We start from the raw sequence: 118,756 nt of genomic DNA on the forward strand, positions 1-118,756 counted from the left end.
ATACCAAGAAAATAATTCATTAGGCCCAAATCAATCTTCTTAAATTCTTTCATTTAAAATCTTTAATTATGGAGAGATTATTACTTGTAAAAATCAAATCTATATACATGCATACAAATATGATATCTCCATTAGAATTAAATTTTATATAGAGAACATATTTGGATATTTAGAAAAAATATTTTAACTAAAATAAACATCTACATGAGAATTCTATGATCTTGAGGCTTATTTAAGCCCATAAAAAGTTTTTTTAAATTAATATACCTTGTTTTTTTTTTCATGGATAATAAAACCAAGGGATTATTAACATCTTTTGTTCAAGAAATCTATTAAGAAATACTGATTTGATAATCATTTATAATTTTTTTAATTTTATTTAAGCTACTAGATAAATAAGTAATCTTATTGTCTCTAATTAAGTTATTAGGGTAAATATTTCTTTATAATCAATCTTATACTATTATTTGTATCCTTTTATAACCAATCAGGTCATGAATTTCTCCATCTCCTCTTGTGAATTTTTTATATTTTGAAGATTCATTTAATATCGATCATTTGGTGGTCTTCTTAAAATATAATGAGATTTTATATATCATTTTTTCTTACTTTAAATGTTAATAGATCATATCCTTCAATAAAATAAAATAAAATAAGCTCATCATTATTAGTATTAATCTTTTGAGTCACATAATATAACTCATGAATCGTTCTTGTCCTTTTTAGAACGACTTCTTAAATCATATGACATAATCGATCTATGTGATGATTCAGGCAAATACTCTTTTATGCTTATTTGTATTATATCATTCTCTTATGAAATTATAGCTTTTGATCATCACCTTTTTCAGTTCCAAATCTGTTATTCATCGAATTTAATATCTTTTGATATTATAACTTTGTTTGTGATAGGATCGTAGAGTTTGTAACTACTATTCTTAACATAACATGATTCATTTCTAACCGTTATTCTTAAGCTTTGTGATATTTTCTTTTGGTATCTTGACAAATGTAATACTTAAAAAAATTTAAATAATCGACTCTTGATTTCGCAAGCTTCGTACTTTTTCTAATATAACATTATCAATTCACCTTATTGGAAATCTATTACATAAGGTTGGAAATCTATTACATAAGGAAGAATAAGTATATGGTAAAATATTTTTTTGTTTCAATAAAGAAAACTCACTGCAACTTCAAAACTCTATACATTTCATCCTTTCATAATCTAATAGATGAGGTTTATATAATCCCTATATATACATTCTATTCATTATATTTAATATAAATATATTTTCTTCTTTCAAAAATCAATAATCAATTTGATCTATTCTTTTATAGAACTTTTAATATATTTTACCTCTTGATATAATATTATTCATAATATCAGAATTAACAAGTTTAATTCTATTTTTTTTCTTATTCATTGTTATTTGTTTTTTTAATTTGAGGTAAAAAGTTACTGATTGTTCTCAATAAAAGCTTTTAATCATTCATTGATGTGACTCGAACTGTCCTTTCACAATGAAGATCTTCTAAGTGTGTTTCATTTTTTTGTTATCACAAGCAAATCATGACAAAACAAAGCAAAACTAGAGAGAGAAAAGTTTCATCAGCAGTGAACAAACACTGCAGAACCTATTGACAAGGCAATCATTTATGCCTCTTGCCCATAAGATTAAGCTAAAATCACTGACCATAACAATGCCGACTCCTTGTTGTTACTACTTGTACTCGTTGATGAATGAGCTAATGGCTTCTGCAACTCCAAAGGTCATCTCTGGGTCGAAGCAATGACACCAACTTGTTCTGCTAATGACTTCTCATCCTCACCATTCCAGACTCCATGACCAGTGGATATCCAAGAACCTCCACCAGCAGCACTGCTGGTTGCTTGATGATGGGGTCCTAAGATATCAAGTTGTTGCCTCCCACCAAAGATGCCGGAGTAGCCGGCAGAGCTTGTGAAGCTGCGCATGGTTGATAGCTGTGGAGAAGGGTTTGCCAGGTAAGGGTTCAGGTACGATAATGGCGAGGAAGATAAGGAATTAGCTGATGCTGCTGTTGTGGAAGCCATGGCAGTCGCGCCGACCGGTAGGGGATGGTTGTGTGTCCCTTCGTAGGTCGTCACAAGTATCGACATGTCCTCCAGGCATCGCTGCACCTGCTCGATACAAAGTAAAGTGAGCTACCACTGTGAGGTTGTGGAAATCCTCATCATCTTCTCTGAGGTAATCAGCATTAAGACTGGATTTAGTTCTGCTACCTGCTTCCTCACCGGGCATCCCGGCGCGACGGTGCATCGATAGTAAGCTCTGGGGCATGGATTCCCCTTCGCCACCTTCTGCCCATACTTCCTCCATTGGCATCCATCATTCATCTATAGGAATTACCACGAGTGCATGAGCATAAATGAGTGCATGTCATGCAAAAGCCTTGGCTGTCAAATGGGACTTACGGTAGGCCCTTGGCATCTTGCTCTGACTGAAACCCTAGTTTTTCTGGTGGCTGGATTGATGCTTTGACTTGTGATGGTGGTCAATTCGCCGGCGGCCCAGCTTTTCAGACCCTTCCCTTTCTCCTCTCTTGCGTCGTCTCTTTGATGTGGATCAACATGGGTATGGAGACTCAAAGACAAGCACAGCTCCTCGTCATCTGCCAAGCCACTGCCTCGATCAGCTACCTTAGCCTGCTTGATCTCACCAGAGCTCTGTCTTCCAAGCGAAAGGAAAACCTGATGCTCCTGAGTGTATCAGATCACAGAAGGGTTGAATCATCCATTTTTAGATGAACGGAAGAAGACTTTGGTGACAGAAAGATTACTTTTGGTTGGTCCTCTTGCTGGATGTCTGCAAATTTTATCTGTAGATCATAATAATCCTTCATGGTGCGATCGATGGCCTCTTCAAGCATCCTGTTCTCTTCTTTCATGCGTTCCATCTCGGCTTGTAACACGCACAACTGCAACATCTTCGCAAGTCAAAATCCTAACACTCGCAACAAAAAGGATGAACACAAACAAAAAGTAGGAGTTACAACCTCATCTTTGATCACATCTTCTGCCGTGGTCTTCTCATAACTTTGTTCCTTTTCCTCCGTTTGGATCTCCTCTTGATGTTTATTTGCTTCCTTGTCTTCATTGGAAATGGCTACTTCACCTTCTTCTTTTTCTTCCTCCTCTTCTTCTCGATCACCACCATCTTCAGCTTCTTCTAGTGCTCTAACCTCATCATCTGCAGTCTCCAAGGCGAGATCGATGTGCGTTATCCTCTCCCTCTTCGACGACATTATCCTCTTGTAGTTGATGCCGCACGGCACCCTCTCTTTCTCTAACTGATGCTACCGAGGCAACCGAGTCAATGTTCACAGCGTATCGCAGGGTTAGAAGAAGGAAGCTAGAAAGTCTCTCTCACACGCTGCCTAACTTTCTATGCAGCTAAACAATGGTGGATCCAACTGACAAGGATCGATGCACAGCCTGAGTCAAGCGGAAATATCTTTTAAGCCTCTCCGGCTTTGGTGCGAGCTACGGTCAACGCCAAGGAATTTTGAGGACTGAAGCCCTTGTCATCACCTCAAGCGAAGACAAACCATGGCTTCAGCAGCCCACCATGAGAATCTCTCACCATGATCTCATGACATGCACTCTGTGCCACTTCGATTTGGTGCATGGCAGAGCATAATGCAGATCCGAAGCAATTATGACTCTTTATATTGACTATAAAACCAGGCATTAATTATCCCCTCACTTGGCGACATAAATTTAGACCATGTATTGTAATGGACAAAATGCTCCACTCTTTTATATCTTAAATATAAATAAAATATACGTCAGAAATATAAATTATATTGCTCCACTCTTTTCTAGAACTTGCATATTACAAGAGCCCTAAAATAAAGTAGGTTGACTAAATAGATAGATCTTGACATCTTTAATTTCTCTCATAACAATAAGAAAAAGAGAAATGTACATTATCTAAAACCATGAAATATAAATATAACTTCAATGATATTATTTTTAGTGGATAAAATACGTTACAGACCAGAGGTTCACCAACTCCCAACTGTGGTCAACTCTTGCAAGATTCAAGAACAGTAGCTCAGCTGTCTCTAGGAGGCACTGAAATGAGATTTTTAGTAGAATAATTTGGTATCTCCTCGGCGATACTGTGGTGTAATCCCAAGACAGATTGCTTCTGAGATCAGCCTGGAGATGGTGACCAAGAAGACCACCTCCATTCTCTTCCCATTGCCTCTCACCACCATTAAACTCAACCAGAAGAGTACTATATGAATCTCCAGGGCGACCTACGACATGTAGAGTACATAAAGTATTCTTGGGAGTTGCTCCTTGGAGCCATAAAATTATACTATATGGAGTTTCTTCTTGAAGTCATAACATTATAAAAGAAGCCAACAGTGTACTCTATACTATATTTTTTCTGAGTAGTAGATTGGATTGTCCAACAGCTGCCAGTTGATAGGCTACAACACGAAACCTTCGCATTCCAAATGAAGTCTTGTTGTCTTTTGTTTAATGGTTTCTTCTTGAAGGTACACTTGCTTAGGGAATGCTAAGGAAGTAAATTATCTTTCAGATCTTATTACAGGCCCATTTCTACTTTATTACTTGTGGTTGGATTAAGATCATTTGAGCAGTATTATGATTCATCTTCATCTTCATTTAATATATTTTAAAAGATATCAATTAATTTAATTAGTAAAGACTTTTCATCACTTACTCTTAAAAAAATTTCATACAATATTTTTTAAAAATTATTTATGTGAGATAAAAAAAAAACTAAGATGATAATACCATATTGATTTGATATATGATAATCTTTACCAAATTGACTTAAATTTATTGTTAATGGATTTCTAAGATGGTATCAGATGGACAAAATTTTATCTGAATGAATAAAAAAAAAAGATTAAGTCAATCAAGCTATAATATGAAGGATATATACAAATAAGTGAATTGTACCTTAGCGTCGAAAAAGATATTGAGTATGACAAAGTTTAATACCCTTAAGAGTGAGATAAAAAGTGATATTAACCATCGGTTAAAAGATTATAAGACTAATTTGGAACAATTAGTTTAGTAGGGTATATATATATATATATATATATATATTAGAGGAGTAAATGGAACAATCAATGTATAAGGATATGTACCTAATTTAGTACCAACATAATTTAATGTTCAACCTATGAGTTTATTCCACCCAAAAATATTGGAACTTACGGTATTGTTAATGAAAGCATAACATAATTTATATGGACATCGAGATTTAAATAGTGATAATTTGTTACTTCAATTTTCTACTTTGATTTATGTAAGATATTTGATGCATCTTCATTTGCATAGCAAACACTCAGTTTCCTCCAATTGTCATAAAAACATTAACCAAAACATTCTTAGACAATCTAATTTTCTTTTTGCACTGAGTTCAAATCTCAATATAAATTGTCACTTCATTTCACTTTTCCTGCATATCACACTGCTCTCGATTTTATTCTGTTTGATAGCTCTCAAACTTATCCTCTGATTTGGATCAATTCGCTTTAGTTATTCCCACAGATCAAAAGGAAAGTTGTTCTTTACACTGCTTAAGCATCTCTGTCTCAGTTAAATGTGCCTTTCGTGGCAATGGTAAGGAAAGTGAGATGTGGGAAAAAGGTGTTGCCACCCCCATGCTTTGTGCAAGCAAAGATTGCCACCATTTCATGTCGATCTCATACTTCAAGTTGACATTCTACATTTATCAGATGTGATTGCTTGGGCTATGCTTTCAGATGGTGACAAATTATATTATCCATGAAAGAAACAATTTGCTTTTCATAAATCAATGAAATGTATTATTTGTTTTTTCTTTTCGTTCGCGAATAATTTTTTGTACAAAGGGTAAGTAGTGAAGACGGATCTTATTTCATAATAATATATAGTGATTTCAATAAAATCTTTACTGATTAAACTACTTATCATTTTTTTTGTGAATAATTAGGTGTAAATTACATACATAATAAAATAAGGAGGAATCGTTTAATGCGAGATAGAAGGAAGAATAATTATTATTAGTGGTATAATGAGAGGTAGAAAATATATAAAAAAACCATAAATAATTGAGACATTACAAACTTATTATTTCTATTATATGTTATTTACTACTTTTGTTTTAGCAAAAATGCAATGCTGTTTTGAATTATGCATGAGGAAAAATTAGAATTTGAATGTGTTTAACTTATAATGTCATCAATTAATAATAACAAATATTGATTTCATAGAATTATTATATAGATCAAAATTGGAATAATCAAACACCAATATAATATTATGAATTCATTAACTGTGAAAGTAAAAAAAAAAATCAATCTTACTCCTAATAAAAAATCAACCAAAAAAAAAAAGAATTTTAACTATGTTTGCTATGTGTGGTTTACAAACAAAGACCATGAGAGAGTGAGAGACAGCCAATCAGTCTGTCTCTCATTCTGCCGGTAAGAGCTGAAACGGAGGGCTGCCTCTCTCTCTCGATGAGCCACCGGAGATGGAGGAAGTCGTCGACGGAGCACGGCAGCGCGAGGGGTCCCGAGGAGGGGAAGCCATACGTGTCGCGAGCCGAGTCGAGAAGCCCGGTGAAGAGGGGATGGTAGAGGTAAGAGATGGGGATGACAAACCGCCGGAATCCACCCGCTTCGACTTCCGTCCCTACTGTCACAGTCAGCCATCCCTTCTTCACCTTCCTTCTCTTCTTCTCCTCCTTCTCTTGCATCCCTTCTCGTGGTTTGCTAGGTCTTGACAAAGGAGGAGGAGAGCTCTCAAGAGTTGAAATGTTAAGAAGGCTTAACCATGGAGGGCAAAGCTTTATAGCTTTATAGGAGGAGAGGGCCGAGGAAGGAGAGGTGAAAGTGTTGGACGTTCCAATATGTGAGGCCACGTCTTTTCCCACTGAGCTCCTCTCCTCTCGTCTGCGTTCCCTCACCTTTTACAACAGTATATAATATAAAATTTGTCATTATTTTCACCAAATTATCATATTTACCAATTTCCTAAGAGTTTAATTTTTTGGTAGAAGGTGCAATGGATCGGATCGATATGATAATTATTTTTGGATGATATGTAAAGAAAATATTTTTTCATTAAAGCACTATATATTTTCATTTTAAGCTGATTGAAATGTTAGAATTTCTTCGAATCTCTTTTGTTTCAAAAAATAAAAATAAAATTGACTTTGATCATCATCTAATATGAGTATTTTCTATTCTCGAGACAAGTTTTTTCTCATATCGTATAAACTTCTTTTCGTCTTCAAAACACAATCATAAAACAAGTTGTATTGTATCATCTTCCTCACATTAGAGGTGGTGGGGGTGGTGATCGAAATTGACCATATCACTAACCTAATCCTCCTCCTACAACTCCGATTCTTCTATATATATATATATTGGATTAATCGTATCAACTAGATCAATTTACAAAAAGGATAATGCACATGGATAAACCATTGTTTACAAAGGTCCTCGTAATGGGGACTGGTTATGATAAGGCTGCTCACTTTTGGTCAATTAAACCCATAAGATCAACTCAGATATGGAAGTTGGATGATTTCAATGGAAGTGCTTTTGAAAATGATAAGCATGCATCTATTCGAAGAAAGGTACAAAATCAATTTGGCACTACAAACAGGTGTTGCAATTGCATGCTTTATTTGAAATATTAACTCGATCGTGCATGGTGCAATTCTGACTCAGCTTCATCACTATGTGCTAAACTTAGTTTAATATGACATCAAATGGACATGAGGAGATTACATGCTATGCTATGCTATGTGTTAAAGTGTGTGCAATCGACAAGTAATATGCTTGCATTGAGATACTGCTATCCATTATAACTTTTTTATGCCTATGTACTTAGACTCTCATATTTTTATAGGGCATCATATCATCAAGTATTCATATCGAAAGTGAGAGAACAAATAGGGTGATTGTTAGTGTTACTATGAGTAGGTTTGACATCTCTTTAAACAATTCCCTCAAGATAGGTTACATACTCGGTACGATTATTGTGACATTTGAATCACTGAGATAGGTGAAAAAGATTTCAAACTTCAGATCCTATTTGAAATAATAATAAAAAAAATATCGAAGAAATATTGCACTTTACGTGTCGAGTGACAATTGACCAAAGATAATGATGATATCAATGAAAGACCAAACGCGTATCTTAAACAATATGATTCGTGACAATTTTGATCTTTACTTAGATCTGTATCTCATCAGGTGCAGCTTAACATTGAAGTGGTGCTTCCCCACCTAAACTCTTCGATTGACTTGGATGCTTCGGTCAGAGGTTTGTAGTGCTTATAGGAAGGTTGATTAGTCTTGCAAAGATAATTACTGGTCTAACTTCCAAGCTTGCATATCATCGTCCCATTTCCATCTTATCTTCTTCTTCTTCTTCTCCTTCTTCTTCTGCTTCTGCAACATAAAACTAGTGATCGTGTCTGCTGTGAAAAGTTTCTTTACATTGTATCTTTGAACTCTTTGTTTACAGGAAATAATGTGTTTGTTTGTTTGTATTGTATTGTCTGTCACTGATTATTCACAATGTCATTAAAATATGATAGGTCAAATGTATCTGTAAAGTTCACTTGAATAGATAAGATCCCTATATCTTTGCTATGTGTTCATCATGTCTGGTCATCTTTTGCCATGTCTCATGTCACCGGATGGCCAATCCAATGTGACTTGTTTGGAGAAGATGGGGTGGGTCATATATATCACTCGAGAGTTACGTGATGCCAAAGAATACCTCATGGTTGATTCATTCAGCATTAGATAGAGATGGACTTAATCTACAAAGTTAGTGAGGTGGGGGCTCCACCAAATTCTTGAGATATGAAGTCTCTCAAATTTCTTTAGCAAATGGTTTGATTCTTGGACAGTGATTAGCAGTGCGGTAATTAATCTCGTCGTCTATAAATATTTTGATGGGTCTGAAACATAACATACTACATATGATATGATGTATCCATCGAAGATATAAATATCAAAATATTTTATGTGTTCTAATTGTATAAGATTACTCCTATGCATGCATGATGCATCCATTCAAAACATAAATATCAAAATGTTTAATATGTCTTATTCGGACAAAATATCTTCCTCCTACATGAGAAATATGTCCATCGAAGACAAACAATAAGCAAGATCTATGCACCTAAATATTCACTGTATATTTGATGCATCCTAATAGAAAAGATATCACCACATATGATGTATCTGCCAAGGACATAAGAATTAAAACATATGATATTTCTTCTTAGCTAAGCGAGAAATGATGCCATATATGTATGTGTCCAATGCATTAGTATTTCAAATGTTCAATATATCTTAACCAGAGAAAATGTCTTAACCAAATTAGGCATCCCCTATGTTTGATACACCCATCAGATATGAATGTATCTTTGATCATTTTTACTGCATACAACAATCTTCAAGTGCCTAAGATGAGATTATATATTGTTGTTTATGACTCAACATGTGTAACCCAACCAGTTCAAAAATAATGATGTGCCAATTATGTGTGTTATATCACCATAATTTCTAAAGAGAATATTTTTTCATACATTATTTAACTTCTTTAATTCATGATGGTTATATCACCATGAATGCTATGAAAATGATTTTTTTGAGTACATTATAATTTTAAACTCTCGAAACTTATTCAAATGTCTCAAATATTTTTTGTTTGATTTATTAACTTAAGTATCGAAGGTCTTCTTGAACATATTCATAAATTTTTTTTGAGTTTGGATCATTATTAGACGAGTTTCATCCCTTGTTAGGTTTTGCTTTTCGATCACACTTCACTTCAAACGAATTTCTTGAGTTAATTCAATCGTGTTGAATCGATGATCATAATTCACGTCAGCGTGTTGTTTTTATTTGTTAGAAATCTAAAAAAAATTTATACAGAGAGAATATGCATGTGCATTATTATGTAAAAGAATATTAATGTTGGTCGTGAAAAATTAATTTCATAATAGTCAACTAATCAAAATTACCATCTTATTAAGAATATAAATGGAATTGTCATATAATTAGTAATCATGTGCATGCATCATACAATCAGCATACATACACTATATATATATATATATATATATATATATATATATATATAGAGAGAGAGAGAGAGAGAGAGAGAGAGAGACCTATTAACAATTAACAGTCTGTTTATAGCCCATTTTTTGGGTTCGAAGGCAGTAGAAAGACAAGGGTGCGACTTGTGAAGACTTGGAGAGGTCCCGAAGTGGGGAATCGTCGAGATGAGTGGGGGCGGGGTGGTGATCCTGCGGCTCGCCGTGGTGCCGCTTCTCCTGTGGCCTCTGCTGTTGGCGCCGGGGGCAGCCGCTGTGTGGCTGAACCTGCCCGCCTCGGGCACCAAGTGCGTGTCGGAGGAGATACAACCCAACGTGGTGGTGCTCGCTAACTACGCCGTCGCCTCCGACGGCGACGACATCGCCCGCCAAACCATCGCCGCAAAGGTGCGCCTACGCTCGCCCCCAGACCCTTCAATTTTAGATCTTTTCTTAATCTCTGTGACCGGCCCTTACTTTTGGTTCTTGATCGGAAACATGATCGACCGATGAAGTTTAATCCTTCGATCTCATGTTCGCGTCAAGATTTTATGCCCTCTTTTATTATTTTGTTGATCTGTTAAAGCTGCAAGCCATTGGTAATTATGGAATGGATGGGTGGAATTGCATATCTGCTTATGATTGAGGGGGGTAAAGTTTGGCAAGTTTCCAGTAGAAGGAAATGTTGTTCTTATGCTATGTATTGATGCTTGGGTATAAGGAGAAAGATTATTGTAGCAGCAATCCTTTCCGAGCAGTTGCAGATGGTAAAAGTGCTGAATGATGGTTTGAATTAGATCAAAAGAGCAAGAAAAGCATTCAACCCATGTTTGCCAGTGCATTCCTCCTTTCATACAGATGGCAGAGGTGTCCCTGTTTAGGGCTTAATTATCAATGAGCACGCCTAAACTTGAATATACATGAAAAGCGCCAATATCTGTGTAGAAAGAATCATTCAGTGATGGGGAGGCAAGATCAAAATCACCACAATCCTACCGCCATGGCACAATTTCTGAGGAAATCAACAAGCAAGAGCATTGATCATCTTGTGCCACCAAAGAATGTATCCAGAGATGACATCGAGCCATTAATGGATCATGATAATGTTCCTTTCTTCATTTGATCATCAACTGATGACCTTATTATCTCCTTTATTGACTTTTCTATCTTCCCCTGCTTTTCTTATAAGTCTAGGAAACCCGATGAACCCCATACAATCCCATGAAAGAATCTACAACAAACTGAAAATTTTAGCCTTCTGGAATCTTGTTGTGTGACCTCAGGCTATCAGTTAATTTTCTCATTTTCTGAGCATTCCAATGGCTTGTCAAGTATCAAATGTATCTTCATCTTATCAGCGACCAGTGAGACACCTGCACCTCAGAGTTTAATGTGGTTAAAGCTTGATTTGACCAGAAGAAGGTGACATGAGTTGGGGCTCAGTTTAGCTGTGACTCCCACTTATATCGTGATATAGCAAAGAAGGTGACATAAAAGAAATGAATAAATGATTAAGCTCCTATCTTCGGTCACAAGAAGTTAAGTGGTATTCAAACTCATGAAAAATGATGTCTTAATATTCTTTTTACTAGGACCAATAACATCACTAGATCCCACCTCTTTTGCAGGTCTGAACTCATCAACCCCCATTGATGTACCTAAATTACATAAACAGGATGTTTGAGATTAAGGGAGGCATATATGGAATTTCTAGGATTGATTATTGCTATATTGATTGTATGTTATGTATTTGTTCCTTATGTTTCTTAGGTTGAACTGCTCTTTTGCAGGTTACATCTCCATATGGGAACACACTTCACAACCAAGAGCATGTTTCAGCAGGTCAATTTGCGTTCACAACTACTGAGGCTGGCAGCTACGTGGCATGTTTCTGGATAGATAGCAGCAACAGTGATGTAGGTTTAAGTGTTAGCCTTGACTGGAAGATAGGAATTGCAGCAAAGGACTGGGATTCGGTTGCCAAAAAGGATAAGATTGAGGTGAGCATTGACAACTTAAAACAGTCTCATCCTTCCTAACGTTGGATGTCCAGTTCCAATTTGAGATGCATTCCTCTTGTGACAATTATGATATGAGTTCTCTAACTTTAGGGCGTAGAGCTGGAGCTGACAAAACTAGAAGCAGAAGTGCAAGCAATTCATGTGAACCTGCTTTATCTCAAGTCCAGGTAGTTCAAAAGGAGGTGGTTTGTTGTTAAAACATTCCATGCAGCCGTGTGATAACCTTCAATCTGATCCCAGGTTAATTTTCAATTATGTTCTTCTGCTTTCAGGGAAGCACTGATGAGGGAAGTGAGCGAGAGGACCAATGCAAGGGTTGCATTGTTTAGTATTCTGTCCCTTGGTGTCTCCATAATAGTCTCCATCTTGCAGTCGTGGCACCTGAAGAGTTATTTTCGGAAGAAGAAACTCATCTAGGTTATCTTTGATGATGTACTCTGTTGTGCAATTCTTTTTAAGAAATTGAAAAGACTTCAATGGATGTTCTCTATTTTGGTTCATGGACTTTTTTTTTTTGCAGAATATTGACATCATTGATTTGTTAATTCTAACAATATGAAATTATGGTGCCTAAATGGTAAAAATGGCATCCATGAGCTCAATTGAACTTGAGATTTCTACAATTGGTTTAATCTTTCTTTTTCTCACAGCAACTTGAGGTGTTATGCAATCTTAAGACATTGTACCTATATATTGCTTCATAGTATGATGAAGCAGATTTTGGTTCATCAAAACTAGTTTTGCAAATTCATGTGCCGAAAGTATAATGGTTTCGTCGGTATACAATGGTTTCGTCGGTATACATCTTGTATCGTCGAATACTAGGGACACACCATTGGGTTTAACATCCATATACCTGGATCGATAAATTATTATTCATATCAAATTGTAGAGAGTGATATTGCAAACCTTTCTTCAACCTATGAAAATAATAGATCATTCACATGGAAGAAAATTCTTATAGCAGTACCAATTTCTTGTTAATGCTTCTCCATTAGATCACATCAAGTTCCTTAGTTTTGGCAAATGAGTGATCTATTTATGGTGGGTGATATTCCATCCTTTTAATTGCAGTAACTCAGATCTTGCAAACGAATTATGCTGCCAAATGATGTTTGCTGGAATTTTGGGGTTGAATAATTTAATTTGCCTGTTATATTTTCTTTTCTTTTGTGTCTTATATGCATTTCTTGACCGATAGACTCGTACCACTGATTCAGTCAACAGTTGTTTACCTCCTCACAACCATTCAACTCGATTCTGCTACTCTAATGATATACTGTATGCTTAATGTGTCGTCGAGCTTCCCCGCTGCAGTCGCCATGAATTGGAAGAAAGGAGAGTTTGGAGCCAATCGTATTAACCATTTCTCTCTAATCCCTATCTTATGTAGAACATACGCACGCGTGCACGGGCGAGCACACACACACATACACCCGCACGCACACATGCACGAGCGTGCGTGTTTTGGGGCCATTGTCATAGCATACAAAGATGGAGAGTTTTGGAGCCATCCCGACCGATGGCAACCCTATCACCCATACCCACAAATCTGCACGCACACGAACACATGCACGCACGCCCACCACACGTGCGCATACACACACATGCAGCGCACGTGTGCGTACACACACATGCAGATGCCATTACTCAGACTTGTGATGCTAGTTTAAGGATTATCATGCCACAAATTATCGACTTACTAAATGGGCAATATTTCAACCAGAATAAAAGAAAAAAATTAAAATATTTGCCGGTGAAGACAATTAGATACACGAATCACTACAGTAAAGAACTTTGAAATACATCAGGCATACTACGATTGCCATGCAGAGGAAAAGCTTCCTTTACTTTATTCATTATATTTGCGCTTTCGGAAATGCCTCAGGATGAAGGTATCTGCGTACAGCGGATAATTCTTCATTATAAAACCTTTTATGCACTTCCAATATGAGAAATCTTCCGACTCCCCATCCTTCCGTACGATGAACAAACAGCGAGAGTTTTCAAAATCTGGATGAAACCCTATCTATCAAAAGAAATAAAGAGCTTAATCAACAAACACTGATCTCAGAACACAAGATCCAGGTGTATAGTTAGTGATTACTACTACTTAAGATAAAAAAAGTCAGTTTATAAAGTGTACAGCGATTCTCAACTGCGTTCAGCTCACAACATGAGTAAATACTTAAGATCTAAATGACACAGAAAATAATGTACCCCATCACAAATAGAAAACAAGAATATGCAGTTTACAAGCCATTGACATCTCCAAACATTTTTAGATCATCAAGTTCAGATGAATGTCTTATATTTTAAAGGAGCATAAGTGTCCCATTCAATTGGTTCTGTAGGTAATTTGAACACTTCTAAAATTACTGGACACCAAAGCTTGCCAAGTTTCTTATTCTAGATCTACTCTCATGCAATCTGAAATATATTTGTATTTTTCTCCTATGATGCAAAAGCTTAACAATCTAAAATGTGAAACCTCCCACCTGCCACCAACTCCTCTCTATATTTTCCCAGCCTAGAATTTGCTGCTTGCTTACAAGGAAAGCTAACTGTAAAACATTGTTGAATATTTCATGGTGTTTCCCAACTTTGAAATTGCAAGGCAGCTAATCAGAAATTTTTGTTAAATGTCTCAGTGTTTTCAACTTTAAGCTACACTATGGTGCCAAGATAAGAATGTGTGGACGATAATTATGATTATTAGGTTCATGGATTTATATCTAGGTCCAATACTGATATCAGTGACCTGCTGGACCAGTACAATTAACAGTGTATTGGGCAATATACTGACTTAAACTTTTCAATATCATTAAATAAAATAATAAAAATGGAAATGCATGGTATTATACCAAAATCTAGCTATATGTTTCCAAACTGGTACTAGGTGAACCGCTTCTGCACCGATCAGTACGGTTCAGATTTGAGACCTTACTTATATTATCTTAGAAATAGTAAAAGGACCAAAATTTAGATATTTTGGTGCACTTGAAGCTCTATATGCATTATTGACGGTTATGTGAGAGCTAGTCATTCTATGCTTTTCGAACATTATATTGATGATGTACAATTTAGATTGATCTCATGAACTCTATGCAGAACCTATCTGTATTTTTCAGTTTATATAGGATTAAGATGTAATGCTTGAACACACTTAGTAAAAGCATCACTTGTGGGTCTCCATATATTCATAAAATATATTGAGATTCATGACTTGACGTGTGTGAAAAAATGATTCTCTATGAACATATCTTAACAAGTTTCGAAACTTACATCCTGATGTTTCACCACAATGTCACTGCATGGTAACAAGATGCAGTTTAGAAGTAACAATTAGTATATCACAGGCAATTTTACATGACAATAAATAAAGGACATTTAAGATAAAGTTTTCTTATTTCTTCCTTTACCACAACTTCATGCTCATTATCCATTACATCCGAGTAATTTCACCTAAATTCATGCTCAACTTCGATTCCCCTAATTGTTCATAAATGTAAACGTGCTAATTTTGACTTTACAGGAACCTCACAGATCCATCTCATCATCCTCATCTTAACGACACTAATTTTTTTTAAATATGTAGCATCTTAACTATCCAAATTTTCAATCCAAACAACATGGCTGAACTTTCAACAATTTTATATATTCTCATTTCACTCTATAATGGCATTTAAGAAGTAGAGCAGCAATGAGAGAAAGTATATCATCGTTAGCACAAGTTGAAGCTTTCAGTGCATCATGAACTACATATCAACGTCTGGATCTCAATTATAACTATCTCTGTGTGAAATTTTGCAAAAAGATAGAATGAAATTATCTTGCTAAATCATTCAAATTCAAATGGTGGCGGCGGTTGTGCTGTCGGTGGCCACAGTGAAGGTATTTCCAGGGCTCCGATGAGATGATTTAGGGTTTTGTTTTTGTATCTTTGGATTTTTGCATGAAAGATGGTAGGTGTTCAGTTGTGAAGTTTAGTTTCTAACTCTCTTATGTGGGAAAAGGGAGGAGAATTGCCTTTTAATTCTATTATATATATATCAGGTATGTGGATTTATTCTCTTTGTAGTTGCTACTTTTTGGGCTAATTTTTAGATCTATAAATATGGGATTTAAATATATCTTCATATACATGTTCTTTTTCTAAACAAATCATCAAAGGTTTCCTTTCCCACATTATCCAATAATTAGATACAAAGAAGACAAGCTCAATGGCAGGAAAAAGTTCCATGTAGATGATCACAAATAGTTGGAACATTACAGCTTGTATCATAGATACAAAAAAAAAGAGTTAGTTGGTAACAGGAAAACCAATTACAAATTCTACATTCCAGCAACTCTTTTCTCCATATATTATTTCAAACATCTCAGGGCAAACCCAGTTATTGAAACAGTAAAGAGAGGCTTTAAGTGTTTAATGGGGAATGAGTTGAAATTGGACAATTTCCCAATTTCAGCATAGACTCCACATTATTTTATATGTCAAATTAAAAAATAGAGGATAATTTCTAAAGTTCTGCCTAAACTTGGAGTCGTTATATGCATGGCGTGCTCTATCCTATAAGTTTGTCATTTCTTTGGTTCTTTGAATTTTCACAAGAATTTCTCTAAAAAGTCTTGAGAAGGATTATACAAGTAATGTTGAAGCATAACATGAAATTTTTTATCTTTAAACATTTCAAACAATTATCGCAAATTGATTGTTTCAGTAGCAACTCTCAAGCATGCATAAAGGAATCTCCAAAAACACTAAATACTTCAAATTGCTCACCAGTTAAATTTTATTGATTTCTTTCTTATTTATCCCTTTTCTATAGCATGACTTTTGGTATAAATTTTGGCAAAGCAGTTTGAACTGGTATTGCTAAGGCTTGAACAAAGATAAAATTAGAAATTAATTGTTTCAGCTTTGGTCAAACCATGTCTGTAATAACATAGGAACTTTAAACAAATGCTGACTGGTTCTCACCAACCTAGGTTCAAGAGAATGTGTTTTTCATTTATCAAATGGATACACTCTGTGCTATGGCACATCATTGTAAAAATAATAATTAAGATCCATGCAAGATAAAACTGAAGATAGCCCATCAATGAAATACATAAAGTATTTAATTTCCTAGAACATTGTGGGATAAACAGAATTGCACACATAATGCATCAGCAGTTAAGGGTTCCATTTTAAGTTCAAAAAGTACAAGTGCCATTCGAGTCCTGTTTTACTACATTTTATATATACCACCTAGTATGTACTAGTCATGGATTAAAGACTGGTTTACCTTACAGGAGAAAGCAAGTTTCCGGTTCATCGTGTACCAATCAAGATTGACAAAGGAACGCTGGTTGGGCCCTATTGTTCCAATGCTAGATTTAAGCTTTGGCTCAAGTGAAGGCAGATGAACAGAAACCCAACTGGTTATTGAGTGCTTCCATTACCGGTGACCAAGGCTCCACTGCCAATGACAAGGAATACCATCGGATGTAAACAGATGGGTATATTGTATGTGTTGATGAACATGTGTTTCTTCTCTTTCTTTCCTATGGTTTTCCTTCCCTCCTCTCTTTTTCTTTTTCTCCCCTCCTCCTATCATGGTTGTGTCAGAACAAGGACGTTCCAGAGCATAACGACAGGCAGCAGTACCAGTTTGTCCTGTCAGCTCAGCAGCAGTATGTGGTAAGGAAATCCTTGAAGTAGATAACATAAAGCATCAAATATCTTGATGAAATATAGGTCCTCATATCATTAACGGAGAAACAATTATGAAGACAATATAGCAAATGCATCAACCTTTATACAAATTATGTACTAACCAAAATTAATATCACAATACATGAATGAGACTTAACTGAAAGATGACAACCATTGGTACGTACCGTGATATAATCAATTCCGCATCCTATCTTCTTTTCAAACTCTGGATGGTACGGAAGCAACCTTTCTAGAATCGCCTTCTCATGTTCTGGACTGAGTCTGTCACCACTCTCATATCTGCAAAGAAAATTTGTAAATCAAGAACTTCAAACTAAACAAGTTTTGTCTGCAACTGTAATACCATCTCTTGATTGCACTATAATAGTTCATATTATAATATGGACATTTAAGATCACAAAATTTCATGTGACATTAAATATTTTTTGTACTAAATGTTCAATTAATACTACAATTTTGTAGTTCATCAAATTATTATCTCTGAGAATACAGTATTCCTCTGCTAGTTAGGTAAAGAAATGCTTTCTGAGGTCCAAGTTCATTAATTTTGCAGCTTCTAGATATAAATATACAGTAATTTAACGGATGCACAGAGATGATCTTAATGATCCATCATTTGTGGAGACTGATCAGTTAACTAGTGTCAAAACTCGGGATGACATCTTTGGGAGCACTACAATATCAAATGCTTCTGTTATAATCCCTCTTTTAAGCATGGGATAACACCACTTAATGTCTATTTACACTATAATATATTTTAGTTCCATTGCCAGAAACCGATTTTTCATTCACACTCATGAATAAAAGATGAATTCCCATAGTCTCTAATCCTAATTTCTAGTGGCAGAACTGTTCATCCATGCATGAGGCCTTGATTCAATTATCAGAAGGTACTTTTAAGAAGAAAATATACATAGATTTTTAGCATAAAAGCCAATGAAAAAACTCACAAGATTCAGGAGACACAATTAAGATAAGCAAGCAAAACCCGAAGAGATAAGAGAGGGAGAAATATGGGATGACAAACTATTGATATTTATTTCTAAGCAAAACAACCCTAGCAAAAATTGGAATTCAATGTGCATCAATGGTGCAATTAATTGAGATTATTTTTGGTTGGATATTTTCTCTTTTCAGTAGCATGAGAGAGAGTGAGAAGCAGGTTGGCTTGGAAATGCACCTTTACATTTTAATTTTTGTAACTACGAGGCCAGGGTTCAAAAATAAGGCCATCTTTATAGTAATAAAGGGTCAAAACCGCTACAGATAAAATTGTTTTCCACAATAAAAAAGAGAACACAATTTGGATCCAATCTTACCGGGTAGATGATCAAGTATCTATGGCTATGACTTGAATTCTTTGATGAAATTCTAGTGGCACAGAAATGGTTGAATTTGGTAGGTAAAGACAAATTTTAACTACAAAATTAGGTACTAATTTGTGTTGAAACATATTCCTTAATAAATTTGCTTGACTAAAACTTTTCAACTATCCAAAAAAGACCCATTTGTTAAAACATGTCAACTCAAAGTTGTCCCTATAATATGACCAGCTCATGTCAAAATTGCAACCTCAATACACAACTTGCAGGCTTTGTGTGGGTTAGGTAGAACTGAAATTACCAGATCCACAGAATCAGCATAGTATCCATATAATAGGCACCAATTTTGGTCAAAATTAATGTTTATAGCTTCGACATACAATCTCATGGTTAATTGTGAACTAATTTCTCCAAGTAAATTATTAACAATTCTAAACTGTCATGGAGGTTATCGAACTCAGGTTGCAGCCAGTTCCTGGTATGTAGGTCTAAAATAAGTTTGTTATGAAATTCATAATGTATAGCCAATTCCGATAAGTAGGTTTTTAATCAAAACTAATGAATTCATCTTTTTTCATAGTGCCATAATCTGTTTCCACTTTGATGCCTACCTCACTAGATTTAGCATCCACATCTCCTTTCTTAATTTTCAGGTGTTGACAAATTGATCCTTTTTCTTCTCAAATTTCAATATGCATCTTGCAAAAGAGAATTTGATCCGCGACTTGACGACAGGGCCTAATCATCCTAAAACCATTCTTTGCTTGGTCATACTATAAACAAGTAAAATAAAACACAAATTTGGTGTGATGCCACAATCCTAGATTAGAACATTTTCGGGTCTACCAACTGAGAAGTTGAGAACAGAGCGGTGTCAGAATAGATAAATCGAACATATCCCAGTGGATATATACATCTCATTAGTTCCATTCCTCGACACACAAAAGCCTAATTTTCTGCTGCATCTGTTTGAGAACCATTTTAGCAGAAGAATGAAGCGTGAAATGCATCCATTCTGCTGATTCACTAAATCCTAATCCTAATGCGAAGACGGAATTGGTTAAGTAAAATGAAGGTCAACATTAATTCAACCAGGTGATAGGCTTCTGAAATCCAGTCTAAATAATCTAAGTCGGAATATCCATTCACCTACTTTCCAGAGTGGAGGATCATCCTGACAAATCCGACCAGGGGCACGGTGTCCTGCAAGATCAAATCCTCCCAGTCCACCCACTCCTCGTCCTTTCGCCGCCCGTTTCTTCCCCGGGCCTCCGCGGGCGAGTCAAAGGTGGAGTCCCGGCCATTTTCCGGCGAGGGGGAGGAGGTCAAGGGTCGTCTGAGTAGGGTCGGATCTTTGTCGGCGGCATGGCTCTTGACCTTCCCTCCCTCGGAGCTGGCGACGCAAGCGAGGGGGAGTGGGGCGGGGAGGGGCGGGAAGGGGATAAGCCGGAACGAGGAGGAGGGGCGGGCACAGGCACTGCTACGGCGGAGGAGATGAGGGGGAGGCGGAGAGGAAGCCGAGATAGAGGTCATGGCGATGGGGGGAGTCGCTTATCCTCTTCCTCTTGTAAGTTATTGCCGCATAAATCGATGCGGCGATATCACTCTTTCTTCTCTTTCCGTCCTTTGTTACGGCCTTACCTTCTCAAGCAGAGAGACGGAGGGAGAGGCCGGGGAGGGATGGATATGCTGGGGATCTTCTACAGGGAAGGGAGGACGAGTGCCGGGATTCGGAGACACGCCGCGGCTATTGATTGGCAGTGAAAGCTTGAACTGGTGGGGCAATCTACAAATCCGAAGAGACAGAAGTTTTAGTCAACCCCCAAGTCCAATATCAAACCCAAGACATAACTTTTGGTGGGCCCATCTACAATGGTTCTAACAAGGCCGATAGCCTGATACCATGATAAATAAACCATAATGACAATATATATATATATATATATATATATATATATATATATATATATATATATGAAACTGAAATTTAGATGAATAAGTAATTTTGTATAATTCTTTGTCCCAAAATAAAGGAGACGGATTCATGTCTCGGGCAGCTCATCCTACCCGCCTCATTATCGGAAGCGGTGTCAAGAAACCCCTCATCGGGCCAGGTCGGGTCCAGGATTTCCTGCACACAAGTGAAACACAAATCACAGTTTCTCAATACGGTACAGTGGGACCCGCCAGGAAGGACCTCCTATGGATGGGATGGAGGTAGATCGTGTCCGACTCCAAGCAGCTGATTTATATTTCCCGGAGCACATTTCGGCCACCACGCTCACCGCTGCGTAGGAACTCTATTTTCCGTCGGTCGCACGTCCAAAGCCGGGCCTCCGTTCGACGGTCTAAAAGCAAAGCGCGAACTGCTCGCGAGCTTCTTCCGACGACGACAATAAGGCCCACTGCGGTCCCGTCACCGCCGCCATCCTTACTCCGCACCTCCCATTGTTCCCAGATCCCTCTCCATTGGCGGGAATAGGATCTGATCGACCAACGCTCGGAACCTGCCGAGGAGGGCAGCGAAGATACGATGTCATGAGGGCGGTGAAGGCGAAGGTGGAGGGATGGCGAGGGTGGGGGAGGGGCCGCGGCAAGTCTGGCTGCTGGTCTTTTAAGCGGATCACCGTCGTGGCTTGCTGCGTCAACCTCATCGCGGCGCTCCTCGTGCTCCGATCTTTCGACACCTCGTTCTTCCTCTTTCCCTCGTATGGGTTCAACGGGAATCTTTTTTCCGGTACAAAGATGGCTCCTTTCTCGCTTAAACCGTTTGGCAGTTCGAGAGGCCGATTTGTTTTGGGGCTTCTTTGCATTTGGCTAATCGATACTTCTGCTGCTTTATGGAAATTTTCTAGTGGATCAGGTTGAGAGGATAGAAGAATCGATTAGGGTGCGAAGAGAAGCGGAGTCTGTGGAGCTCGTTAGAGCGGTAAGCGCGTTGGTGCAATTTATTGCCTTTGTCTCAGTTTTTGGGTTTGGGTCTTTGATTGGCCTGTTTTCTGGGTGAGAATAGGTGAGGAAACTGAGTAAGGAGTTGTCCAGAGAACAGAAGAGGGGATTGAAGTTGCCGCAAAATGTGAAGCAGAAGCTGGCGAATGAGATTCTGCAGAGGTTGCAAGGTGACAATGTTGACACCAATGTGACAAAACAACGAGGTGGGTGATTCTTTCATTTGATTGGGTCAAATCTTTTTCTCGTGAACATCTTGATTTGGTTATTTGTTCATCAAAATAGAGAATTTAATGGTCAAGTGAACCAAAAAACCATAATCTTGAGCGATTGATTGTTTGCATTTTGAAGCATCGTATTCCACTTCAGTCTTAGATTTTGACTGGGATCTAACTTTATATGGTTAGGTCCTTCATTGTAAATTCTAATTGTGAAAGTCCTTTGGATTTTACCAAATCAAATAAGTCCTTTCATCTGTTCTATATCTGCACTGTGTGTAGGATCAAAGATTTGTCTTTGGTAGATGTTGACGACTCCAAAAACTATCTCATCTACTTTAGTTAATATTAATCATCTTATTAAGCTACAACAAGATGTTGATCTGAATCCCCTTAGCAGCATATATGAATACTTCTTTGCATGAACACACATAAAGCTTTGTGCAGTCTGCTTTTCGCATAGTTTTCCAAGCATTACTTTGTCCATGTAAAGGTTTTAATCAGCATCCAAATAGGCTATAACTTCAGTTTTGCTTTTTGGCATATTTACTGGGACTGTCCTGCGGCGCTTGTAACTGTGGTCTTAGTTCTCCATATCTATTCATGTTATGTCAATTCTTGGTACACTACCCAAGAAACCATGGGAATGCAATCACATAACTTTTATTCATTTTCATAGAACACAACCTAAATATAGAGTCCATATTGGATTCCAGAAGATTTATTCCATAAAATCTCAAACAATGAGAACACTGTACAATAACAGAATTTTTGCTCTTTCATGTTCTTTACCGCTTTGGTCTCAAAATAATTAAATGCATAGCTGATGAGTTAGGATGATCAAAATATCCTAACCCTATGTACCAAACAAATTAACTGATTCATTTGCACCAACCCAAGTATAATATTTAGTTAAGAGCATATCAACAACCCAAGGATCCTTGCCCTGGGTAATGCATCTGCCTAGCCTACTAAGAATCTTTCTGATGACCTTGCAAGTGAACATATTTCTGCAGTAAAGAAGGTACCATTAACTAAACAAGTTTTACAGTCTCTTCAACACAACCTGTGTCGCTAACGGCTGACAGTCTCTCATAGTTTATTACACCAATGCACACCATGCAGATGCCATTTCAGCATAAAGTATGTCAACTGTTTTTATTTAGAAAAAGAGAATGATAAAGAGAGATAAAAAGGAGAAGGATAGAATAATACAAGTACAAAAAAATTTTGTTTGTAATTTAAACTATTTTCACTTTTTGCTATTCAATCATCTATACTTTTTTTTAAAGTCTGGAAAGAACTAATTTATTTGGTAAATGAATATGAAATTATTGATAAATGACACAGTTGCTTGTGCAACCATAATTGATAGGTTATGATTACAATTATCATAATTGTGGATAAAAATGTTGACCATATGGCAAAATTTAACTTGTCTCCATCCAATTAAATGGAGGTCCTTCATGTTCACCATTTATTTCCCAAAGATAGATCCTATATATTTTATAATTTGATCAAGTGTGACATTTGAAATCTGAGTGTGATTGCTAAACAGCTAGGAATACACAAAGGAATGAATGATCACAGGAGCCCTCTAGACCTAGAACAAGGTTTTCCTTTTCCACCAATCCAACTGGGCTATATGATTACTGAATTCCACACAAAGCAACCAGTCCTTCCTGAGATAAACAATATGTCTAAGAATCTCTTTAGTTATATGATCAATCCAATTAGGTCTCCATGCACTTGATTTCTTAAGAGTAACCTTCTAGCAGCTTAAGCATCCAAGTCTAAACAACATTAATGTAATGTAGCAACTCCAGAATATGCTCAAGACAATCTGTGACCATATATTAGTTTGTCATCACAATCACCATACTAATTTTAAGCCTATTTGATATGCCCAAAATCTTGAAGTTTATTGCTTGTAGGTAGTCCATCTATAGTCCTCCCTTTGGGATCAAAATTAAATGGAAGATAGAGCATGTAAGCCTTATATTACTTGTTGGGTTATAATATCAGTCCACTAGACCGTATGGGGAGGCCTTATTGAATATAAATGTACCAAGCTGTACTGCATATAAATGTAGCTATCTCCTTGCTTATTCCAAGTGATATGCCAGATAAGTGAAGCTTGAGACTCTGTACTCTCCCTTGGAAGTATTGGCCAATCTGGTTCCTCCATCACATTCTTCCTATGATTATTACATAACTCGATATAGCCTCGATAATCCTGCTTGACTTCTTACTTGTACTGCATTCACAAAAACCAAGGTTTGGATACAGTTATCACAATGATGGATGATAGTGGTCTTGTGAAAATGACTAGGTATCTGAATCACCTCTAGCTATCAATTTTATTCTAACTTCTACCACTGCTTAACAGATATTTGCTAGATTAGAGTGTTATGCTTTTGCCGAGTATAACAAGCACGTTATTACTGTCAACCTAATATAAATACATAACATCAAGCTTCTCAAGGAACTTAAAACTTAATCCACATAATGTTTTTCCTTGGTATCCACATTACTTAAACCATATCCTTTCTATCAATAGAATATTTCAAATTAACCAGTTGTATGTTTGAGTATTTTGACCTTTAATTATATCATGGAGTCAATTGTATGTGTTAGCCGGCTGGCTGATTTTGCGTGCAAAGATATTGCATATGGATTACATTTCTTCTAGAGTTGTATTAGAATAGGAATACGAGACAAGAATGGATAACTGTTGACATTGCTGTAGCCTGAACAACATAGGAATATGAAATTTTGATGTGCTACATCTGCTTGTCTACTTGTTGCAACTGTGATGCATTTGTAATTTAATATGTCACCTATTCTGAGCAGAAACAGTGGACTTATGGCGAATTGAGAAACTAGAAGAAGTTAGAAGGGTGACAACTTCAAAATCAAATATAGATTCAAGCATCTCTTACCAGGAAGCAAGTATGTTGCCTCTGTTGGATAATTATGAATTTTAATATACTGTTCTATATTTTTTTCAAAATGTGACCATGGTTTTGCAGAGATGTTGAAAAGAGTGTTGGAGTCTAATTGGCTTATGCTCTTGGAAGGAATTGGGCTCTGGATTCCAGCTGATGTTATTCACACTGAACACAATGATAAACCTAAAGATGAGCAGGAACTTGGTAACTATATTGGCCAGCTGGAGTCTATAGTCTTATTATCTTTCCATATTATCTTCAATGATTCAACTCTGTCAGGCATCTACTTTTGCTCTGTAAATAAATATTACAAATTTGATGAGCTCATATTTGTTTTCTGCTGCTTTCAATTTACCGCTGCTTTGTTTTATTTTTAAAAGCCTCTTAATGCACCCTTCTGCAGAGGAGATAATTCCTGGTCGACCACTGCCTCCTGAATGCCATGCTGAGCTTCATACTGATTATGATGGAGCTGCTGTTAGATGGGGGCTTACCCACCATAAAGACAGCGCTGCTGATTGTTGTCAGGCTTGCTTAGATCAGGCCAAACATCCAAAGCCAGGGGAAAAGAAGTGCAATATTTGGGTTTACTGCCCATCAGAGTTTGGGTGCTATTCACCAGATATATATGAACACAAACATCAGGAGTGCTGGCTGAAGCAGGTTCTGTTTTATTTATTTTAGCATGATTACCTTCTATATTAGCCATATTAATTTGCTGCTGAATTTAAGATTCTTCCTCTAGTGAAATGCAGATTCATGTCACCTTTTCGCATTTCTTGTTAGGACAAGGAATCAGAATCACAAAATAGGAAATATGAGAGAAAACCAACGCAAGAATCCTGTCAAAATTTGACACAATAAACTGGTGACTGAAAATTTTATGGCTTACTTTATAAAATGGCATATGTCAATTGCTTAATGAGGATGAGCAAAGCAGAATTTACATTGTAATCTTAGTTCCTACTATCCTAATAACTTTTGTAAAATGGTCCTTATCCATATGATTCAAAACTTTTATATCCAATTTATTGGTTAATCAGTCAGTTGGGTCTGTTGTACCAAACCATTCAAAACTTGTTCCAATGTGACTAGTAGGATGTCAATTTCCTCCACTCCAAAGTTTTACATCCTGATCAAAACTGACTAATTTTTCTTGTGATCTCGAGGAATTTCCCATCTTGCTACATACAATGTGAACCCTTTGTTGACGCATTTCCCATTTATGCTCAAAACTATATGGTGTCTCCAAAATTATTTCCCTTTGCTGGTGGTTAATGGTTTATACACCATCCACATGGCATCCCATATCTCATGCACAAGTAACTGGCTTTTAACACATTCCTCTCCTTCAAACCCACAGTAGTTGTGTTGCCCGATAGTTCCCTTTCAATTTGTGAGGTCAGGCAGTAATTCCATTGTGGTCGACACCATATAGATGGTTAATACCTTTAATATCATATTTATTGAGATTAAAGCCTGAACCAAGTAAATTTTGTTTTCAAGTGCTACTCATAAGTTGTTCTTTGGGAATGGATACATCTATGTTGTCCAATTGCTGCTCACATCCTATGTTGGACTAGTTGAGGATATTACAGTTTTTTTCTATTCATAAATGGAATAGACCTAATATTTAAGAATGTTTGATCAGTATATTCAAAATGACTATTCTCACTCGTTATGTTGTAAAAACCCTTGTTATGCAGAGCCTGTAGATATTACTGCCATTTTTGTTTTCTATTATTTTGTTTTCAAGTGCTACTCATAAGTTGTTCTTTGGGAATGGATACATCTATGTTGTCCAATTGCTGCTCACATCCTATGTTGGACTAGTTGAGGATATTACAGTTTTTTTCTATTCATAAATGGAATAGACCTAATATTTAAGAATGTTTGATCAGTATATTCAAAATGACTATTCTCACTCGTTATGTTGTAAAATCCCTTGTTATGCAGAGCCTGTAGATATTACTGCCATTTTTGTTTTCTATTATTTTCCATGGTTTTTGGTGGCCGGATAACCATGCTAGCTAAATTTGATTGAAATTTTGGCTCTGACTTTTCCTTGTCTTTGCCAAATAATTTGTACTTGTATCAAATGTCTCTTGTTTAATTTCGGAAAACCTACTATTTTTTTCTTTCACTAATGGACTCTCTGCTGCCATTTCAATGGAAACAACTGTAATCTTGTAGTTAGGTGTTGTTGCTTATTTGTTACAGGTGCAGCTAGGAAGAAACTATATATTAAGGTTCTAAACGCTTAATCAATTTGACATGTTACTGGTTCCTTTTCCGCTAAGATTTATGTCTTTACCGACATGCAAATCTTCCTGTTTCCTAATCTCAAGCTGCTTATTTTGTCTCTTTGAATGCAGGCCGAAAAACCTCGGTTGAACTTCAAAGATAAGTATTCCAAATCTTACAGGAAGAAACACCCCGATGCACCCATAGTCGTGCCATGGATGTCAGGTGTTGTGGGTGCATAACTAGCACCATCTCCTTCCTTAATGCTGCACTAATACCCAGAAAAGGAAATGTTTCAGATCTATATGGCAAGATAGCAACATTGGCTGCCTGCATTCACCATGTCATCTAAACCGTCTGACAATTTCATCCTGCTGCCACCATTTTTCTATGACATAATATATCTACCCATCTATCTATCTATCTATCTATCTATAGTATTCTTTATGTCAGCTTCTACATTTGAGAGAGGCATCTAATTGGTTTGAGAGAACTTGATTTTTAGCTCAATTAAATTCTTCTCGAGTTGCAAACTAGTGAGTTATCAATGAAGAACATCGATGATAGCTAATTTAAATGTTCCAGAAGGTACTTGTGATTGAATATTTATGTCATAGCTTTATCGAGGTACAATATTGGCCAACAATTAAGAGAGCTGTAAACCTCTCTGAGTATTCCATCTTCCTGCTTGATACAGATTTGTTTGGTTTCACGGTAACACATTTTGATCTGGGAGTAAGCTGTGGATTTGATCGTTATGGAGGCAATTCTAGACCTGCAATCATCTAAAAGCTGGTGCAGGGTTCCAAGTTGGGTCCATTATGTCCTCTTCCTTGATTCAGTAGGATCCTCAGCAGGTCATGCTATTCTATCCATTTATCTCATATTTTAATATATCAACCTTCACATCTATCCACTCATCAGCCTACTTGGTGTGAATCTATGAGAAATTAATTTTACTGAGCAATAGGGTTATATTCTTTGAGTCCAAATGTATTTTAATGATTTTAAAGGGTAGTGTCGGGAAAAGGGTAGTGTTGAGAAACGAATGTGCCGTGGCTGATGAGCCAGCACGGCTTGGTCCACAGGTCAATGTCGGGAGCCTTCTGTCGGTTGAGCTGGTTGTCAAGCCAACTAGATCCTCGAGTCGAGGGGTGGGTTGGTCGATGACTCATCATGGGGGCGTTGGTCTGCGACTCCTGAGGTTGTTGCCTTCCTGCAAAAATGGCTTTCGTCGGGTGATCCCCGATTTTGGCCCATTCGACGAGCAAATCAGTAGTTTTTTTTTTTTTTCTCTTTTTGGAGGTCGGGATAAAGGTCTTTATACTGTTGTGAGAGGATCGATCCACTCAGTGTCTAAAAGCTGGTGCAGGGTTCCAAGTTGGGTCCATTATGTCCTCTTCCTTGATTCAGTAGGATCCTCAACAGGTCATGCTATTCTATCCATTTATCTCATATTTTAATATATCAACCTTCACATCTATCCACTCATCAGCCTACTTTGTGTGAATCTATGAGAAATTAATTTTACTGAGCAATAGGGTTATATTCTTTGAGTCCAAATGTATTTTAATGATTTTAAAGGGTAGTGTCGGGAAAAGGGTAGTGTTGAGAAACGAATGTGCCGTGGCTGATGAGCCAGCACGGCTTGGTCCACAGGTCAATGTCGGGAGCCTTCTGTCGGTTGAGCTGGTTGTCAAGCCAACTAGATCCTCGAGTCGAGGGGTGGGTTGGTCGATGACTCATCATGGGGGCGTTGGTCTGCGACTCCCGAGGTTGTTGCCTTCCTGCAAAAATGGCTTTCGTCGGGTGATCCCCGATTTTGGCCCATTCGACGAGCAAATCAGTAGTTTTTTTTTTTTTTTTCTCTTTTTGGAGGTCGGGATAAAGGTCTTTATACTGTTGTGAGAGGATCGATCCACTCAGTGTCTAAAAGCTGGTGCAGGGTTCCAAGTTGGGTCCATTATGTCCTCTTCCTTGATTCAGTAGGATCCTCAACAGGTCATGCTATTCTATCCATTTATCTCATATTTTAATATATCAACCTTCACATCTATCCACTCATCAGCCTACTTTGTGTGAATCTATGAGAAATTAATTTTACTGAGCAATAGGGTTATATTCTTTGAGTCCAAATGTATTTTAATGATTTTAAAGGGTAGTGTCGGGAAAAGGGTAGTGTTGAGAAACGAATGTGCCGTGGCTGATGAGCCAGCACGGCTTGGTCCACAGGTCAATGTCGGGAGCCTTCTGTCGGTTGAGCTGGTTGTCAAGCCAACTAGATCCTCGAGTCGAGGGGTGGGTTGGTCGATGACTCATCATGGGGGCGTTGGTCTGCGACTCCCGAGGTTGTTGCCTTCCTGCAAAAATGGCCTTCGTCGGGTGATCCCCGATTTTGGCCCATTCGACGAGCAAATCAGTAGTTTTTTTTTTTTTTTCTCCTTTTGGAGGTCGGGATAAAGGTCTTTATACTGTTATGAGAGGATCGATCGTACGTGGATTAGCGTGGTGGACACAGCACGATATTAGTACGGATTCTGGCTCGACGTGTGGGGCGTTGTCGTCCCGGGATTGCTAGGACCAGGCGTGTCGAACAGTGTCTTGGGGGTATGAGTTTTGATGTGGCTTATGGCATATGACATGTCCCGGAGGCAAAACATGCCTTATCAGATAGTATTGTTGATTAAAGTTTTTTAATCTCTATGCTCTAATATCTAATAATCTACGGGAAAGGAGAGATGCATGTTTCTGGTTTCCTAAGTGTAATATTTATTCGTATTTTATTTTAATTTGAAGGGGCAAATATGAAGAACACAGAATATTAAGGACGTATATGTGATTTGTGGCGAGCCAACTGTTGAGGTTTTATTAAATGATGGGTTAACGGGTCTGGACCCGTTAACCCATGTAACAAACGGTTAGTGGACGCCCCCAACGCACCCGTTGTTGCCGTTGTTGCCCTAGTGTTCTCCGTTCCCGGTAATCAACCAACCGTCGCCCGGGCGGCTTTCGTGCTGTGGCGGCGGCGGCGGCGGAGGCGGAACGGGTTGGTGAGTTGTTGGCATGAGCGAGCAATAACCCGCCGCGGGTGTCTTGCATTCTACGGTTTACATCTTATCTTTTTCGGCTTTCTTTGATCTATTGGATGCCGGAATTTGGAGCGGCCGAGTTGAAGCCCTTTCACGGTTCTAAATATTCGACACGTCCATGCACCGAGCCGCAGTTCTGTGCCCTAATTTCCCCAAAAATTGGCCTTTCTAAACTTTTTCTTGATCTTTTCTTAGTGAGTGGCTGATCATGAATCACGTTTCTGAACCCTTGAGCTGTAAAGCTGGGGATCCCCAAACAACTGACATAGTAATTGTATGAATGCAGTCCAGGCGATAGCCCAGGCGCTTAGGCGGTAATCTTGGTCACTCTTGAAAGAAATGCTTGTGTATTGATACTGATACTTAGAAACATACATGCTTGAATATTTGAACATATGGTGGTTCGGATGAGAATAGCCAATTTTTCTTGAGGCGTGTTTGAACGTAGAAATGGAGCTGTTTTATTGTGACCTTGTTTATTACATTCTGATTTTGTGGAATATCTTTGTTGTTGCAACAGTCCTACATAAGCTACTTTAGCCTATGAACTGCTCCAGTGTAAGCAAATGATGCAGAGGTGAAGCGGCCATTTAGATCTTTGTCTTAGTTAAGTCTTTAACTTGGTAGTTTCATGGCCAGTTAGATCAAATTAAGGACCTATAGATGAGTAAACGATTCTTGGAATGTGGGGCTGGCCAAACATGGTCATTCTTCACCACTTGGTTCTCGTATGTTGTGCTGCATTATGAAGTCTGCTTTAGACTAGTTTACTAGCTAGGAATTTTTTGAACTTGAGCTTGATGATTGGTTTTAAACTCGTCTTTAGGCTTGTTGATCTCTTTGAGATGTCCAATGTTTTGACTGAAAACTAATCACACTTGTTTGCCTCAATTCAGACGCATGAAACTTTGATGTAAATAAGCAAGATTGTCATTGCTCAAACTTGGGGTTAGTTTCTGTTGGAAGACATGAAACATGTATATATTGTATGCAAGATTGACATGGCTGGAACTTAGGTTATATTATGCATTTTTAAGATTTTCAAGATGATTATGAGCTACTTATGAGCAGTTGGAGTTGACAAACTGACTCATAATATTTGTTTATGGATTGTTGAAATCTACTTCCATTTGGATTGTAAGCATACCACATTCCATTTTGGTGATGTCATTTTTTTCTTTCTCCATATTTGTTTGTTTCCTTCCCTTCTACCATCTGTTTTCTTTTATTTTGGATGAGACCTCTGTTTAATCCTGAAAACCAAGAATTTTCAAAAGATTCTATAGTGAACATGATGAAGAACAATGCTAACCCCCATGAAACCAACTTATAACTTTTTTACTAGATGTTTACTATGGGAGTTTGTTAAATAATTTATTTTACTATCACATTGATTATGCTGATTTATATTCACATTTATTATCCTGATTTATATCATTTATTTAGGTTTTCATGTCATTCATTGTGATAAATCCTTTTTCTGTATGCGCTGTTAGGTTTGTAGAATAAGCTTTAGCCATGTCTCTTACCGGCAAAATCTTCTTCCAAAAGACATATTATGAGGTCTTGTCAGTCAAAGAAGATGCGAGTTATGATGAGATCAAAGTAAGTTACAAATCCGCCCTTCTAAATTCTCATCCTGATAAGCTGCACAAGAAATATGATGCATCTAGGGATCATCATGAGCTAGATTTCCTAGAGGTGCAAAAGGCATGGGAAGTCCTTTCGGATTCCAAGTCTAGGGCAAACTATAACAAGGAGTTGCAAGCTTCGAGGCTGGAACTGGAGATTCCGGCCAATGAAGTTGAATTGGGGGATATGTCTGTTAAGACCGTCGGTGATCTGCAGGAGCTCTTCTACGAATGTAGATGCGGTGACTATTTCTCAATCACCTCATTGGAGCTCAGAGAGATGGGCATTTTATTGGATATGGAGAGTGTGCATTTATCTGTTGATTCAAAGCCAGCTTCAGTTCTCATTCCTTGTGGCTCTTGTTCACTGAAGATTCGTCTAAGTATAGATCACAGTCCTTGAATGCTGTTAGCTTCTATTGCCTTGCAAAGAAAGAACATCTCTTCCTCTGCTCTTCCTCTTTTCCTATGTGTTTCTCTCTCATTTTTCTTTCCCACAATTTACATGTTTCATAATCTTGAGAGATAAGATGAGCTTTTGTATCCAAAACTGAGATTTTTAGTCTTTTATATTAAATGATATTTAATCAATCAGTTGTGTGTAGATGTCATTAAAGATTAAGCTGTATCCCATCCACTTGATTCAATATTTTTCTTTCTGATCATTCTACACTGAAGTGTCAAATCTAGATTCTGGTGGCAATTCTGATTAGGGTTCTCATCATTTTTTTGCATGCATGCAAACAAAGTCTGGTCCCATGCAAGAGAGAAGAGATGCTTGCACAGCAGACCGCGTATGCCTGCGGAAGCTGAACCACTTGTTCTCAAACCAAAATGCATGGGGCTGAACAATGAGCACACTCTCATGCAGCTCTCCCTAAATCAACTATAGCAAAAGTTCATCGCGGTTGTGGGATCGGGATAAGGTTGAGTGACTCGATTCGACCGAAATCTCGTCGATTAGATCGCATCTGGGCTGCGTCACATCCTTTATTCCTGATTGCTCTTCCTTTCCGACCAACCAACACTCAGGTAAAGTCGACACCGACTCGATGGGCCACCACGACACCAAGAGCGGCACACGTGAGTCATACGTGTCTCTTCTCCGAACAATGCATATAAACAGATTAGGTTTCAATATCTTCGTATTGATTAATATTGGTTAATTTGAGTTAAAAATAAACACTGTTATTTATATTGTTCTTATAATATAATGTTTTGAAAGGTATTAATTCATTTAAAGTTCCAATCGATAATCAAATGGTTAATCAATCATAATTATGTGTATATATAGATAGATGCAATTTGCCTATATATTCATGTCTCCACAGACAGCTGATCCGTCACCTCTCCCCATCTCTCCTGCGCAAGCATAAGCGTGAAGCTTCCTCCTCATGTCAGCCAACTAATATGCGGCCGATGTCAAGCTCAGCTTCCCCAAGAGGCATCGCCGCCATCGTCGGCGTCGGCCCCAGGCTCGGCCGCTCCGTCGCCAGGAAGTTTGCTCATGAGGGCTACTCCGTCGCCATTCTCGCCCGGGATCTCGGCAAGCGAGCTTTCCTCCTCTCTTCCGCATGACCTTGTGCTTCTCCCTCATCTTCATCTCTCTCTGCAGGTAAACTATCTTGGTTGGCCGACGAGATCGCCCGGGAAGCCAAGGCCCAGGTGTTCGCCATCCGCATCGACTGCGCGGACCCCAAGTCGGTGCGCGAGGCCTTCGAGGGCGTGCTCTCGCTCGGCTCCGTCGAGGTGCTCGCCTACACGGCATGCGAGGCGCTCCACGCGACGTGCCAGCCCACGAGATTCACCGACGTCGCCGTCGAGTCCTTCGTACGCTCCCTCGCGGAGTCCGCCGTCGGGGCTTTCCACTGCGCCCAGCAGGTGAGCGTGCACCAACAGCTCATCCATGCTTCTACCTCCATCATGCACGGCAAAGTTTGATCTGTGTTGCAGGTGATTCCCGGGATGCTGGAGAGGGGTCGAGGCACCATAATCTTCACTGGTTCTTCGGCGTCCATTCGTGGCTTTGCAGGCTACTGTGAACTAAGTAAAGACTGTTTGTCCACTACATCTCTATCCTTTGTATGTACTCCTCTGTGATGCCGATAATGATGCTACAGGTTGTGGGAAGTTTGCTCTGAGGGGATTGTCGCAGTGCCTCGCAAGAGAGTTCCAATCATCTGGCATCCACATCGCGCATGTAATCATCGATGGGGTGGTCGGTGCACCAAGGTCAGTGGTTCCTGCACAGGAGAAGCTACTTAAGCCATGACTCATCTGTGCTAACTCCTTGCAGAATCCATGGATCATCAAAAGGAGGGCAAGAGACAACATCCCTGGATCCAGATGCAGTGGCACAGACCTACTGGCACATTCACGTCCAAGAGAAGGGCGCATGGACGCAGGAGATGGACCTGAGAGCTTGACTTCGATTCACTAACTTGTATACGTAGCAGCCACTGCCGGAAGGATTCTAGGAATCTCTGCATCAATCATTGCTGGGCTGTGGCCATTGAATAGGTGTGTGAAGGGGAGAAGAGGGTCGAGCATATGGTTGTCAGTGACGAGTCGTGTCTTTTTCGAGTGCACATGTTTTGTGTTGTGGCTCATTTGTTGAATGTGACTCTGATCTTCTTCGTCTTGTGGTAATGATTGTATTCAGCATAATATTACAGAGTGAGTGTTGAGATGAAATTAGGAGAATTATGGTTTGCTAGTTCCAAGACTTGGCAATCTGGATCGCAGCATCGATCTATCTATCAAGGTTGCAATTCGGAGAAGGACGCTGTCCCCGAGCAAACATTGCGTTGAGCCATCTTATTCGGTGGCATGGTTGGCCAGTTGTTGATGCTTTCAGGCCATTAAAGACCATTGTTTGCTTATTCTACCTAAAAAGAAATGTCAGCAACATGTTGGGCTGGTGACAAGAACAGGGATTGAGATCCTCAGAATTGCCTTGTAGAGCATGTACCATGATGCACTCACGGGGACCATGGCAAATGATTGCAATGATGGAGTTCATTTCAAGGAGGACAAATACATGGGAAACATGCAGCACACAATTCTCTGTCATGGAAGGGAGTATTCCAGCATCATAGAGATGATAAATCTCACATTTTCCAGTGTAGAAGGGAAACCATGACAACCATATCTCTTTCATGGAATGAATGTCATTCTAAAGACACGAAAGAATATGAAGTTGCATAGATTTTTCAGGCTCTGCACTGATGACCTCATGTTCTGCACTACTACTCTTTCTGCTTTTCTCAGCTTTCCATGTTTCATACCCTTTCATTTGCATGTAGGAGATGCACATTCTGAATTAGATTGATGAAAGTAAAAAAGTCAAAATTATAGTGGAGAATAACATTTCAAAGGCATCAGTCGCAAGCGTTGGAGATACCTGTGAAATAATGATCACACACGATGGGTAGTCAGGTCCCCTCTTCAAAGTGGGTGGTCCTGCGAGTGCCTTCAATACTGTGGCAAAGGATGATCAATTGGACTGCAACGAGGCCAGTTGGATACACGAAGCATCTCCGAGTGGCTGAGCCTGCACACCACCTCTAGGCTTCCAAGGTCAATGTCAGATGCATCCATGAACCTTCACTGGATCAACAAGTCTTAGTAAGTCATCATGCTTGCATACTCATGGATGATATTTCCATCGAAGAATTCAGAGAACAATACATGGTTCTTTTTGATAAGTAGATGAGATTTTCGCAGCGTGTTACTGTAGTCGCTTGGCTAACACACGACGATACCGCTGTCGTCAAGGAGAAACTGCTCTGATACCATGTTAGAAAATAAATAGATAAACAAGTTATAGAAGTAGTTGATTGTTATTAATGTATCCCATTCCTTTTATATAGGTTAGAAGGGAGAATTTTTCCTCAAAATCTCATCTACTTATCACTTTTGTCATTCCGTTTAGTTCTCTTATTATCGGTCTAAGTGGAATCAACTCATAATGATTCCATAGAGCAATTTGTCTCCCACCTCCATGAGAGAAAGACATGAATTCTGGTTTCATCTACTTGTTTCTGAGACTTTCAGCAAAGATGAATTCCAACAGATATCATAAAACTTTTCCCCACAGTTTAGATATTAATACAAGCATCTAGACACCATTCCAGATAAAGTTTTCATTTCTCGGATCAAGAACAACTCAAGAATCTCTGTAGCTGTGATTTGGACGCCTTCGAAGTACACAATACATCCATCTGTTCAAAAGATCTCGCTACACACTTACTTTCTCACTAATGACTTATTTAACCAAGATATCGAGACATGTTTCAACTTAAAAACTTAGCTAAATTGCATTACTTGGATCAAGAAGAACTCAAGAATCTCTTTTAACTCTGCATCAATCATTGCTGCTCGCACACAAAGAAATCAAAACATCGATTTCATCTTATTTGGTCATCAATTTCATTTATCTTTAGCTAGAATGGAGGTAAATAAATCAGGTAGCTAATCGCAAGAATTTTCCTCACCCGCCGAGGCCGGAAGGTGGAGAGGAGGCCGTCGGGGGCGACTGGGAGGGTGACGTACCGGTGGTGGAGGCGGCGAGTGACGGCGGAGAAGAGGGAGTGCGGAGGCGGCGTCGGCGACGGAGGTTCTTGAAGATGGTATCGAAGATGGTGAGGGAGACGCCGCAGAGGGATCGGAAGCTCCGTGACGAGGATTCCGATCGGAGGAGAAGAGGGTGAAGAGAGTTCCGGGGGTGGAGATGGAAGCAGAGGAACGGCGGCAGTGGAGAAGAGTGGGGGACATTTTTGTCATATCATTTTTTGACGCAACAAATCCTATAATATTGTACCACTATAAACCCTTAGACATTTTTTGCCTACGCCTCCTCGACGATCGGTGCTTTCCTCCAAGAAATGAGCGACCATGGGCGACCAACACCAAGACGCCGGCAACGGCCGGAGGAAAAGGAGGAGGAGGACAAGATCTCTTCTTCTTCGGGTAAATCTGTTGCTGCCAAGGGTACGCCGTGGTGGTCGGAGAAGAGGATCTGGGCGGCTGCGCTTGCCTTCCGAGCCGTCAATGCGCTGCTGATCCAGACCTACTTCAACCCGGACGAGCACTGGCAGTCGCTCGAGGTTGCCCACCGCGTCGTCTTTGGGTCAGAAACCCTGGATCTCTTTCTTGATAGGGATTTCAATCTTCTTTCCACTGCCCTTAATTCGCCTAGATTGGTTCGGTGATGGTGATTAGGTATGGTCATCTCACCTGGGAGTGGAAGAAAGGAATTCGCAGCTACCTCCATCCTTTGGTCTTCGCTCTCCTCTATAAAGTCTTGGGTTTCCTTCGCTTGGACACCCCCTGGTTCATGGTAATCAACTACTCGTACACTTTTAACTGAATTCTTCTGGTCGTCTCCCTCTTCCCCGAGATCATTCTATCTATGGTTGCTCCCTTCAAAGCATGTTTGATTGTGTTGGTGGTTGGAAGAATTGTTTGGGGTTGCAGTATTTTCTATGATAATGCATATGTCTACTTGAATGATGAAAGGGCAAATGCAGATTTTCTATGATAATTCATTTACGTCTGCTTAACTTTGCTTGGGATTGCAGTATTTTTGTTCTCTTTTAGAGCTATAAGCAATCTATAATCCCTGTTTCATTTTTTATAATCTGTTGACAGGCGAAGGCTCCACGGCTGCTGCAGTCCTTGTTTGCATCCATTGGAGATGTGTACATGTACAAGCTCTCAAAACTGATCTTTGATGAGCATGTAGCAAAATGGGCAGTATCCTTCTCATTTTTTATGACTTGAAACTCATCTTCATGGGAATCATAATGATACTACAAAATAACCTGCTGCTACTTGTGATAATGATTTCCTTGACTCCGCTGAATAGCTCTTTTGTCAATTGATGAATTGGTTTATGTTCTTCTGTATTACACGGACATTGTCAAATAGCTTGGAGACAGTGTTAACTGTAGTGGGATTATTCTATTGGCTCGCTTCAAGTGGTTCCTCAAAGCAACTTTCTGTAGCGTCAAGAAAGCTGGGTTTGTTCATAGCAGCACTGGCATGTGCAGTTCGGCCTACTAGTGCTATCACATGGTTGTACGTCGGTGTGCTGTATCTGATTAGGACACAGTCCAGATTGCACTTCCTCTTTTTTGAGGTAGTTCCCATAGGGTAGGTAATAATTTTCTGTTAATAAAAGCAATTTCTGAATCATGGACAAGTTCTTTATAGTGTTGTGCAAAGATAAGTCTGAAAGGTAAAGAATCAACAATGTAACCTTTATAGCAACTAACTAGAATTGTCATCAGAATCTTAAAAACCTGCTTTTTATTATGATTGCTTATATGGTGTTTTTACCAAGAGAACCTGAAAGGCAGACTGACAAGTGCTGAAAGGGAAAATTCTTTGATAAGCATGCTTTAACTCTGCTTATTATTCACCTTGAAGGTTTTTGCATTTTTTTCCTTATACCTCTTTAGCTGCTTTTCTATTTTTCAATTTAAAATAAAAAACATAATAGGATACTGTACTCAATCTTTTATGGCCAATACAATAAGCGTAAAGTTATACTTTTTGATGAGGTAGAGAGCTCTGTTTTGGGCAAATACTTCAATATGTGCATGAATTCTACCAAAAAAGAATGTAACAAACCAATAAACTTTCTTGTGTAACTGTCAAGTTGAAAAATCTTGTTTGTGGTTAGACCATATTGTTGGAAAGGTTGTAACTTGTGGATATTAGATGATGTATGATCATAGTATTGTATCTTCCTTACCTGAGGTATGACGAGCTAATCATAACTCTTACTTTTTTTCCTTGGGGAAATTTACATACATAGCTCTTATAAAGTAGGATCCTTCATATGTAAATCTTGCTTTTCTTTTCAATTCCCCTTGAAACCTGAAATGTTTAAAAGATGCCCTAGAGAGCTATAGTTGGTGTAACATTCTCTTAAAAGACTTATCAGTGACATCCTAAATTTAGTCTCATATCAGAGGACAATTGAGTTGGTTTATATGACTAGATAGGTCTACTAGAGCTTAAGCATTTTGGGATAGTGCTTCAAGTTTATCAAGTTAGTAAGTCAGTTATTCTATGAAGCTATATCATAACAATTGATATTAGTGCAAATCCAATGCTGAGCACGATGAGAAAACCAAGTAAGAAAGGACTACCCATGAATGAGACTAGTTAACATATCATAGCATAGAACCACGATTATACTGCAACTCATGTGCAATATAATGGTGGACTATGTTTGAGTTTTGATGAGAATCTCAATCCACTTATGGTTTAGTTCCACAATAAAATGATAAAAGAATCAAGTTGGTTCATAGGGATAAATGGACCTATTATTGTTACTTTGGCTTTAAGTATCTTGGGCCAGTGACTCACCAAATTAATGAGTCAGTTATCACATCTTTTAGTCTACACTTATGCCCTGGAACATTGGTTTACTATGATTGGGGTTCTACCAATTGATGGAGAATTTTGTTACCTTTTGAGAAATAATCTTCAAAATAAATTAAATCAAGGATATTTTTATTATTTTATTGTGATTTTCCCTCATTTTGCTTAACTGAGCTTGTCAGTATGGCTCTATTTCATGATTGTAGGCAAACAATAGGGACACATTTGTTAAATTTCACATCTCAGAGGGATACACACACACACACACATGAACATATACATATATATATGTATATATATATATATATGTGTGTGTGTGTATATATATGTATGTGTATGTATGTATATGTATGTATATATATATATATATAGTCATGATTTTGAGGGATATGTCCACTATGTCCTAAAGGTCATTGTGTAGTTCTTTCTTTTCTGTAATGTGGCTTGTCAAATATGCACATCCCAATATTATGGATACCTCTTTATAAATTAATGTCACCTTCCTCCGATATTAATATCACAATGTTTTACAGGATTCTAGTGCTTGCCATGTCATGCTTGTTGGATTGGTGGATGTATGGATCCTTCACCATTGTACCTCTTAATTTTCTTAGGTTCAATTTTTTTTCTTCTGGAGGGGACTACTATGGCACCCATCCATGGCATTGGTATTTCACCCAAGGATTTCCGGCCATGCTTTTAACCTTTCTACCATATGCTGTAATAGGCATACTTAAATCAAAAGAGTGGAGTATTTCAGGTCTAATTGCTTGGGTCTTAGGGATTTATAGTGTGCTCGGCCACAAAGAGTTCAGGTACTTTTATTATTCTTATAATTTGTTATGTAGCAATTAGATGTATTTTTATCCAGAAGTTGCTTTTCTGATCTGTCTGTTAGATAATTTTTGGTGTCACAGGTTTGTGCTTCCAGTGCTGCCAATAGCTTTGATATTCTCTGGCTATTCATTATCAGTGATGTCAAAACCGGATCTTCTGGATATGAAAAGAAGAAAATCCCGACCTGGCAATAAGTGTCCATCGAGAGTGCAACTGGCTGTGTTGTTCCTTGTTGCAACTAATGTTCCAATGGCATTATATATGAGTTCAATTCATCAGGTATTCAAGCTTTTTAAATTCTTTTAAAATAACTCCTGTTGTTATCTATGTTCTATCTTGCAATAAGGGCTAATGAAAAAGAAATATTTTGATTTCTTAAGGATGCTTTTAGGAATATGTGGTTTCTGAATCAGTTAGGATTGGGTTTTAAACTCTATATTACATTATTCTTATAAATTCGTCTTGCCCAGCCAGAGAGGAAGTGAAGATGTGATGATTTATCTATCAAAAGAAGCCCATAAAGGAAAAGTGAGGAGTATTTTATTTCTAATGCCCTGCCACTCCACACCTTATTACTCCACTCTACACCATGACCTGCCAATGCGGTTTTTGGACTGCACGCCAAGGTGACTTTTCAAGATTTTGTCTAGTATTTTTTTTCCTTGGCATATTTTCCTTCCATGTCACTTTTTCATACTCTGACAATATATTTGAATTTTGATTATCCAGTGACACTAAAGGGATATTGGATGAGTCAGATCGTTTTATGATAGATCCACTTGGCTTTGTCATGTCCATGTTCACGAATTCATCATTACCCAGTCACATAGTATTATTCAGTTCTGAAGAAAAACAACTCCGTGAACTTCTTATCTCGTATTCCTTTGATGAGGTAAAGCTACAAAATTTCAGAAAAATAATAACTGAATAATTGCTTACTTTTTGGATCCTGTTCAATTATAATAAATAAATAAACTATTGCTGCCAATGTTTGTCTATCAATCAGAAGAGATTATGTGCTGGAACAGAATAAACAATTAAAATACCTAATATTTGCTGAAATTAGTGGATATTCTTTTTTTTGGGTTCTCAGACTTTGATCCTGTTAGCACCGGAACCTGCGTGTTCAGGAACTGATGTCAAACAATTATCACATGTTATTGCTAATTCTTATGAATCACCTATTTCCTAGATCAAATTGTATCCAGTTAATATGACACTCTTTGAGATTAAATTTTAAGGTGTTAGTAGAAATGCATGGCCTACTGTGCTTTAAGTTCTCACATCATTGCGTCTATGGTTCTCAGAGTTTTCTTCATGAAGTCAACTTGCATGTATCCTCGACATTTGTACACTAATGTGCGGCTTAAACTTTAATTGAGAGCAAAATACTAGTTTAAGATTTTCACTGCAATTTTTTTCAAAATTTGAGTTATTTGATGGAAACACCATCTTCCATGCATAGCCAAATGAATTTTTTTGACTGTACTTTATGGTGAATTTCAAATATTCAAGCTATCTTCTCTCAAAAAATTTAATATCATCCTTTTTTTCTCTCAGAAAGTGTATATTACTTCTGTCAGTTTGGAATTACACCATTGATGATCCATTAAAATGTGACGTATTTAAATCCCTTCTTTTCATAATGATGCATTTTATTATCATCATATCATGCTACTTTTGATGTTTTGACCTTGATTTGATGCATTAGATCATTTCATGATGAAATTGTTTTATTGTGGTTCAAATATGAAAAAAGAGATCTTTTTGTTTCGTGAAACATGTTTTTTTTGTTACAAATGCCATTTTTTTTTTGTAAATGCTTTCTTACTCGTACCAAGTGCATGATTGACTTGATTTTTTTCCTATGTCTTTCTTTACTTAACCAGCTTATATATTATATGGCACATGTATAAACAAATGTTCACAGTAAGTTCTGCTTATGTCAACCAATCATTCTGATCACTAAAGTCACCATTAGATTCAATTCATCAACATTAGGAGTTAAAAGTGTCATCTGAACTGGTAGTATCATGGCATACTAGCTTTCTGCAAATAATTCATTGAACATATAAGCTATGAGATGGATATTGTATAGTAGCATACAAAATATTATGGACTTGTAGAAACTAAAGAAAAAGGAACTTCATAATTGTACCTTATGTGTCTTGCTCACAGTGACTGTAGATATACACATAATTCTAATGCAGGATTAGCTTGTTTTTCCATTTGGCACACCTTTCCTAACTTGTGTGATGCTTGCAGATTAAAAGATTCTTCCATGCCCATTTTAAAGTGGACCGGGATCTACAAGCATCAGTGGTTGTTTATGCTCTAACTTAACTTTGATGCCAAATTCTTCACACAGGCTTGTTTTCTCCAATCCGATTTTCCTTTTCTTAATTTGTACCTGATTCTGCTTAATTCATTCAAGATAGTTCGATGAGACACTATGTAGTCTTGCAGTATCCAACTTGAGTTTAATATGGTGAAGTTGTGGTTTAAGATTAAATAGCTCATTGAATGTATGTTGGTTTGTTGGTTGCAAACGAAGTCCTGACCCCACCGGATGAGATAAAGTTTTATTTAATGGTACATAATTTGGCATCTTTTTCGTCTTTTTGTCAATACCATGTGAATCACGCAACACAATACTCAACAAAATAATTCTGATCTTTTGCTACCAAAATTGTCTTTTATACTCTTCATTCTTATTGAGGGAAGAACGTTGAGAAAAATTGTGTATAAACCATATTGATGACATTGCATTTTTAGTGTAGAGCTGACTAGGTAAGATTGTCTATGATAAACTTATGGTGTCTCGCTTGAGTTTATAAATCATAATCTTCCAACATATATCTTTTTGTATGTTAAAAAATGAACTGTGGAGACTTTTGTCTTATGTTTTAGGCTGAATTAGAAACTCATTCACAGTCCTAGAGTTGCAGTCTTGCAGCAGCTTTGAGGTAATCATCTGTTTGTTGAAATCTCCGCTGTTGAATTTGCTAATCTGTTTTAGCGTTTCATCTTTTCTGCCGTCTTGAATTGATAACTCAATTCTTAAGTCTGAAGCTATGTTTGTTTCTGATTTCAAATATCAATAGATTAATATGGAAATTGACATAGTAAGCCTAGCAATGTAAGCATGCATTGTTATTTTTGTTATGTAGAACTTACAGGCTTGCAGCAAACATCCTTGTGAACAGGATTTGTATCACTACAAACTTCGTGACATCAGGCAGATTCCTTTTGTTCCAAATTGGGGCCAATGATCACATTGTCCACGTGTGACCTCAATCTCTTAGGTGTTCATTTTATTATATTGTAGTTCTTTTCTAAAGGAATCTGCATCATGTTTTGTCCAAGGATTAGTGTCAGGACCACCCAACTTTAGCCGCCCATGTGGAAGCTACAAAACAAAAGGGTGAATGATAGATTTCAACTCTGACAAGTCACATTCACATTGGTTTGAGTTACTATTTTAAGATTCTCTTCACAAGAAAAAGAGCTCCGGAATGTTGTGTCTTAATCCATTCCCAACACCGACGAAAAATGAACATAGTTTGGTAAATGGAGTGTAGTTATGCAAATTAAAGCCTTGAATTATTGAGTCATTGGTCTGATAGAACTCAGTTAAATTTACCTTTCAATGGATTTAAAATCTTATCCGATAAATATTTTATTAGACTCACTTAGGTTGAGAACATATAAGATGCATTTGTGATAATATGTCAAGGGTTAATAATCACGTTCTATAAAGTTTTTAATAAGTAGGATCTTGAATAAAATCTTATATTTTTCATTTCCCTTTTGTGTAAAAAAAATCTAAACTGTGATGAGGAGGCAAAGGAGAAGGAGAGGGAGCTAGCAATTGAAGGAGTAGAAGGAAAAAGAGGAGGGAGGAGGGAAGCAGACGAGGGAGAGAGAGAGGAGTGGGAGTAGGAGGTGGCCATGGAGGTAGAGTGGGAGGATGAGGAGGCGGAGGTGGAATGGGAGGAGGATGAGAAGGAGAAAGAATAAGCTAACGAGAAAGGAAGAGGAGATGACAAAGTGGGAGGAGGAGGAGATTGATATTAGAGATAGAGTGGGAAGAGGATGAGATTGGGGAGGGGGGAGGCGGTAACGAAGATCAAGTAGGGGGAGGAGGGGAAGAAGGAGCTATGAAGGTAGAGTGGGAGGAGGTGGTGGTGGTGGGGAAGGATGAGAGGGAGTGGAGGTGAAGGGGATATGGTAATTTAAAAAAATCAATAGATAATCTTAGGTTCAATTAAATTAAATAAAATAGTTAGGACTTAGTTGAACCAATCTAATTCGGTTCATCTAAAAAAAAAATTGATTTAATTAAAAAAATCATCAATTTTTATAATTTTATTAAAGATATTTGGCTTAAAACTTTAAAAAAAAAAACTCATTACTAGGGTTTTTTTTCAATAAATTACCATAAAAAATAACGATCACAAAAATATTTGTCTAATTAAAGGAACAATTAAGGACGAATAAATCCTCTTATTAGAAGTACACATCAACCCACACATAGAGGACTACTCACTTTCTACCAACTAACCATTAGAAGCTCGGACGACTAACTACATTCTTCCTTAGCACAAACAATTCAAGGCTTCTAAAACACGGGAAGGAACAGACACCGTGGAGACTTGGATCTCATTTGGCAGCCACGGTGGCTTTCCTGAGTTGGCGTTCTCGAGAGAGTCTTTTGGCAAGCTGGGTGAGCGCGTCTGCGTTCGTCCCCTCTCCATCGATCTCCTGGAAGATGCCCGTCTCCAGGTTTACCCTGGATACCTTCTTGTTCAGCAGATTCTTCCCAATCTGTACCAGCTCAAGCAGGTTCTCCTCCGTCGAAACATCCACCGATGATCTCTCACCCATCAGTGTGTCATCCTGCAAGCACGAAGCATGTATAGTTCGTGATGCCCGTGGGAGCGAGGTTAGAGAAGCCAAAAAGTTACCTGTATCCTGAGATAGTTCTTCTCGCAGTTCAGTGACTGGAACAGAGAAGACATGTGGATGTCCACCACATCGGCGCTTCCTTGGAAGAAGCTGTCGATCAAAGGGTTGGAACCGCCGTGATATAACCATTGCAGAACTCCCCATTTGGATGCCAAGTGTGCGCTAAACTTCTGCTCCACCTTAGCTGAGCCGGTCCCGATCGAGATGATTATGAACTTGTGGTAGTCAATCGACTTGAAATTAGCGAAGTTCTTGTTCATCAATGCGATCTCCTTCTTGATCTGGCTCATGGCCACCAATGTCTGAACCACACAGAAATATGCCGATATAGCGTTCGACATGACAACAGCCACGACGCAAGTAGATGATGACGATGACGATGACGATGGCTTGCTTGTTTACCGGATTGTTCGCGGCGATGCCGCCGTCGATGAGGTTGTAGCTGTGAGATTTTCCGTCGGAGTCCGTCGTCTCAAAGTAGTGCGCCGGCAGGTACGTTGGTGCCGCCGACGTACTTATGCAGATGTCGGCGAGATGAGCGTTCTTCAGAGGTGAGTGTCTTGCCTAAAAGACAACAGGGCATGAAGATTAGTATGAGAAGAGAACCAAGTTATGCTTGGAGTTCCTTCTTTGATTCCACAGAGAGAGAGAGAGAGAGAGAGAGAGAGAGAGAAGCACCTCAAAGGATGAGAAGATGACGGGCTGAAGAAGCTTGATGTCGAATGTTGGGATTATTACGTTGGTTAAGGTCTCGCTTAGCTTTGTTTCGGTGAGCAACTGCTTGACTTTGGAGTGGAGAAACTTGCCATCATACTTCGGCCCCCGGATCGCGCTTACCAGCTTCGTCAACGAGCTGAACATTCCACTCCTGCAAGCGGATTCCAGATTCAAGTACTCGACTACATGGATCGATGGAGAGAGCGCACTCACCCTTGAGGAAAGATCTTTGGGCTGTTCTCAAGATAGAAGTCGATGACTTGGTTTGCTGAGAAGAGGGGGCGTTTGTTCTCATCTGGAGAAGTGATCATGGCGCTGAGCAATCCTCCTGTGCTCGTCCCTGTGATCACGTCGAAGTAGTCTGCGATCCTCGCGTCTGGTCCATCGAGTTCCTGCACTCCCACAGATCAGCTCATCATCCAAGAAAAGAATCGGATTTGGTTTTGGTTACCGTGCACTCGAGATTACCTGCAGCTTTGACTCAAGAAAGGCGAGGACGGTTCCTGGAATGAGGCCTCTAACACCTCCTCCATCTATGCTGAGGACTGTGATCAGCTTCCCCTCGCAGGGCTGCAGGTGGTGGTGATGATGGTGGTGATGGTGATGGTAGTGCTGGCTGCCATTTGGTTGGGTCTGAGCCATTAACCTCAAGCAAGAAGAAGAAGAGGCGTGGCGAAGGGAGTTACAGACAAAGTACTCAAAGTGAAGTAAGGATGTGATTGACTTTGCTGGATCTCTGAGTTCACTCTCATGCTGGTGCCTTTATATAGAAGGAGGCTTGGAGGTGTGGCAGAAGACATTATTTAGATCAAGCACATGCTTCACACCATCTTGGGAGGCTTCGACCTCATCTGAAACCAGCAAAATAGAGTTATCAGCACACAGAAAACGAGGAGATCTCAATCTTTCACGTGATCATAGAAATTAAACTCACCTCGTTTCCCATGTGAAGGAAAACAAATCATGATAAGGTCTTCGTTACCGACGTCTGCTCCTTGTCGTCATCATCTTCTTCTTCTTCTTTCTGCCATGAGGGACACACAACGTGTTGACCAATCAACACATGTAGAATTCATATGACAAATCGATATACTGTAGCAATTAAAGTCAATTCGTTAACATCGTCCTAAAACGAGGCCATATCTTTATCATTTCCGCATCATTAATTTTCTTTTGCTTCGACTCCAAACAATTTAGAGGAATACGGAAATGGTTGCTCCAACAAAATAACTTAATTAGCTCCATGATCGACCATAATTTCAGTGCATATACCATGGACTATTTTAGCTGAGAATAAAATTGGCATTAAAAGCTTTTACATCTTGCATATTATTATGAATATTAAATGTATTTTATTCTTTTAATATGAGTGTTTCTAATGGAGGTTAAAAATAGGGATATATTGTATGATCAACAATAATTGCAATGCATATATATATATATATATATATATATATATATATATATATATATATATATATATATATATATATATATATATATGTCGTAATACTAACTTTTAATCATGCGTACAAAATAAAATTACCTGTAATTGACAATTCTAATATGACACTATCTCTCATGTCAAATTTAATCGACATAAGTGGACCCATGATGTATCCATCTCAACTACCCACCTTTTGATCGGATGTAACACTCCTCTAATAATTGCACCCATCAATGTCATCAATTTGATCATAATTTTGGTTGGATGTGTTTCAATTGGAAGGCAGTGTAGTATCTATGATCATTAGATTATATATATATATATATATATATATATATATATATATATATAATATTTTATAAAAATAGAGATAAAGATGACCAATAAGAGAGGATGCCACCCTATAGCTGCGGTGATCCAATTATAAAAATAAAAATCATGATATATTATTATTTTATAAAAAAATTAATATCAAAATCTAAAATCAAATAATAATATATTTAAATATTATAATACATACCTTTTAAATATTATCCAGAAAATATTTATCTAATATGTAAGTACACCATCGTGAAATCTATAGTGATGCTAATCTACAAAGAGAACTCGACTTAGTTTCTCCTCTCTTCTTATCAATTTAGGATTATTATGAATGATAAATTTAAAGATAAAAAGATATTAAAAAAATATATAAATTCACATCTTAATATATTATGTATATAATCCCTAAGAAATTCACATTAATAATTATGAGAGTTCAATCATATCATATGAAGAATTCTATCATAATTATAATACAATTAGATAATCTTTCACTCATTCCTGCGATCTTTGCTCCCTCTTTTAATTGTAATATCATTCTTTTCTCCTAGGTCGATCGTTGTGTCCCTTGTTTCCACTCAACTTGTTTTGGAGGCAACTAGGGCAGTCACATGAGGATCTGCCTTCTATCTGTTTCCACTATGGTCAAGTGGGTCACAAGCTGCCTGAATGCCTCGCAAAATAGGTAGAGGGATGAAGCATTGATGATGGTAGGTCAGAGGTCCTGAGTACTACAGAAACCCCTACCCAGGGTAATTACAAATTATCTTAAGTTAATTATGATTAATATCCCAATCCCTATACTTTAAAAGGTAGCATTGGGATCCTTACACTTATGAAACTGATACATTTAACCTCGATTCTCCTTATGTTGTTAATTTTGTCCACGAAAAAAATTAAATATGTTATCATTTACAAAAAGGACACGAATAAAATAGATTAAAAATATAATTTTATTATCTTTTAAATTATTAATTTTATATAAACTTCTTGTTTTAATCGATTTTCTCGTCCCCTCCTTTTTCCAACCTACTCACCTGTCGCTCACCACACCCACTGTCCATTGCCACTTGTAACTCCTCCTTTCCGAAGTCTACCACCCACTGCTCTACTACATCCAAGTGCAGACTATTGCTTTACGATGAGAATGCGTGGGCTAGGATCCCCAAAACCCCATTGAAGGGCTCGTCGTTGCCGTGATTACTATTATAAAACCCCATCTTGACGTCTGCCACTTCATATTCTACCGACTCCATGAACTGCACCTCCTTCCCTCATTTACTTGCTCGCCACACCTACTCATCCATCGATAAGTCCATCGCCACATGTAACTCCTCCTTCCCGAAGTTGAGTACCCACCACCCATAACTCCGTCGTGTCTAGGTGTAGACTACCACTCTCCGATGAGAATGCGTGGGCCAAGATCCTCAACACCCCGTGGAAGGGCTTGCCATCACCGTGGTCACTACTATAAAACCCCACCTTGAAGTCCGCCACTTTGTACTCCATCAACTCCATGAATTACACCTCTGCTCCTCTACTCGCTCGTTGCTCGTCGCGTTTGCATGCCCCCTCGCCCGTTGCACCCGCTCGCTACAGGCGAGCTGGTTGGAAAGAGGAGGAGAGGAGGAAATCGATCAAGACGAAAAGTTTATATAAAATTAATAATTTAAAAGATAATAAAATTATATTTTTATATTTTTCATTGTCTTTTTACACGTGACAACATGTGCGCTTTTTTTTCATCGACGAAGCTAATGACGTAAGGAGAATTGAGATTAAATATTTTATTTTCACAAGTATAAGGACCCGAATACTATTTTTTAAAATATATTTTTTTAAAGTATAAGAACTAAGTGTATGGATGCATGCCGTGCCCACTCATCTATTGATAGGTTCACGCTACCTGTAACTCCTCCTTCCCAAAGTCCACCATCCACCGCTCCATTGCATCCAGGTGCAAATGACTACTCTACGGCGAGAACGCATGCACTAGGATCCTTACACCTCGTCGAAGGGCTTGTCAATGCCATGGTGTTGTAAATCCCCACCTTGAAGTCTGTCACTTTGTACTCCATCAACTCTACGAATTATACCTACTCAACCTCCTCTACTTGCTCGTCACACCTACTTGGCTCGAGCAAGCTGGTTGGACGGAGGAGAGGAGTAAATCGATCAAGACGAAAAATTTATATAAAATTAATAATTTAAAAGATAATAAAATATAATTTTTTTTATTTTTTTTCATTTGTGCATGCGACAATATGAAAATTTAAGAATAAATATTTTATTTTTATTGGTGTAAGGATCCTAATATTTAATGCTGAGCCTGCAACGTTTCCCTCGCGGGTTTCGAAAATCGTGCTTAGTACTAAAGATATGTGCAAGTTAGTCAGCATCGTTTAAATGTTTTGAGACCTGCACAATCTGCCTTCGAAAAATCTCATGATATTAATGTTGAGCCTTTCTCGTAGCTCTTATCATAGTTTGGGTTCAAATTAAATTCGATTAAAATTGAAGCTGAGCCGATCGAACGGTTTATCGATTTTCAAATCAAATCCAATCGGTTTATCAATTTCAAATTGAATCGATAATTTTTACTTTTCTAAATTATATTTAATTTAAATTAATAAAAATAAAAAATTAATGATTTAAATCGGAACCCCAATGGGAACCGTCCGAATTGGAATAGAAAATTGAAATCATGATACATCTCTTCTCTTGATATGGTTTAAATTGTGGTGTTCCTCCATCCTCGGACAAGTTGTCTCACCTGCTTTGGCTTACACTGGGGAAGAGGTCTTAGGCTTCCATAACTATCAAACCAAGATTGGTAATCTAGTACTCTATCGATTGTTGGAGCTTCGGGAGGAATTGTTTTGCTTTCTACAACTCTGTTGTGGTGATTTCCATCGGTGCTCCCCTCCCCCTCCTATGTGTTTATTGGTGTTTACGCAAGTGTCTCTTCCAATTCGAAATGGACTTTGGAATGCTGAGTTTGATTGACCTTCATAAATTTCTATGGTTTTTATCTGAAAATTTTAATTGAATTTTGAGTTCTCGAGATAAGCTCGTGATTTTTTAGTCTCCTCTTCTTCTGTCCATTGCTTTAATAGTTTTATTAATAGCGTCACGGTTTTAGTTTCATTTGTCCAAAATTTACTTGATGTAATAATAGACGAGGTTATGCATGTGTTATGAATAGGTTGGAATAGGTTTTACCTAATTGTACTTGGCTTGATCTATTTGGTAGTTCTAAGGATCAAGATTTGCCCCATAATGCCTCTAACCACTGCCCAATTGTGAGTTTTATTTTGAAAGCTTATTATGCTCCTAACATATTATTCTTTCATACATAATATATCTAAAAATCTACCCAAATGAAAGCGAGTCTTCTGGAATCCAAGAAAGCCCGGGGTATCTTATTTGATTATGAGTCTATCCAACTTTTTTGTCTGTATAATAAATTTTCTACTTTTATCAGATAAATTAATCTTAGATGGTGGTTTAAGGCTAAATCCAAGGGTGATCTTAATGCTAAGTATTATCATGTCGTTGTTTCAACTAGAAGAGTAAATTTTATTCATTATTTTAAATTTAATAATATGTTTATTTTGGACATTAAGGATGACAATAAATAATTTATAAAGTTCAATCCTTTGAACTCACTCACTTTTGATTGACTAACCTCGGTTTGAGATGCTCTTTTGGCCTACAGCCCATTAAGAATTTGTTATCGAATTCTTTGTATAATATCAATTACAGAATTTTGACCAAGGTTTTAACTAATATGCTTAAGGGTCCTCTATGCTCCCTCATCTCTATGGAATAGTCAGCTCCCTCTACTAGGTTTATTCATGATAACAATTTGGTTAGTCAGGAGATCATTTACTCTTTCTATAATTCTAAGGGCAAGAATCTCTATATTCTTATTAAAATTGATTTGAAGAAGACTCGGATTATCTTGAAAGATGATTCTTTGAATATTATATTTGATTAACTTTCCACCTAAGTTTATTCATTGGATTAAATCTTATATTTCTTTTCCTTTGCATGCTCGATTAATGATAGTATATCTTTTTTCTTTCTATTCTATGGTCAAAAAGGTATTTATTAGGGGGATTCCCTCTTGCCCTGCCTATATATCCTTTGTAGCCCAATGATTATTTCTTCATCTTCATGATTCTTATGATAATAAAAAAAATCACTCATTTCTATTTTAAAATTTTCTTTAAAATTTATCATTTAATGTATGCGGACAACATCTTGTTTTGTTTTACTAAAAGAAAATCTTATCTTATTATTATGGAGGTTTTGAAGTCTTATGAGTTGTTAACTAATCAATATATTATTGTCTAAGTCTAAGATATTCTTCCATCATAATGCTTGCAAGGATTTAAGAAAGAAAAATTTACAACTTGTTTAATATCAAAGATGACAACTTCCTTTTTAAAGTATTTATGTACCCTTACTGTTCTTAGATGGATTCTGATCTCGTCCATTAATACCCTAGTTGAACTTGTGCTTAACAAACTCAATCTTTAGCATGATTTCCTATTGTCTCTAGCTAGGAGGGTTATTTTGATTAATTCAATTCTTAATGTTGTGCCTCTTCATTCTTTAAATGTGACCTGTATGTCCAATATCATTCTTAATAGCATTGTTAAACTAGAAATTTTCTTTAGGCTAATAGTGGCAATTATAGGGGTCTTTGTTTATTTTTTGGGACATTATTACTCTCCATAAGTTTGATGGGGTCTTGAGGTTAAGAATTTACATCATATGAATCTCTCATGAGCTTGTTTCCTCATGAGAGATTCAGTATTCTTAAATAAAGTTAGAGTTGGTGTTTATTTCTAAAATGAAGTATTCTTATATAAAGTTTTTGTGTTGTACGAGTTTTGGATGATTCTCTTGTAGTTTCTAATCTTCTTGTAAATCGATAATGGAATATTGATTTATTGGATTTTTTATTGACCCTATCTTATGATATCAAAATTTTTCTATAATCACATAATAATTGATAATAAAAATATATGCTCTATCATGAATGATACTAAGAGTGATTGGTGACGTTGTTTGTGGTAACTCTCGGTATTACCTCGAATTAAAATATTTTAGAAAAAAACTTTTACATTATCAACTTCTTATTTTCATATCTTTTGTCTTGATTTATATTTGTAGTACTCACTTGTCCCTTTTGTGATTTTATTGTTGAATCCATTGATCATTTGTTTATTTTAATGTTCTTTATGGTATCTCTTTGAATCCAAGCTTGTGGTGAATTTTTCCTTCTTTGTAGATTGGGTGGATGATAAATGGCTTGATGAGAGTAGTTTGTGTGGTCAAAACCTTCAGGCTTTGATTGCTATTAGCCTTTCATGGATCTAACGTGCTAAGGAATGATATAATTTTTAATCAGATTGTCTCCTCTCCTAATAAGATTTTACGTAGAACAGTTGCAACACTCCTAGCTAATGTAAGGAAGATCCGAATTGAATCTAACTTAACGATTATCATTTCTATGATATACAAGAAATGTGTTGTTGCTTGATCACTATTTAATTGATAGAATCTTTAAGATATATTTTGTGTGGCCAATTGATCGGCCAACCGTACTAGAATTATTAAGACTTTTTTTTTCTTTTTCTTTTTTTTGGATAAAAAATGATACTTCCTTCTTTTATCATTAATCTACTCCGATGATAAGGATGATTTCTTGTACTCATATGAGTTTACGATGCACGATTTATTAGACCTACGATAATAAGTTTACGATGAACAATTAAAAGTCAAAAATATACCAATCCATCATCATCATCATCATCATCATCATCATCATCATCCGGTACATAGGTCATAACGCTACATGAGGTGAAGAATTAAAGTGTTAAGTATCAAGTTCTATATATCTTCACCACTAATTTAAGCTCTTGATTGAAATGCCAATAAGTAAAAGAAATTTAGCCGTTAATACATCATCATTAAATAAGATAACCAAGAGAAATCATGTGAAGTTATTGTAGACCATAAAACACCATCTTTTATGCAAAGTATGACTTCACATTAAGTAAACACCATCTTTTATGCTAAAGGTGTTTTAATGATGTGCTTATATACATATGATTTCAAACTTTGTCATGTATTTATGGTCTCATGTTTACCAACTTTATCCCTTTTTCTATTTAAATCATGTATCTTCTCATCAAATTAAAGCTCTATGGAATTGAATTGCCTTTGTGCTTAGGTCTTGAGAGGTTGAAAGTTCCTGGAGGAATATGTGAACCAACCATTCTAACATCATCGATTAAGTCTCATTGAGCCCAATTTGCTCCTTATGATTCAATTTTGGAAGTTTAAATCATTAATTAATATGCTTGTGATTGACTTTCATTCATAACGCATTTATTTTCTTCAACCTCATTTTACTATTTCACACTCTATTTTTAGATTTTTAGTTAGAGGATAAGAGAGACAGAAACTCTCATCAACTCAATTCTTGGTATCACTTTTATTCAATTATAAATCATATTTTGGAAAACTCGTTTTAAGTCAGACATCATTATTTTTAATTATAGGAGATGTCAATGATTTGGAGCTAATTTGGTCTATTCAAATAAAAACTACATATGGGCCGGGCCCCACTGATCTTAAGTTGGTACTAAGAAGACAAGGAGTTGGGAGGATTCCATAAATGGAAAGTTAAAAAGTAGTGTGCCAAAAATAATTTATAATAAGCTTTAATAATTATTTAAAGTCAATAAAATTATTTTTTAATAAATAATTAGTATATGTCAAACTGATAGTGTTATGATGCTCAATTTTAATTATTTAATTTTTAATTTATAATGATGACCATCTTGTTAGACAAAAGGTCACATCATTACAATTGTTCGGATAATATGTACCCACTATAGTTATGATTAGCATCCTAATTTGTATATTTTAAAAAATAGTATCGAGGTTCCTATAATTATGAAGGTGAAACATTTAACCCCAATTCCTTTTACGCGTTAACTTTGTCCATGAAAAAAATCACACATATAAAAAGGGATAAAAATATAATTTCATTATCTTTCCAAATTGCTTTGTCACAATTCCAAATTGCTCGCCTGTAGTCTGTCGTGCCTTTCTACTCGCCCGCCACACCATCTCACCCACTTCTCGCCCGTTGCACCCCCCTCGTTCGCTCGCAACTATGAGAAAGCTAGTGTTATGAGCAAGCAAGTGTAACGAGCAAAGTGAGATAGGGTGTGACAAGCGAGTAGAAAGATGAGATAAGCTATATACGAGCAGTTTGAAAAGAGAGAAAGAAGAAATTAGTAAAATTTATATTTTAAAAATAATAAAATTATATTTTTATCATTTTCATTTGTGATTTTTATTGCATATTCGATTTTTTTCATCTACGAAGTTAACGATATATGGATAATTGGAGTTAAATATTTCATCTTCGTAAGTATAGGAACTCTAATACTACTTTTTAAAATATATAGAACATACTAATCATAATTAACTATATGAGATAATCTCTAATTATCCCAATAATCTCAAAAGTCTGTCGGAAGTTTTGCCTTTATGACCCTGTCATACACAATCTAATAACCTCTTCTCTATCTCTCGTAAGCGCTTAATTTTCCTCTCTATAAAATATTAGTGAAAGATTAGATATAAAGTTTTGAATCTATAGAAACGATAAATATTAGAATTTTATATAATTAAATAATATATAATTTAATACTGAATATATTATAAATAATCTAATAATACAGGCTAATCAAATTAGTAATTGAATATTAAGCAAATCATAAAGATCAATCTTTTACTATAAAATAATAAGATTACAAATATCATTTTTTTTTCTAGATTAATTAGAGGATATTAATAATATCATATGAAAACCAATGGGTTTCGAGATATCAAAGAGTCTTTTAAGAAATCAGAGAGAAAAACTGAGCAGAAGAAAAAATCTTAAAGATCTATGCCGATTAATTCAGAGAGCATGATATCGAGATCAATATATCGAAATACCATGTTACTAAGAACCAGTTTTACTAATTAATTCTCTATATTTATATTTTTGAGTTATTGTATCAGAGTCTCCAGCAAAGTATAAACAATTTCTTCTTCTCTTCCTCTTCATGATGATTTTGAGCACCATCGCATTTGTAGTCTGTTCAGAAAAGTTAATTCTTCCCACTACAATTTTGGACCATTAAGTGCCTATTTATCTGTCAATTTCTTGTATCCCTTCTCTGATGTTTCATGCACAGACTAATCTGACTTAGAACCTCTCGTCTTCTCAATGCACTCATCCATTGCTTCTCCTTTTGATTTGCAAGACAAATTCAGAATAATGAACATCATTATTACATGCATGCAGCATTACAACATCTGCAAAGCCAAGCTTTGTCTACCACCTCAACATCTACTCTGGACTCTGTTCTGGCACAAACAGGAAGAAGAGAGGAAAGGAAGGCACTCTGCTGCGCGTGCTCATCGTCATGCCGGAGCCACTCACGAGATTGAATTCCTCCATCTCCTTGGTCCCTTCTTTGTCGCCTCCGTTGCTGCGGTGCCCGGCATGGGAGCCCCGAGCTCGTTCGCCTCGCTGGTCATCTTGGTCAGCTTGCTCAGTTTCTTCCACCCGGTGCTCCACGGCGACGATGACTGCTTGCTGGGCTTCGTCGACGACATCTTCTCGAACTGCCTCTGCAGGTTGTCCATGTCGTTCTGGAGCTCCAGGTACTTGGCCTTCATGCTTTCCAGCTCGAACTTGAGCGTGTTGATGTCCTTCTTGGCGGCCGCCCATCCTTCCTGGAACGACTGGGGCGTCCCTTCCAGTAGCTGTCTCCGTGCCGAGATCACGGGCTGGTAGTGCGACTCCACCGCCTCCTTCAGCGACGAGCTCGCGATGGCGTTGCTTATCTTGACTTGCTCGGAGAAGAGCACCTGCACCACCACTCGCAGCGGCAGGCGCTCGTTTTGCGCCGCGTGCATGCAGGCGTCGATGGACAGCTTCTGGCAGTCCATCACGCGGCACAGCCTCTTCCTCTCGTGCTCGGTCAGCGTCGGGTGTGCCTAATTGATATCAAGGTCAGACAAATCAAGAGATGAACTCATCGATGGAGGAGATTACAAATGTTGATTGCAGTGAGTTAGATATCAGTTTCAGGATTCATACCTTGAGATAAGAGTCGACTGCTCGATAGAGCCCGTCGTCGCATGTCCTGGTGGACTCCGGCAATGCTTCTGCCAGAACCTGAAACTTGGTCAGGGAGAGGTTCCTGTCCCTGGAGACCTCTGTGAGATAGCTATCGAGCAGTCTTGCAACTCTGGTCTTGGCATTGGGTCCGCTGGCTCTTTGATTGGCCTCATAACTGTGCTTATCTGGGTATGGCTCCCTGCCTGGGCTGGAAGACTCTGTTTGCTCTTGAACCAGGAAGTGCTCAAGCAGCCTCTGAACCAAATCCACATCGTACAGCGTCTCGCTCTTATGGAAGGAAGGGATGAGAAGGTCCGGCAGAGTCGCCTGCTCCAGCTGCATGCCGACTCGCTTCTCCAGTTCCGTCACCAGCGCAGGTGCCACCTTCAGCATGTTCGCTAGTCTGAGCAACCGGAGGAGGAAGCTGCAGGTGACGCAGTCCTTCTGCGGTGGAATTATGCTTATGAGGCTTTCGATCACCATGCGCTGCTCTCGGATCTGACCGCTCGACAAGTCATCCTTGCTGCCACTTCCTGCGACGATCAGATGCAGTCCTCCTTGGTGACTCCACGGCTCCTCGCCCCCCTGCGCCCCTTCTTTCGTCAGCCCCGGCAACCACTTCGATGCGTAGTGCATGATCGCGGCGCCGATCAGCTCGAACCTCATCCCCTTCACCTTGATGGCAGTGACCACTCGCACGAAGTGATCGATCCGGAGAATCGACACGTCCTCGAACCACCAGTCCGGGGGGACCGGCTGGCTCCGGCTCGGGCTGGATTCCTTGGAGTCACCATTCCACCTGGGGCTGGAAGCTCGCGCAGGCCTCCCGGTGTACGCCCACCGAATGCCTCTCGGATTGGCGCAGGCCTTCCAGGCGATGGACTCGCTGCACCGTCGCACGATCTGGAGGTTCTCTGCCCACGGCGAGAGGCTCTCGCAGCTCTTCAGCACCACGATCGAGTCTCGCCAAGAGGACAAGACGACGTAGCTGAGGAAGGCTTCTGTTTTGAAGATCAAGTTGCCCTCCTCCAAGTCCTCTGTCATCTCCAGGTACTCCGCGGCGCAGCGCAGCCCGGAGATGTTGGAGGCCGTCAGATCCACCGCTATGCCGTAACAAAACTTGGCCGCCAGTTCGAATGCTTCCGGGCCTCCCGGGAGATCATCCAATTCCACCAGGCTTGGTTCTGATTCCCGGGATGACTCGTATATGATTCTGTTCATTCTTCCACTCCTTGAGAGCAGAGGATACTTGAGAATCGAAGTAGAACAAAGCAGATTCTTAGTCAAGTCATTGCATACTTACGAACACCGCAAGAATCTTGTTGAGGATACAGAACACATGCAAGACTACAAGTAAATAACAAAGGAAAGGGAACAACCTTGTGCAGGTGGAAGCTGACACCTCCCACTTTAACCAGCAAATCACTGGGGATATCACTGGAAACAAACCTGTACAGAATTTTCATATGGGCTTTTTGTCATTACGTTGGTCGAATCATGGAGCTCACGAGCTCTACTGAAGGAGCAACCGCGAGAGGCTACTGAAACGAAGTACAAGAGGTACCAGGACTGGTCTCTGCGCTCGAAGCCATCGGTCTTGAGGCCGTCGTGCTTGTCAGGCTCAAGGTCTCTCCCTCCGCCGCGGCCGTCGCTCTCGGATTCCCACATGGTCGGGCTGAGAACGAGAGACCAGCAGGAGGCGGCCCAGAGTTAGCCAATAACCTTGGAACAATTGCCGGGAAAAAGATTGGAGATGAAACTTACTGAAGAACAAGATATCAAAGATCCGAGCCACAACAAAGTTTAGACCTTCAGAAGTGAGGGGCTAAGCACGAAGCGGAGAGACCAGCTTCAACCTCATAAAGGATGAGAACACTCTTCAGCTGAGCTCATGAAGACTTACAGAGATGAAGATTAAGCGCAAGAGAGGCTACCCACAGAGCAGAAGTTACAGCTGAGTTCACCAGAGAGAGAGAGAGAGCGAAGGGGAGGGAGGCCAGATATACCTTGGTGCTGATGAAGGAGTGGAGAATGATATCACATGGGATGTTTGGTGTTATCTGGACTTGTCGAGGCTGTAGGATCATGGGCACTCTCTCATGTATTTTTGCTTGCTTCCATGGATTGTAAACTATTTTTGTTTCTGATCAAAGGATACATGGCTATGGCTGTGTTTACTTCACCAATCTCAATCTTTCAGCTATGTCTTTCTGTAGCTTTTTTCCCTGTTTGTTTCTACCAATGGCGGGTCACTTTTCTTGCATCTGAAGTGGTGGATCTACCCCTCCAATACCCCTCATTTTCTGTTCATCCATGTAACAGGGAAACTTTTCTGTCTGCAGAATGTAGATTTGTTCTATCACTCTCTTACGACACACACGGCTCAATGCGTGGAAACAGCCTGCACATTCTCTCTGTAAGTTCGAGACAGTTGCTGCAGATGAAACATCTATGTTCTAATGGAAACAACTATGGTGGTAGGAATCAGGAACCTCTCACATCGCCCATTTTTTGAGAGGCATGTGTTGTGGATCCCCTTGTGATTTGACACACCACGGATGAGTGTCCACGTAACGCTTCTCTATCTCCCCCCCCCCTCTCTTGGGTGAGGCTTTGCCAGATCTCCTTGCAGGTTGACCATGCTCGGGAACAAGCCCTTCCCATGGAGATGGGACCAGCGTGGGGCCCACAACATAATGGCACGATGAAGTTGACTACAAAGGATCATAATTTGACTGTCTTTTGCAGAGCTGCTGCGTTGTGCATCCCTCCAACAAAATTGACCTTTGGCAGTAAAAGCTCATGCCGTGCAGGACAATTATACTGATCCATGAAGGTCTGGTGATGTGAACAATATAGCAGCAAAAAGTTATGACACCAAGAAATGAAATGAGCTTTCGATCGATGTACTGTTGGTGGGCAGAGCATGAAACAGTTCGAATGCCAGACAAATTTCATATTTAAAATGCACCTATATATTATTGAGAAATTATATAAATACATGCATGTTAAATATGCTATTTACTTTTCCTTCGACATTGATTGGACAATATGTTCTACAGCAAAGTTTAATTGAACAGTGTATAGATGAAATAACTACAGGCATCCTTTTTATGGGATTTAATCTACTTTTAATCAGTGATTTTTTTTGGAAGATTAAGTATTATTAATTCCAATGAATAAAAAGAAAAAATAATTAATATATAATATAAAAAAAACCTCAACCCACCTTTGGTTAAGGGAATGGGGGATATGAAGAAGACTGGTGGATGATGGTGATGCCACGTTGCCTCAAACTCCTCCACATATGCTTTGCTTTGGGTTGAGCCCCCCTGCTCTGACCTACATGCATTATGCTGACAATAAGACAATGGCCACCGCCATTATGAGGCCAAGATTACACGCATACATATATCCTTTCAAAATAAGTAGCTTTGATATTTATATCTCTAAATCTAAGTTTGGCATATATTTTATGATCAAACCTAAAAACTTGATGTACATAGTCTTAAAGCAAAAGTTTGATTAGGTTGTGAAGTTAATCATTTATTTAATGGACATATAGTTGAATCAGTATCCTATCCCTCAAAAATTATAATGATTCTTACATTAGTAAGAAATATAATTAGCCATTCAAAAGTCTTAAAGAGTTTTCCATAAATCAATATACTTGAAAGTCTTTATAACTGATTCTCTAATGAGAAATAATTTTATATAAATATTGAACGGTACATAAATCGTCCGAATTATTATAATTATGATGCTACACTGATCACACAATATTTTGGTTAATGTATTGAGATAGTAAGATGATGACATTACATATAAGTGTCCTCATGTTATAATGACAAGATAGTGACATGGCATATAAGTATCCTTATGTTATATTTTTATACTATTTAATAATTTATAATTATTTTAATATATAACTCTAAATAATATTATATAATAATTTAAGATATTTAAAATATTTTTTTAATTCAAACTAATTAATATTAACTATAATGGAGCATGATTAATCTGAGTTTTTTATGAATATTAACCGGACAAATATACATACATACATGCATACATATATATATATATATATATATATATATATATATATATATATATATATATATATATATATATATATATATATATATATATATATAGAGGATATTTCTGAGCTTAAATGGATAGACATGTAAATCTAGACATGTAAATCCCCTTTATTAAATGATTCTTCTTTATCTCCAAAGTGCATCAATCACGAGGACATTGTTTGCTACATCAGCAGCATCCGAGTATATCTGAGCTCTACTTTAATCAAATCGGAAAACCTTGATATGTCCATTCTTTTGTCTCTTGTGTTCTTATATTTTTTTCCCCTTGTTGACCCTTACTGTATCGGTCATATACCCTTAATTTTATTTAACGGAGTCACCTGAGGTGTGCATCAATTAGGCTGCTTGTGATTTAGCTATGCACTGTGTTTGAGACATCCCCGATAATAGGACGATTAAGATATATTACATTTATCACATGTCTCAAAGTTTGTAGACTTCACATGAAACAAAAAAGGATGTGTGACAAGTTATATATTATTCTATCTTGATTTGATTGGTAAAATTATGTTTTTGACGTCGCATAAAGGCAACCACACCTTTTGCATTAAATTATTGTATATAAACCAATGGACCTAAGGAGGTACACGATTTGATATTAACATAAGAAATGTATTTGGAATAGGTTGTAGGCGATCATGTTTGACAGTCTCAACCCATTTCCCTTCTTTTGATATAGGTCAAAAATATCATACCTTAATATAAGTTAATTATTAGCCAAAAATTAACTATAAGGATTATTTCTTTTCAATTTATATTTGATAGTTGGGTAAAACTATAAAGCAAAATTATATTTCTATATATAATTTACTAGAAAAAAAATTTATTATTATTTTTTATCAGATGATGTCCTTCATAATCATTTTTAATTTGGGCTACCTCTTTTTTCTATTTGGATAAAAAGTCTCTCACTCTTTGTGTTAAATGACATTAGAACCAAGGCATGATTGATTTTTTTTTCCTGATGAAAATGATCTAATCTAATTCAGATCAAAAAGGAGGAATGGAGGAGATGGAGGGGAAGGGAGAGGCGGAGGCGGAGGTGGAGGAGGTTTCAGGGATTTGATCCGAACCAGTTCATAAATTTTATAAGGATAAAATTGGTATTTATAGAAAAACAAACATCCCAGGTGAAAACAATTATGAGAGATAAAGCTTTACTTGCTAATTTTTCATTATATATATATATATATATGTGTGTGTGCACGCACGCGCATGCAAACATATATATATATATATATATATATATATATATATATATATATATATATATATATATGAAAATATTGTTAATGTAGAAGTTAATTGGATATTTAGATATTTATATTTTAAATTATTTTTTACTCAAACAAAGTAATAATGTTAGGAGTGATTGACTTGAGTGTTGCAAATGGGTGTTAATGATAGTGACATGGGTGGAGGATCTCAATTTTCATGTCCAAGTTTTTGAATATAATTATGTTTGCAGTATAAAGCAATCATTAATGATCATGCCGAATGAAGAAATAATGTGTTGCTCCTCTAATCAAGCTTTTAACTTCTGGTTGGACTTAGTTGTGAGGAGAAGAACAATGAAAAGTATGCATGCTTCATGTCAGTTGGAACATCATGCTCAATCTGAAAGGTATGTACATGGGACCGCAAATTGACCCTGCCATCTATTGCTGCACCCTTGTATTGCAGAACTCATCCTGCATTCTTCATCTCCTTTGTCATATGAAAAGCATCAGTGTGTCTGTCGTAAGTACTGCCTGCAGAAGCTGCAGAATGCATTCTGCATTCTCGACTTGATATCACTTCTTGGTCATATGATAAGGATCAACATGTCTGTCACAAGTACATCCCGCAGTTGCGCAACGCGTTTTGCATCCTCGACATGGCCTTCGTGTTTGTATGAAACCGCATCACCATTAGCTCCGCCCGGAGCTAATGGTGTAGGTCATCGGAGAGCTGCGTCCAGATCTTGGGAGGCGGGGCACAGGCGAATCCATGAAAGGCCAGATCAGAGGTCTTCTTTTCTTCCCGTGTCCTACGTCTCTGCGTGTGTGGTCCATCGTTACTGGTCCAGTGCCTCGGATCCATAAGCTCATCATCCTCTCCTGCTCTACTCTGGCCGATGGGTTCGGCATGGGCCCAGGAATGTGCCAACGCCGACGACATGCACCAGTGCCATTAATAACTCATCATATCCCCATGGTAGAAGCCGCATCACCTTCAACGGCCCCATGCTTCCCACTAAGCTGTACTCTTCGAATCTCCCAGAGATCACACCCCTCTCTCTCTCTCAATTCTTTTGGTCTTCGACCAACTTGAACAAAAGAAAGAAATGGTAAAAAGATGGTAAGAGTGATCGAAAAGACGAAGCAGTATCCTCGTCGAAGGTCACAAGAAATATTGGATCTTTTCTTTTCGCTTTGTTTGGTAGAGACGAAGAAGCAGATGCGGCATGAGCTCTACATGCATCAGTGCTGTGGTACTGTGGGACTTGGTTTGGAATCGGTGGGAGGGCGACAAATGCTGAGCCTCCTCCCAACAACAAACACCTGTGTGCGTTAATGGCGAGGAATCAGACCATGCATTGCATCAGAAGGCGATACTGTACTCATAATAAATGCAAGCATGCTGCAGCTCGTGGCTGCCAACGCCTGACGGTGTAAAGAACCTCATCTCTGAGAGAGAGAGAGAGAGAGAGAGAGAGTAGAACTGTACAGTAATGGCAGCGAGTAAAACCAGAAAGGCCGAGGCGGCCTCTGAACGCTAAACCACTAAAGACGAGGGGGGAGTAAAGGAATACATTTCCTGCGGCTCTTCATTCAATTCGTTCTCCATGAATACACCCCACTGCAGAAACTTCTCATTCTTACATTACAGTATTATGGATGCAGGAAAAGGAAAACATGGTTAAGTCAGTTTAAAGGGGGATCATAAAACTACTGGTACTGTCCGCCCTTTGTCGTTGTTAATAGATCAGCACAAGGGAGAAGAAGATAAGCTTGGAGAATGAATCCAACAGTAACACTATGGGCATCTCTTCCCACTCCCTCTCATTCTCCTAGCTGATCACCTCTATTCCTTGCTGTTCCAGCATGTGTTATTGCTGAACTCACATTCTTCTCCATAGTAAAGCTACATTGATCAAAACCAAACAATCTTACTTCTCCACCACCCCATTCAACAATCATCGCAAAGGAGCTGGAACAGCAGTCAACAGCACTACGCAGATAAATCGACGAAGAAGATAAAAATAAGAACTGCTAGCTAGCGGGACATAAAGGAATAAACCAAAGAAAGAAGAAGTCCCTAACTCGATTCTCTAATAAGATCGACAAGTCATGGTGTGGAGTGGTTGGAGAAAAGAAGGAAGCTCTAGGGTTTCTTACCGAGGGTGTGCTTGTTGTTGTGCATCCACACCTTGAGGACGTGCCGCTTGATGCAGGTCTCCTCGCAGAACTGCTGCACCGCCGCCTCGTCGTGCTTCTGGATCCGCCAACCCAGCCGCTCCGCGAAGGCCAGCATCTTCTCCTTCTGCTCTTGCGTGAACTTGGTCCGAAACCTCTTCCTCACCCCCGATCCCGAGGCCCGCGTGCCTCCTCCGCCGCCTCCCATCGTCGGGTTCGACACGTCGTCGTGGTCTTCCCTGCTGTGCCCTCCAACCCCCGACGTCGAGGGCAGCGCCAGCGGCGACGGCCTATGCTGCTGCGCAAATGTGGCCGGCGGGTAGGGAGGGTGGTGCAGATACCCCGTCAGCGTCCTGTAATAGGGCGAGAACTGAGGATGGTACCCGGTGACCTCCATTGCACCACCACCAACGGCGGCTCCTCCCCAGGCGCCGCTTCCCCCCGAGTCCTTCCGGTGAAAGTTGCGGTGGCACCCACAGGCCGCGCAGCTGAGGGCATCGAGAGTCCCCTCCTCCCCCGCCGCCATGAACTCCCTGCATCCGTCCACCGCATGCCCCCCGATCCCCACAGCGTGGTTCTTCAAGCATTCCCTGTACCTCACTCCTCCTCCGCTTCCGCCACCGTGCGCCTTCCGGTGTCCTGAACCTCCCACCGCCACACCGGCCGTCGCCGCCACCGACTCCCCTCCTTCGCTCATCTTAGCTCCTCCTCCTTCTCCTCCTCCTCCACCCAAATTCTCCATCACTGTGTCGTAACTCGACCCCACCGGCAAGCCTATCTCCTCATCCCCCTCATCATGGTCGTCGAAATCCATGTCCACCGGCTTTTCCGCCGCCAGATCTCCACAACGGCTCCTCCGCCTACTCGTCTCCCCCTTCTTCTCTCTTCCTCTTCAACTCGGGCTTAAGACCACGAGAGAGCTTCGTGACGACTCTCCCTGTTCCCCCCTCTCTCTCGTTCCACGAGCTCCCTTGTCACCGCCGATTGAAGTGCCCCCTCCCTTGCTTCCGGTGGCTGCCGGCCACATCCATCCCGGCAGCCAAAGCCCAGCCCTAAACACCACCACCAATCCCTCACTTAGGCCGCCCTCCCCACTTAGTGATTCCTTCCAATAGCTTTTACCATTTCACTCACACCCCTGGTTGAACCCACAAGCCGCACCGTCGTGCCCACAAGAAATGACCCCCCTGACAAGAACTAAAACAGGAGACCACAATAAATCTACTATTACATATATGTACAGATAATGCTACCGTCTATTATATATTCTGAATTGATTGGGCTACCCATAAATGATTGGAAGCTAAGGTGTGGTGATCAGTAATTCTACCTTTTATAGGGTAAAAAAATTATATGAGGGTAAAAAAATGTGTTACTTGAGGCAACCACACCGACGTAACGACTCTTTTTTGACCGCCTCATATAGAAATCTTGTAACAACGGAGCACAGTTGAGGTCAGAAGTGCCGCTATTTAGGTTGGTTGGACGTATATGTGACCAAGTCAGCCAGGATGATGAAAGTGAAGCTCTTGTTATCATGCCCTCATGCTCCCGAGTGTACCGCCGTATCTCACTTTGTTTTCTAGCTCAGAGCGTGCATTATCGTCGTGGAAAAGCCGAAGGATTGAAGTGATAACGCGGACGGGGAGGCATTGCGTCTTGGAACTCGGTGGACATCGTCGAGGCCAAATACAGAGAATGGATGGCATAGAAACAGAGAGTAAGACCCTAAATATATCGGTCGATGGCAAGGTATGCATGCCAGGCCGTGATAAGGGAAGGGGAGGACATGGAGGATTAACTGGTTGCCACCAGCTGTTTCTCATCAGCCCCATCTGCCATGCACGCTTATTGGTTGATCTTTCCGGTGCCATGCAGGTGGGATCATGTACTCAGCTGGACGCCATGGTCTGAGGAGGTACGTCAGGCGTGTCAGCTGCCAGGAAACAAACGCAGGGCGTGAAGTGATGAGGGAGAAAGCGAAGGAGAGGATTTGACGAGCAATATATTATTCCAAAGAGAGAGGATGGATTATGCTTGCTTGCAGATGCAGCGAAGGTAAGAACGGTGACAGACTGGGGGAGCAGCAGCGGCAACAAGAGGTGATGTTGCTCCCGCAGCCTTGTGCACCGATTCGTCCCCATGTGGCTTCTTAGAGAATAGGAGGTGATGTTATCGCCTTCTCTTTTCATCGAATCCCTCATCGTTCCAGGAGATAGAAAGAGAGAGAGTGAGTGCAGCATTAGGGTATTGTGGGGGAAAAGGATGGTGGATGTGGACAAGACGATTAAAGGGAGTCTGACCGTAATATTCCATTTCTATTATTCACTTTACCCCTCTCTCTCTCTCTCTCTCTCTCTCTCTCTCTCTCTCTCTCGATGGCATCTCCCACCAATCAACTTGAACGTTGCCTTGTTCCTGATCTAAGAGTCCCTCTTCCACCCTCATGTTTCATGTTCTTCACACACAACCACTACACAGCTTCTCAGACATGAATGGCCATCGATCCCAACACCTTCGTAAGAAACAAAAGGGAGAAGAAGAGTTGGTGGGCTAGAAATCTGTGTCCTTTCGAGCTATATATGTTGGAAGGAGGAGGAACGTCAAGAAGGGAGTGGGAATGCTTTCTTGGTATCATGATCGGTCATTTCCAGGTTTGGATTGACATGTTAGCCCACCCTTTCGCCCATTACACCTACAGAGTCGATAGCAGATCGGTGTCCATCTTCTCTGCAAGTGAAGAAAACAATCCGTTTATTTGTATGCACTAACACACGTCTGCTGTTCATGCTGGCGCAGCACTCGATTGCGGGCGAGAACAACGAGATGTTGTTGTGCTGCGAACGGAGGGGACGTTTCTGACGCCACCACAAACACCATCTCACTTGATTAAGACAATACGGGGGGGGGGGAGGAGAGGTTCCAAAGAAGAGAGAGAGAGAGAGCGTCGCTCTAAATTCCTAAAGTTACTGATGCCTTCGTCTTTTACTTTTTGACTGCTTCACATGCGAGCGCAGAGAGCGTGGCCATGGCGGGCGGTAACCCGCTTAACATCGACAGGGATGCGTAGGATCGCGTACAGGACTGACTCTACTGAACCGGCTCGCACGAACCTTAACAGTCGACACGTACTTTGATGCGCCTGAGTGGATGAAGACGATAGAGCATGGTGCAGTCCCGGAGGCGGTCTTCTCCTCGGAGCCTGATATATACATTCTAGCAAATTTCTGACAATGGTATATTTATCATTACAAAATCAAAAAATTTACTTCCATCCAATTGTTTAATATTTTCAAATCAAAATATTATTTTTAATTAATGTTTTTCAGCTAATAATTAGCTCATGTAAGCTAAGAAGATTAAATATAAGATGATATATTCGTTTGTATGAATATATAACAGTGAATTTTAGAAAAATACTCTTTTTTTTTATTTTTCTCAAGAAATGCTCTCTGCTTGTCCTATAAATAAATTAGTCACCCACTCACTCTTTTTTCCTTTAGTTTTCTTCCTTTTCTTATGGATCGATATATTCGATAAATTAGTTCAGTTATAATATCTTTATATTATATCATAGTATTTTTTAATAATAATATTAAAAATATAATACTATAGAAATATAATATTTCTATATAAATTTTATAAAAAATATAATATATTTTTTATATTAATTACTGTTATTCTAGTATTACTAAAAACACTATATATATATACATATATATATATATATTTATATATCCTCTGTTAAGGTATGGATCTATGCGTGTAATTCAAAAGCTTGCTCGCATGACTGTATGGGACTGACATGAGAGGTTGTGCGCTTCCTGCATACCATCACATACTGTTTTTACTTTTGAGTAACCATTATATTATGAACTACTCATAAGAGTACAAAATGGTCAACCAAGTCCTGCACCCTCACGCCTAGCAAAAACAGAGCTTTCCTGCTATATTCTCGAGACAAAAAATCACATATGACAACTGAGACTTAATCAAAAAGCAGAAGACAATCACAAAGAGTGTCCCTCAAAAATCATGGTAAGTCTTCCTTGAGCCTTGTCTCACAGCAGAGAGGAGGGTTTCCAAAATAGCTACACTTTCTGCAAGAAGGACCGAGCTGAGTTTCCTTGTTGAGCAACCTGCAGCCGCCAAATTGTCCTGAAGAATAAAAATCAAGCATGCAGAAGCCTCAGTTTCAATAAAGAAGTCAAATACCATCGCACACTGTTGCTTGCTTTGCTCTGCTCAAAAGTAGAGTTCTAAATTAGATTATGTTTTTTACGTGTTCGGAAATCGTATATTTATTCTTCTAACTTCACAGAAATCAGCTTCAAGACATGACTTTTCACAGGGAGCAACCAAACCAGCTATTCCTCTTGACAGTGTTCCTGATAATTCTGATTGCCAAGTGGATCGAAGTGTTACACTTCATCCAAGTCAATCAAGGTGGAGTTTAAATGATGAAGCTAACAATCAACTTCATTCCAAGTGCCCCCCAAGCTAACTTTTTACAAAACTTGTTTGAAGATTAGGTTTCAGTGTCAAAAGTTCCCTCTTACTTTAATGCATTCTACATCTCTCGTTACTTCTCTTCCTCATCCTAGTAATGCATAAACTGAAAATTAATATTACAGGAGCTGCTGCAATGTAGTTAGTGGATGATGTCTGCATGCTGTTTCTGCTACTCTATGGGACAAAGTTTCAGATTGAAGTCTGGAGGAAGAAATCAGATGTAGAATTGCTGTTGTTTTGTGGCTCAACATTGTGGTGTGGCAGAAGCTCATGGTACATACACTACACATTCCTTCATGATGTGGTTGGCCATCCAAAGCAGATTAAGAATCCAAGATAAGCCACCTTGTCAGGGTTGGGGATTTTTGGCATCAGGTTGACTGTTGGCAATGTAATGAAGGTGAAGAACATATGAGGGTCATCAACTTTGTTAATGTGATCTTCTCAAGAAAAGCTAAACTTTCTGTAGCTCATAAGAAAACCAAAAAAACCAAAACAGAGAAACTAATTTTGCAAGGAGTGTCTCCTTGAAGCTCTATTTGGTGTCTGGAGATGTGTGATTTGGTGGTTTGGCTATTTCCTTGATGGTAACTGATCTTCTAAATATCTGAATATTTTAGGTAAATATTTGATGCTCTTTTTCATAATAGAAAAATGAAATTCTCTAATCTTTAAAAAACATCTCATCTTTTAGAATTTTCCGGATTGCAAGCACTAGAATTTCTTACAGAGTTTCTCTTTTTTTTCTCAAAATAGTCATTCTACCTTTATCGACCATTATCCTCCATTCAATCCGTGACCGTCCCTCTGTCCCAAATGATTGCTCATTGCTTGTGGGGTATGTGCAACCACGCGTGGAGATGACCAACGATGAAGGCCTCACCCTTATCGGACCCTAGCATCCGCCTCCCTTCCCCTCTGCTCCATTGGACTCGCACTCTCGCATGAGAAAAGTAGGGGCACAAAGTCCACCACCGCCTCCTTCCTCACATGAAGGTTATGAGTGGGGCTGATAAAATTTGTAGAAACAATATAACCCTTGTGCCCCCTCCTTGCACGAGGGTTGCGAGCAATATATCCAACGAGGTAGAAGAGAGGGGAAGTGACTGGTGGGGTCTAACAAGGCCACACAAGGGCGATGGCAAAGGCGACACAAGATGGTAGTGCAAGGAGAGAAGGTAACGTTTGGTCCGATGTAAGCGACGCAAAACGATGGTGTTGGGAGGAGGAGGTGATGATCGATCCAACACGGGTGTGATCTTTTCACGTAACTATGAGTGTTATACGAGAATTTCTCAAAATTTAGATGTTTTATAAGAAATTCTCAAATTTATGGGTTTTTTATAAGAACTCAGTCTATCTTTAAATAGCCATCATCCTAATGTGACAAAATCTTTCTAATTTAAAAAAAAATGAGAAATAATATATTTGTCCTTACAAAATCTTAGTGTGATAAATTTGACCCTCCAATATTAAGATTTTTCACATACATCCTTGGTTAACATACATTAAAAAACTCCATCAATCACACATAACCATGATACCAAAAACCACTTTAATATTCTTATCATAAAATATATTTTGAAATAGCATAAATATCAATTAGAGGTCCTGACTAATAGGCAATATTTTTAGCTAGAACACGAAGCACATGTTAAATTTAAATTTAGAATGATAAATACAAAAAATATTGGAGATATCTAGCGATGAATGCACCATTGAATACTTAGTATGTCTTATGCCCTAATCCACCCAAAAAAAATCGTATAATATAAAGAATAAAAATTAGTCTAAAAATATAAATGTTACCAACTTTGAAAGGATAATATAATTTTAAAAAAAACATACCAACATCCTTCCTCGATCGAGTTATATCACATCAAATCATACTCCAACGAAAAAAAATATAATTAAGCTTGTATCATAATATATGGGGCAATTTTTTGAAACAAGTTACTAACTTAAGAGTTTTTTCTCGCAGTGAAAAGACTATTTTACCCCCTAACATTGAAAACCAAGCCCTAGCCGACAATGACCGCCTGGCCCACCAATCCTTGTCGTGTACCGCGGCCCTCACACAAGATAAGAGGGGACACGACGGCCACGGGCACGTCCGCAGACCCCACTGGCCTCGTCCCTCGTTGTCGGACCCGACCCACCGTCGCCTTCTCCCTCTCCGTACTTCTCTGCCTCCTCCCCTCGCCAATGATTGCCAACACGCCGATCGTGTGAAGGCTTACGGGCGATCCCTCCTTCCTCGCACGACGGTCGTGCTCCACCCGGAGTTCCTTGCGTGAGGGCCGTAGTCGACCACGACGGTGGCCGACGAGCGAGGTTACCAGGAGCCGGGCGGAGGGGGGCGACCGGCGGGGCGAAGGTGCGGCCAGGCGCGAGTGGAGGCACGACGAAATGCGATGACCGACGGGAGTAAAATAATTATTTCTGAAAAGAAAAATACCCTACACGAAAAACCCAAAGTCATGCGCTTTTTATGAGGCTTCAACCGATATCCGAAACCCGACCACGTCACCTTTTAACTTTCAATTTATATCCGAAAAATCGAGCATGAGAAGAGAACACATACCAAAATTCTCTTGACTCGGTCAAAATCACCGGGTCACTGCGTGGGCCCCCGCTCGTCACCTGGAGCGTCGCCCCTTCCGCCGCCGCCCAGGCAGTCGAAAGGGGTCCTCACGCCACCGAACCTCCCCCTCGAGGAACCCTCCGCCTCCCCCTTCTTCACCGACCCCTCGTTGTCCCCTCTCTTCCAGGCCGGGATGGTGAAGGAGAGCGTCCGGATGAGGAACGACGGCCACCGGTCTGAAACCCCTGCCCGCACGGTCCGCCCCCCGCGGCTGCTCCCCTCACCTCCCGCGGCAGCACCGCCGCGGTACCCCGGACGCGAGCTCCCTTCCCCGGCGACCGGGAACGCGACGCAGCTCGTGGACCGGTGGAATTTACGGGCAGCGAAGATCTCCCGCCGTATGTGCTCCGGTAGCCGCAGCGTGTATCGGTCGACGTCCTCCCCTTCCTGGGGCTGCGCCACTGAGTGCCCGGTCGAGTGAGATCGTGGAAGCTTCGTCGACCGCCGCCCCCTTCTGGACCGCGCCTCCCGCCTCTCGCTCCCTATCCGGGTCAATTCGATCGTCTCCTCCTCTGTCGGGGACTGATCGACGACGACGACGTGATCCGGCGCCGGCGCCGCAGCGGAGGATGCGGGGGGCTGCTCGAGAGAGACGGTGGAGAGGTCGGAGCGGCAGACGGGGCAAGTAACGTGGGAGGCGAGCCAGGCGCCGATGCACTCAGGGTGGAAGACGTGGCAGCAGCCCGGGAGCAGGCGGAGTGTCTCGTCGTCCTCGAACTCGCTGAGGCACACCGCGCATTCCAGCGTGCCGCGCCCCACCTTGAGGGCCTTCGCGTCCGAGTACGACATCATCGGGAACATCTCCAGCACCTCCGGGCTCATCCCCACCGCCCCGCGCCGCCGCCCCGACCGGGCCACCGCTTCGTACCCCACATGCTGGTTCGACGGGTCGTCGTCGTTGGCGCACTGGCGGATGTAGACAAAGAAGAAGGCGAGGAAGAAGAAGGCACTGATGAGGACTGCGATGATGGTGGCCGTCGAGGGGCTTAGGGTGGTGGGGTTGGTCGGGCCGCTATCGTGGGAGCTCGGGGCCGAGGACTGGGCGGCGCACCGGGGGGTGAGAGGAAGCAGCGCGAGCATGAAGAGGACGGCCATGACGCCTCGACCGTTGCTGAGGGCAGCGATCGAACGGCGACGGAGCGTCGTTGCCATCTACGAGGAGGAGTGATGGCGGGGGGCGAAATAATGAGTTCGATGATGCCAAGGGCGATGATAAGCGAATGGATGGCAGCGCTTTGGGCTAATTACATATATGTAATTAGCTACCTATCTCAATCTTATATATATTGTTTAATTATATTAAATATAAGATTGCGATCATTTTACATGGCCGGTAAAGATCATTTGCCTCTTATTGGGCTAACAATGATGACGTCGGGCTTGCAAATGAGGTCCAGCTCACCATCTAATTATGAGATCAATTATTTATTGAGAGAATTCTTGAAAATTTTGCTAGTATAAAAATTTTTCATATATAAGATCAATTATTTACGGGATGACTTTTCAAAAAATAAATTTGAATTTTTCATATAGTGTCATAGGTTTAAAAATTTTTTATGATTATTTTATCTTCGTCGATCATCGTCCTTTACCTATCCTCTACCCATGTCTCTATAACGTCGGTTGCCCTCCTCTACCAAACTCATCAAGTAATAGAGACGTAGTAGTTCTTGTTGGACTCTATTGGAACAACAATAAAGGCACAACCTCTACATCCAACGATAAATGCTAAAGGCAAGGTAGAGCCACCCCCCTCCTTCCTCACCTGTGACCAACGACGATGGGGCTGCAAGTGATAGATGATGAGAATGGGGAACGAAGAGACTGTGCAATCATCAAGAAAGATTACGGGCAAGGTGAGCTGCTCCCCCTCGCTTCCTCGCCCATAGTTGATGGCGAGGAGGGGCAACAAGCGATAGTGATAGTCGTAAAGGTTATGCCTTCATCACTAGGTCTAGTGAGGTTCGACGGAGGATCGACTCAAAAATAACAATAATAATGGGTTCGAATGAGACAAGATTAAAATGGTCTTTTTAACATCACTGGAGACTAATATATATATATATATATATATATATATATATATATATATATATATATATATATATATATATATATATATATATATATTCTTAAGAAACTTTATGATTTTTTTATTTTCTCATATAGAGTTTTCTTTTTATTTTATTTGCACGTAAGAGATGATGGTACATTTAGCCTTTACCCTACTAGTTATCACATTCGTTTTGTTGACTATTGCCTCTGCCCTATAGGTCCCCGTCTCGGTCTCGCCCCCTTGCCCTTCCATACTAGAGGTGCCCATCACTTATTCTTGAGTTGTTATGCTATATCAAAAGTGATAGGGTATCAAACATATGAAACTGAATGATAGAAGTCCATGCTCTTCCGACATGATAAGACAAAGGGGTCGAGGTGAAGGCCACAAATGGATGATGGGCACCTCTAGCATGAAAGGGTGAGGGGGCAAGGGGGAGGTGACAATTGATGGGGGCAAAAATCAAAGATAATTTTACCTTTTAGAAAAATAAGAGATGCTCCAGAGGTGTGATACAAAAATAAAAAATAAAAAACAATAATAACTTTTATTTTGAGAGAATTATGCATATTTGACGAGTTTCCAGCCACTTACAAGTGTAAAGTGGCAAAAGTGAGAGTAATGATTGAGATGGATGAGAAGATTGGAGCTGACCGGTTCCCAGGATGTTGTCTTAATGGTATAGGGAGATGGTGGGAAAGGAATCAACTCATCATGGAACATTGGAGTGGGCGGTTTTTGGTCAATATGGCTTTACGTAAAGGCTTCTTTAATCAAATAATAAAGTGGAAGCTTCGACCAATTGCAGTGACAGAACAGCATCAGCTCTTCCATCTCCTTTTTAAAGAAGAGATAAGATGGGCATCCAATCCTTCTTCCCATTCCCGTTTGGCTTTGGTTTCGCACACTCATTGCCAGCCGTCGTGCTTGTCACCTTCTCCGACGCTTATAAGAATCATCCTTCACACTCACTGAACGTACCGACTGTTACTTTTGTTATTTTAATTAAGCATATATATTTTTTTTATAACTAATTATAAATGCATATATCATTCACTATTATTTTTTTATTTTTATTTAATGCCCTACACGATATTATTAACTGGAAGCAGATAAAAATTTAAATTGATTTATAAGAATTTGATTTTGATATTTTGAATTAATTGTATTAATTTACACACGGTTTCACTTTGTGATGCCATTTGACAACGGTGAATCACCGGGTGTTGATAAATGTCTCAGAGTCCGTCTCACTAATTTTGGACGTATCGTCAACGTTTCTTATAGGGCGGGCGGTCAAAGACGACCGCACCGGTGAGTCGGCATTGAGCACAAGAGAGAGCAGTGGTTTTGTACCGGCTTACTCGCGTGGCGCATTAACGAGAGAGACAAAAGCAAGATAGAAGGTGTTACGTCATAGCGTTTTAGTTTACATGGAAACAAGTCTACAGTCCAAGAGAAGTCTGTGTCTACTTTGGTCCTTTAAATCATTCGCACTAGTTTGGGTGGATAAAATGTATTATATGTTTTCCCATGGTCTGGAAATTGTTATTGTGTTCATATGCTTAATATCTAATTGAGATTTAACACATGAAACCCAATCAATCATATTCTATCTAATATCTAAAACATTTGGAGGACAAACATCTAATTTACAACATGATGATGTGGATCGATGATCAAATTTGACACTAACATATGCTAAATATCCCACTAATCAAATAAGATTCTATTGATAAAATCTTAATTCTCAAAGATTACACCTCTCGGAAAATAGTCGAATCGGTTCTCGATCTAATTTGACGCTAACATATACTAAATATGTCACCGATCAAACAAGATCATATTGATAAAATCCTAATTCTTGAAGATGACATCTCTCGAAAAATAGTCGAATCGGGATTGACGATCAAATTTGACACTAACATAAAATAAATATTCCACCAATCAAACAAGATCCTATTGATAAAGCCCTACCACAAGCACTACAATTTCACAGAGAAAAATGCATTCATCATGTATATAGCACCTCAGGAATCAGCTGAAAGCTCCACAAAGAATGAAGGTTCAATGCAGGAAGCCGACAAGGGATAGTTGTGGTCACAGTCAAATTCATTGCGAATGGTGGCCACACAAAACATGAGAAAAAGGAAAGCACAAAGTAAGAAAAAAGAGCCTTATGATCCTTCACTGGATTGACTCTTGCAGCATTATGGGGCCACATCTTGCATCAGCAAAATCTACTTTAATAGTTAGGATATACTTTTCCTGGTAATAACATTAATCAGCTTCAAAGAACCCCCAGAAGGCATCTGTATAATACCGTGAAGCATTATAACTATCCACCAATCCAAGAAGCAATTAAACCTTTTGAGGAAAGCAGCACCAGTGGATGAACTTATCTTACAAGTGGCAGCATGGTCAACATCCAAGTAACACAGAAGGATCTAAAACGGCTTGAGAAAAGACAATGGTGCAGTTATGCGTTTTAGGATCATGCTACTAAGCTGAAGATACAGCATAATGCAAGAGGAAAGCCATATTTTCATAGCTGCAGAAGCCTTAGAACCAATTATCTTGGTATCAGACACGGGGTTATCCAGACACGAACTTTTCTATGCAGAAAGTGCACAGCTTTCCAGAATTTAATGTCAAATCATAATAAAATACTATGATCTTCAGTAATGAAACCAAATTATCTCATTAACATGATCTGTATTGAATCACTATGAAGCATGGACAAAAATAGGAGATATGAACACATGATAAGTCTGACTAGCACAACAATCTTAAAACTTCATGAAACAACATGGAGTGAAGATGGAAACTGATATGTACAAAAATATTGTTCATACTAATTAGACAATTTGAGATCATAAGAACAACAATCTTTCACAAATTTACTTCAAATGAAAATTAGAATATTTTAGAACTACTTATAGTTATTCTAAATTAAAACCAGCTTACATTAAATTTCCATTAATCGACATGTCTATAAGCCTTATGTAGAAAACATGCTTGTCTCGTATCTTCAAGTAACGTACATGTCAACGGAAGCACAAGATAAATGTCAGTGTTTAAACAAGAATGCATGCCACGAACAAAACATACATTTTAAAGTGTCTCTGCTTCATAGTTGAGATAGATTACCATCTGATTGATTTGGAAGTCATTGTTTCATCATGATTATATCTGATTACTGAACTAAATTTGTATTCGACTAAAGACCTTTAGTGTTTCTTAAGGAGGAATAGCATCATATTTGATAACATAATTTTTTGGATAATTGAGAGTAAATAATAACTTGTGTACTACTAAAGTGTCCTGGTTAGCCTATTCCATTAGCAGATAGATACATAAAAACAGTTAACTGTACTTTATTCTTTGAAATTTGAATTCATGAATTGTTGTGATATAGTTTTTTGCATTGTCACCAGTATCTAAATCCATGTGTATGGTCTGATATTGGTCCTTGGCCGACTGGCAAACATCAGTCAGCCGGTATGCACCGTACCAACCAGTATTTAAATCCATGCTACACATAATATAAAGACTTATGTGATGCAAATATATACATATATGCTATGAGTAAAAGTATGTCGTGATACTCAATACCTGACAAACCATGGCAGTGCTGGATCTAAGATGGCCTCAGCCATGCTCGAGAATTTCTCAACTGAGGGCCCTTCATGGTAACCATCTTGGGTGTTGTGGTTCCCAAACATGCCCGAGAACTATTGACCCTACAAGCTCAGATCATGTCCTTGAGTAATCAGGATCTGTCGCTTTCCTTTCAAGCAATTCTAGTCCTCCCAAACTCAGTCTGGATCATGGTCAACGGTTCTCGGGCATATTTGGGGACCTCAACACCCTTTGGGCAGAATTGGTTGGAGGCTTGCCACCACAACTGACAGCCCCTCCACATAGAGCCATTCTAAGAGCTTCATTGTTCATTCTCTCTGAATCAATGATTTGGATGTGTATATATAAACTACATCTGTCTAAGTTAAGCAAAAAAGACATCCTGGCAAAGAAAACAGAAACACCCTTCTAACTTCTTAGTATTATAGACCTCTTACCTTGACAACTTAGCGTTCTTTTTTTGATGACCTAGTTAATCTCATCAGGAAGATCACGTGCCATGCAACTATAATATTTGCCATGACAGCTAGAGACAGTTATGATACAACAAAAGTAGAAAAGTGTCAAATTAATAAACAATTTATTTAAATGGTTATTATGTGTATTAGCAAGCCTCATCTTCATGGCAAGAACGATCATGTTGGATTGATAAAAGAAGAAGACACATGTACCGAATGCTCCAATGGTGCATATATAACTCTATCGCCTGATCCAGCTATTTAAACTCATCATAAAACAAATGACGACCCATTAACTACTATTCATGTTATGGAAGTATCAAAAAGTTTCACCAAAGATGTTCAAACAGAAATATAAACAAGTACTAAGAATGCAATGTAGATGTGATAGGGCCTAAATATGAATCTAACAATGAGAAATTCTAGTCTTTTAGTCATATTCTCTACACAATTTAAGTTGAGTCATATCTTATTCCATTGATGATCACCCCCTTAGTTCATGGACACAAACTAAATTTGCATGTCTTACATTATTGATTATACGTATTCATACTATGAAGAAGGACAATAAGTAAACAATTACAAATTTTAGATTTTCCAACTGTAAATGATTCCACAAGGAACGACGCCATGTAATAGTGACGATTGAAAAACCGAAGCAAACTAGTAGTTCTCTATCAAGGGCAGCCAGATAATTGAGGCTATCGCCAAAGAAAATTCAGGACTCGAGATAGTAAGTCAGCATTGATGCACTGATTAAAAGCAAATGGATAAGATGTTTTGGAACATATTCAAATTTATCTATCAATGACAATGAATTGACTTCAAAGGCAACAAAAAAAATCACAAGCAAAACTTCTTCCTGACAAATCTGGCAAACAACAAAACCAAAGACATCCTGCATGCGCAAAGCGATGGCAAAAAGAAAAAAAAGAACCATATAAACAAGCAAAGGTGGCTAAAGAAGCAAACCTAAGTTTCATTTGCAACCTCTAACAATACAGATATTACTTTAGCTAAAAAAGCAAAAAGATAATTAATTCATGCATCCGACCGACATAAAACCAAAGATGCACTTATTTTCATTACTGTCAATTTGAGTCCACCAGGAAAGTTAACATTCTGAAACCCTTTCATGAGTTTCATAAATAGAATCAAGCAGCTCCTGACATGCCTCGGATCAGTAAGTTATTCAAAATTCTCAGATGCTACCAACTCAAGACAAAGAAAATACCCGCTTATAGAGGCATACTGTGGATTCTATTAACTCGTCCATGTCTTGAGAAGAAGAACCCTCTCCCACTGCTAGATAATGATCTTCCTATACCGGAATCATCCTTTTGGTCCTCAACCCCATTGGAGGAATTCCCCTGCTTTCCTCTGTTATTGGGCATGCTGTCTTTCTCAAAATTCAGATCTCCCCCCTCCTCATCAATGGGACCTTCTTCTGGCCTCACTCGGAAGATGACAGCATCCATCGATGGAGTGTCCATGGAAACCGATCGCCAAACCGGCTGTAATCCACATTCCACCAGATCACTCTGCGCACGCGACACAGAACTTTCAGACCATGAATCAAACACTTGCAGGGAATTGACCGGAATCCCAATTTCAATTACGCTCCCCGGTCCTCCTCCGTCCTCCTCCTCCTCCAGTGCTTGGATTCCCATCTGGGAAGTCTCCACCGGAGCAAAGGAGCCAGAGTCCAAGTCCACTGACTCACCGGCGGCAGCGGTAGGAAGGGCTGGGGCGGCAGCTGGGATCGCAGGTTCGGCGTCGGGATCGACGATGTGAGACCGGCAAAGGGGGCAATTAGCGTGATCCCGGAGCCAGGTATCGATACAGGAAATGTGGAACGCATGGCCGCACTTGGGGAGCAAACGGACCAGCTCCCCGTCGCGGAACTCGCCGAGGCAGACGGAGCAGTCGGAGGCGCCGTCGAGGAGGCCGTCGCCAGCCTTGAACTCAGCCACCGCGATGGAACCAATGGTGGACTCGTCGAGCCCGACGGTCCGGATGTACCACACATGGTGGAACGGCTCCCCGTCGTCAAGAGACGCAGCGTCGTCGTATTCTGGCCCCACACCCGCTGTAGCGGCCCCGAAGGGGCGGCGCCGTCGGCGGAGGACAGCGTAGTAGGTGAAGAAGAGAAGGACGCCGGCGAAGACGGCAGCCGCGATCAGTATAATGTGGGTGAAGGGGAGCCCCGAGTGTCCGTCGCGAGAAAGCGGAGGAGGAGCCGGGTGGTCGTCCCCGGAGAGGATCCGACGGTAGGGAGCCATCGGGAGGCGAATCTAGGTGTTATCGGGCGGCGGAGGGCAAGCGAAGGACGACGACGCTCCAATCGCCTGCCGTCGGCGAGAGGCGGAGAGGGAGGCGAAGCAACAGAGGTCGTCGGTTTCGCGTCGGGGAAGTCAACCGAGCGGGGCTCGTCACCCCATAAGGACGCATCCTGTGACGGCCTGGCCTTGCCGGTTTCGTGCGGCGGGTGCGACAATTAGGTGACGCTGGCGCGGGGTGGGAGGGGGGGGCGTTGGGGAGTGAACGACCCATCTTTTAACAAAATTCCTAGACTCACCCGATTCTTGGCCCCACCTGAGTCGCGTCACAGTCGAGACCAGCCTCCTCTGACCCGTGTCTCTCCTCGAGGCGGTCTCTCCGGTTTCGAACTTGCCGGGTGCAGAACTGGGTCACCCAAGTTGGAGGAGGGCCCCGATCTTTTTATCAAAATCCTAATCTCACGAGTCATGGGCCCCGCCCCGCCTTGGTCGCGTGACAGTCGGGACCGACCGTCTCGCATTTCATTAACCCAAGTGGGACCCACGCGATTGTGGCCCCACGTTAGCAAGGAGAAAAGTTTGGGTATTAAATGACCTTTCCCCGCACGGCCGAAACCGACCTGTCTCGCCTACCTACCTCGTAATTAGAGGTACATATGAGCCCACCAATATACCTATATACACATATACGATATATATATATATATATATATATATATATATGATCTCTTTGGTCTTTTAGGAAAGCAAGCATGACACTATAAAGCATGAATGTACACAGCTGGCCAGAAAGAGATATCTCAATTATAAATAGTATATGTATATATTAATCTCAATGAGACTATAGAGTAACCATCAGACGTCTACGCGTCTACAGTAGAAGTGAACGAACATAAAAGGCATTTTAATCATCAAAATGTGTTGCCAAAGAGGGTCTTCAATAAGACTATTGTGGGTCATGTTCAATGTAAATGGTTGCATTGTCACGTTGAGGTCTTCGTTTATAAAATTAATTAGAATTTTTTTATTATATTAAACAGTCTTAAGCTTATCACTTATCACTTATGTAATAATGTAATAACCACTAAAATTTCTTTTTAAAAAAGTTGAGAAATTATCATCCATGTCATAGTTTTATCTTAAAATTATGCTAATTATATATTATTCCTATAATTAATTATCTTTAATATTTCGATTAGTGTACTTTCAAGAACTATATTGAGATTCTTATATCTATTTAACTCTGTTATTCCAACAAAATTTTTATTTTGATTTTTAACTCTATGAAATTATCTTTTTAATCTTGTATAAAAATATTAATATTTTATTTTCATAAATATAAAGATCCTAATATAATTTTTAAAAATAAAAAAAATTAATTATATGAGCTAATATAAAATTTTAGCGTAAACACATAAGCGTACACAATCCATAAACATCGATACTTATCCATCAAACGTACAAAAACCATACAGTGCTAAAGAGTACACAAACACAAACCCTGCAGTGCCATAAACATCAGTGATAATGGATAGAGCTGATATCATCGTTGCTTTGGCTCTGCTTAATCTTCAAGAGGCTGTCCCACGACCTGCATGGTCCTCTTGGGTGGCGCATTCAGCAACTCCACCAGCAGTGGCTTCACCTTCTCGGTCATCTTCACGACCACCAAGAACAAGAGCCTGTAAATAATCACCATGGCAAACAGTATGGCAAGATCGACCCACTTGGAATATCCCACCTCCATCTGCCAGTAATCCTTCACAACCTCCTCCCCGGTGATGGTGGCTGCTCCACCTGCTTGGTTGCTGGGGAAGGTCAGCCCTGCGAACTCGTTCTTGTAGTACCCTTGGTTGGCATACTTGTGGAAGGAAATATAGTACATTGGGTACTTCCACACTGGCTTCGGCAGGTCGCCGGGCAACCGGAAGAAGCCACCTGATAGCATCATCAATCCTTGGATTCCGGCACCGGAGATGATGCCCATGAGATAGTTGGGCACGACGCTTGCAACGATCATCATCAGTCCTTCCACCACCATCATGGACGCGAAGAGCACCAGGCAGAAGAAGAGGAAGTGATCAAACCCTCTCTGGAGGCCGATCAGGAAGTAACCGGAGGCCGCCGGAATCAACGAGACGAGAGCCAGAAATGGCGCCGAGGATAGCGTGTTGCTGATCATGAACGCAGCGACGCCGTAGTGTCCATTTAGTCTTTCCGCTCCAAAGATCTTGTTGTTGGAGAAGAAAGAGTTAGCAATTAGCTTCGTGCATGTACGATAAATCTTGAAGTGTTTTACCTTCATATCTTCCACAAAGGAAGGAAATCCTCCGATCGCCATGAAAGTGAGAAAGCCTCCAACAAACATGAGCACGGAACCTCTGGCCTGGAACCATTTCATTAATAGATGCATGTATGTGACTTGCAATTCATCAAAATGAGTTTCATTAATGGACGCACGTATGTGACGCACAATAGACTTTCTTCCGCCATCTTAGCAAAAGGAGAAATCAAGATCATGTCAAAGAAAGCTACGTGGGGAATCAACTCACCTGAATTGACCCATAACTGTGTCCAATATCGTGGAATAGAGTACCAATGCATATACCCAACATGAGGTATACTGCAAGCCGAAGCCAGTAGTAACCCAAATCCCTGTGCATGTTTACCAAGGATCTCTTTGTGAGGACAAGCACCTGGGTGAAGAAACTGACTTGCGCTCTGTTCTCTACAAGATCCCTATCCTGCGAAAGCAATGGTGATTGATTAGTATCAGCGACAAGATCATGATCAAGTGTTGGTGATAAGCGTGACAAGCTCACCATGTTACAGATCTCAGCTACTCGTCGCTCCACGTATTGGCATGTCTTGGACTGCTTGTATGCGGTTGTCAGCACATCGATCGCCTTCGTGGCATTCATCAAGCCGGCACTGGAGCCTTCTTCCCGTTCCTATTCAGCGTAAGCTTTTAGTTCGAAATGAACGAGCCTGAAACTTGGAATATAAGTTCCGAAAGCTTCACAACGCAAAGGAAGAACTCATCGAATACCTCGTCGAAGTCCTTGTTTATTGTTCTAAGGAAGTGGTCGGATGGGTTTATGAAGGTCGGGCATGCAAAACCATTCAGAGCAAAGAACTGCAAAGAGATATCTTAAGTCAATAGATGAAGTAAATTTATTAGTGTTCTTGATCTCCCTCCGTATCACTTGTACCTCGTTGGTTCCCGAAGTCGGTCCAAAGTATACTGTTTTGCCATCAGACAAAAGGCACAAATCGTCGAACAGCTCGAAGACATCACTGCCAGGTTGATGAATTGACGCGAGCACGGTCCGGCCGTCATGCTTAGCGAGGTTGACGATGCGGCTCATGACATGGTACGACGCCGCGCTGTCGAGGCCGCTCGTGGGTTCGTCCAAGAAGAGGAGCTTGGGGTGGGTCAAGATCTGAATACATATGCTCACTCGTCTCTTCTGCCCACCGCTGATCCCTGTGGACGAGAAGTTGCCTCCGATCCTGGCGTCCATGGCTGCCTGCAGACCCATGTCCCTGATGGTCGTCTCTGCTCTCTCCCTCTTCTCCGACCTGGTCATGGTCTTGGGGAGCTGCAGCTCCGCCGAGTAGTACACCGCTTCTCTTACTGTGAGCGTGGTCATCAGGATGTCGTCTTGTGTCACGTAGGCCTGAATCGAAATCGAAAGAGATTACTGTGAGATGGAGCAGAAGAAGGGGCTGTGTGATGAGAACTACTATTACCGAGTTCCCAAAAGACAGTCGCTGTCGTCGGCCATTCACCAAAATGTGGCCGGATTGCTTCGTTCTTGCGCCGAGCCTCCCTGCCGTAGTCCTTGCATGAGTTGCTCGACTTTCATGCAATAAAGATCTAAATTAATAGTTGTAATTTACACCATCTCATGCGTTCACCTGCTAAAGCGTTAAGTAGGGTCGTCTTGCCGCAGCCGGAGGGGCCCATGATGGCCAAGACGGCGCCGGGCTGGGCGTAGCCGGTTATGCCGGAAAGGATGACGTGCGACGCATCCTTGCCGTTGGATGCGGTCACCCACAGATCCTGCCACGTCAAGTGAACCCCGACATCAGCCGACCCCACCCGAACCACATGGTCCGCCGTCCCGCCCACCACTCCCATCTCCTGCGCCATCTCCACCGCCATCGAGCTTACGAACGGGAGACGAAGAGCAGAGAAGCAAAGATGAGAGAGAGATGGTTTAACGTTCAAGCTTCCATGGTCTTATGTAGCCAACGAAAGAAGACTTCGTCTTCGACTTGTGGTGCATGAAACACATGATCGATGAAAACGTCGCTATGCTGTTGGTATCCATAATTAATGGCTCGAGAAATAATCGGGCGGCAGAAGGGGACTGCAGGCGAGAAGTCCCGCTGTTGACATAACAAATGGAAAGGAGAGATGGAGAGGAAGAATACTAAAAAAATTGATGTAACAAACAAATATAGATGGAGTCTCATACTTCACCAACTCTCCGTCTATCATGTATCACGAGAATCTCATCTATTTATAGCACATAGAATTATAGATGGGAGTTGCAATCCTTAATTACACTTTTATTACCATGTATAATCTATGAAATTTACTGTTGACTTTTTAGTCCTTATAATCCATGCATTTTTTTTTCCTTCATGGTCATTTTTATCATGATGTCACATTTCTTATCTTTCATTTGTTTGATGTTTCCTTTTCTCCCCTCTCGTCAATACTACTGTTTGGAGTCCATCGAATGCGTCTGTATCGTCTTTCTTCCACCCTTGAATCTGGGATCTTCTCAGTCAAACGGTACAGAATAGTGTCTGTGAGATAAATCAACGAAACCATTTCGGGCTTTCAATTAAGCTATCTGGAACAGTAACAAACGTGCAATGTGTGCCTTTTGGGAGACGACTTTTCCACCGTATGATCTCAAAATTAGTTCTCCACCAGACCAAAAACATTGGCACAAAGCTACCGATGTATCCACTAGCTTGGATGGTTAACGTGACATCTATTTCTTTCGCCCTCGTTGATGGATGTTTTAGCACGGTATGGTATCTCAGTATGGTTTACATCGAGTGCTTCATGTGCCAACCTATTTTAATTTGGCTCTTCAACTCTATAACGTGAAAACTAGTACTAAAGATGTCCATTAGCTTGGATGAGACGGTTAAGATACATGACTCTCTTTTTAAGGGATTACTGATTTAAATTTCCTAAATAGATAATACCTATTTTCTTGTAACCTCGTTTGTGGATCTTTGCCGAAATATCAATTTATCTATGTCAGTGTCTTGCAGTACCGAAATGTACCACTCGATATGGGCGGTACATACCGGTCCGACATGTGGTTGATACGCGGACCACCTGTTACCGGTCCGACACTATAACAGTGCATTGTAGCACCGTAGCAGAACTACAGTACGCGACACACCTGAGTGTACCGCTCGATACACCTGGGTGTATCGCTCGGTATACCGTACCGTATCGGTACCGAGCCCAAGTCGAAACATCGGTACGGTACGGTATTGCGAACATTGATCTATGTTGTATGTTTTGTGTGTGAGCCATTATCGATGATTTTTTAATAATTTTTTTGGTACAGAATACGTAAGAAAAATATACTATTAAGTTAATTTACGTCCTACAGAGTCATTATCGATGATTTTTTAATAATTTTTTGGGTGCACAATACATAAAAAAGATGTTATTTTAATATTATTATTTTAGATTTTGATTATTTGACAGGGGATTCAAAGCTAAGTTACATCCTACATCTAAGTTTATCACAAGTCCGATGTTAAGAAAATACATAGAAAGTGTCCCTAACAAAAGTCAATGAAGTTTCCTAGGTTTCAAGAGAATAAATGCATAGTATTTTCACATAAATTAAAGGATGTATCTGATGAGTGAGGTTGAGTAAGTATCGAATTGAGGTGGAGAGAACTAATCTAGAAGATGATTATATAAAATCATCAATTTTTACTTAACCGTGAAGACATGCGGTTGAACTATCCAATATCACAATTATAGTTAACATGACCACACTGATATAAAAAATGATTGATATTGTTGATTTAGCATCGGATCCACGTTTCTATTTTTCTCACGTGCGGTGAAGGGCCATCGCGTCTCTATTTTTCTCACCGTTGACTTATGGTGCTCATAACTGTTAGAATTTCAAATTTAGTGATGGCCGTTGGTCTCTCACTTTGTTTTCAGACGCTGTGTTTTCGCATCAGTGATTGCGGAACAGAAATGATGATATGACAGGAGAAGTTTTGTGCCAGCTTTTGAAAATGGGCAACGCTTCTTTATCCTACATGTTGGACAGTAACAACGTCACTTCTTACAATCATAAAACACACTACAGTACTATGCAATGAACACTGTGATTCCAATAAAAAAAAAAGAAAGAAAACAAAGCATCTACTACTTTGTTTCTAAATCATTAATTGAATGTTGAGCCAATCGTTCAGGTAAAGAGTGAAATTAAAAAGATAAAAAAAATATTTAATTAGTATCATATGGTATCTATTTATATATGGTGAAAGAGAGGATTACAAGATTTCCTTGTGCAGTTGAGAAAATCTCATTTGCTATCATTTGAAAAAATATTTTTGTTATCATATCTTTATAAGATCGAGCTCTTGTCAAAAATATCGATCTTGGATCGATACAACAAAAATAGTTATAAGCTAAAGGCTTTATAAATGAGTATGCTAGTTAATCAATTGTATGTATATGAGAGTATATATTGGCCTTATCATGAGACTCATCATAGGGTATTGATGAGTCCGCTAGTTAATATTCTTAATATCATCACCATATAATGGGAATGTAGCATTAGTCGCAACCAACCTCTCATCTCGATCAGCATTTTCGCTGAAAAGTCTCGGACTTTCCATGGTTAGCTCCATTTGCAATAAACATATTAGATATGACTGTCAATTACATCGTGAATGATGTCGATCTCCCTGCCATAAGCAACAAAAGAAGATTGTGAGTTGCCACTCCAAAACCAGAAGGCGTTAGATGGTCGAGACTCGAGCATGAAAGGTAAGTTACCACAAAGATCATTGATGTCTTCTTCTTCTTCCACAATGATCATTGATGTCTTCTTTTTCTTCTTTTTCTTCTTCTTTTTCTTCAATAGTAGTGGTATCAACATCGACTAGGTTTGTGTCGAAGGTGTTAGTTTAGCAAATCCCATATAGTCCCACATCAGGAAATTCAAGTTTGGTATCTCCTGTTTAAACTATAAATAAGAGCTTGGGCTTTGAAGTCAGATAGCACCATAAGAATACCTAATTGTTTGTTTTAGGCTTTTCTTGTTTATTAGTTTCTTATTTTATGGCCTAAGAACATCTTCCTAAGGCATTTATAATAGTCCCTCTTTTATAGTAGTAATTTACTCCTCCTTCGTCCGTGGATGTAGGTCAATTAACCGAACCACGTAAATATAGTGTTCGTGTCTTCTTTTATTTTTCTGCTTTATTATCGTTTTTTGGGTTATCAAATTACCCTTTGGTAAATTTTCTAGGGCTAGCTCTAACAAACTGGTATCAGAGCCTAGTTTCGAGATCTTTTGGCAATGATGATAATAACAAAGATCGACTTCGGCATGTGACAACTTAAGATGGAGGCCATTCTAGTTCAAGATGGAGTTGATTTGGTACTACAGGGAGCTGAGAACATTTCAAATGGTACGTTAAAGGAAGATCTTGCGGGTATGGATAAGAAGACCCGATCAAGCATTATTCTAAATCTCTCTGATGAGGTTTTACGGGAGGTAGCTACGGAGACTACGGCTAAGAGCATGTGGGACAAACTTAAAGCCTTGTATATGAAAAGGACAGTGGAGAATCGTCTCTACTTGAAGTAGAGTTTGTATATGCTTCGGATGACTGAAGGTACATCTATGCTCTCACATCTTGATAAATTTGATTCCTTAGTTATGTATTTGGAGAATATAGATGCAAAAATTGATGATGAGAATAAGACCCTATTACTTTTGTGTTCTCTTCCCCAATCCTTTAAGTATTTCCGTGATACTATGATTTATGAAAAAGAAACAATTTCATATCAGGAAATTAAATCTGCACTAAAATCTAAGGAGCAGATAGACAGAAATATCACTAGCGAAAGTAGATGGAATCAGGCTAAAGGTTTGATTGTCAAGGGTAGAACGGATAAAAAGAAATTTGATAGTAGTAGATCTAAATCCAGATATAAAAATTTAGAGTGTAGATATTGTTATAAAATGGGGCACATTAAAGTTGATTGCTTTAAATTGAAAAATAAATTAAAACAAAAGGAAAAAATTGTTGAGAAAACTACTAAGTCCGCTGAAGCTAGTATAGTAGCTGATGAGAATGTTGGAAATATTTTCTTTGCTACTGATGACATGATGAGGTCTAAAAATAAATGAATCTTAGATTCGGGTTGTTCTTATCACATGTGTCCTAATAGAGATTTGGTTTCCACATATGAATCTTGTAATTGTGGAATTATTTTAATAAGCAATAATGCCTCGTGTGATGTTGTTGGTAGAGGCACAATCTGAATTAAAATGCATGATAGTATTGTGAGGACGCTCACTAATGTTAGAAATGTTCCTGATTTAAAAAAGAATCTCATCTCTTTATGCACCCTAGAGGCTCTTGGGTATAAATACGCAACTGAATGTAGAGTTATGAAAGCTTCTAGAAGTGCTCTTATTGTTATGAAAGCTTGTAGGTCTGGTAGCTTGTATATTTTGTAAGGAACTATTGTCACAGGCTCAGTTGCAGTCTCGTCATCATTATTGTCTAATTTTGACATCATCAAATTATGGCATATACGTTTGGGTCATATGAGTGAAAAATGTTTAAGCATATTGAGCAAAAGGGGTTTCTTTGCGAACAGAGTATTGGACCACTATATTTTTATGAACACACATTTTTGGAAAGTAGAAAAGAGTGCTTCAATTCTCTAATAGTTCACAAACTATATTCATTCAGACCTTTGGAGTCCAACTCATGTTTAGTCTAAGGGTGGTGCCAAGTATATGTTGACTTTCATTGACGATTATTCCATTAAAGTTTGGATTTATTTTCTGAAATATAAAAATGATATTTTTCTAACTTTTAAATAATGGAAGGCTTTGATTGAGAAGCAAATAGGTAAATAGATTAAGCGACTTCGAACGGATAATTGCATGGAATTTTGTGAAGGTGACTTTGATGAATTTTATAAAAATGAAGGAATTGTTCGGCATCGTATTGTTAGGATGAAACTTTAGCAAAATGGTGTGGCCGAACGTATGAACAGAACACTCTTGGAGAGTGCAAGGTGTATGATCTCAAATGTAGGGTTGACAAAGGAATTTTGGGTAGAGGTGATTAATATAGCCTGTTACGTTGTCAACTGCGCTCCTTTTGCAGCACTTAACTTTAAAACTCCAAAGGAAGTTTGGTTAGGTACTCCTGCTGATAACTCTGATTTAAAAAGTTTTGGATGTCCAGCATACATGTATGTAAATGAAGGAAAATTAGAGCCTCGAGCGAAAAAGTGTATTTTCCTTAAGTATGCTTTTGGGGTGAAAAGATACATATTATGGTGTTCTGATCCCAAATCCTCAAAATTTATAATCAATAGATATGTTACTTTTGATGAATTATCTATGTTATCTTCCAAAGATGAATTTATTAGTTGTACAAATGATAATGCGCAGAAGCAGGTGGAGCTTGAGTTTGGTAGTTTAAATTCTTTTAAGTCGAACTCTTCTACTCAAAGAATCCCGGTAGATGGTCCCGAGTCTACTATCGAAGATAATCTAGAGGAAGAGCAATATTCCATAGCCAAGGATAGACCACGGAGAGATATTCGACCACCACAAAGATATGTAAATTTGGTTGCATATGCTTTGTCTATTATAGAAGAAACAAGGGAAGTTGGTGAACCTACTATATACTTAGATTCAGTTTCTTATGATAATTTCGCTAAGTGGTTGATTGCGAAGAATGAAGAAATTGAATCTCTCAATCAGAATAGAACTTGGGATCTTATGAAGCCGCCTTTGGGTAAGAAAATTCATACGAAGGACAATCTAGCTGATATACTTACGAAGCCTTTTCCGGTTTATAAGTTCAAGTAGTGCTTGGACTTGGTTGATGTTTATTGTTGGTGATTGCCCGTTGGGGCTTTTGTGAAGAAAGTGGAGCAAGTTTTGTTAATTGTTAATGTTAGGACATGCTAAGGTGAAGATTTGTTAGTTTGGCAAGTTCCACATAGTCCCACATCAGGAAAATCAAGTTTGATATCTCATGTTTAAACTATAAATAAGGGTTTGGGTTTTGAAGTCAGATGCACCATAACAAAACCTAATTGTTTGCTTTAGACTTTTCTTATTGAGTAGTTTCGTGTTTTATTGTCTAGGAACATCTTCTTAAGGCATTTGTAATTTTTTCTCTTTTATAGTAATGATTTGTTTCTCCTTCGTCCGTAAATGTAGGTCAATTGATCGAATCATATAAATATGATGTTCTTATTTTTTTTATGCTTTATTATCTTTTTTTATTATCAAATTAACTTTTTTTTATTTTTTTTGGGAGGCATCTGGGGACGAGTTGGGTGATTCCGTACACGTCATGGAGCGTGGTGAAGCATGCACGCAAGCCGCCAAATACTCTGGTAAATGATTGTTGCGACGCCCAAACCTTCCAACTTCAAGAGCTCCAGTGCAGGGAGATCAGCAACAATCTCGAGATCTGATTTACCACTTATACTCAGTTGTTTCACAGAAGGGAAACCTCTGATGGACTTTAGAGCACACACATTGGCCAGATCCAATGTGGTTAAGCAGATTCAACCTGGGGCAATTTGCGAGGACCAATTTTTTTAGGCGATGCGCAGCAAAACCTTCCGCTACCCAATCCCACACTTCCAAGTTAGTCATAATCCAGAGTTGCAGCTGCCTTAGATTCGGAAACAACGGAGAAGAAGAAGAAGAAGAAGGTCGCTTTGAATTCCGTTCCCGTTCATGACCAGTAGCAGCAGCTTCACACCCAAAAAATTCCGGTCCGATGGTGGTCACTGCACGTGCACCTACTATGTGAAGAAACTCCAAACTGGGGAGCTTCCCTAGCGGTGGAAGCAGTGGCCAATGATCGCAGTTAATTAGTTCCAAGCGGCTTATCTTTCGAAGAAGCGAACTGATGCTTGCAGACGCCATCCAGCTGGGGTACCGGAGAAGGAAAAAATTCTGTAACCTGAGCGTTACAAAAGACAGGCTCCTTATGTTGAGAGTTCATTGCAAAGGATGAGTGCTTCACCTGCTTGGCTCTACTCAGCAATGGAGGTACCTAACAAAGCTTGAAGAGTCGGTGATACCATCAGGGTTGCAAATGTGGCCAGTAGGGGATCATTTTGGTGGCTCTTGTAAATGAATAGAATGATCAGAGTAACAATTGAAGAGATCTCTTGACTTAGAAGAAGAAGACTAATGTGGCATTGTCGTTATGGGAGCAATGAGGAAGAAAGGTATGTCATATCCTACTTATCTCTGTTCACTCTCTATCTAAAGATTGGATCCAATGTGTTAGAGGGCCTCAACTGCCTCCACTTTGATTTGGTGCATTTTTCCTTTGTGTTCTTTCAGCTCCAATAAAAAAAAAGGGGGTTTGTCAACGGTGATGAAACACAGGACTCATCACAATCATTTGAAGAAAGTTGCATCTATTTGAAGCCTAATCTGCTTCATCCTTTCCGTCCATTATTGAGAATCACAAGCTTGCAATTTAGTATTATCAATTCAGATGTTGGTCACAATACCACACACAACATAACTGTAAACTAGAACATAATTCATAGCAATAGACTGAATTACCTACCAACCTGTGTATGGAACTTTTCTCTTACTCCAGTCAACAGCATTGTAGTTGTTAAGTAATAAGAATGCACCACACTGATGCATGTAACTCGAGACTGATTCTATATCTCATCTATCAAGACTTCCACTTTGTTTCAGATGATTGATTTCTTCTTAGGCAAAAGAGAAGCAGAATTTTTGTGCTTATGAGTGTTTTGCATTATGCACGTTTCCTTTTGCATTGCTGAAAATAAACTTGGGTATGGTAGGTGATTAATGGGTATCTGTGTTTCCTTGACATTAACATGGATCATGAAGGGAGAAATCATTTCAGTTTCGTCATCTTAGGTATATTCAGAAGAACAAATCAGAAAACTACTTCTTTGTCTAGTACAGCTACATCAGATATTTGACAGGCTCACAGGTCTGCATCTTAGTTCTACAGTAATTCCACAACACATGATCTGTATGTTCCTCAATTTATATAGTTTCATTTCAATTTATATACTACATCAGGAATGTAGTATGAGTCGCAACCAACCTCTCGATCTGCATTTCCGCTCAAAAGTCTCGGACTTTCCATGGTCAGCTCTGTTGGGAATGATTGTGAGTTGCCACTCCAAAACCAGAAGACGTTAAATGGTCGAGACATGAGCAAGAAAGGTAAGTTACCTCAAAGCTCATTGATGTCTTTTTTCATCTTCGTCTTCTTCAGCAGCAGCAGCAAAAGCATCATCATCATCGACTAGGTTTGTCTCGAAGGTGCAGGAACGCTTGATGTAGTTTATATAATTGCCTCGGCCATCTTTGATGGAAAACGTTGGAAAGTGTTTGATCATGGGCCAGTCTGCGCCATTTTGGAGGCATCTGCGAAGGAGTTGGGTGGTTCCGTGTACGTCCAGTCTCTGTAGTGTAGTGAAACATACAGGGCAATCCGCCAACCACTATGGTAAATGATTGATGCAAGATCCAAATGTGCCCAACTTCAAGAGCTCTAGTGCAGGGAGATCAGTATCAATCTCCAGATCTGATTTACCACTTATACTCAGTTCTTTTAGAGAAGGGAAACCTCTGATGCACTTGAGAGCACACACATCGGTCAGATCCAATGTGGTTAAGCAGGTTGCCTGTCAGATCAGGCCTTCCGGTAGAGACTTCAATTTGGGGCAATTTTCGAGGACCAATTTGTCGAGGCGACGCATAGCAAAACCTTCCGCTACCTAATCCCACACTTGCATGTTAGTCATATTCTAGAGTTCCAGCTGCCTTAGTTTCGGAAATAACGAAGGAGGAGAAGGAGAAGAAGAAGAAGAAGAAGGGCGCTTTGAATTCTGTTCCCGTTCATGACCAGTAGCAGCAGCTTCACACCCAAAAAATTCCGGTCCGATGGTGGTCACTGCACGTGCACCTACTATGTGAAGAAACTCCAAACTGGGGAGCTTCCCTAGCGGTGGAAGCAGTGGCCAATGATCGCAGTTAATTAGTTCCAAGCGACTTATCTTTCGAAGAAGCGAACTGATGCTTGCAGACACCATCCAGCTGGGGTACCGGAGAAGGAAAAAATTCAGTAACGTGAGCGTAACAACAGATGATGGTGGATGAAGTGCCACATCCAACACCTTCACGAATCTTTCAATGTAAATGTAGATTCTTCGATTTTTGTTTACCGTTTAAGACGCTCGTATCTCTTCCCGGTTCAGCTTCCAGCCACGCCCTCTCCAACCTGTCAACGGAGAGGTCTCCGAGCTCCTGGAGGCCACATAATGCTTCCAATGGGCACATACCATTACCCGTGTTCACGATGAATCCTTGGAGTTCATTGAGGTGCTTCAACCTTTTTATTCCATATGGAAAGCTCTCCAGCCGTGTACCTCTACAATCGAGTGTCCTTAGATTGACTAGCCTAACTATACCCTGGGGGATATGTCTCAAATTGAAACATCCTTTGAGGATCAAAAACTATAAATTCGTCAGATTACATATGCTTTCTAGAAGCTCCGTTATACGGCTATGAGACACATTCAAATATCTCAAGTGTATCAAATTTCTGATGTAGTGTGGTAGGCTCTCGATTTTTGTGTGCATAAGATGGAGGACCCTTAGTCACACGAAGTTCTTCAAGTACTCATTAATATCCTCCGCATATTGTCTTATCACAGTGTATCTTCAAGTACTCATCAATACCCTTAGCAGCGAGATTTCCTCATCTGTTGTCTTATCACATCATGCCTATGAAAGATCATACTAACCCAAATTTTTCATGATGATTTGATGAACTTAATAACATTTTACCCATCATGTAGGTTTATAACGTCGACGAAAACCTAATGCAAACTTTATTATGTAATAAACATTGTCTATCTAACAAAAAAAAAAGATAAAAATGTTGAATAATTTGTTTGTAGAGCATGGATTGTTTGTCATATGATCGCTAAGATTGTTCTCATCTTTTTAATGGTCCTCCACTTTATTGATGTGGACAAAAGAACATAACTCAAATGTACGACCATTAATGAGAAGACTTAATGTACCATGTCTTGGTAAATATAGTCAAACAATCAGCACATCCGAGTGTTTGTTAGATTACTATCACGTGTCCCTCAAAAATATCAAGCATCCAACACCTAACTAGGAGATGAGGACAAAACTAGACCCCAGTTGTATGATCATTTATGGAAAGACTTGTCAACTATATATGGATGAACATTGCATTTACTCCTTTATCATATTTTTATTGAATGTCACTACAAAATGTAAAGCTTTCAACAAGCAAAGGGTAGGATATTTGTGAATTTTACTTTACCCTTTCTTAAACTTGGTGAAGTATTTAAGTGCTCCAAATGTTTTCTCAAATTCAACATTAATATTTTCTTGTTGTGGTTATCTTGAATATAATTAACATATGCATTTATTTGGCTTAAGAGGGGGTAGATTGATGCGAATATCCATTGTCATCTCAACATTAATGGTTATGAATACCTTTATTCAACCTAAAGAAAGGGACTTAGCTTTTAGTACGTTTTATTTTTTCTAAAAAAAATTGAAGCAATTGAGTAGACATGAACACATAAAACATCTTAAATAATTGTCATTCAAATAGTGGCTAAGAAAGCTAAGGGTTAGGATGCCATCAAATTACTATATGCATTCCTAAACTAATAATTATTTATTTGATAAATTAAAATATTAATTAATTATTTTTGTTGTTTTCGTTTGTGTTTGTGAGAAAATAATAAAATTTAAAAAAATGAATTATGCCTATGATGTTATGTTTTAAACCAGTTGAATACCTGGATTTGAATAAAATTTAATTCATGTTTATTATGAATTATGCCTATGATGTTAACATTAAAAGTCTATTGTTCGCCCCAAAGTCAATTGTCGACTATAAATGTTGAGATGATCCGATTTAATCTAGTCAATGTCGGTGCGGTTTGACATCGACTAGAGCAAGCTTGGGTCAGCTATAGTCTGTCTTGAGCAAGTAGGCACAATGTAAGTCAAACCCAGCATGGGCATGCCAAGTCTGACCTAAAGCAAGCGTTGTCAGGCACTCGAACCAATGTGGGCGGGCATAGGTGTCCGACCCAATACATGGGCCGTATTAATTCGGCTTCTTAAGGGCCGCACTGATCGGGTGAGTTTAAGCGATCGCTTTCCCAACATTGGATTAGCCCTACGCAGGTGACTCTAGCGAGCTCGACTTAATTGGTGATGTGACCCAATTGATCCGACCATTGGTTAGTGGGTCATCCCATGGTCCAACCAACTTGGGGAATTCACACTAGCCAAGCGTCCAACAGCCCGTTTGTGGCTCAGACAATAGCTCGAACACCTCAGCGGCCAAACAAAATCGTCATTCTCGGTTTAGCATCTCGATCCTATCTACAGCGAAAAGGAAGAAGAGACGACGATCCTAACGCGGAAAGAGGTGAAGATTACCTAGGAAGGAGTCGAGGCCGCGGTCGTCCTTCTCGTGGAACTCGCGGCGGGTGGCGTTGGTGTTGGGGGAGCGGGTGACGATGGCGACAGCTGCCACGGGTGGGCGGCTAGGGGAGATGAGAAGCTTCTCCAAGAGCTTGGACGCAGCAGTTCTCCTGGCGGCAAAGAGGGCGAGCATTGTTGCCGTGTGCAGCAAACGGAATCAAGGGAACGAAAAGGCGAGGTAGGGTTTAAATAGAGCAGTTGGGGCTGTGTCATAGTAGCTTCTAGAGAACGGGGAAGGTTCTAGAAGAACCCAATTGGAATCATAGCCAAATTGTTGGAAGTGCTTTCTTCTTGGATTATGTATTAATTACAAAGTATACATCGTATAGTATAATTCAGTTACATAATATAAATTGCATACTATATATTGTAGCTTATGGATTATGCATTACATTTCCTCTCTTTCTTCCTTTTATGAATATAAGAGCAACTATCCAAAACAAGAAAAAAACTTGAGAACATGAAAAACACTTTTACAAACAAATTGTTATTGATGATATATTGACTTGCATTATTAGTTGTTTATGATTGAGCCTAAACTTTAAACAAAAAAAGGTTAATTCAAAAAATCATAATCAAATAGGCCCAAAATAGTAGGATGCAAGTTAAAATGTATGGCATTGGGTTTTTAATAGCATTGGACCGATTTAGGTTCAATCTTCACCCCCAATTTCTTTTCATGAGTGGATTCTATGTTAATTAGCATGATAAAATATATTTCAATAGTTCTCTAAATATAAGCTTAGAATATTGGAAGGAAAGGTCTTACTAATCTGAGTTTATCATACTAATTTTTGTCAAAGGAAAGCATAATATAACCGTATTTATAGTTCGATAACATTTTTACAATTATAGATCATGACTAATTTTTTGATATATAACTTGACATAATGTAAATGATAAAATCCTCACATATATATTAACTTAAGATTTTGTGTCACCAAATAAGAAAAAATATACCAATGGTTGTCTCTTCATCAATATCTAATCTAGATTGTTGATTCTCATCATTAATCTCAACTTTAATCCTAATCATCCATGTTCAAACATTGCACTTAGTGGTCTGCTATGGAAAATTTGTAGTTAAAAGAACTCATGAGAGCTGTTGCCACCTTATTGAAGGATGCATCTCATCAAGTAGCTAATTAACATGCATTTTATTTCAGTAAAATTGTCAGGAAGATGTTAAAGACCTAAGTTTTGTGCAAAAACTCTCTTTTGTTTCTCACACATTGGATGTTGAAATATCATGACATAGTCGATCTCACATCAGGCAGCCATCATCAATTTGGAGTCACCTTCTTCCTGTTCTCTTAGACTTATCTGCTTAATCTTCCAACCTCTCCTGTCATCAACTTGTCACTCATCTAATATTAGTCATGCAAAGCTGAATGCTCCATCAACTTCTGCAATCAAGAATGGTCTAACTTTGTGTGTCAAATCAGTTTGAAAAATCTATTATATTTTGAATCTTTTCTGAAGATGACACACCAACTACTCCTTGGTCTTTGTTCATATCCACAATGGATCAAACATGGTTTTCACAATAATTATATATTCCCAGTCATTGTTTTCCTCTTTCAGGTGATAGAGGATCTATACATATTGGAGGCCATCTGTGTGTCAGTTTTGCTGATAAATGCTGCTTGTCATCAATCTGAGTAGATATAGTGCAATTAAAATGCATACTTTGTGTTGAGAACATGTGGTGAGGCCTATCTGATGCAGACAATATACTTAGAGCTGATCAATATCTTTGACTTATGCTACTTACCATTTAGCCTATTCTAATGAGAAGATTCAGATACACCAAAACACTAATAGTAACTACACTTCTGTTGAACGCTTCATATGAAATTGTCATGTTCAAGCTCAAATTAATAATATTATATCCATTGAGTCTGTATGAAACATTTCAATTATTTTTCCTAGTCTTGCGTGCTGCACCATCAAAGCTTTCATGGCCTGTAAAACTCTAAACACTGTTGATGGAGTTGACATGATGAATATCCAATGAACTGTGTGTCCTGTCACTTGAAATCCGCCAAACCCCATAAATGACATCCGAAAGATTGCAACAGTTGATTGGCCACTTGCATGCGGCCAAGACCATATTATTAACACAAATTGATGATAAGGTCTTCTTCAATGGACTTAGTGACCTGGAGATGGCTCTTGAACAATGAGAGTTCAGCTCTCTTCTCTCATACTGAAAGTAAAGTTAAACAGGGAAAGAAACAGTGCAGTTCTTGAAATGCTGCTCATCACACCATCAAACTTCTGTAGCTCTCCAACAACTTGGAGGGAGACATATATCAGATTAGCTTCAAGTGTAGCATCTGCAAATAGTAGACAATCGATCTCAATTAATGCATCGTTCTTCGCTTTGATGATCTAAATACATGCACAAGATGGCAGCTAGGAGGCTGGTGAAAGAGACTTGGAACAGCTTAGAGGCAAAAGAGAGTCTGGGGACCGAGTACAGCATGAGGGTTAAGGGGAGGGATAAGGAAGACACGGGAGATGGCCGACATGGAGGGAGGATAACGACAGCACAAGGAGCTCGTGCCGCAGACATGGTCAACTGTTGGTATTTGGATGACGTCGGAGGTGAGGGAATCAATGGATCGGCACGCGTGCGAAAGCATGGAAAAGCCTGCCGACACGCCTCGCACGTGGACCAATAAGCTGATGTCATAATATCTATACAGAACGGAAGCAAGAGAGGGAAAAGACATTATTAGGAAAAGAGGGTTTGAATTGAGAACTTACATTACTTATATTCATTTTAATGTCTTTATTCGAAGCTTTTTTTTTAATCTCTTTATAACTCTTAAAATAAATAGAGTTATAAAAGTAATAGCTTTATTTTATACGATTTAATTTATAAAAAAAAAGATAAAAGGATGAATTTAATTTACTATAATTATGTCAATATGAGGTCTATGAAAGATCAATATATACAACTCTTTGTGTTTTCCAAACTCGATTATATTATTACATATTGCATTTGTTTTAGATATAGGGTTTGAATTGAGATTTTACATAACTTGTTTGAATTTTATATAAAGTTTTATTTAAAGATTTTCACATCACTTTATAATTTAAAAAAAGTTGTAAAACATATGAAAATAAGATTATAGCATAATTTTATCTGATTTAACTTGTGCAAAAAAAAAAATTGCATCATTGTCTTCAAAGATAAAAAAAAGGTTGAATTCGATATACGAGATTATGAAAAAAAATTAATCTATATAATCACACCTTTGAATTTAAATATAATAATTGTATTTGGATTTGGTGCTTACCATCACATGCATCTTTTTAGTCTAAGGTTTATTTTCTATCATAATTGCGCTCACAACATTTTTATGCTATTAAAATTATATTACACCAAACAAGTCTCCATCTTGTAGTAAAAATCCTCCATCTTCTCCATGAATCCAAGAAGGCATACATAACTCATGCATCAAACAAACAATTGTTGCTTTCATGACTATGGCAACCAAGACTAGCTATTATATATATACATGTGATCCTTGAACATACAAATGACACACTCTCATCATCACAAAAGATTAGACTACAAAAATGTCATGAGTGTACTCCTCAACTTCTATTTTATCTCACACATGTTCTCACTAGTAATGAGGGTATTCTATCACTACGTAAGAGCATATAGGAAAGTCATTGAACAAGCCATCTCCAAACTCTTAAAAGTATATGCACTTGTCATAATTCTTAAGTGTACATGAGAAACCATATTTAACTGCCTATACCATTATGGAGGGAGGTGTTCAAGATTAGTAGTAGTGATGGTTCTTCTTTTCCTTCACCACAATTCTTTCACTTGATTCATATAAATCCGTTCTTCGTTCTCACCGTATAAAGGAACACATGTGGTGGGCTACATATGCTCAATGAATAAAAATAATTAACATCTTGAACAATGTTTGCTAACCTTTCCGTGTAAGATAATATTTACTAGACTTTTGATGGGTACATTAACAACAATAGTGATTTTAGTAGTTTAGAAAACCACTATCATATATGAGTAATGGCCATGATTTTGATCAATGTTGTATCAGGTTATGTATTTCATGTGTCAAGTTTTATGAGGTATCAGGTTGTGATACCTCCACAATGTTGTATCAGGTTATGATCAATATTGTATCAGGTTATTTCATATATGACTAATTACCACCACAATATTGTATTAGGTTATGACCAATGTTATATGACTATACCACTATCATATATCAAGTTTTTAAGTATTTCATGTGTTTGGTTGAGATTCTTATTGGTTCCTAATATTCATATGGATATGAGAAAAAATATATAACATACCTCTTTTGACGAAAAGGCGAAGTTAAGCTTTCTTCATTTTTTTTTTATTTAGCTCTCATATTATTTCCTCCGTAGAATTATACCTTCATATCACTTTATCTAGATGAATAATTCGTGGACTCCTCCATATAAGATAAATCATATCAATTTTTTAATATTCATATTTAGGTCCATAGCAATAAATTTTTAATATAAATTATTTTAATATAAAAATATTAAATAATCCTTATATTTATAAATAAACTTTTATAAAAAAAAAGAGAAATATTATCTTCTCCCCTCCTTAAAATTTTTTTTTAATCTTTTAAATTTAAGATCAAATTTATCATAGCTCCTTCGACGAAAAGAGAGGATAAGCTTTCTATATTTTGTGATCAAATTTTTCATTGAAGATTGTGTCTATTATAATTTTCACATAAGATTCACTTTTATCACTATTTATGTCATCAAAGAAAAAGTTTGCATTTGCTTCAAGATGTGAATAAGAAAAAGTTTCAAGATGCATATCATTTGCATTTGCTTTCTAATTAGTGACAAGTTGACAACACACAGCTTTCTATAGTAAACATTCCCTCCAGCCAGAGAACCTTTAAAGACCACAATAAATGACACCATTCTTTCTCCTTTTATTAAAGGAGAGCAGCAACCTTATTCCCTACTACAACAATTCTTCATATTAATATGTCACAGCAGGTGGGCCACATGTTAAAAGCAACTCTTTCTATAAACTTAAACGCCCGTACCCGCTTCTGTACTCGCAATCTCTGGCTTTTAGACCAACGTGGAGCACTGGGACGTCGCCGGGTCCCACATCGCGGGCAACAGGTACTTCCTCGCGGCCAAGCCCCAAGCGTTGTAGCTGGCCCCGGTCGCGGGGTCCACCAGGACCTTGCCCGGGTACCCCGGGTAGGCTCCGCTGCCGAACACCCCCGTGCAGGCCGTCACCGCCTCCAGCGGGGCGTCCGCCGGCCCCTGGAAGTAGCCATGGCCGTCGGGGTTCGTGGCGGCACCGGCCAGCAGCGTCGCAAGGTTGATGACGACGCCCTCCATCCCCACGTCGCCGTTGGGGGACACCAGCGGCGGCGTCTGCGGACCGTAGAGCGGCTGGTGGAAGGGCCAGGCGCACTGGCCCGGGCATTGGCTGGCCGAGTCCCCCACCCAGACGAACCCGGCAGATCCGTCGAGCCGCCCGTGCGTCCCGCACCGGCTCGAGCAGAAGCCCTCGACCGCCACGTCCGCCGCGGTGACGACGACGGCGATGGCCCTGGGACCGCTCGCCGCCGCCGCTCTACTAGCCAAGGCGACCACGTCGGGCGAGGAGAGGAGCTTCCCCTTGGAGTAGGACTCGTCGAGGAGCTGCGGGCCGAGGGAGAAGTGCACGGCGGAGCCGCCATAACGGGCGGTGGTGCGCCACCAGCTGGCGGCGGAGGGTGGCTGTGGCGAGGCCCCGGAGGGGGAGAGGGACCGGACGAAGTCGGCAACGATGGACCGCTGGGCGGCTGAGAAGCGGCCATAGAACAGCAAGCTCAACGTGTAGTTGCCTCGGAGGAGGGGGCCATTATGGTACTTGAGGACGAGAGGCGGCTGCTGCACCAGGACAAGCTTCCTTCCTGGTACAGCTGCCGCAGCGCTGTAGGACAAGACCAGGAGCAACGAGAAGAGGAGCAAGGTGGGGGAGGCGGCCATCGTGCTGTGCTGGCTAATGGGTTGAGGACGGAGCTGCAAGGGAGGGAGATATATAATGTCGGGGAGCAATGAAGCCAGCTGTGGGTGGCGAGGTCAGGTGAGGTGACTGGAAGCGGCCAAATCAATGGTGGTGGGGCTGGTGGACTTTGACCGATGCCGTGCGTTGGTTTGCTTACTCCATGTTACAACGAGAGTTAGAAGAAGAGTTCCTCATGTCAATTCTTTCAGGTGTTCTAAGATCATGTTCAATGAGAATGAACATGAGATAATCAAATGACGTCAAACCTATAGATAATTTTTGCATGTCTTCTACTGGAATAGACATGTTGATTGTGGTGAAGTTGGTGATATTTAGATCAATCTGAAGAATAATTGACATTAATTGTTATGCTCTCAACTTAAACGAAATAGTCTATAGATTTGTTTTCTCAGTCTTAATTATGCTGTCACATGTCGAGTCCTCAAATATAAAACCGTGAGAGCAAATCGACTGCACGAGTTACTTGTGATACTTGTGGGCAAAAAGAAGTGGCAGCTTTCTTGTCTGTTGATCTGTGCTCCACAGAGTGGCTTCTATTAATTTGGTTAAAGCTTCCTTTATCTGACTGTGAACAGTAATTGTTTTAGTGGAAGCTCTGCAGGAGGAAAGAGCAATAGATGTGAAGAACGTGACACGAAGTAAAGTTGACTGAATTGAGTGATGAGGTCGACCGGTGGAGACCGGAGACGATAAAGCCGGCGGTTCCGGCGGCAGCCTTCGCCGCCACAGTGGAGCAGAGTCTACTCAGCAAGTCTACCTCTGTTTCCAAAAGGCCGCACATGGATCTCATGTCACTTGACTTCGATGACTCTCTCCTTCTTTGCTCATATGACAATTTGGCATCACTTGAGATACATTTGTATTTTGTTTTTTTTTTAACTCCGTTTTAGTATAATGTGGAGTAAGATTTTGTTTTGGAATAATTCTTTAGGAAAATTCCTTTTTTTCTTTTTTTTTTGTCCTGTATAGTGGTTTTTCTCTACTCAAAAAGTCATTTTTTGTAATTTGATTGTTGTTTTGGTATCATTAAAAATTACTCTAATATATTTATAAAAAGAAGAAAAGTGGTTTTTTAAAAGAAGTTATTTTTTTTATCGAGAAAAGATTTTAAGTTTTCTTTATTAGATATAATAATAATAATAATAATAATTAAACAGGCCACGATTATGACTCTTTGAATCTTATTTCTAGCACTGGTTTCGGTTCAGTCAAATCATAACTTAAACTTGGTTATTTAATTTTGACTCGCTAGAATTTTTTGTCCATATGATTATTATATTATGTTAGAAACTAAATAATAATAAGTATAAATCAAACTTAAAAATTAAGCTAATCAAATTATGAGATATATTTTTTTTTTGTCCATATGGTTATTATATTATATTAGAAACCAAATAATAATAAGTCTAAATTAAACTTAAAAATTAAGCTAATCAAATTATGAACATATATAAAGTGATCATTCTCTTTCAATCCAAAAGCTTAAATTTTCTTTTTGGTTGATGTCATTTTAATTCACAATTTAGCTAGCACTCATGGGATGAGCATCGCAATTCGTGTCAACACGAAGCATGTCTCCATCATCATCGGTGCTATTGATTCACCTAATATCCTAATCTTAATCAACCGTGGAATATAAGGACTAAAACATGGTGATGTCCTACGGAGCATCACTTTCCGCATGGTTATCATCATCAACATTGACCTTTCCCTACATAATTATTGTAAATAAGTAGTGTTTGTGGCTCACTTATGGGAAGCACAAACTGCAGCTACCTCTTCCCCACCAACCTCCAACACAAGGAATCAGAAGTCCTCTCGTTTGATCATTGTTAGAAATCAAATTTGATTCTTTCGATTGTGGGCTAAATCTAATATATGCTTAATCTTTCACCACAGATATTAATGTCAATATAATCTCATGAATTGGATCACAAAATTAACCATCTCATTTGGTAGATTGAAGGCCAACACACTTCATGATGAGGCGCATCGTAATCACTAGTAGCTCCATAGCATGATAGAGCACCCTAACATTTATAGGGCCCATATGATCTTTTGTAATTCTTTGAATTAAAGTTTATAAATATTTTACGTCTTAGTCTAATAATATATGTTTTTGGAATTTATTGATCCTCCAATCATATGATGAATTCGAATCCTACATTATTTTTATCCTAATTGATGCATTACATGAGGGAAAAATCTTCCATTAGGCACGATAAGGATTTGCAAGTGGACCCATTGTATTTGATGCAAGTTTGGAAGGAAATGAAATATCGATATGATGGCTAAACTTATGTTCCTCTTAATTTATTTCTTTGTTTTTTCTTCACATATCCATGTTAATCATTATTAAACATTAATCTTAAAAGAAAAATCCAAGAGAAAGAGTTTATATATGAAGTGAACTATTATTATTCTTCTTTCTCACACAAATAGTCTCTTAATATTATCATAAGATATTCTAAGATTAATAATCTTTGAAGAATTTGATTGGAGAACCCAAACGAATTAATCATGTTTTCTCTGTCATCACAATTGTTTCATTTTCGGAGTACAATACAAGACTTGAAAATCGATTTCAATGTACAAAAAATCGATTGTTCGATGGAGATTTATAATGACTTTAAGGATGGAGATTATACAAAGCGAACTAGTCAAAGTCACTATATATATATATATATATATATATATATATATATGATATATTGATATCAAAATAATTGATCAAAAGCTTAAAACTGTTAATTTGCGAGCTAATATTTGAATTTAAAACTCAGTTCTTTATCTAATTATTTTTTTCTTATTTCAATATCTGTCTCATACATAATAATTTTTTGACATCTCATTTTAAAGTGATATAATTGCCTTCCCATTGTTCTGATGATATTTTTTATATCTACATTCTAAATCCATTGATCCATCTTCATTCTGTCAAGTAAAGGTTTGTGTATCACCTTGCTTAACCTAATTTATGTTTCTTATTATTGCTCACTTCTCTCACCTTAGTTACTTATATTAGCATACCATGATGAAAGATGGTGGGCCTCAACAATCTACAGATGAGAGAGGACTAAAAAATTATGCATTAATTAAATTCCTGTTTTTTATAATATTACTTCAATTACTAACTCCAAATCTTTTGAGATTTTGGTAATAGAATGGCATAATATTATAACAACAACAAAGTAGGAAAGTTGTAAGCAAGATTTATAAAGAATCATATAATGTTTATTTTTTATTTATATTTTTATAAAAAATCTTTTTTAAAGTCTTCTTCTATTTCTCCTCTGATATGTGATGATTACATTTTGTTGTAAGTCTTCTAAGCAAATTTCCAATGATATGATAAAATTTTGAATAGTTCAATCTCATCTATTGGACTTGGGGAACAAAGATCTATTTCTGATTAATCCAAGCAAAAAAAGCAGAAAACAATGAAAATGAAAAAAAGAGTAACATAAGACCTTTTTGAAGCTTGTAAAAATGGAAGTGTTGTATTAAAATAGGAAAGGCGATGAGGTCGTCTTCTTTATCTTAACGATGCGTGCATGGGGAAGTCTTCTGATCTCACTCCGTGACGAGGTTTACGTGCATGGGAAACAAAGCCAGGAAGTGTGTAAAGTAAGTTAGGCTCGTCTAAGGAAGCAGTCACAGTATCCGTGCCACTTAGGTTTAGATGGGGAGGTCTCCTTGCAGTGATGATGATGGCGGTAGGAAGGGTTACCGGACGCCTGAAGAAGACCAGAAGATACATTCAGAGCCATGTCCATGGCAGCTGGAGATCTCTCTCCTCTCTCTATTAATCTATCTACCTATCTATAGATCTAATGACTCCTGTAGAACTTAATAGACGCGGCTAAGATAGAAGAACTACTTGAGGCCAAATCTCTCCAGAGGAGAAGCAAAGCATTCTCAATCCCCATTCCATCCTATGCAACAAGTATTTATCCATATTTCTCAATCCCATCACACTGAATTCCACTAACATCCATCTTCATGTAGCCTAGATGTTTTCTACCCGTCGGTGGTGGTCAGCTTCAACGACGAAGCTGCTGTCTGGCTTCACCGGTGTTAATGACTGTAACACCCACCAGCCGATGGCCGACTTCCTCGCCACTCTCCCGCGGCTACTCGCTTGTTCGAATCCCCATTACGAGCTCGTCCAAAGCCATGCTATGGCGAGTAGCTCCAACTCCAGTGCCTTTGCCGCCATCACCAACAATGATCCATGGATGAATTCTCAGGCGATTAACTGACCATAAATAGCTTCCAAATGGCCAGAATTTTGTTTCCAATGTCAGACTAATGATTTAAGGACAGACTACCTAATTTTCTAGATATATTTGTTCCAAAATCCAAATAATACCCATCCTTTTCTGATTTGAGCAGGTTGGACAGAGGAACACAGACTTACCATCAGCACTGTTAGTTGACTGGAAGATTTCCCGAGCACGAATCTTAAAAACGATGGTCACGTGCCACGCGTCGGAGAGGTACATATACTTCTCCGCGGGTCAGAATAGGCCCACCAATTTACTTCCCCCACTCCAATTTTACGTCCACAATCTTCAACGCAGTCTGAGAGATATAAATGCGTGATATAAAACATATGATTTCTCATCACCCGTGTCGTCTCGGCAGGAAACGCGTAATTCACGCCAATTAGACGATGTCGGCCCCACAATGTTTTGCTGATGTCATTGAGTTCCCTGGCATCACCGTGGGGTTGGAATCGTCTTCCCTGACTCGGGCGAGACAGACTTGCTCTGCTCTGCGTAAATAAAAAAAGAAAAACAAATAATAGAATAAAAAGAAGGGAACGGAGTCTGCGAGGAATGACGCAAGCAAAGGCGACTCCGGATCGACTCCTACCTCTCCCCCTTTCCCTCGTTTCCTCCTCTTCCTAACCCTAACCCTTGTTTTGAAGCTTCGATCCGCCTGATCCTCGCGTGCCGGAGGTACGCCGTCGCCGACTCTCCGCCCGAATTCCGGTCGCCCAGATCGGCTCCCGTCGCACGCAGATCGGACGGACCGGAGGTCGGCGGAGTGGAAGATGCCGTCGTACGTGGACCTGGACCGCCAGATCGAGCAGCTCAGGGAATGCAAGTTCTTGTCGGAGGCGGAGGTGAAGGCCCTCTGCGACCAGGCGCGGGCGATCCTCGTCGAGGAGTGGAACGTGCAGCCGGTGAGGTGTCCCGTCACGGTCTGTGGCGACATCCATGGGCAGTTCTACGATCTCGTCGAGCTCTTCAAGATCGGCGGCGAGGCGCCCGATACCAATTACCTCTTTATGGGGGACTATGTCGGTCAGTCTCTAGGGCATGGCATTCTAAAGAAGGGATCTTTCGCTTCGTTTGTGTTACTTTGGTGGCTTGTTATCCCGTTGTTTGTCTGATTTGATTTCGCTTCCTGGTTGGTTGATGATTCCTTTTGTGCCTTAAATTCACAACTGTTCTCCCCTTGCAGTTTTATGGTGCTCACAAGTAGATCATTTTCGCGTACGGAAGAGATTTATATTCGTGTTCTGCCCATGAGAGTTGAGATTATGTGGTACAAGTTTTAGCTGGCTGGGTGACAACCTTTCTATATTTATTGACGGATAATTATTCGAGCACCCAAATATAATTCGGAAAGCTTTCCGTAAAAGAGTATATACTTGGCATCATAATGAATGACATCGTTCGTTGACAATATGTATTTCCGACAGTCACACCGGAAAAGTCCTTTACTTGCTATGCCAGGCACTTGGACTTAGCAACTCTTCACATGTCACAACACATCCTAGTTGGCTTTTTGCAAGTTATACAGTCTTAATTCTGAAAATTTTACTTGGATGAAAGGCATATCACTTGATGGCAGTGGCTGACAACTGAAAGTATATAGCGCACATGTTGTTTTACTACTGAGCAGGTTTTTTTTTGTCATATGGGGGTGAAAGTATAGTATGGATTACAGTAAACTGTAGCTTCGGATGAAGTTTCCTTTCTGATGCTTGATTTCATTGGTATAAAAATAGTCAGTATATTTGGGACAAAAACTACTCAAAGATCTTGTGAAATTCAACAGTTAAAGTATGTGCTAACAGAGTCTTTTTAGATTTGCATTTAAGAGAGATAAAATATTTTTCATAAAAATAATGGGTAGGTGGCTTCTCCTTGAATGTTATTGGAATTGCATCATCATCATATTTCACAATGGTTTTAAGAATAGGCTCACAGTGTTGTGTGATTTACAGAAAGAACTTCAGAAAGGAAGACAAAGCTCAAAATATGAATGTGCTTTGGTGGATATGTAAATTAGGAACTAAAGGGCGAGCTAGAATGGTTGACCTTACTACTTGCTTGTGTTACATGATACTAGTGGCGTTTTACAACTTTTGGATACAAGCTCTGAGGTTTTTGGATTTCAGTTGGATTAATTGAAATGAATTTAAGCTGGTTTGAACTTAACTGCTTGAATTAGCTTGTGGGGTTTGAGAACAAATTTTCTCGCTCTTGAATTTGTTTAAGCTTAGTTGGAAGCAATTAGCTTCTGGCATGCTGCTTTGTGAGCAAGATTTGTTCTGGTTATAGTTCATTTGCAGTCCCATGTGCAAAGAAGATATAAGGAGCTTATCATCCGACAAGGAGCTTGAGTAACATGAAGGTCAAGAAAGTGGAATGAGTAGGTCTAAGAACACCCTGAATGGTAGAATTTGGAAAGTTTGGCATGGAAGATGTTAACAATTGATGAAAGAAGCATTAATTGAAAATAAAAAAAATCCCAAACAGCTATGTGAGATAGTTCTCCCAATTCTGGTTGTTTTGTGGACATGCAACCCCATGATAAACTGAAATCGTTATAGGTTTTGGGTTCTATTAATGTTCAATCTCCTGTGAGACACTTGGTCCACCTTATTTTACATGAATCAAGCTTGTTTAAACTGAGGGGGAAGATATGACTTCCGCCTGTTCAATATATGAAAAATTAGTTTCTATCATGCTGCTTTGCAAGCAAGATTTGTTATGTTGTTCATCCATGATATAACTTAAATCTTCATAAGCTTTGGGTTATATTGATGTTCAATCTCCTATAAGATTCTTGGTCTACCTTATTTTACCCAAATTAAGCTGGTTCGTGCTCTATTGACATCTATGTTTTGTAGGCATAACAAATAACCATAATAACCACAAGCATCCTGATAAAATAATACCATGATCATGAAGTGTATGGCAAAATTCAAAAGTTTGAAAAGAGTGCTCAAGTCCAAATATTCAAATTTGTCAAAAACTTGATGTAACAGGTAAGTAACTCTCAACAATTGTAATGAATAAATGCATTTGAATTCTTTTGTTTATTCTATAAAGCTCCTTCCGAAGTCCAAACATTCTTGTGTTCTGCTTGAAAAACATAACGTAGTAGACTAGCATCCTCACCATTGTACTAGATTAACTTCTTTGCCATGAATAATTTTGAAAGAAGGTTCACTTCAGTATGTGCAAGTCATATAAGATTAAGTTCTATCTTATACGCGAATGAGTGGAATTTTAGGTATGATCGTTTGTATTCTATATGTCCATTTACACGATTTACTTTCCCTCCACCTACAGCTTGCCTTGGTTGTGTTTTGCTGCAGCAAGGATTATGACGTTTCTCTTCCCGAGCTTTTGCTTTCCTGTTCCTTTATATGTTCTCAACACAGTGTGATATACTGCTACTTAGCTAGATATTCAATCTTTGTTTTTGTTGATAAATTCAGTAATTTTTAGGAGATTTTGATTTTCATTTGTGTGCTGTTGTCCAAAATCCAAATTACATTATTGGGTTTGGACTTGCTGTATTTTTTTTCCTTTTTTGTGCCTGTCTTTAGATACTCCAAAGGTCTTTTCTTTCTTTTAACTAATATGTTTCGTGCAGATCGTGGCTATTACTCTGTTGAGACAGTCACACTTTTAGTAGCCTTGAAAGTTCGTTACAGAGATAGAATTACAATCCTTAGAGGAAATCACGAGAGCCGGCAAATAACTCAAGTGTAAGTGGCTATTTTTCTTTTCACGTTCAATTATGGTCATTATGCTTTACAGCATTTAGTTCATATGACGAAATTGGTGGCGTTTGGTTTTCTTTTATAATAGAAGACTGAATTTGTAGTTGATATTGTGATATTTTTTGTCTAGCATGATCTTGTTTATGATTCATTGCCAATTAAAAATTATTATTTAAGATTTATTTTTGTTATATGGGCAATGGTTAATTGAGTACTGGATAATCCTGGTGTTGTAGTCAATAGACCTTCTTACCAGCAATCGTTGCCATTCAATATACCAATATCTTACATGTTTCTAGGCAGACTAACGAGTACCTATCAAATGTATGACATGATTCCCTGATGATCAGTATTTCAATCACATTTTCAAGTGTGTGTCAGCATCCCCTTGGCACACTGCCCCTTGGCACACTCTGAGACCCCATACCAAGACTAATCAATATGCACCGATTTGGACATCTAATGACAATAGTTCATACTTACCACAACCAGCTACTGCTTGATAATAGGGTTTGTCCTTTCTTATACAGCAACTGGTGTTTGCCACTAGTAAGCATCGTGAAACACTAAATAGAGAACTATAAGTATCGGCCTAGGTCAAAGTACATGAGTCTATCAATCAATACCTAGTTTAATTAACTAAAAGAAAATATATTGGAATACAGTGAATTCTGTCCTGGCCGATCCAGTGCATGCTGGATGTGCCATTCAAAGTGTTTTTAGGCTCTTGGATCCTTTTACTATACAAAAAATGACTTTAGTTTGACATCCAATTGTCAGTAGTTGGATAAATTTCTTGATATTTGAGATTTATTAACACCTATTACGAGTTCATCTGTCATGGGATTTGGTTTCAGGTATGGCTTTTATGATGAATGCTTGAGAAAGTATGGAAATGCAAATGTGTGGAAGCATTTTACTGATCTGTTTGATTATCTGCCTCTTACAGCTCTTATCGAGAGCCAGGTCTAGTTTCCTACTCTTGTTTCCTCGAATTTTGAATTACTAATTTAGCCATTTTCAATTTCTTATAAGCAGACTTTTTTCCTGTCATAGATATTCTGTTTGCACGGTGGCCTGTCTCCATCGCTGGATACACTAGATAATATCCGTGATCTAAATCGTATACAGGAGGTATGTATTAATTTATATTATTGCTTTGTCTATACATCTATGTTGTGTAGCAATCAATGCCTCAGATTATGTCAACTATTTAGACCATCACTAGAAGGATAGATTACTACACTGCACAAGGGCAGCCCCGTACATGAGGTTCCTCCAATGTAACGTCTAAAGAGGATCAATGTTCAGTCTTACCCTGCAAGAAGATGATTAGTGCATTCCATATGTACTGCCATTTCAAGTTTTCGGAGACATAATATAGTCTTACTCCCATCCAAATAGAATTGTTGTTTACATGAGTTGAACATGTAATACAAGTTCTAATGGAGGAACACTTATGGAACAAAAACTCATCCAGTCTCATGAAAAGTGCATTTGAGGTGTGCCTATGTTCAAGGCGAGGTGAGGCAAGAGAGCCCTGTGGTCTTCAATTAAGCATGCTTGAGGCTTGCACCTCATGCGCCTTACCAGAGTCTGAAGACAGCCATGATAGTCTGCCGTTTATTTTGCAGGCACAGCTGGCTGTGTTTCTTTAAGTTTCTGTGCTATCTTTTCATTAAATTCATAGTCTGTCTTATTATGCATGTCTCATTTTTATTGAGGTGTGTGTCACACATTGCGCCTCATTCCTAGGCTTTAGAAGATCTATCATCTTTATCATCTTAGGCCTTTGATTACTTTGTGCTGACCCTCAAACTTTGTATTCATCATCAAAATAATTTTTTGCTAGAACTTAGCCGGCTCTCCTTTTATGATACAACAATAAGAGGTCTCAAGAGTTAGAGGTTGTATCTTGTTGTGACAATCTTTTCGTTAATGTCGGATGTTCCAATTGTAGTTCTATTTGGTGAATGGAACTGTAACATTTCTGACTTTCATTTGTAAGTTAGAACTAAATCAACCGGATGGCATTATACTATGTTCATTATCCAGGCCCATAAATAGCAAATATTTTCTGCTTTTATTAAAATTTTGATATACTGGTCCTTGGTTTAATTTTTTGCTCTTAAACTTTTCTCTCAATTTCTTAATCCAGTCAGTAGTCACTTCCTTTTGAACAAATTTTCTGGTTGGTCCATATGATATTTAAAGTTATTATATATGCTTCATGGTTCACACAAATCCAAATTGGAACTCTGTTCAAGTAATCGATATATTTTTAATAGGTTGTTTGCTTTTCACATGCTGGAAATGGATAACTAACCCAACTGGCTGGAATCTAGATACTCTAGATATTATAGAAATAAATATTCAAACTGATCCAAAAAGCGAGGCAGAATGCAGGATTACTCTACATACACTTTCTGCCAGTGCTGAGCTGGATCAATGAGATGGGAATACATCGAAACCCAGTACCGTCTGATAAAATCCTGACCATGCTCTATCAAGTTTGTTCTCTCATGACTAATCCATCGAAATGATTTGGAATTAAGCAACATGAGATCCAATTTCTCATGATCCAGCTGGTACTTGATTCAGTAGTGGTTTGTCTTCATCATAATATCGATTTTGTGCATGTGGGTTAATTCTAGAACACATAATAATTATGTTAGTAAAAGTGATGGGTGATATCATTGTGAGATTAGCTCAGACATCAACAAGATGTTCTGAAGCAATAGCTTGTACATTTAGCTGTGAGTTGCAGGGTGATCATAATAAATTATGTCCATCAGAAATATCTCAACAACTTAATTTTTTCTTCGTTTATTATGCAATTGTGATTTGGCAATTTTTTAAAAGTTATTCCTTATATTCTTCTCCTAAGTATTTGTTATGTTATTTGTGTTTCTGGCATATAAGATGCTTTACATGGTTTCCATATTAAAAATAAAAACGTACCCAGTGCATGAGGCTCCTCCAATGCAAGGTCTGAGGATCAATGTATGCAGTCTTACCTTTCCATATACAATAACTTAAATGTTTATTCTTGTATAGGTTCCACATGAAGGTCCTATGTGTGATTTGCTCTGGTCCGATCCTGATGATCGATGTGGATGGGGTATATCGCCGAGGGGAGCAGGATACACATTTGGACAAGACATTGCCCAGCAATTTAATCATAATAATGGTCTGACTCTTATTGCAAGAGCCCATCAACTTGTTATGGAGGGTTTTAATTGGTGCCAGGTGGGTTGAAATGTCAGTTAAATATCTGGTCAATTTGTAGATTTCTGATACCTAATGGTTGCCATAAAGTGCATTTCTTAAAGATTGATGTTATCACACCAACTGCAGGATTAACATGTGATAGACAAATGAGCAGTTTGGTAAATAAGTCGTAGAATCACGAAACAGAAATGGTCATATAAGGAATGCTGGAAAAATAAGATTAAACTCAAAAGCATAGTTATTCTCCAACTTTCATGTGATACTTCAAATTTCTATCTTGTGATATCTACTCCTTGTTTAGCATCTTGTTCAAGCTTTAAAGCTAGGATAGCCAGATTTCAGGGCTGTATGTTTTCCATGTATGATAATTATGAGGCATTTGTGGTAACTTTGGATATCTTCTCCTTGATCATTTCGTTTAGTGTCTTCCTGATGCTTATCAAACTACAATACTAAGGCTAGGCAGACTGAATGTGTCGATGTATGATAATACTGTAGCATGTTTGTTGTAACTTTGCCTTTGCCTATACAATTAATTTGTTGCATTTTCCTAAAGGAAAAGATTTTAGTGTAATCTTGGATTTGTGCATCATAGCTCATGCATTTCTTAAATTATAGGAAGATGTTCAGCACATTTGCAAAGATTCTCTGCCATAGAGCATAGTACTATTGATTGAATATTTAGAAGTCGCAACTTGATTCATAGATTTTGTATAATTTTGTCATGGCTGCAGGAAAGAAACGTTGTCACAGTATTTAGCGCGCCAAACTACTGTTACCGGTGTGGTAATATGGCAGCTATATTAGAGATTGGGGAGAACATGGATCAGAACTTCCTTCAGTTTGATCCAGCACCACGACAAATTGAACCTGATACAACTCGCAAAACTCCCGACTACTTTTTGTAGTCTTGACGGCCCAAAACTATGTTTATCCACCTTCATGTTTGTTCTGTAGATGTCCTAGAAACGAGTTTCTGGTAAGTTGGAGAGACCACCATGATTACCATTTTTTCGTTTGGGAAGTTAATAGTTACTGCCGGTGGTGGTGGTGCTAGTTCTAGAGGACGACGGACTGTCAGGGGGGCGTGCAGCGTGCAATGCTGCTGTATCTGAAACTGAATGCAGAAGCAGCAATAAGAAGCAAGATCATCTTGTTTTTATGCACGATCTCTCTTCATTTTTGAGACTCATGCCATGATTACCACCAGCTGTTTCACTAGAAGTTCTCCGGTCTATCGTAGTTATTGACAACCTCATCATATTACATGTCTGAAAATTTGAAGCAGTGCTGACAGAATGCCCTGTGCTCGTCGGATGTTCTGTGGGTTGCGTTCTATGAAATCAACTCTTCATGAATAGTTGGGTGGACATAAATTTTCTTCAGCGGACTTGTATGGGAATAATGCGGTATCATATAGTTGTGGCATTTTAGGTGTCATTTATTGATCTTCAATTAAAATATTAAACTTGGGTTAAAAAAGTGTTTGTTTGTGGTCAGATGAGCGGAGAGACTGTTTCTTGAGACCAAATCAAGTTAATTTGTTTGTACTTTTATTTAACACAAGAGTTCATCGATTAAATCATTTAGCATAAAAAAGAAGTCAATCGCTTACCGTTGGAGGAGATGCAAGGCTTTTGTAACAAAAGGCCACTTCACATGGAGTCTCCATTTGAAAGACTCCCCTTGAACACCTCACTTAAATCTCTCACAATCCTTACTGGTAAAGCACCATATATGTCTAATGTTAACAATGCCTGCGTTACGTGGTTACACTGTCTCCTCACTGAACACTTCATCGATGTCAAGGTAGCCATGGCGAAGTGGGTGCTCAAGGTGGATTGTGTTCTGGGTGATGGATAGCCATGCTTGCACCCCAAGCCTCACAGAAAACCTGGTCGAGCGTCGCACCTCGGAGGGCCTTCCGTAGCTATCGTCGCTCCCGTAAGTGAAGGGAGCATGAAAGAGACAACGTGCGCGGCGCGGAACGGTGACGGAGAGGAACCATGCGAGGACCGCTACATACGGCGGCATGATGGCGGGGAAGCTGTAGGATAACATAGCGATCATGATTGTGGAGAGTAACCAGAGTGCGATCTTGGGTTCCCTCCACCTTTGGACGAACTCTGTAGGCCTCCCCTCGAAGAGGCGAAGGCAGTAGAAGAGCACGGCGATGAAGGATGCAGCAAGCCAAGGGTCGTTCCTGCAGAGGTTCACGGCCAACGGGAAGATGAGGAGAGTAAAGAAAGCCGGTACCAACCCGTAAATCGACGGGAAGCCGTTGTTCGTGCCGGTGTCGGAGTAACCAAGCTCCATGTCAGGCCAACCGGCGGCCGCCTCTTGCCAGCGAACCAACGCTTCCCGTGCGTTTCGCATGTCGGAGGCCAAGAAGCAAATGGAACGGGATTAGCATATTTTATACTGCGCTTTTGGGAATGAAATTTACGTTAAAACCATTTGGAGGAGGAATAATAATAATAATAATAATGGGATTAGAAAGTCTCTCTATTTGATAAAATAGTCAACAATAATTGGAAGATAATCAACCTACAATGACAAACAAACAAAAAAAAATTCAAAATTATAAATAAAAATATTATAAAATAAAATAATAAGTAACTTTTCAAAGATCATTAATCTAACAAGAAACCTTTCAAACATGAACCATGGTGTCAAGAGTAACATAAGACAAATTAATGAAGATCATATTTAAATCAATTATATGATCTTTCTAATTTCTTATCCTCTTATAGAACCGTTTGATATATGGTCTGAGTTTAGATTGGGTACAAACGAAGATCTTTTGGACGAATATTTCTGCTAGATAATTTCTATAAATTTATTTTATTTCGACGGTAATGATGAGACTTAAAGGAGAGTATATGTTTTTTTAGTTGTTTCTGTAGTTGGAGAAACCATCATGATTAATATTTGGAAGTAAGATTACCTTCTTCTTTGTTTTATACACATTTCTGTTAGAATTAGTTGTTCGAAAATTAACTTCCTTCCTATTTAACTTAATGTAAAGTAGTGGTGATCATTTTCAAGTGGGACGATCAATCTAACTTGGTCTAGACCTGACCGGACTTGCGTGAGAAAAAATTAATATTATTTTTTAAATATTGAAACCTTTTGATACAATAATAAATAATATGGTCCCTCTGATGCCTATATTAGTAACTTCAAATTATATTTAAAAAAAATGAGGTCTAAAAGGTTAACAATTAAATCATCTCCATCAATCTTTTATATAGCTCATGGTCTCCGAAAATAGAGAGAAAAACGAAAACATTGGTAGCTGAAAAATGACTCATGGGAGGTGAACGGAGGAATAATCTATAGTTTTTTAATAAAAATAATCTTTCAAATATTTCATTTCGACTGGGTCAATTTTGACTGCGCGAGCAAATGTCAAGTGACGGTCAACCAGCCCCATCCAATCCAATGCTGTGCCATCGTCGGATGTTGTGTGGATTGCGTTCTATGAAATCAACTCTTCATGAATGGTTGGGTGGACATGAATTTTCTTCAGCGGACTTGTATGGGAATAATGCGGCATCATATGGTTGTGGCATTTTAGGTGTCATTTATTGATCTTCAATTAAAATATTAAACTCGGGTTAAAAAAGTGTTTGTTTGTAGTCAGATGAGTGGAAAAACTGTTTTTCGAGACGAAATCAAGTTAATTTGTTTGTACTTTTTATTTAACACAAGAGTTCATCAATTAAATCATTTAACACAAAGAAGAAGTCAATCGCTTAGTGTTGTTGGAGGGGATTGCAAGGCTTTGTACAAAAAGGGCACTTCACATAGACTTGTTCACATTGACTATTTGAAGATGGCCAGTTGAAAAGGATGCTTTCAAGGTCGTGTTGAAAAGGATGCTTTCAAGTCGAGCCGTTGAAAAAGACTTCGAGTGCATGTGTGAGTTTTTTTTATTTATTAGAAATTATAATTACATTAAGCATCATGTATAACTGTTTGGTAGTCCATATTACATGATAATTTCTTCTATAAAAATTAAAACCCGAGAACTTGTGTTGATATCATGATTTCGATTGATTCATGCGGCATCATTAGGTAAGCATAGAAAACCAGAAATAGAAGAATCGATCTTCCAATTCCTCTATCTATCCATTCGGACAAAGAGGTTGACGATAGAAAGTATTGGTTGTACTAATAGTTCAAGTGATCCTCTTGAAAACCGTCCAGAAACTAATAGAACAATATTTTTTTATTGAAACAACACATCTGCCTGCAACAAACAGACAATTAAGTATAAACTGACTGAACAAATGTAAAACACAAGTGAAAGAAGAATTCCAAAATAAATAAATAAAAAATCCAGAGATTAACAATCGAAAGCATATCAGAACAACGATAAATCTCATCGAGATGAAATTAAAAACTTTAAATCAATTATAAGACCCTTTAGTTATCCTCACTATATCATAAAGATTTGGATCGTAGGAAAGCACCATATATATCTAATGTTAACAATGGTAAAGCACCATATATATCTAATGTTAACAATGTCTGCGAGAAATCTCATTACATAGTTACACAATCTCCTCAGTGAACACTTCAACGATGTCAAGGTAGCCATGGCGAAGTGGGTGCTCAAGGTGGATTGTGTTCTGGGTGATGGATAGCCATGCTTGCACCCCAAGCCTCACAGAAAACCTGGTCGAGCGTCGCACCTCGGAGGGCCTTCCGTAGCTATCGTCGCTCCCGTAGGTGAAGAGAGCATGAAAGAGACAACGTGCGCGGCGCGGAACGGTGACGGAGAGGAACCATGCGAGGACCGCTACATGCGGCGGCATGATGGCGGGGAGGCTGTAGGATAACATGGCGATCATGATTGCGGAGAGGAACCAGACTGCGATCATGGGGTTCCTCCACCTCTGGACGGACTCCGTGGGCCTCCTCTCGATGAGGCGAAGGCAGTAGAAGAGCACGGCGATGAAGGATGCAGCAGGCCGAGGGTGGTTCCTGCAGAGGTACACGGCCAACAAGAAGATGAGGAGAGTAAAGAAAGCCGGTACCGACACGTAAATCGACGGGAAGCCGTTGTTCGTGCCGGTGTCGGGGTAACCAAATTCCATGTCAGGCCGACCGGCGGCCGCCTCTTGCCAGCGAACCAACGCTTCCCGTGCGTCTCGCATGTCGGAGGCCAAGACTCTTAACGAGAAGCAAATGGAACCCCGGCTCGGCATATTTAAGCTGTTTTTGACATGCGTAAAGTACGCGTCATTCGTCTTCGCCGTCATATTATTTGGAAATTAAATTTATGTTAAAACCATCAGG

At 39.2% G+C, this 118,756-nt stretch overlaps 15 protein-coding genes and 2 long non-coding RNA genes across 37 annotated transcripts; 6 read left to right on the forward strand and 11 right to left on the reverse strand.

Annotated features, from left to right (window-relative positions):
- Positions 1–1,512: 1,512 nt before the first annotated feature.
- Positions 1,513–3,380, reverse strand: LOC135632719 (probable WRKY transcription factor 9). The gene is made up of 5 exons (XM_065141431.1): positions 3,040–3,380; positions 2,824–2,961; positions 2,459–2,743; positions 2,267–2,380; positions 1,513–2,164 (listed from the first exon to the last, which is right to left on the reverse strand). Exons 1-5 carry the CDS (start codon positions 3,286–3,288, stop codon positions 1,775–1,777), a joined length of 1,176 nt encoding a protein of 391 aa, XP_064997503.1. The 5' UTR covers positions 3,289–3,380; the 3' UTR covers positions 1,513–1,774.
- A 6,855-nt stretch (positions 3,381–10,235) lies between these two features.
- Positions 10,236–12,663, forward strand: LOC135633224 (transmembrane emp24 domain-containing protein p24delta3-like). Its single transcript, XM_065142438.1, has 4 exons — positions 10,236–10,550; positions 11,933–12,142; positions 12,254–12,330; positions 12,436–12,663. The coding sequence occupies exons 1-4, from the start codon at positions 10,332–10,334 to the stop codon at positions 12,578–12,580; spliced, it is 651 nt and encodes a 216-aa protein (XP_064998510.1). The 5' UTR covers positions 10,236–10,331; the 3' UTR covers positions 12,581–12,663.
- A 1,176-nt stretch (positions 12,664–13,839) lies between these two features.
- On the reverse strand, positions 13,840–20,877 carry LOC135632438 (protein DCL, chloroplastic-like). Of its 3 annotated transcripts, none has more exons than XM_065141016.1 (3): positions 20,358–20,877; positions 18,047–18,161; positions 13,840–14,188 (listed from the first exon to the last, which is right to left on the reverse strand). In XM_065141016.1, exons 1-3 carry the CDS (start codon positions 20,735–20,737, stop codon positions 14,099–14,101), a joined length of 585 nt encoding a protein of 194 aa, XP_064997088.1. In that variant the 5' UTR covers positions 20,738–20,877; the 3' UTR covers positions 13,840–14,098. The 3 variants fall into 3 exon arrangements, with proteins under 3 accessions (XP_064997088.1, XP_064997087.1, XP_064997089.1); XM_065141015.1 differs by having other exon boundaries at positions 13,840–14,192; positions 20,358–20,876; XM_065141017.1 differs by lacking the exon at positions 13,840–14,188 and adding an exon at positions 17,333–17,822.
- Positions 20,878–21,331: 454 nt separating this feature from the next.
- Positions 21,332–28,201, forward strand: LOC135633537 (uncharacterized). 3 transcript variants are annotated; one of them, XM_065143092.1, is made up of 7 exons: positions 21,332–21,941; positions 22,060–22,133; positions 22,218–22,359; positions 25,231–25,323; positions 25,404–25,526; positions 25,726–25,985; positions 27,698–28,201. In XM_065143092.1, exons 1-7 carry the CDS (start codon positions 21,743–21,745, stop codon positions 27,806–27,808), a joined length of 1,002 nt encoding a protein of 333 aa, XP_064999164.1. In that variant the 5' UTR covers positions 21,332–21,742; the 3' UTR covers positions 27,809–28,201. The 3 variants fall into 3 exon arrangements, with proteins under 3 accessions (XP_064999164.1, XP_064999163.1, XP_064999166.1); XM_065143091.1 differs by having other exon boundaries at positions 21,342–21,941; positions 25,225–25,323; XM_065143094.1 differs by having other exon boundaries at positions 21,765–21,941; positions 22,068–22,133; positions 25,225–25,323.
- Positions 28,202–30,507: 2,306 nt separating this feature from the next.
- On the forward strand, positions 30,508–32,904 carry LOC135632961 (uncharacterized). Of its 3 annotated transcripts, none has more exons than XM_065141887.1 (2): positions 30,508–30,969; positions 32,152–32,904. In XM_065141887.1, the coding sequence occupies exon 2, from the start codon at positions 32,174–32,176 to the stop codon at positions 32,687–32,689; it is 516 nt and encodes a 171-aa protein (XP_064997959.1). In that variant the 5' UTR covers positions 30,508–30,969; positions 32,152–32,173; the 3' UTR covers positions 32,690–32,904. The 3 variants fall into 3 exon arrangements, with proteins under 3 accessions (XP_064997959.1, XP_064997960.1, XP_064997961.1); XM_065141888.1 differs by having other exon boundaries at positions 30,508–30,616; XM_065141889.1 differs by having other exon boundaries at positions 30,516–30,671.
- Positions 32,905–33,601: 697 nt separating this feature from the next.
- On the forward strand, positions 33,602–34,935 carry LOC135632960 (uncharacterized). The gene is made up of 5 exons (XM_065141886.1): positions 33,602–33,832; positions 33,902–34,167; positions 34,240–34,333; positions 34,407–34,518; positions 34,583–34,935. Exons 1-5 carry the CDS (start codon positions 33,697–33,699, stop codon positions 34,710–34,712), a joined length of 738 nt encoding a protein of 245 aa, XP_064997958.1. The 5' UTR covers positions 33,602–33,696; the 3' UTR covers positions 34,713–34,935.
- A 351-nt stretch (positions 34,936–35,286) lies between these two features.
- Positions 35,287–36,979, reverse strand: LOC135632962 (uncharacterized). Of its 4 annotated transcripts, none has more exons than XR_010494856.1 (4): positions 36,783–36,915; positions 35,977–36,069; positions 35,690–35,895; positions 35,287–35,603 (listed from the first exon to the last, which is right to left on the reverse strand). It is a non-coding gene; the product is annotated as an uncharacterized LOC135632962 (long non-coding RNA). The 4 variants fall into 4 exon arrangements; XR_010494857.1 differs by having other exon boundaries at positions 35,977–36,074; positions 36,783–36,910; XR_010494855.1 differs by lacking the exon at positions 35,977–36,069 and having other exon boundaries at positions 36,841–36,979.
- On the forward strand, positions 35,791–43,127 carry LOC135632957 (mannosyltransferase APTG1-like). Of its 3 annotated transcripts, none has more exons than XM_065141881.1 (9): positions 37,173–37,417; positions 37,510–37,627; positions 37,939–38,043; positions 38,156–38,442; positions 40,215–40,496; positions 40,599–40,797; positions 40,993–41,144; positions 41,248–41,410; positions 42,784–43,127. In XM_065141881.1, the coding sequence occupies exons 1-9, from the start codon at positions 37,173–37,175 to the stop codon at positions 42,859–42,861; spliced, it is 1,629 nt and encodes a 542-aa protein (XP_064997953.1). In that variant the 3' UTR covers positions 42,862–43,127. The 3 variants fall into 3 exon arrangements, with proteins under 3 accessions (XP_064997955.1, XP_064997953.1, XP_064997954.1); XM_065141882.1 differs by having other exon boundaries at positions 40,296–40,496; XM_065141883.1 differs by lacking the exons at positions 37,173–37,417; positions 37,510–37,627 and adding an exon at positions 35,791–35,913.
- Positions 43,128–44,966: 1,839 nt separating this feature from the next.
- Positions 44,967–46,948, reverse strand: LOC135632959 (patatin-like protein 2). Its single transcript, XM_065141884.1, has 6 exons — positions 46,672–46,948; positions 46,417–46,595; positions 46,165–46,354; positions 45,889–46,050; positions 45,486–45,788; positions 44,967–45,417 (listed from the first exon to the last, which is right to left on the reverse strand). Exons 1-6 carry the CDS (start codon positions 46,843–46,845, stop codon positions 45,181–45,183), a joined length of 1,245 nt encoding a protein of 414 aa, XP_064997956.1. The 5' UTR covers positions 46,846–46,948; the 3' UTR covers positions 44,967–45,180.
- Positions 46,949–56,268: 9,320 nt separating this feature from the next.
- On the reverse strand, positions 56,269–59,298 carry LOC135633800 (root phototropism protein 3-like). 6 transcript variants are annotated; one of them, XM_065143724.1, is made up of 6 exons: positions 59,115–59,298; positions 58,941–59,025; positions 58,741–58,851; positions 58,556–58,625; positions 57,156–58,424; positions 56,269–57,052 (listed from the first exon to the last, which is right to left on the reverse strand). In XM_065143724.1, the coding sequence occupies exons 3-6, from the start codon at positions 58,842–58,844 to the stop codon at positions 56,489–56,491; spliced, it is 2,007 nt and encodes a 668-aa protein (XP_064999796.1). In that variant the 5' UTR covers positions 58,845–58,851; positions 58,941–59,025; positions 59,115–59,298; the 3' UTR covers positions 56,269–56,488. The 6 variants fall into 6 exon arrangements, with proteins under 6 accessions (XP_064999796.1, XP_064999797.1, XP_064999793.1 ...); XM_065143725.1 differs by having other exon boundaries at positions 59,183–59,293; XM_065143721.1 differs by having other exon boundaries at positions 58,941–59,032; positions 59,183–59,293.
- A 3,559-nt stretch (positions 59,299–62,857) lies between these two features.
- Positions 62,858–65,846, reverse strand: LOC103979289 (zinc-finger homeodomain protein 2-like). Of its 4 annotated transcripts, none has more exons than XM_018823845.2 (2): positions 64,666–65,846; positions 62,858–63,828 (listed from the first exon to the last, which is right to left on the reverse strand). In XM_018823845.2, the coding sequence occupies exons 1-2, from the start codon at positions 65,495–65,497 to the stop codon at positions 63,668–63,670; spliced, it is 993 nt and encodes a 330-aa protein (XP_018679390.2). In that variant the 5' UTR covers positions 65,498–65,846; the 3' UTR covers positions 62,858–63,667. The 4 variants fall into 4 exon arrangements, with proteins under 4 accessions (XP_018679390.2, XP_018679391.2, XP_009393645.2 ...); XM_018823846.2 differs by lacking the exon at positions 62,858–63,828 and adding an exon at positions 64,069–64,477 and having other exon boundaries at positions 64,666–65,840; XM_009395370.3 differs by lacking the exon at positions 62,858–63,828 and adding an exon at positions 64,069–64,411 and having other exon boundaries at positions 64,666–65,839.
- A 2,762-nt stretch (positions 65,847–68,608) lies between these two features.
- Positions 68,609–73,080, reverse strand: LOC135632420 (E3 ubiquitin-protein ligase ATL31-like). 2 transcript variants are annotated; one of them, XM_065140987.1, is made up of 2 exons: positions 71,780–73,080; positions 68,609–68,841 (listed from the first exon to the last, which is right to left on the reverse strand). In XM_065140987.1, the coding sequence occupies exon 1, from the start codon at positions 72,989–72,991 to the stop codon at positions 71,813–71,815; it is 1,179 nt and encodes a 392-aa protein (XP_064997059.1). In that variant the 5' UTR covers positions 72,992–73,080; the 3' UTR covers positions 68,609–68,841; positions 71,780–71,812. The 2 variants fall into 2 exon arrangements, with proteins under 2 accessions (XP_064997059.1, XP_064997058.1); XM_065140986.1 differs by lacking the exon at positions 68,609–68,841 and adding an exon at positions 71,083–71,654.
- Positions 73,081–79,054: 5,974 nt separating this feature from the next.
- LOC135633320 (E3 ubiquitin-protein ligase Os04g0590900-like) lies at positions 79,055–80,513 on the reverse strand. Its single transcript, XM_065142649.1, has one exon. It carries the CDS (start codon positions 80,275–80,277, stop codon positions 79,234–79,236), a length of 1,044 nt encoding a protein of 347 aa, XP_064998721.1. The 5' UTR covers positions 80,278–80,513; the 3' UTR covers positions 79,055–79,233.
- A 1,182-nt stretch (positions 80,514–81,695) lies between these two features.
- LOC135634381 (ABC transporter G family member 1-like) lies at positions 81,696–84,475 on the reverse strand. Its single transcript, XM_065144815.1, has 8 exons — positions 84,196–84,475; positions 84,028–84,107; positions 83,487–83,954; positions 83,324–83,410; positions 83,097–83,225; positions 82,827–83,018; positions 82,574–82,660; positions 81,696–82,504 (listed from the first exon to the last, which is right to left on the reverse strand). The coding sequence occupies exons 1-8, from the start codon at positions 84,440–84,442 to the stop codon at positions 81,839–81,841; spliced, it is 1,956 nt and encodes a 651-aa protein (XP_065000887.1). The 5' UTR covers positions 84,443–84,475; the 3' UTR covers positions 81,696–81,838.
- Positions 84,476–92,477: 8,002 nt separating this feature from the next.
- LOC135633045 (uncharacterized) lies at positions 92,478–96,254 on the reverse strand. The gene is made up of 2 exons (XR_010494882.1): positions 93,794–96,254; positions 92,478–93,665 (listed from the first exon to the last, which is right to left on the reverse strand). It is a non-coding gene; the product is annotated as an uncharacterized LOC135633045 (long non-coding RNA).
- A 4,862-nt stretch (positions 96,255–101,116) lies between these two features.
- On the reverse strand, positions 101,117–102,181 carry LOC135633296 (protein EXORDIUM-like 2). The gene has a single exon (XM_065142606.1). It carries the CDS (start codon positions 102,144–102,146, stop codon positions 101,232–101,234), a length of 915 nt encoding a protein of 304 aa, XP_064998678.1. The 5' UTR covers positions 102,147–102,181; the 3' UTR covers positions 101,117–101,231.
- Positions 102,182–107,011: 4,830 nt separating this feature from the next.
- On the forward strand, positions 107,012–114,615 carry LOC135633295 (serine/threonine-protein phosphatase PP2A-1 catalytic subunit-like). Its single transcript, XM_065142605.1, has 6 exons — positions 107,012–107,498; positions 110,089–110,203; positions 111,076–111,184; positions 111,275–111,352; positions 113,276–113,467; positions 114,184–114,615. The coding sequence occupies exons 1-6, from the start codon at positions 107,246–107,248 to the stop codon at positions 114,355–114,357; spliced, it is 921 nt and encodes a 306-aa protein (XP_064998677.1). The 5' UTR covers positions 107,012–107,245; the 3' UTR covers positions 114,358–114,615.
- Positions 114,616–118,756: the final 4,141 nt, after the last annotated feature.

Source organism: Musa acuminata, chromosome BXJ3-3 (genome assembly GCF_036884655.1).
Source record: "Musa acuminata AAA Group cultivar baxijiao chromosome BXJ3-3, Cavendish_Baxijiao_AAA, whole genome shotgun sequence".
Classification (NCBI taxonomy): Eukaryota; Viridiplantae; Streptophyta; class Magnoliopsida; order Zingiberales; family Musaceae; genus Musa; species Musa acuminata.

What these genes read in the sequence shown, in the direction of transcription:
- LOC135633296 (XM_065142606.1), bottom strand. Translation starts at nt 102,146, where the DNA reads ATGGCCGCCTCCCCCACCTTGCTCCTCTTCTCGTTGCTCCTGGTCTTG.
- LOC135632719 (XM_065141431.1), bottom strand. Translation starts at nt 3,288, where the DNA reads ATGTCGTCGAAGAGGGAGAGGATAACGCACATCGATCTCGCCTTGGAG. An exon ending in AAGATGTGATCAAAGATGAG is followed by an intron (nt 2,962 to 3,039) that starts GTTGTAACTCCT and finishes AAGATGTTGCAG; the next exon opens with TTGTGCGTGTTACAAGCCGA. An exon ending in GATGCCCGGTGAGGAAGCAG is followed by an intron (nt 2,165 to 2,266) that starts GTAGCAGAACTA and finishes TGTATCGAGCAG; the next exon opens with GTGCAGCGATGCCTGGAGGA.
- LOC135633800 (XM_065143724.1), bottom strand. Translation starts at nt 58,844, where the DNA reads ATGTGGGAATCCGAGAGCGACGGCCGCGGCGGAGGGAGAGACCTTGAG. An exon ending in GAGCGCAGAGACCAGTCCTG is followed by an intron (nt 58,626 to 58,740) that starts GTACCTCTTGTA and finishes AATTCTGTACAG; the next exon opens with GTTTGTTTCCAGTGATATCC. An exon ending in CAGTCGACTCTTATCTCAAG is followed by an intron (nt 57,053 to 57,155) that starts GTATGAATCCTG and finishes GATATCAATTAG; the next exon opens with GCACACCCGACGCTGACCGA.
- LOC135633537 (XM_065143091.1), top strand. Translation starts at nt 21,743, where the DNA reads ATGAGGGCGGTGAAGGCGAAGGTGGAGGGATGGCGAGGGTGGGGGAGG. An exon ending in TAAAGATGAGCAGGAACTTG is followed by an intron (nt 25,527 to 25,725) that starts GTAACTATATTG and finishes ACCCTTCTGCAG; the next exon opens with AGGAGATAATTCCTGGTCGA. An exon ending in AGGAGTGCTGGCTGAAGCAG is followed by an intron (nt 25,986 to 27,697) that starts GTTCTGTTTTAT and finishes CTTTGAATGCAG; the next exon opens with GCCGAAAAACCTCGGTTGAA.
- LOC135632420 (XM_065140987.1), bottom strand. Translation starts at nt 72,991, where the DNA reads ATGGCAACGACGCTCCGTCGCCGTTCGATCGCTGCCCTCAGCAACGGT.
- LOC135633224 (XM_065142438.1), top strand. Translation starts at nt 10,332, where the DNA reads ATGAGTGGGGGCGGGGTGGTGATCCTGCGGCTCGCCGTGGTGCCGCTT. An exon ending in GCCAAACCATCGCCGCAAAG is followed by an intron (nt 10,551 to 11,932) that starts GTGCGCCTACGC and finishes GCTCTTTTGCAG; the next exon opens with GTTACATCTCCATATGGGAA. An exon ending in CTGCTTTATCTCAAGTCCAG is followed by an intron (nt 12,331 to 12,435) that starts GTAGTTCAAAAG and finishes TTCTGCTTTCAG; the next exon opens with GGAAGCACTGATGAGGGAAG.
- LOC135632959 (XM_065141884.1), bottom strand. Translation starts at nt 46,845, where the DNA reads ATGGCTCAGACCCAACCAAATGGCAGCCAGCACTACCATCACCATCAC. An exon ending in CCAAAGATCTTTCCTCAAGG is followed by an intron (nt 46,355 to 46,416) that starts GTGAGTGCGCTC and finishes ATCCGCTTGCAG; the next exon opens with GAGTGGAATGTTCAGCTCGT. An exon ending in GCATCGCCGCGAACAATCCG is followed by an intron (nt 45,789 to 45,888) that starts GTAAACAAGCAA and finishes TGTGTGGTTCAG; the next exon opens with ACATTGGTGGCCATGAGCCA.
- LOC135632961 (XM_065141887.1), top strand. Translation starts at nt 32,174, where the DNA reads ATGTCTCTTACCGGCAAAATCTTCTTCCAAAAGACATATTATGAGGTC.
- LOC135632960 (XM_065141886.1), top strand. Translation starts at nt 33,697, where the DNA reads ATGCGGCCGATGTCAAGCTCAGCTTCCCCAAGAGGCATCGCCGCCATC. An exon ending in CTTTCCACTGCGCCCAGCAG is followed by an intron (nt 34,168 to 34,239) that starts GTGAGCGTGCAC and finishes TCTGTGTTGCAG; the next exon opens with GTGATTCCCGGGATGCTGGA. An exon ending in TGCAGGCTACTGTGAACTAA is followed by an intron (nt 34,334 to 34,406) that starts GTAAAGACTGTT and finishes ATGATGCTACAG; the next exon opens with GTTGTGGGAAGTTTGCTCTG.
- LOC135632957 (XM_065141881.1), top strand. Translation starts at nt 37,173, where the DNA reads ATGAGCGACCATGGGCGACCAACACCAAGACGCCGGCAACGGCCGGAG. An exon ending in TGGACACCCCCTGGTTCATG is followed by an intron (nt 37,628 to 37,938) that starts GTAATCAACTAC and finishes ATCTGTTGACAG; the next exon opens with GCGAAGGCTCCACGGCTGCT. An exon ending in TCTCGTATTCCTTTGATGAG is followed by an intron (nt 41,411 to 42,783) that starts GTAAAGCTACAA and finishes TGATGCTTGCAG; the next exon opens with ATTAAAAGATTCTTCCATGC.
- LOC135634381 (XM_065144815.1), bottom strand. Translation starts at nt 84,442, where the DNA reads ATGGCGGTGGAGATGGCGCAGGAGATGGGAGTGGTGGGCGGGACGGCG. An exon ending in CGACTTCGGGAACCAACGAG is followed by an intron (nt 83,411 to 83,486) that starts GTACAAGTGATA and finishes ATCTCTTTGCAG; the next exon opens with TTCTTTGCTCTGAATGGTTT. An exon ending in ACAGTTATGGGTCAATTCAG is followed by an intron (nt 82,661 to 82,826) that starts GTGAGTTGATTC and finishes AAATGGTTCCAG; the next exon opens with GCCAGAGGTTCCGTGCTCAT.
- LOC135633295 (XM_065142605.1), top strand. Translation starts at nt 107,246, where the DNA reads ATGCCGTCGTACGTGGACCTGGACCGCCAGATCGAGCAGCTCAGGGAA. An exon ending in CTTTATGGGGGACTATGTCG is followed by an intron (nt 107,499 to 110,088) that starts GTCAGTCTCTAG and finishes TGTTTCGTGCAG; the next exon opens with ATCGTGGCTATTACTCTGTT. An exon ending in AGGGTTTTAATTGGTGCCAG is followed by an intron (nt 113,468 to 114,183) that starts GTGGGTTGAAAT and finishes TCATGGCTGCAG; the next exon opens with GAAAGAAACGTTGTCACAGT.
- LOC135632438 (XM_065141015.1), bottom strand. Translation starts at nt 20,737, where the DNA reads ATGACCTCTATCTCGGCTTCCTCTCCGCCTCCCCCTCATCTCCTCCGC. An exon ending in ATGATCCTCCACTCTGGAAA is followed by an intron (nt 18,162 to 20,357) that starts GTAGGTGAATGG and finishes TTTTCTTTGCAG; the next exon opens with ATATGAGAGTGGTGACAGAC. An exon ending in GCGGAATTGATTATATCACG is followed by an intron (nt 14,193 to 18,046) that starts GTACGTACCAAT and finishes TTCTTTTGATAG; the next exon opens with ATAGGGTTTCATCCAGATTT.
- LOC135633320 (XM_065142649.1), bottom strand. Translation starts at nt 80,277, where the DNA reads ATGGCTCCCTACCGTCGGATCCTCTCCGGGGACGACCACCCGGCTCCT.
- LOC103979289 (XM_018823845.2), bottom strand. Translation starts at nt 65,497, where the DNA reads ATGGATTTCGACGACCATGATGAGGGGGATGAGGAGATAGGCTTGCCG. An exon ending in CAACAACAAGCACACCCTCG is followed by an intron (nt 63,829 to 64,665) that starts GTAAGAAACCCT and finishes TAACGCACACAG; the next exon opens with GTGTTTGTTGTTGGGAGGAG.